We start from the raw sequence: 121896 nt of genomic DNA, 5'->3' as shown, positions 1-121896 counted from the left end.
CCTTGACACCGCAGGCGGCAGGGAGAGCCTGGGCGTCCAGGGGTTCCAGGGCTCCCGCCCGCCCCTGAACAGACCCTAGGCGGGCGCAGCGCCCCGAGCCGAGGACTGCGTTCCACTTTGGCCAGGTCCGCGCCCTGGGGAGAAAATGCAGCTAGACGGGTCGGGCGAGAGCGCTCGGGCCCCGCCCCCGGCCCCGCCCCTCCGCGCACCCTCCCCGCCGCAGCCGGAGCAGCTCCTGGGCCGCACCGCCCCCCGCGCAGGGCGGGCTCGGCGCGCTTATTCCGCCCGGAGGAGCGCAGCTGCGGGCTAGCCGCCGGCCGCCGCTGCGGGATGCTGCGCTCCACGTCCACCGTCACCCTGCTCTCGGGCGGCGGCGCCGGGGCGCCCAGCAGGAGGGTGAGTAGCTGGGGGCGGGAGCCGCCGCAGTCCCGCTTCCCCGACCCGGCAGTCCGGCTGTAGCGGGGTCTGGCGTTGGGGACGCGCGGGAGCGGGGCCCCGACCCCGACGCCCTACCCTGGACTCAACTCTCCCGTCCTGTTCCAGCTCCGGCCGTGACCCTTCTCTGGATGCCCAGCCAACGGCTCGTAGGGCTTAGGGGACTTTGTGGAATTCCCAGAAATTTCCTCTCCTTCCTGCCTTCTCTGTCAGGCCACGTTTATTGGCGGCACGAGTTTAAAAAGCAAGGGAAACAATTTCTGTGGTGTGCCTACTTGAGACTCACAGGTAATGAATATCTTTAACACCCAAACTTGCCTCCTTTCAGCGATTAAAAGCAAAGGTCACTGGTCCCTGCTGGTGATAGGATAACACCGATTCTGGAGTGAGTTTAGCCAAGGTAGGCTTCACCTGACAAGGTAGAGATCAGCAGCTGGACATCTGGGAGCTCAGTGGTGTGGGACTTGGGTTTATGCAAACCACTTTGTTCATTCTGATTTAAATATTGCATCTTTCCTCATCTCCCCAGATGCTTTGTGAAAGATGCTAGGCACGTGCTGTTGTATCTTTCCCATTCTGTATCTCTTCCAAGATCAGTGCCTCAGAGCGCACTGCCAGGGCCTTGGGCGGTGGCTTTTTAGTTCATCCCTTCTTCATAATATTCATATTTATCAATCAGTGCTTCTTTTCAGTGGTTGAGATTTCTCTTATCATGTTCCCCAAGTTTTAGCTAAACAGATGCTTAAGTCCGAGCCAGGACCCCCTTTGGCACTCCCATCTTCTAGTCTCATAGACATACCTGTTTACGTTTCCATACCTCAACCAGGTGACTAGCAGTCCCCTTATGTGCTGCCTTCCTTTAGCTCTAGAAGGAAGACCTGTGTTACTCTTGGGTGTGGGCCAGGTGATGGATTCTGAGGGGGGCAGATGTGTGCACGCGCCCGTGTGTATGTGTGTGCATGTGTATACATCAGACACCCAGGGTTGACAGAACTCTGGCTTCTCAGTTATTAGCTTTGTAAAGCAAGATCCCCATTGGGTCCAAGTGAGTTTCCATTCACAGTCCCAGCCTTACTGCAAGACAGGCATTTGCCTTTTTTTCTATTCTATGGAAATCTTGCTCAGTTGGAACACAATTGTGATTGAGAAAGAATGAAGTCACTGAAAAACCAGCCCTGGGCCTAGACAGAGGCACGGGGTGGGGGGGGGGGGGGACCAGAATGCATGAAATAGTCCAGTCCTCCTCCAGAGATGGGTGGCTAGAGTGGGTGACTGCAGATGTGATTAGTGTACTAGGTAGCCCTTCTGAAGATTGTTTTTCTCAAATGTTCACTTTCAAGTATTTCATTGTAAGTAGCACAGTGGACAGACTATTGGAAAGGCTTTGCCTTTTGAACAAGACAACCAAAGTACCTAGGACCAGAGGGGTCAGGGAGCTGAATCACCATGTAGGGCTGTTCTGAGTGCATGAGTACTGGTGCACTTGTTCAGGAAAGAAGATTTTTACAGGTTCCAGGATTCCCTTCATGATTTCCAACTCTGCTCATGATTTGCAAATGCCACGGGTCCTGTCTATGTGTATGTGTATGGGGGGCATGGTGAGAAGATATGATCTGTTGCTTGATTTTTTTAAACAACACTTAGAGATTTCCTTCTGGATGATACAGGGCTAGGTGTCGGGGCCTACTCTACCCGTGGAGGCAGTCATTGTCACAGACTACCGTCATACAAAGTGATGGTTGTTATAGTGGGGTCCATTGTGAACAAAGTCGGGTGAAGCTAATAGGAAGGGTTCTTCCCAAAGCATCTGAGGAAGACCTCCCTTTTCAGGAGATACTGGAGTTCAGTCTTGAAGGGTGCATAGGAGTTCGTGGGGTGATTGATAATGGGATACTGAAAGGAGGAAATATCCCTCATTTAAATGAAGCTCTTGGTATATATTGTATCATAATGGCACATTGCATTTTCTTTAAGGCAAAAACGTTTATTTCTTGGAAAGATAAGAATGGGATGTCTTGAAATTAAAATTGTAGACTAAGTAATCGTGGAAATTGTTCCTGAAGTTGAAAGTCTGTCAATAAACTCTGTATCATCCTGTCTTTCCTCTTGGCTCTTATTGGACAAGTGATGGTCTTAAACAAGAACATGCTAGCCATCAAAATAGCAGTTCTGTTTTGTCCAAAGAGCTTACCAAATTAGGGACTGCAGAGGAACCAGGCTATGTTGGTCCAGATATTCAAGTAAACTAGCAATGGTGGTGACAGCTGACACTGAACAGGGAGTTTTCTGAGTCAGCCAGCCAGGGAGGTGCAGCCAGACCAGACTGTCACCAATTATCCCTTGTTCAATGGCTGCCACCTACAATTTGTACTTCCTTTTTATCTGAAATCATCTCTCAAAGGGGGGGGGGGGGAACTGGTGGGAGAGTAATTTCTGTCAGCTGATAAGCAAAGCTCTGAGTGGCATTTACGGATGCCAACCCATTTACGGGTTGTGAAATTAAAAAAACAACAACCCTACCTTCAGTTGCGCACTAAAAATAGTTTTATCTGTGGCAACAACAGGAAGATAGATTGGCTGGAAAAGAACCATGGATGGAAGGATGACCTTAGAGAATGGGGGGAAACATTAAAAAAACTATGGACATTGCTTCATGATTTTGAAGGGAATTTTGTAAATGAAGTTAATCCCACTAAATGAGCCTTTGACATGAAAGGTCAGTTGTGTGGCCAGGTTGTGCTCTTTGCTGGGGGAAGGCACGTGTTGCTTTGTGCAGCCAAATACTTTTGGTTCAGCTGTTGAGCCGGGGCGATGAGAGGCATGCATCTGTCAAGAGTTTCCTCCAGCATCACACTGTCTTGATAATAAGAGACTCTTGGCTGGTGTTGACGGTATCATGGCCCCTGGGTGGCTCATAAAAAGAAAAACAAAACAGAAGCAAACCCAAAAAGGCCACAAGGATAGGACTGTCTCGTAGCCTGCTCTTGCTGATAATTCTTTCTATTTGGTAAGGGCTTTTTTTTGTCAAAACCCAGCTGGCCTACCAGTTATCCCTCCTTCACTAATGCACACTCTCCTAGGTCCCATTTCTGTCTGACTGGCTCAAAAGAATTTTCCTTAGGTGGCCACTGAATGGGTCAGACAGGTGTTTACCTCACTTCCTTTTCACAGAAACATCTGTGTGCATAACTTCTGTATCTGTGGGCTCTGTAGGAAAGGACATGGCATCGGGTGTCTGGGAGAAGTTAGCTAGCTGCAGCACCCACCAGGGATGGGTGGGTAGGGGGCCCATTGCACCCAGGAAGCAGGCTGGCTCCTCACCAGGGCCTCCTGGAGCCAGCCCCTGACAGACCAAGTTGCAAAGTTTTGGAACCCTGGCATCCTCAGGGCTTAGCCCAAAAGCCTCTCCCACTAAAGTATGACATATGTGCTTTGGTTCACCCATCTTCCTGTGTCAGAGGTAGGACGAACAGACCTGAGTCTTGGAGACTCTTAAGGAAACTCAAGATAGCGATCCCTTGGTTGTCCTGCAGAGGGTATGGAGTGGGATTCTGGCTGGTTCCTTGTCTCCAGTGCCCCGTGGGAGGGCTGCATATGTGGTCTGTGTCATGGTTCATCTGCACTGAGTGTGCACACAAGAAACCCAGATGCTCGGCTTCTGATCCCTTGGAAAAGCCTTTCAAGTCAGTCAGCCTTAAAAATCGCCTAATCGAGCTCAAGGAGCTGTGGATCCAGGGCTAACTAACCAGAGACCATGTTGAAAAGGTTCCATCTGAAATACTTGAAGCAATTACTTGCGTCATGGCCTTAGGGCTTCCCGCAGTGAGCTCTCCCAGCCTAGAACAGTTGCAGTGTTCTCCAAGCACACGGAAGAGTCACACGGGGGTATTTCTCTCTGCCCCGCTTGAGGTGAGGGATGGTGCTAAATTTCAGTCACACTGCTGACTCTTACTTACACTTTAAGGCCAGAGTGCTCTTTCTAAAATGCAAAATACAGAGCCCAATGACTCTGCTTCAGGAGCCCCCTTTGTCCTGCCAGCAGCGGCTACAAATTCCTTACTTTAGCATTCAGGCCTTTCTGATCTGGCCTTAGGCTTCCTTGTTCCCGTCCCACACTTGTTCCAAATATTCCAAATTTCTTGCCATTCCCAAACCTTTCATGCTGTTCCTTGCCTCTTTCATGCTTCTCTGATGAAGGGGCAGCTTCCAGGAAGCCTATCTGAACTCTCCTTTTCCGTGTTCCCCTAGTGGCCTGTGCACCCTGTCATTGCTTGCATCCACTGGCTGTGATTAACTACTTGAGGAGAGGGGTTAGGGACCCTCCCTCCCCAGGCCTGGTGTAATTGGTATGTAAAAAGAGGTGTGTGTCATCAGGGTCCTAAAGAAGCCACACTTCACACTCAGTTGGCAAACAGGAAACCAGGAAGAGAAGCTTGGGCTAAAGCCAGCCCATCGCCTCTGGCTCACCTGGGCAGGAAGCAGGTGACAGATGGATGTGAGTGCTGGCCCAGGTGAAGAGTTTGACGGTTCTGGGAAAGCCTCCAAATATTCCAGTCTCCTCATCCTGTTGAACAAGTTGGAGTTTCATTCCATTGGTTAAGTCAGTGGTTCACCCTAGTTATATGTAGAATCACTGAGAAGCTTAAAATATCTAAGCCTCAGACTCATTTAAGCCAGACTGTTTAAATGAGAACGTCTGAAAGTAGAGAATAACACCAGTATTTTTCAGGAAGCTCCTCAGGTGATTCTAATGTGCAGCCAAGAATGGGAACTATCTCTTGAATTATCACTGTCTCCTTATAGCTTTCTTGGAAATACCCTCCTGAGACAGTGTTCTGGAAGCTTCCTTCAAGTTTGGAAGGAGCAAGGTGGGGGGGTGGGGGCAGAGCAGGAAGTCCTAACACCCCAGGTCGCACTGCTATTTGTGTGCATTCCCTTACCTGCATTTCCTGTCTGTATTATGGCATTCCTGGGCACATTGTGTGCTTGTCCAGAAGGGAGCCATTGAGAGCAGGAAGGAGGAGCACTCACTGTCCTTGTCTTCATGAATTTTGTCTGGTGTCAGTCCTGACACAGGAAAGAGGGGCTCTAGAGCACTTTATACCACCTACAAAAAGTGTCCCTGTATGCAGATAAGCTACTGTCCCCTGGGCCATATTTGGCCCTCTTGGCTTGTTTTGTTTGCCTCTGAGATATGAATGTTTTTTATGGTGGTCTGCAAAACCTAAATACTTACTATTTGGCCCTCTACAGAAAAGGTTTGCCCCACCCTGATGTAGATCATCAGGCCTGCAAGTTCAGGGCCACAGCTGAGTTAAGAGGCCTACTCCAGGTGGGGCATGCCGTGTCTCACATAGCCTGACCCACATACTCCAAAGATTTTATGCTTGTGCTGAGCAGAGTGTGGTGTGTGTCCTTCCAGCCACAACCACAGGGACCACACCTGCTCTTGTTAGGTGGAACTGGGCAGGAACCCACAGTCACAAAGTGGACCAGGCCTTAGAGAAATGTAAATACATTTGGCTAATTTCCTTAGGGAAATCTTTGTAAACTGATTAGCAAGACCATCCACCCCCACCCCATCCCTGGGTCATCTTCTCCACCCCTTTTTATTCGAGATGATAGTTTTCTCTTTGGTAAGCCCAGGTGCTGAGGCTGAGAGCATGATGGTATGTGGATCTCTAGATTCCCCCATAGATGGAGACCCAGCCTTCTGCCTCCACAAAGAGGGGGTGGGTAGGTCAGAAACAAAGCCCCAGAGGACTTGGGGGAGCTCCCAGGTGCCCTGAGTTGCAGACAAGGCTTTGTTGTGAATTTTCATGTGGAGGAGGCTTGAATACTAGCTGCTCCTCCCTGTTGTCCCTACCAGAGGGGCTGGTTTGAAGAAAGTGGAAGGCTCTCTGGGGAGTTTCAGACTGTGTTTTAATTCATCTTAAAAAGAAACTCATACTGACATTTAATTTACTGAGCAAGTGCCCATTATGTGTTGATACTATGCTAAGCACTGTAAGAATAGCAAAAACAAAGCACAAAGCTTGCTTGATCTCTCCCCCTATTTTTTCCTTTCTGTTCATGTTGTAATACATGGAATATAATGGGAAGTACTCAATTTTTTGAGTCCTTGAACTCAGATTTTAGTGTTAGTCCCTTCCTCCAAAGGGAATGGCTTTGATTGTTGAATGGCTCCTGATTGTCTTCCACTAGAGACCTTACTTCTCCATCAGGCATTTGTAGCTTGTTAGAGTTTGGCCCCTACCTGTTTGTTTTCCTCTTCACTCTAGTGTAGGCTGCAGGCCCACTTGGAGTCTCAGAACATTCGCACATCTGTGCCTTTGGCCAGGCTGGAGCAAATTCCTTGCCTGGTAGTTGTTTGCTGTTATTCTGATGATGGATTCTCCAAACCTCAGTGAACTGCAAAGTCTTATTATCTTTCTATACCTAGCTCAAATGTCACCTCTAGGAGCCTTCAGTATACTCCCATGTCCAGTTAAGACTATTGTTTTTCTTATATTCTTACTGCTATGTAAGGAAATGCAGTTCTACCATGCCTTAACCACCAAGGTACCCTGCCTCTCAGGACTTTGTGTTGGTTACACTGAGTGTTCTTATTTGCTTTGTTTGGGTATGTTTTTGGATTCTGAGCTCTTGGGAATATGGCTGTTTCTTTTTTATCTTGGTAACCTCATTGCCCTTAAAAATATTTTACAAGTAGTGGGTGCTCTGTAACCTAGTGATGAAATACACTGAATCTACCACCTTCCTGCTTTTGGTCCACTGGAAGATTCCCTTGCTTGTAGGGACAGCTAATCCCATAACTGTGGTGTTCCCACTAAGTAAGATTCAGTTTTCCTCAATGCTCAGAATACAGGACTGAGCCTGCTGTTGTGGGAGCAACAACAGCTAGTAGGTGTTGACACATGTATGTGTGTGTGTGTGTGCACTTGTGCAAGTCTGTATATGTATTTACACACGTGTGTATACATGTGTGTGCATCGGATGGGGTGCAGGAGAAAAGCACTTCCTTTTCTCTGCAAAATTATGCTATGGATTAGAGCAGCCTATCACAGAAGATTATTGAACATCATAGACTTGGATTGCCTACCTGGTGTGAGTTACACTTTGATGTTTGTGCAAATGCCAGCTGGTTTCAACCGGTCCAGGCAGCCTGGAGTCAGAAGTTTGCCTTTCTCTGGCAGAACTCGGATTCCCATCGGTGCTACTGCCTGTCAGCTGGGAGAGCTGCCCCCTAGCTGGAATGGGTGGTTTGTCTTTGGCCAACATGACTGATGGTGAGCTCTGAAGGTTTGGTGCAAAGTTGGCCACATTGGAGGCATGTAGTCCTGGGGCTATGAGGGGATGAAGCTTGCCCATAGGAACGTAAAGATGGAGAGTGATTGTGAAACCAAGTCACTGAGTTGAAAGAGCTGGAGTTTTTAGATCCAGAAGAAAAGAGGTTCAGAGGGAAGGAGGCCTGTGTAGAGAAAGGGGAATTCTATTCCTGCCCTGAGGGCAACCCCAGGTCCATTAGGGAGGAGTTCTGAGGGAACAGGAAGCTGGAGGTGCTGGGTAGCAAAATGGGGTATCTCGAAGGTAGGTGACCATGTGTGTGGAAGTGCTAACATATATCCCACATGGGCTCTTTTACCTGTGCATGGAAAATGTTATCCTCAGTCTCCCACCTGGAAGGTACATTGGTGGGTAGGGGGGTTCCTCTGTAGGTCGGCAGTTTGGACTTAAAAGGTCTTTTACAATCCCATCCCATTCTGGGTTTGTGGGCTGCAGGGTGGTTTGCTCAGAGGCCACCCTGTGGATGGGTGCAGACCAGGTCAGGGGGTATATTAATTTGCTAGGGCTGCTGTAAAAAGTACTCCAAACCAGGTGGCTTAAACAACAGAGATTTATTATCCTCTGGTTGGGAGCTAGAAGTCCAAAATCAAGGTATTGACAGGGTTAGTTCCTTCCAAGGGCTGTGTAGGAGTGATCTGTTCCAGGCTTCTCTCTTTAGCATGTTCACATGCTCTTCTCCCTATATATGTGTCTGTCTGCAAGTTCCCCTTTTTATAAGGATATCTGTCATTTTGGGTTTCTGTTTTTTTTTTATAAAGTTTTTTTTGTTTAATTAGTGAGAGAAAGAGAGTGTGCGTGTATGAGTGAGTAGGAGAGGGGCAGAGAGAGGGGTAGAGAGAGAGAGAGAGAGAGAGAGAGAGAGAATCCCAAGGAGGTTCTGAACTACTGGTGCAGAGCCTGATGAAGGGCTCAAACCCACCAACTGTGAGGTCATGACCCGAGCCAAAATCTAGAGTCAGATGCTCAACTGACTGAGCTACCCAGGCGCCCCAAGGATATCAGTCATTTTGGATTAGGGCTCACCCTGATGACCTCAGTTTAACTTAATAACCTCTGTAAAGACCCTGTTTCCAAATAAGGTCACATTCTGAAGTTCTGGGGTTAAGACTCCAATATACAAATGTTAGGGGGACACAGTGCAGCCTATAACAGGGACAAGCCAATGGGGCTGGGTACTCTGGGTGCTGCTGGGGCCCTCTTTGGGCTTTTCCAATGGCCAGATCACTTCTCCCTGGGAAATCACAGCAGGTCCTGGCTGTGACATTGGGGTGAAATAGACATATGGCGTTAAGCATATTCCCATTGTTGTACAAACATCACCACCATCCATCTCCAGGATGTTATCATCTTCTCAAACTGAAACTCCATACCTGTTAAGGAATAACTCCCCACTTCTCTGTGTCCTCAGCCCCTGGCAATCACTGATCTGCTGTCTGTCCCTAGGAATTTTGACTATTCTATATACCTTGTATAAGTGGAGTCATACAGCTGAGAGAGCTGTCATTGTGTCATACCCATGTCTTTGCATGATTGGCTTCCTTCACTTAGCATAATGTCCTCAAGGTTCATCCATGTTGCACCATGTGTCAGAATTTCCTTCCTTTTTAAGGCTGTGTGATATTCCGTTCTGTGTATATACCACATTTTATGTATCCATTCATCCACTGATGGACATTTGTGTCGCTTTCAGTCATTGTGCATAGTGCTGATACGAACATGAGTATATAGACTTTTAAATAACTTTGTGCTTCTGTATATACATGTCTGTTAGAGAAAAGTTCAATATATAGCCAAGGAGAAAGCACTTTCACAGTCCAGTCACCACTGTGTATATTTTGGCCTTTGTCCCTCTAGCTGTATTTTGACCAGTGCAGGTGAGATACGATCATTCTATACATACTGTTACAGAACTCGAGCCAAAATCAAGGTATCAACAGGGTTAGTTCCTTCCAAGGGTTGTGTGGGAGTGATCTGTTCCAGGCTTCTCTCTTTAGCATGTTCACATGCTGTTCTCCCTGTATGTGTGTCTGTCTGCAACTTCCCCCTTTTATAAGGATATCTGTCATCTTGGGTTTCTGTTTGTTTGAATGCTATGACATTACTCGGTAATGTCCTCATTTTGAGCAGCAGGGTGGTGAGTTGCCTGATCTGGGCCAGGCAAACGTTGGTCTTATCCTCAGAGTCCCCTGTGTGGTTGGTACGATCACCTCATTGCTAAGTGGGGGAGACGGCACCGAGAAGCACAAGGTCACCCAGCTCTTTGTACCTCTGGCACGGGTTTGTAACTGGCTTCTCCTTTCCGTCTCTCCTAGGCAAATGTCTGCAGACTGCGGCTGACTGTACCTCCCGAGAGTCCAGCTCCAGAGTCAGGTGAAAAGAAGGTCGAAAGAAAAGAACAAGTAAGCCGTCTCCGAGCAAAGCTCTGACAAGTTCTCATCTTTACTCTCTTTTATTTTCACCCCATCCCCCACGTCCACCCCCCACCCCTCCACCCCGGTCCTCTAGCCAGTGTATTCACAGAGTCTGAATGTCAGCGATCTGCTGATGAAAAGCCCTCTCGACCTTGCCACCCCATCTTCCATCTTCCCAGAAGCCAGACTGCCCTGCCCGGCTGGCCCTGCTGGCCTCCTGCCCCTGCTCTTGTTTCCTGGTGAACGCTGGCTCTGTGTTGCCTCAAAGCTGTGGGGACGCTGGCCTTAGTGGCAGGTGCTGTGGCAGGGAACGAGTTTTTCCTGAAAGAGCCCAGTCCTGTTGAGTCAAAGGGCCCATTGTGAGCTGCCTGCGGCTGAGCCTTTCTCAGCAGCTGGAGGTGGAAGGCCCAGCTCATGGTGGAGGCCTCCTGGAGAGGAAAAGCCCAGCAGGCAGCCCGGGCACGGGGCGAGGGCACTTGGCTGGAGGGAGGGGGAGGTCATCAGATTTTTGTGCTAGGTGCTGGGCCATGAAGATAAGTCTGACCTTGTCCTTGTCTTGGAGGAGCTCGAAGGTTTTCGGGTGAGGCAGACCTATGAACAAGGTTGATGTGACACTCAAGTGTTAGGATCCGGAAGTGCAAGAAGGGCTCCAGGACCACGGGGCAGGGAATAACTGACTGCCTGGGGAGTCACCGAAGCAGAGACTTAAAGGCTGCATAGGAGGTGCCACTCACTTCCGGGTCTGTTGTCCCGGGCAAGCCATTTTTCTCATTCACAAATAGTTATGGGGTGCCTACTGTTTTCCAGGCGCTGTGCATGTGTGTATAGTATACCATAGTATATACTACACTGTGAGTAGAGTAGTGAACAAAGCAGTGAGCAAAAACATGCCTGTCACTCACCAAACTTATCTTCCAGTTGGGAGGAGAATGAAAATTTTTAAATAAAGCATATTTTATGGAGTTTAGAAGGTAGTAAGTGCTGATGGAGACACCTAGAGCAAGAGAAGGGGATGAGAGTGCCAGGGGTTAGGTAGTAATTTTTCTTGTGTGTATATTTTGTGTAAGTATAAAAGAAAACAGTGAAATGATTTAATATATGATCATATAAGTTTTATAAATGGAATGACAATGACAAGCCTTGCTGTGAAGTTGACCACACGTGGCCACCTGTGGAAAAGGAGGCTCTTCATTGAGTGGTAAATGGTTGATCATGTCCCTAAATTTACTGTTGGGCTTTGTCTCTCCTTCCCTTCTCTTAGGCTCTTTTCCCTGCTTTCTCTAAGGACCAAGCTGCCTGAACTAATTTTAATAATGAGTGACAGAGAAAGGAAGGAGGAAGGAAAATGAGGTTATGATTAGGTGCAAAGTTAGAGAATGTAGAGTTGCTTATCTGCTTAAAGAGAGAGGAGAAGTCCCACCAAAGGATCCAGAAAAATGGCTGGTTGCAGGTGGGAACAAGGCAAGTGCCTGGTGAACCTGGAACATCTCATGCCGGAAAGCAAGATGGCACTCACCCAAATGGGGTCAGAGCAAAGGACCCAGAAGCTGGTTTGAAAGTGGTCTCACTGCACTGGCAAAATTGGAACAACTTTACATCAAAACTTAAAACAAACTTCACAACAAAATCCCATCAGAAAATGATGACAGTAATGGGCTTTGACACATTGAATAATTAAAAAAAAAAGATTCAGTAGTTTACAGTAATCATCAGAGATTTAAAAAGCAAAAGCTCTTTTATAGAACTTCAACTGACAAATTTGGAAAGTCCCTATTTTATAACCCCAGGTTGGTTCCTCAGTGGATGCAAAGACTAGTTAGTGGAAGGTTATTGTAGAGCAGTATTTTCACATGGTCCCAGAGTGTCACCTCATAGATTACTTTCACTTCCACACTCAAAACACACAGGGGCCCCTGGGTGGCCAAGTCGGTTAAGCATCCGACTTTGTCTCAGGTCATGATCTCAACGGTTCGGTTCATGAGTTGGAGCCCCGCGTCAGGCTCTCTGCTGTTAATTCTGAGCCCAGTTCAGATCCTCTGTCTCCCCCTCTCCCTGCTCCTCCCCTGCTCTCGTGCTCGCTCACTTTCTCCCTCCCTCCCTCCCTCTCTCTCTCTCTCTCTCTCTGTCTCTCTCTCTCTCCCTCCCTCCCTCCCTCCCTCCCTCCCTCCCTCCCTCTCTCTCTCTCTCCCTCTCTCTCTCTCTCTCTCTCTCTCTCCCCCTCCCTCCCTCAAAAATAAACATTAAAAAAGCAAAGGCACAGTGGTGCAGTCTGGGAGCCAGCGCTTCAACCACGTGGTCCAATCTGGCTTTAGCAGTAGTGGGCCAACCTGGTCTGTGGGCTTCCGAGGTGGTGCAGTCAAGTAAAGCACAGTATCACCTGTGTGATATTTGTGCCAGATGGTTTCAGCTGAATCTAGTAATGAGGGAATAGCAAATCCCAAAATGTGGGACATTCTTTAAAAACGGTTGGCCAAAGGGAGGCTAGGAAGAGTTAACATCAAATGTAACAAGTGAAGCTTGGTTAGATCAGGGATCAAAAAAATAAAAAAAAGTGTAAAAGTCATAGTGGGATAACTGTACACTTTTGAATATGAACCACATGTTAGATATTATTGAACTAAATGTGACTCTTCCTTGTGATGATGGTGCTTTGGTTATATAGTCAAACCATTTTTTCGACCTGTGTGTAGCTTTGAACATTGTCTGAAGAAAAAGTTTGGGGGTAAAAGCTCCTAACCCAAACGACCCAGCTGGATCCCTGTTGTTGACTAGATTGAGTGGGGTGCTGTGCTGCTGGGGGGTGTCCCCTTCTGCCCTCTCTGCTGCCCTGACTGTTCTTTTAGAGAACTGGCCCTGAGCTGTGATCAGGAGCTTATGGGCTGCTCAGCGCACGAGGAATCGGAAGGAGCACTTTTTGTGTTGTTGTTTTTAAATTGTTTTAGTGTTTATTTTTGAGAGACAGAGCATGCGTGCATGCGCAAGTGGGGGAGAGGCAGGGAGAGAGGGAGACACAGAATTTGAAACAGCCTCCAGGCTCTGAGCTGTCAGCACTGGTAGAGGCTGATGTGGGGCTCAAACTCACGAATCGCGAGGTTGTGACCTGAGCCGGAACCAGACACTTAACCAACTGAGCCACCCAGATGACCCGAAGGAGCACTTTTTGAGGGGGTGGCCTAAGCTGGAGAGAGTGACAGGACAAGGGCCGTAGTGGCTGCCCCATATGCATGGCACGGGAGGTGGGAGATTTGCTCTGTTGGAGTTAGATCTGAGCCGTGTGCCTGGGCAGATGTTGATGAAGGGCACTGACCCTGGTGCTATGAGCCCTTGGAGGGTGCGTCCCCACTAAGAGGAATCAAGCATTGCCAAGGATGGAAGGCATGTGTTCTATGTCAAGCGGGAGTTGGTAACCAAGTCGTGTACTTCGATCAGCCCCTTTGTCTTAAACAGTGCTTTTCAAACTTTTCAAAGCAATAGGTCTCTTTTTTGTTTTTGTTTTTTAAATGAAAATAAATGTTATTCTGGGCCCTCATGTATAAACCAGGCAAAAGTGTTGCTAGTGGGGGCCAGGGTCCCTCCTGTTCTCCCCGGCTCCTCCTGTGGGTACGTGAGAACCTCAGGGCTGCGAGGAGCACAGGGCAGAAGCTGTGAAGACAGCATGTGCTGTGAGCCCTCTCACACTGGGTGGGCCCGGTATGCAGCCTAAGTGCCCGTCTGCAATGCATTGGTGACTCACTGCAGAAGAGCTGGCGTGGACAGGGAGAGGGTTGGGCCGGCTGCTTCCCCAGGACTGACGTCCTTGGGTGGTGGTTGCACTCGAAGGTACGGGTGGTAACTGTGAGGCTGTTCTGAGTGGTTCCGTCACCATGTTCTGGCCAGATTCCTGGACTTGAGTCACTGGGAGCCAGAGGCCAGGCACGAGCAAGGAGGCCCTGAAAGGGATTGCCTGCTCTCATGTGCCATCAGCATTGTTGCCCCTCCCTGGGACACCATAACCCTCAAAACTGCAAGGTGCCAAGAACTCTGGATGACCTTCCCTGGTGAGATGACTTGGGTTCCTTGGAGGGGCCCGTGGTGTGCAAAGGTGGGGGGATTGGAGCTCGCTCAGGTATGGAAGCGGAAAGATACCAAAGGCCTGATGGGCTTCTGATGAAGCGACACTGCTCAGACAATATCCAGGACCCTGTTAGAGCTGTAGCTGACTGGGGGCAGGCCTGGGCCTTATTCTTTAACACAGTCATGGAAGGTGCTGAGTGTATTTTCAGGGCCTGGGATTCCATGGGGCAGCTGGCCACACATAGATGCCCTGCCATTTGGGTCATTCTTCTGTGCACTCTTCCTGAAATCACTGGAGAGGAATCACTCACTCACAGAGGCAGGGTGTGGCAGATGGTATATTTTCCCCAGCTTTGTGATGGTGTGTTTGGAGACTTCTGGGAGCAATCACAGCAGAGGCAGTGTCTTTCTTTGGAGTTCTGGGTTCCTGGGGCGTATGCGAGAGGCTTCCTGCCCTGTGGCAGACCATTCCTGCCTGCTGCTTTTAGTCCTTCTCTTATAGAAGGTACCTACTGCCCCGAGACTGCCTTTTGCAGGCCACAGTTGAGCTCCCAAACACTTATTTCTCTGCTACTTGGTTTACTTACCCTGAAAGGAAGCACAGTAAGGCCTGGTTGCAAAGAGTAACTGAGCTAATATATGGGAGTGACCCCCACAGTGCCCTGTAATACTGATTACAGAGGCAGTGACTCAATACCAAATCTCAGCTCTTTGAGTGCCAAGCCCAGTCCTTTCTTTGCTTTTCTCCATCAGACCCTCCAGGAGTCATGCCCCTTCCTGCAACTGTCTCTCCGGCATCTTCCTCTTAGGCTGTGCCTGCAGCATCTTTGTTTGCTGTCCTTAGGTCCTTCTCCATAAATCTGAGCATCCATCTGCCATATCCTTAGGCTTGGTCTCCTCTCTCGGCAGACTTGACCTCAGAGAACTCATGCTGTCACGGCACTGAGCTTTCTGGGGAGTTGCTCACCCTACCCGTCAGCTCTTGGCCATGCCAGTTTTCTGTGTTCTCCACATGGTGGTATTTTTTAGAATACAGATATTTAATCACCACATTACCATTATTTTGGTATTTAAACATATGAAATCTGGATTATTTGTATGAACCCAGAAAATTCTAGGCTGCATTACGTTTGGAATGGAACATAGGTATTCTCATTTAGAAAGGGTTCTGACCCCATTCTTCTTCTGTTTTAGAGCCTCTTGAGGCATCTCACATTCCCATTGCCTGATGACCAGTGAGGATGATTGTGTTTTCCTAACATTTGTTCTTCATGTATATTTCACCCAAAGCCATTTGAAACGAGGGTATGTCTTTTTATTTTGTTTCCCAGAGCCTAGCTCCCTGCCTTTCACATAATAAGTGCTTAAAGAGTGACTTAAGATTCGGTTTTTGTATTAGCTTCTTGGGCTGCCATAGCAAAGTACCATGAACTGCATGGCTTAATCCACAGAAATTCATTGTCTCACAGCTTTGGAGGATAAGAGTCTGGGCTCAAGGTGTCCGTCAGCAGGGCCATGCTCTCTCTGCAGGCTCTAGAAGAATCCTTCCTTGCCTCTTCCAGCTGCTGATGGTTCTGGCGGTCCCTAGCTTGTGGATGCATAACCCTGCGTTCCTGTGGCATTCTTCTGGTGTGTGTGTCTGTATCCAAATTTTCTCCTTTTTGTGAGGATACCCATTATCCTGGATTAGGACTCACTCCAATAACCTCATTTTAATTCACCCTATCTGCAAATAAGGTCAGATTCTGAGGTACTGGGGTTTAGGGGGTACAACACATTTTTTTTTTTTTGCAGGACACAATTCAACCTGTAACAAGTTTCTTTGTAGAATGTTATCTTAAATTTTTTTTGATGTTTATTTATTTTTGAGAGAGAGAGAGCGTGAGAGAGCATGAGGCCGGGGGTTGGGGAACGGCAGAGAGAGAGAGGGAGACCCAGAATCAAAAGCAGTCTCTAGGCCCTGAGCTGTCAGCACAGAGCCTGACGCGGGGCTTGAATTCACAAACTTTGAGATCATGACCGGAGCCGAAGTCGGACGCTTAACTGACTGAGCCACCCAGGTGCCCCTGTGGAATGTTAACTTAAGTTGTATCAACAAGTCAGATAAATTAGTCATGGGCTTTTATTTATATATTAAAAATCATTAAAAATATGGGAGAGGAAATGCTATTAGTTTGTGGGCACAAATTTCATGTTCAGAAATTGGTAAATGTGGAGTATAATGTTTACAAAATTGTTGAATATTAAAATTCACATTGGTGTAGAATATTTTGAAATTAACTCCCTATCATTTTCAAAGAATTTTGTGAGTGTATATACCCCTGTTCCATGTAACTCTATATGCAGTGTATTCTTAGACACACACATAGCAGTAAGAGACAGAACTAACACCAGCTGTTGCAGATTTATCAGTTAAATTGGGGTCTCACTGCATGCTTGAATTTTAGTGAACATGACCTGAGCTCTCCCAATTCTGAGTCTGTGTGATAGTGAAGTCTTTTGCAAAGTGACAGGGTAATTTGAAGCAGATAATATTTTCAGTAGCTGTTAACATGCTGCCATTGTAGATGTCCTTTAGTGACTTGTGTTTTTAAAGAAGCTGTCTCTCTTTAGACCTTTAAGAACTCTGGTGAGGGAGAGCAGGTCCAGGTGTATGTATGAAAAATGGGGAACTTTCATACCCCAGTGTAATGTTTCAAAGGAGGAAACCCTTGCCATTCAGTTTTATTGTCCCCTTTCCCTTAAAAGCCCTGGATGAGTAAGCATGCTGAGTCTTCGTCCTTGTCCTTGGTGTGACTGTTTATACAACATCATGGGATGTTGCCAGGGGAGGGAGTGTCCTGCCAGGATTCAGATCGAGGTCAGGGCTGTGCTGAGGGTGTGCAGGACTCCACGTGCCTCTCAGAGAGAGCAGCCCTATGAGGATGGGCAGAGGCCTGGGTTCTAGTGCTGGTTCCTTCACAATGGTGGCCTGGCCAGGCGAGTCATCTCTGGGCCTTAGTTTTCTCTTCCAGCAAATGTAAATATTAGCCTGGAGTCACTGTTTTTCCAAATTTCTCTAGCTGTGGAACTCCTTATTCAACTGAATACATATGAGAAGTCCATCGGTAAAAGAGGAAAGGTGTAGTGGCTGTGATTTCAAGTAAGGCCAGGGCTGTGCCGGCTGCTGCAGCAGTATACCAGGCCCGAGCCTTCTCAGACACCACAGAAGGGTGGGGTATCATTTCTAGACCCACTGGACCACACAGCTCTTCTCTTTTCTTTTTTCCTGACCTCCTGAGACTGTGATTGTCTTCCCGTGCAGAGAAACAAGGCCAGTCAAGGGGTGAACATTCCTCTGTCACAGCAAGTCTGATGGCTGGGATGAAAAGAGCAAAAAGGCCCAATAAGAGGGAAGCAGACAGACAGAAGCATCCAGACAAACACGTAGACTTTAGCAAGATCCTAGATACTCAGAAATATAAAGACATGACACCACCACTAATGCTAGAATCTATCAGAATCTACTGGTATGGCCCATGGCATACACCGGGTTTTGTGTACATTATTCTGTGTATTTCTGGAACCAGCCTCTGAAGTGGGTGGTGTTATCCCCCCTGTACTGTTCAGGACCCTGAAAGTCAGTGCAGTAAATAACTAGCACAGAGCCATGCAGCTAATACACGGTGGATTTGCGGTTCTCACTTGGGTCTGTGCCGTGGCCATGTTGCCATGGGAATGTCAACTTGCACACTTTCTCCTATCAGGAAAAGTCTGTCTAGGATATTTATATTTTATCAGTCAAGGTTATCTAAGGTGTGTACTCTATGACTGAGTTCTAGCAAAAGAATTCCTGATTTTCTTCTCCAGATACTCTTTTCATTTTCCCTGGAGTTGTTGGGCCTAAGGAGCTGTTGTCTGCTTAGAAGCTAGAAGACAATATCTGTAAGAAGTTACCTCCTATCAGGATACTATTATTAGAACTACAGTCTCTTGGGGATTTCTGCTTGGCTAGAGGATTTTCTTTTCCTTCTCATCGTTAAGCATTCAAAACTATTGGTCTGTGTCCAAGCATGACATGATGATTTTATATAAAATGGTCTCTTCAGTCTGAGATTCACAGAAATGACAAGTACCTTAATAAGCCAGAGATTTCCATTTCCTTGAGGAGACTGGTCTGTCCCTCCCCTCCCTGCTTCTCTCCCAGGCTGTGGGAAGGCTCTCCGGCTCAGCTATATTGTTGGTTCTTGTTCCAAGGAGACAAAACGGTGTCACAAGTGAGTAATGATTAGGGACTAGTAATTTTCTAGGATGGGCACACAGGTCAGACAGGCCCCAGCACTCTGCCTGCAAGATGGGTGGGATGCCCCTGGCTCATTGCTCAGCAGTCCCTGCATCAGCTGCTGCCCTCTGGCTGGAAGGAGAGGTTCAAAGCAAGAAGGTTTGGAAATAACTCAGCTTCTAGTTGGCATGTCATTTACTTCATGTAATGGTCCATCTAAGTCATTTGGGCTGACTGGACATGTGACCACTGCCCGTCCTGGTCTCTGGGGCTGGGTTACCACCATTGGTTTGGACTTATGTTAAGCTGTGTGTTTGCTGTTACTTCTTCCCTGAGACCCTTTCTTCACCAAAGGATTTTCTTCCTTGGTGAAGATCAGTGTTTCAGATGACCAGGTTCTCCAAATCTTCTGTCACAGACCCAATTCCAAACATTCTGTCTTCCTTCCTTCCTTCAAACGTATTTATTGAGCATCTCTTTATGCCGAGTATTGGGGATACTACAGTGAACACGGCAGATTCAGTCTCTGCATTGTGGAGCTCATGTCATGTAAGATCAAATATTCTGATTTCCGGTTTGGGAAATATGGTTGCCTATTACCTCTCTGACCCTTGTTCTCCAGCAGCGATAAAGCCCTTGCAGCAGGAATTTAGGTGGGGAGTAACTTTTCTGTAGTTTCTCTGTCTTTCTAAGGCACTTTCTACAGGCATGAGCATGTAAGTAAGTTGTCAGCTCTGAGTACATCCCAGGGAACAGTTTAACTGAGAGAGAGATTCTCTATCGAAACAGATAGATTATGCCTGCTGTTAATTATGCTGCATTTCACGTAGGGGTTATGGGATGCATTTCAGTTGGCTGTTACCTTTTCCCTTCTTTGGCACGGACTTTGTTTTCATTTCATATATTTGTTAGGGCTTTGGTTTTCAAGGCAATTTTGCCTACTACTGTTTCATACCCAGGAGGCTTTTATTAGGCCTAGGACATTTTTAAGAATTTGATATTTTAATATCAACCAAGCAGCATTATAAAGAAGTTAAAAAAATTTAATTACAGAGACTTTCAAACATCTCCAAAAGGAAACTGAATCATGTGATAAATCACTGACCCTTCACTCAGCCCTGAAGCCCTCGACCCATGCTCAGTCCTGCTCTGTCTGTACTCCTGTCTGCTTCCTTCACCCTGTATCCCAGATATCATAAATATTTAAGCATGTTTCTCTAAAAGATAAAGGCTATCTCTTAATATAATCGCAATGCTCTTATCATGCCTAAAAAAACTAATATTTATCTTATAGGGAGATATTTTAAAGGACCCAAGAGGAGAAAAATTCAGCCATGGTCACAGTGCCAAACATGCCAGCTCTTTTCATTTCTTTTTCTTTTCTTTTCTTTTCTTTTCTTTTCTTTTCTTTTCTTTTCTTTTCTTTTCTTCCTTTCCTTTCCTTTCCTTTCCTTTCCTTTCCTTTTGTTTGTTCTCTTCTCTTCTCTTCTCTTCTCTTCTCTTCTCTTCTCTTCTCTTCTCTTCTCTTTTTCCTGTGTTCTCCAATTTTTCACCAAGAGCTTATTTACATTTCATCACAATGATAGCAGTCTCGGGCTCCTTTGCAACTCCTAGAGATTTTATGATGGGGGCAAACCGCAGCTCCCTGTCCCTCCCTCTAAGAAGATCAGAGGGTGTTCCCTTCAGCTGGACTGTATTTATGTATACTGGGAAATTCCCCAGAACCTCTTCCAACTTCTAAAACTCCCTCTTTATTCAGCAAACACTTATTGAGAAACTCATCGAGTGTCTGTCACTGTGAGATGTCAGGGATTATGATGGAAAAGAAGACAAAGGAGGCCCAGTGGATTGGGGAGCAGGCCTTACATAGATGACGATACTAATAATCACTCCACTGTGGTTGTGGTGAGGGTGTAGAGGCCTAACCAGTCTGAAGAGGCCTTGAAGGAGAGACATTTCAGCCCACCAGTGGGCACCGCGTGCAGAGGGAATAGCCCGCATAATGCCCTGTGGTGAGAAGGAGAGGTTTGCTGATAAAGGAACAGAAAGGAGGCAGTGAGGGCAGAGGGGAAGACGGATCCCAGGAGGCTGGACGAGGGCCTCCCCATCCTGAGCCTGCCTCTTCCCAGTAGCCCTACCGGACTGGGGGCCATGGTCTTGGCTTCCCTGCCCCTGAGGTTTGGGCTGCCGCATGGAGACATGACTTTCAATTTCACTCTTGACTCTTAGCTATTTTGAAGGCTTTGTGGTCAAGGGAAGAGCTTAGATTTGGGAAGATGTACTCAGGCACTTGGATGTTGCACTTTGGAAGAACTAATATTTACATGGTAGGGTTATTGTGAGGATTAAAGAAAATACTGTATAATAAAGCAGACAACAAATATTGATCCCCTGTGCTTTCTTGGCAAACATCTCTTCCCTGTCCCCGTCACAGTACAGTTTCTGCTTACACTGCCTCAGGAACCCTCTCCTCGGGGAATGGCCCATCCTCATGGCCCTTCTCTGGGCTCTTATTTAGTCCCTGACTTTGTAATATTCTTTTAGGTTTAGTTTTTTGAAAGTTGAAATGAAAGCTGTCCATTCAAAAATAATCCCCCCCCCCCTCTTTTTTTGGCTAAGAGGCATAAAGGAAAAAATGAAATCCTGTTTTAACTGAAGACACTGGTATTAAAAGTCTGGGTTCCATCCTTTCCAATGTTTTATACACACAAACAGACATTTAAAAGAAAAAAAAAACGAGAATAGGGAAATGACTGGTTCTCACTTAACAGATCTTCGCTATCTGTTCACGTGGGTAACCGTTAGGTCCATGAATTTCATAGACCTTGTTGTGTTTTCCGTGACATTTTGTGTGTTTTCTTCCCTAGGCGGTGGTTCTCGTGTCCCGGCAGGGCAGGGAGGCAGAGTGGTCTGCGTGCGGCCACCTGAGCCTTTTCCTGAAAGCTGGTCCATATGGGAAAGGCTTTGCTCTGCAGAAATGCATTTCTGCTTCTGTCAGCCTCAGCTTGTTTTTCAGGAAGTGGGTGGGGTCTGACTGAAAGAGTTTGCTTTTGTTTCCTGGTACATAGAGAGTTTCATTAGAGCTTTTCCTCTTCCTAATTTTATGTCTGGGAAACCAGAGGCCTGGACTCGCAGCTCATCATTCCACCAAGAGCCATCTGACAACGTCTTCATCTAAATTTATGTACACATTTCAGGAGTTACATTAGTGCCTGTGGGGCCCAAACATGAAGGCCTCAAGTGGAATCATTTTCTGGAAGTAAATGCAGAGCATCATAATTCCTTATGTCTTACCAAGTATGTATGGAAGGGTGGAAGCAATGGGTGTTTTGTTTTTTAGTTTTTTTTTTTTTAAAAAAGCTCCCATCAAAGAGAAACAATACAAAAGGGTATAAAGAGAGAATTGAAAGTCACCCCGATACCCAGTATCCCCGCCCACCCCAGTGTCCCCTCCTTAGAGGTCATTACTGTTAATAATTTGCCATGTATCTTTCTAGACTTTTCTTTGACAAAGTTTAAAGAAATGGACTTACAAGATTTTCATTCTGCCACAGATGAATGATTTTAAAATGCAAATGACAGTTTTGCCTGCCAAAAAATATGGTGTGAGTTGCATGGAAGGAATTTTTGCAAAAGTGGCTTAAAAATCAGTGGGAGGGCAGAGTCGCTCTTATGGAATTCAGGCTTCTGCATGGTGATTGCCAAAGTACCAGGGTTAGCCCAAGGGGATATAGGACGTAGGCCGGTTTGTCTGTGAAGTCTCAGTCCCTGGGTTTTTCTCGCCCTTCTATGCTGTGGAGGCTGACTCCATCCCCCTGCATCTAACAGAGCCTGCAGTATGGGGAAGTATACTTTGTGTCACACAGAATTGGTCTTGAATCTAGATCTGTGACTATCAGCAAGTTATTTAACCTCTCTGAGCTTTGTTTTTCTTAGCTGTAAAGTGGAGAGGACAATTGCCACGTCATAGGGTGGTTGTCTTCACAACTTAGGTGTACTAAGGGGCACACCCAACCTATAGTAGAGGCTGAACAGATCTTAAGTTCCCTTTCTCCCACTTCTTGAGCCTTCATAGTCTACATGGGTGTTGGGACTTGGCCATGTTACGCCTTCCCGAGGGTATTTGCATTTCAACCCTGAGCAAAGCTTCAGGTGAAGGAAGTAAGGCACAGGAAGATGGTTTTGGAGTGAAGTCATGCTGCCTCTGCCTGGTTTTTCAGAAATATTTCACGAATGGTCACAGCAGGTTGTGTACTCACCCCCACCTCCTTTTCTCAGAGCGGGCTCCAGAGTCAGTCCTGACCTCAGGGGATAGTGTGGCTGCCAGGGGGCAGCCCACATTCTTCTCCCACTATCTCAGCCTCCTGTATTGCAAGTGATGTGTTTTGTGATGAGGTTGAGGGCACACGGAGGAACCGAGATCAGGGGAAAAGCAGCATTACCAGCTTACTAGGAATGTGAGAATGCAGGCACTTGATGTTGTCATGATGGACAACACAGGTCTGTCTGGCACCTTTGTAAGAATGAGAAAGGTGCCCTGCTCCGGGGCAAGGTGCCCACTCTTGGGTGGGTGGTTAGGGTTTCTGTAGAAATTTGAGAAAGGTACCCTTCCTCTACAGTAAAAGGCTGGCTCCACCCATGCTGGGTGCCAGTGGGAGAACAGCTAGCAGGCAGGGTTTCCCCTGTTTCTCCTTGCCACTGGGCTCCTCTGTGCCAGCACAGCCCACATAGCCATATATGGTGCACCCATTATCACAGCTGTTTCCACGAGGCCTAAATGATCATTACCCTTTTCTCCTTTCCACCTTCTTAGCGTCCTGACTTAAGCAATGGAGAACCGACCAGGAAACTTCCCCAGGGTGTTGTCTACGGTGTCGTGCGGAGATCAGATCCCAACGAACAGAAAGAAATGGTGGTGTATGGGTGGTCCACCAATCAGCTGAAAGAAGAGATGAACTACATCAAAGACGTGAGTCATTTAAGGACTTTTGTTTGTTTATCCTCTTTTTGTAGCATGTGAGAAGGTGGAGTCAGAAGCATCGATGTGAACGTATTAAGACATTTTGGAAGAATTCCTAGCGTCACCGTTTTGGGTGGAAATATTTCTACATATCTTTATGGTAATGTTAAAAATACGGATGTAATTCTGCACTGAGGTACCGAGTGAACTTCTGGATGTTACTAAGCAGGGGTACTCAGGAGACCAAATGACTCCCTTCCATGAATGATACAGAGGCTTTTAAGCGATTTTGCTTATTACATTGGATATTCTACTCTTAATATATAAGTTTGGAAAACTATAAATTCGGTTGCTTTTCACCATAAGTAACGGAAAAGCCGACAAAGGAAATTTGTGTCATGTGGGGCTAAGTCCAGGGGTGGGTGGGCTCTAGGCAGGGCGCGTCCAGTCTCCAGTCCTACTTCTCTGAGTTTCTCTTGGTTCTTTCCTCCTTCATCCTCAGGCTCATGACATCATCTGAGCATGTGATGGCGTCTGGAGGAAGAGAAGAGGCTGCTTATCTCTGGTTTCTTTTTAGAGGCCCTCTTTTAGGCTTCTCCTCATGTCTCATTGGCCAGGACTGGGTCACATGCCCATTCCCAAATCTATCGCTGGATGGATCCCCTGCCTAGGAGAATGAGATTGATGATGATGGCTGGTTCAGACCAATTAATTATGTTCAAACAGATGCTGAGAAGTCAACCACACTAGATACAGTCCGTCCTAGGCCAATCATTGCCATTTCTTTGTGTTTAATATTCCATTTCTTCTTAATTACACACTCTTTGAAGAAAGAATGGAAATACAAAAATGTATGAATCCATACATTTTTTATTATGAATCCATAATTCTGACATTTAACCAGAACAGTTGTTAAGTAGCATTTCCTTCTAAATTTTTTATTTCTTTTTGTCTTCTCTCCATTCATCCATCCATCCATCTATCTATCCATCCCTCCCTCCATCCATCCATCCATCTATCTATCCATCTATCTCCATTCCTTTTTGGTTATTTTGGCTTCTCAGTGCCCTTGTTTTCCAAATCAGTGTGATTAAATAGAGAGCACATGAGTTACTTTGATGCTCATGGGCCCTGAACACCAACCTGTAGCCTAGAAAATGCTCTTGAGAAACAGAGCCAGGTGGGGCAGTGGCCTACCCCAGAGGTACCACGTCTGTTTTTGGCCCAGCCAAGGTTTTGTTCTCTCTGGGCTTCAGTTTTCTCCTGTGTAGATTGCAGAGTTTGGGAAGGGGCCACCAAAGTCAAAACTGCCAGCTTTGTGGGGCACCTGGGTGGCCCAGTCAGTTAAGCATCTGACTTCGGCTCAGCTCATGATCTCGCAGTTTGAGTTCAAGCCCCGCGTTGGGCTTTGTGCTGACAGCTCAGAGCCTGGAGCCTGCTTCAGATTCTGTGTTTTCCTCTCTCTCTGACTCTCCCCCACTCGTGCTCTCTTTCTTTCTCTCAAAAATAAATAAATATTAAAAAATTCTTTTAAAACCTGCACACCCCATTTTATTTGGTGCATTTGCAGACAAGATACAAAGTCATGTTGTCAACTTTTTATGGATTTTTTAAAAGAACATCTCTGATCAAATATTAAAAATAACTGTTGGACACCTTCTTTCATGTCTTGAAAGATATGGGTATTTGTATAATTAAAAGGAATAAAACATAATCTTGTTTTGATTAAAAGTAGTATAATAAATGCTTAATAGAGAAAATAAAAGCGAAACGAGCTATAGACATACACAAATGCATAGGACATGTGTTATCTCAAATCCCTAGTCATCCTACCCCCGAATACAATTTGTAATCATTCAGAATATATCATTCCTGATTTTCATATATAAGAGCAACTTGAACATTCCTAGTCTCCAGTATTTTTCTCACAGAAATACTTAGTCCCTCCTTACTTAAAGTCCTCAGATAACATGGCAGTGCTTCAGATGTAAGCCTTTTAAACAAGGCTGAGACTTGCCATTTGCCCAAGACAAAAACAGCAGGTGGAGGCTGGTTGTGAACCAGGGATGACATGTGCCTAGGTCACAGGAGTGGTTCTGACCTGAATTGCCAGCCTCCATTAAAAAATTAATTTCCAGGTTCCACCTTCTATAGTTGGCTTCAGATCAATCTCGCACTGGCTCATCCCTAAGCATGTTTATGGGGTTGTTTGTTCTTTCTTGCCATGAGTGACTCTGGCCCAGTTAGCTTCCTGCAGTATTTGCCACCCAGCTCCCCCAGTCCCCACTGGTGAGCAGTACCAGAGCCAACTCAGGGCCACAGTGAAAGCCATTCTGTCTACCCAGAGTGAAGAGTTGTGCTTTTGGTCTCATTTTTCTAAAATGTTTGTAGAGGACAGGAAGAAAGTAGACTCTTATCAGAATTCATCTAGTGAAGGCTTGGCCTCTTGCCTTGCACCCCCCTCTCCTGCACCCCCTACTGAAATATTTACCAATATGCAGTCACCCTGAATAAACATGCAGTCTGATTTAAAGCCATGTGCTAGCTGTGCAAATGCAGCTTCAAGGTGAAGTCTCCCCATGCTGTCCCCAGCACACTGGTTATTCCAACCAACTGTTGCCTTTGAGCCCTTCTGGCATTGGAAGTTCTGGAGCCTCCCTATAGAGAGCTCCCTTGAGACCTCTTTTCCTTTTTTTTTTTTAATTAAAAAAAATTGTTTTAAATTTATTTTAGAGAGAGAGTGAGAGCAGAGGAGAGAGGCGGAGAGGGAGAGAGGGAAAGAGAGAGAGAGAGAATCTTAAGCAGGCTCCACACTCATCACAGAGCCTGATGCAGGGCTCAATGGCAGGATCATGACCTGAGCTGAAACCAAAAGGTGGACACTTCACCAACTGAGCCGCACAGATGCCTTGGGGCTTCTTTTCTGTTGGAGGATTCCTGAGTTCTCCATCAGAGGGGTAGCAGAAGAAGGGAGGAGACAGGGACAAGGTTTTTTGCTTTTATTTACAAAATTTGTAAGGCTCTCCTTACCACTCCAGAAGTGCTACTATAGAAAAAACTTAAACAGTGATTATGTAAACAGATGTTAGGGGTCACCCTGACTTTTGTTCTATTTCATGCCTTATTGTGATTATCGAAGAACTGATGTTCAAATTTATGGGCTTTCTAGGCTCCTAATTCCCTGCTGTACATCCCAGGTATTTAATTGCTCTTTGTTGGTCAGAGTGGAGATAGAGAAAATTAGAAGTTGCTTTTTGCTTTTTGGATTTTTGATTCCTCTTAGCTGCCTGTTTTATAGAGTCAACTTGTTAAAATTTTTGTACTTAGAAAAATAAGCAATAGAAAGAAGGGTAAATCAAGAAAAAAAATAAAATAAAAAGAGGTAAATCTTACCTGAATGTGGTTTAATAGGTGATAGGTGAATTTCAACAAACCATTTTTTCTTCAGAGCTTATTATTTAGTAATTAATCTTTATTAATAATTATATACAATCATAGTACATATTTATTATCATTGTTATTATTTGGACAATACCACTGGCTCTTAACTAGATGTGAGGATGATTTTTCTCCCTTAATCTCCCTAATGTCATACTTAAAATTGTGTGTGTGTGTTTTTTGTGTGTGTGGGCCCGTCTTCCCATTAGGGTTTCTTAAAACCCTTAAATTAGGGTTTTGGCAGTCTTATGTAAAAGTGTTATAACTTGATCTTTAACCAGCATCTTTGTGGGCTGCAGGTGAGAGCCACTTTGGAAAAAGTAAGGAAGCGAATGTATGGAGACTACGATGAAATGAGACAGAAGATTCGACAGCTCACCCAGGAACTGTCAGTAAGTCAATGTCCCAGTGACTTGGAAATATGGAAGGATGATAGGTCTTAGAACTCCCTCCCAGTGGCTGGTACCTGAACATATCTGAGTTTATGATGTTCTTTGTGAATGGCATCCTATTTTAAGTGAAATGAGATTTTATCACAGAATTAAGCTTATTATTTTGAGGAATATTTTTTGTGGCAAGAATAATCTTTGCCTTCAAAGCATTCCCTGTAGAGTCAGGAACAAGACAAGGAAGCCAGCTATCATTGTTACTATTTAACATTGTACCTAAGAACTAGCCAATAGAACTAAACAAGAGAAATAAATTTAGTGGTATAAAAACTGGGAGGGTAGATGTAAGGCTGTCACTGTTTACAAACTATATGATCATATACCCAGAAAGCTCAAGTGAACCAACGAAAAAAACACTACTATAAAAAATAATTTTGTAAGGTAGCAGGATAAAAAAATTAATAGATACAAACAAATGGACTTCATCATACAAAAAACAACCAGTTAGAAGTAATAAGAGCAACAGAAAACCACCAGATACCTAGGAGTAAACTCTAACAAGAGGAAAGACATACCATGTGCTAAGACGGGAAACACCAACATCATAAGATGTCAGTATTGTTCAGGTTAATATACAAATGTAATGTAACCCAATAAAAATACGAACAGATTTTTATTTTATGCTGTGCTTTTACAGCTGGACTAGGTGATTCCAAAGTATACAGAAAATAAATATGAACAGTTGAAATTCTGGGGGGAAAAATACAGCGAGGGAGACTAGCTCTATTAATATTACAAGAAACTGAGAGACCGTCAGAGATTAGAAGAGTATCACATTGGCACATAAATAAATAAGCATCCATGAAAAAGCCCAGAAATTTACCCCAGTATATTATAGACGCAGCATCTCAAATAAAGGGAGGAAAATGGACCAGTCAGCATATGCTGTTGGGACAGACTTACATCTAGATAAATTCCAAAGAGGTCAAAGATTTAAATATTGAAGGTAAAATTTAAAAGTGCCAGAAGAAAATATATTTGAATTCTCTTATAGTCTAAGGGTGAAAAAGGCTTTTTATTACTCTGACATGTCAGGACCATAAAAGAAACGTTTGGTAATTTCGACTATGCTGACATGAAAGACGTGTGCTGGCAGGGCCACCAGTCAAAATCCAAGGACAAACCTAGGAAAAGTGATTTGCCCTTCATCTCCTAGATAACAGGCTAAGTTTCTGAGTATTCAAAAAAGTGCCCAGGCATCAAGAAGAAAAGGCCACAAGCCATAAAAATAGGCAAAATATTTGTTACAAGTAACCTACAGCAAGATGAAGGTGAAGAGTTCTTCAGTGTCTGACAGGATGCTCAACCCCACTCCCAATAAGAGGGATGCAGACGCAAACCAGCCTGAGATGGAACTTTTACCTATGAGATCAGCACACCTGCAGGAACAGGACAAGACATCGTTAGCAGTGCTGTGGAGAAACAGTCAGATGGCTGGATAGGATGTCATTGTGTAGTACTCCCAGGGACAGCAAAATGGCCATATCTGCCACATCCTATATCCTGTGACTCAGCAATTCCGTTAAGAACATACTCTATAAACTCTCACGTTGTGAAATGACCTATGTGTGAAAGTAGTTATCACAGCACTGTTTGTAACAGTAATGAGATTGGAAACCTAAATATCCATGAAGAAGGGGAAAGTAAAATAAATTGTGACCCTACAGTAGAATATGCAGAATTTAAAAAGAAGGTGGGGAGGAGGTGGGGGGGAGAGGAGAGAATAAAAAGAACAAGTAAGCTCTTCAAAAACAGATATGGAAAGATTTCAAAGATACAGAGTGGATGGTAAAAAAAAAAAAAAGCAAGCTACAAGAAAATACCTACAGTGAGCCACCACTTATGTAAAACAGAAGGGGAAAATAAGTGTTTAGCTAGTTTTGCGGGTGCAAAAGTAGTTACTAGAAGGATGATCCAGAAACTTAATTTTTTTTAATGTTTATTTTTGAGAGAGAGCGAGTGAGCACGAGAGCGAGAGGGGCAGAGAGAGAGGGAGACACAGAATCCTAAGTAAGCTCCAGGCTTTGAGCTGTCAGCACAGAGCCCAGTGCGGGGCTCAAACTCACAGGGTGTCAGCCAAAGTTGGATGTTCAACCGACTGAGCCACCCAGGGACCTCTGATTCCTTTTTATTTTTTAATGTTTATTTTTGAGAGGGGGGCGGACAGAGAGAATCCAAAGTAGGCTGTGTGCTGACAGCCGAGAGCCCGATGAGGGGGCTCAAACCCCTGAACTACGAGATCATGACCTGAGCTGAAGTTAGATGCTTAACCAACTGAACCCCCTGGTGCCTCTCAATAATTGTGATTCCTGATTAAAGATCAGAGTGGGCAAGGTGGTGCCTGAGTAGATGGGATGGGAGTGATAGATGTATTTGAATGTGTACCTTTTATACTTTGTAAGTGTTTGAACTGTGTGGATGTATTACAGATTTAAGAAAAAATAACATTCCTGTGGTTTAAACAAACTAATGCCTGTGAGAAAAACAATTTTTTTATATTTGCAATTCACGGTGTTGAAGAACAAAAGCCCATGCATATATGACCTACTTTCCATAAAAATTAGTTTCTGCAGGAAGGAAGCATAGGTACATCAGTCGTGCATTAGGGTTTAGCATATGGCTGCGAGGGCTTGGCTGCGAGATGGTCTGCTTAGGTAAGACCCGCTGCCTTGACGATAGGCGTGGGGCTGTGTAAACATACCCACCTAGCCCATTCTCACTGGCTTGTGGGAGGACACTTGGGAAATTCTCACATACTTGTGGAAATTTCACTCTGCCATCCACTGACACACGTCAACATCTGTAATTAAAGCCAGGGGATGGGATTTGCAATAGATGCACAAATAGTCTCTGCCCCTGGCTTTCCATGACCGTCTCCGGCACACCCTCATTTTCTCTTGTGAGAATGGTCGTGGGAACGCGTCTCTCTGCCTATAGTCTCCTCCTCCTCCAGGCCACACCATATTCCACAGCCGGAATAAGATTCCTAAATTCCTGCTGTGTGAACACGCCCGTGAACAAGAACGTGCCACACGCTCCTGGTCCTGGTCTGCCGTGTCAACTCTGCCTCCCACTCTTGGAGCGCACCTCCTCTTCTGTCATTTCTGCCTGCTTGTGGCTCCCACACACCGCGCAGGGCTCTACCCTTGAGCCTGCCCGGAACCTTCACCCCCTAGTTCTGCCTCCCTGCTTCTGTATGTCCAGCCCTCCTTTAAGGTCTATCTTGGGACTGGTGGGGTGGAACTGTCTCTGATGAAACAGTCTCAAACATGTTCAACACACACGCCCAACAAAGGTAACACAGCAACAGCCACGAAACAACTCTTAGGACTGCGTGAGCCCCGAGTGTGTTCTTTCTGTGGTGAGGAGAAAGAGCAAGATGGCCCGAGAAGGTATTGGACCTGGGTTCTCGTTCGAGCTGTGCCACTGCTCAGCTGTTGGGGAGCAAATCCCTTAACTCTGATTCTGTTTCCTCTGTATAAAAGGGGATGTTCCGGCTGCTGCACGATGTTGTGAGGACTAAGTGAGGCCCCGCGGGTGAACGTGTAAATACTATACAAAGGAAAGGCGTTCTTGTCTGTCTTCTCTTCGGGTCATGCAGATGTTGATACTGTATTTTTAAGCTGTACTCGACACATCACTGAAATGGATGTGGCTCCTGTCAGGAGAAGGTTCCGGCCTAACCTAAGATTGTTGCTGGTATATATGGTTTTGTGTAACCACTTGACATCCTGTCCAGGTTTCACAGGCTCAGCAGGAGTATCTGGAGAATCACATCCAGACACAGTCGTCGGCCCTGGACAGCTTCAATGCCATGAACTCAGCCTTAGCATCGGACTCCATCGGCCTGCAGGTACCCATCTGCTCACTGTTAGACCGGTGCCCTCTGTGACAGGGTGAGCACGCTGAACCACACGTGGGCCCTGTGCCTTTGTAGAAGAGTAAGCCACGGGATGTCCTCAGTTCATTATTCAGTTCCTTCAAGCATGGCCACAGTAAAGACCCTGCTAGGAAGCCAGAGAAAGAAGTTAAAGAAGGCGCTTCCAAGCTGAGACTCTAAACCTTTGGGCTGCATTTGTCTTTGCCATCATTAAAATGGGGGTTCAGATTCTGAGTTGCACACAGAGGTGTCACTTTCTCCAGGAGGTGCCCCGGTGGTCATAAGTGTCAGTGCCTTAAATAGCACAGCAGCTCCTGCTCTTTGCAGCCCCAGTGTTACAGGATATTCCACCCAAGCATGGAGAAGGCAGACTTAATCAAAGACAGTCTGTATTTATTCATGGCAAGTAACTCTCAAAGGCTGTTAAGCACTTTTTCCTAATTTAGAAATTCACTCTTTCTTTCTTTCTTTCTTGCTTTCTTGCTTTCTTGCTTTCTTTCTTGCTTTCTTGCTTTCTTTCTTGCTTTCTTGCTTTCTTGCTTTCTTGCTTTCTTGCTTTCTTTCTTAAGTTTATTTATTGGGAGAGGGAGCAAGCAGGGGAGGGGCAGAGAGAGAGGGAGAGAGAATCCCAAGCAGGCTCCACACTGTCAGTGCAGAGCCTAATGCAGGGCTTGAACTCACGAACTGTGAGATCATGACCTGAGCTGAAATCGAGTCAGAAGCTTAACTGACTGAAGCAGCCAGGTGCCCCAGAAATTATTTTCCAGTAAAAGAAATCATGTGCGTTCCAAAGAACATCTTATAGCACCAGACAGGGAAGAGAAAGACTGTGCTTTTAACTCACTTCCAGAGGATTGCTCTCGTGGTTAATCTGATTTGCTAGGAGTTAACCTCTCCAGTGTTACCCATTGTTACCCTTCCAACTGAGTCCTCTATGTCCTATGCAAATTAACTTGAAACTGTTCAGAACAAAGTGTTACGTTCACCAGAAACAGCTTCCCTTGGCTTTAGCTTCCAAATATGTAAACAATAGTTTCTGCCTCTCCTCCAAGTTTATGTGGCTTTTATCTTTTTCCCTCCTCTTAAAGGTTCCACAGCTATTTCCTATCCTTTCCGGTTCTATATAAATAACTTATCAGATAAGCACGCACATTTTCATGTTGGGATTATCCACTTCCCTATGAACCGAATATTCCCTAACAACAAGTGTTATGGCAGTAGTACCAACCGCGAAGCGAGGCCACTGTCTGGCAGTGGGCCTGGGTGGGTGTTGTGTTTGGATTGGTCTGGGAGAACATTTTCTTCTTTCTTTCTTTCTTCTTCTTTTTTTTTTTTTTTTTAAGTTTTTATTTATTTTGAGACAGCACAATGGGGAAGGAGCAGAAAGAAAGGGAGAGAGAGAATCCCAAGCAGGCTCTAAGGAACCCAGAGCCTGATGTGGGGCTCGATCTTACGAAGTGTGAGAACCAAGAGTCAAACGCTTAACCGACCGAGCCACCCAGGCTCCCCTGGGAGGCCATTTCTGGTTGGGTCTCTGAGCCTCACCCTTTTCCTGTTCCTTCTTAGTGCATGCCAGTTTTCCCCCACCTCAGGCCAACCCCTACTCTGGCTCTAGTTTATTCAGAAGCCTTTGTTTTTCCCTTTCTCCGGCCATCAACTGGTCTTAGAAAGGCTCCCTTTCCTTCTCTCTTGGACATCTTCTCATTCCTGGCCATCCAGGAAGTGCTGTACCTCATCTGAGATCAGACCTGGTCTGCATTGATATTCCTTTTCTGGTGTTTCGTCCCTGCCATACTTCTGCTCTGCCATTCTCACTGGTACCCCAGGCATTTACTTCAGAGGTCGGCTGTCAGCTGTCATCTATAACCCAGGGACCCTGACTGGTTCCTAGTTGTGATCCAGTGTCTTGGCCCAGGGCAAACAGCAGAGCTTTATAATGAAAAGATTAAAAATTATTGTTAAAAGTTAGAAGCAGAAGCGGAAAGAGAAAATGGAGAAAAGAAAGGCATCATCTCACAGACAGGAGATCTGAAGATAGTTGTCATCTTACTTCTGCAAGACCCTGACCTCTTCCATTGCCAGTCTTTCTGTTTTCATTTTTATTGACAGAGAGACCAGACTGTTTGATTTCATAGGATGTTGGAAGTGGAAGGAACTGTTGAGATGATCTCCAGTCCCTTTGTTTTATGGATAAATAAACCGAGGCCAGCAGAGAAATGACTTGAACAGGGTGTCTGCCTCGTGGCAGAACCATGACTTAGAGCCTTGGCCTCTTGGTCCAGATGTAGGTTCGTGAGCACAGGAGTTGTATCTATAATGCCGGTGGGCCTTGGAGAGGGCATGGTTGGGCCAGGGCAGGTGGTTTCTAAAGCCCCTTGCAGCTCAAATATTTTTCTGATTCTGTGCTTCCAAATGGCTTCTCTATTTTCTTTAATGCCTTTGTACCACCATCCAAAATCCTTGCTCTTGATTAAAGTCAGTTTAAGAATGGGAGGCTTTTTATCCAAATTGGAGGCTAAGGATTTGAGGAGGCTTCAGAGACTGATCATCTACAAAAAGGACAAAAGTGTTGAGACGTGTGTCCAACACCAGTCTCCGGATCTTCTGCCTGACGGTTGAACATGATTTGGGGAGGTGTTAGATAATGCCCATAACTAAGGCTCAGTGGTAAGAATTCTGGGTTATGGAAGCTGTTCTCTGTACGGACAGTTAACCAAATAGAACCTAAAGCATTAAATAGCAATTATCAGTATAATCACTCTCAATCCGGTGGGTGGCCCGGAGTAATAATCAACGGGCTTTTGACACTTCTGCGGCCCTTGTCTGAGTCACCAAACTCTGTTCTCTGTGACTCCTTCATTGCCACCCTTCTGTGCCTAAGAGGAGAAGGTGAAGCATTTGCTGGCACAACAGGAGCCTCGACCACACAGTGGCTGTCCTGGCTGGGGGTCTCTGAGTACAGAAGTGACAGCCTCTTTAAGGGAAAAGGGGAGTATCTTCATTCTACAAAACATGTGTTTTGTTTTATTTCGTTGTGGGAATTTGAAAGATACAGAAGACACATGGAAGGAAATAAATATCCTTCATAATCCTATGACACAGATAACCACTATTTGGATTTTGGTGATATGCATCCTAGTCTTTAAAAATTTTTTTCTCTGCATAAACACATTTGAACACATGCTTATACGTTTTCCTTTTCAAAATAGGATTGTTCTGTCCACGATTTTCCAACCCATTTTTTTCCATGTGAAGTGATGGGTTATGAATACTTTTCCTTGGAAAGTCTCCCTTTTGATTCATTTCCGTCCATCCTAAGCAGTGGCAAGCGGTGTGGGCAGAGGTTGTGGGGTATCATGGGGGATGCTCGCTGGCCCATTTGACTACAGAGCTGCAGACCTCTTGACCATGGTATCGGGGAACCCACAGCCCCTTAGACACCAGGGTCCCGGCTTGCAGCTGTTGGGGCCTGACATCTGTCTCAATGGTTAATGGCAAAGGGATGTCCTGGTGCATGACTTGGCCATATCATCTCACACCACCAGATCTGGTTTTGCTTTTTTTTTATCCCACTAGAAAACCCTCGTGGATGTTACTTTGGAAAATAGCAACATTAAGGACCAGATCAGAAATCTGCAGCAGACCTATGAAGCATCCATGGACAAGCTGCGGGAAAAGCAGAGGCAGTTGGAGGCAGCGCAAGTTGAAAACCAGCTGCTGAAAATAAAGGTAATGTGTAGAGGCAGAGACTTCCGCCTGACCCTTCTCTTCTTTCCTTTTTCTCTCTCTTCCTAGCCTCAACATTCCATCTCCTTTTCTCTGTTTTCTTAGTTGGCGTTTCCTTCCCTTTAGTGGCCAGCTCGACCGGGCAATGGCTTGAAGGCACCGAGGGGGTTTCTGTGTTCCCTACTGTCAGTCCAGATTGGGGTGCACCATGAATACTCCCAAGTGGGCACTCCTTCCTGGCCCCAGTGGCCTCAAGGGCTGCTGAGACAGTCACCATGGCACTGCTATTTCATATGGAGAGGGCACTGGGGGTGCCCACAGACCTAGGACTTCAGAAGCCCCACTGTTTAGATTTGCTCTGATATCTCTAGGTTTTTCTGTCTGGTTTGATAATAAAGAGCCTAAGAGCATGCAGGAAGAAGACTGTTGGGTGACCAACGGCTCTGGACAGTGTTCCTCTTGCCCACCAGGCTGGGCTTATTCCTCAGCTGGGCTTCTAATGCCTTGGAGGTCTTAGTGCCCCTTCCACGTTTGACACAAGATTGAATTCCTACCCACTGGCAGGAGCAGACCCGAGAATGGCTCATAGGATTCACTCAGCAAATTATTTCCGGAATGAATTTGTTTTTACTTAAGTATGTGGTTTTTAAAATGCGTTCCACACAGCATTAGGCAGTCCTGGTGGAGCATGCCTCATAGATAATACATCCATATAATTCATTGCTCAAAGCAGAATACATTTGGGAATGAAAGGTGGTGCTATTAAGAATTGATTCAGGGAGATGAACTGGGACATGTGGTCATGTGGCCCCCTTCTGTGTGGGCTGCCTCGGATGGGGCGGGGGGCTACCACCCTGCACTGTGTAGTCAAAGTGATTCTCATCCCACGGGTTCGTGCCATCACAGTCCACTTGGCCCAACCCAGCCGCCCTGACCAGGTAGCTCTAGAGCAGATCCGCTCCTCTTTGCTTTGCTTCAAGCAGGGCGGCTCTTCTCTTTGTTATTTCATATATTGTATTTCTGAGTAAGAGTTACTTTGAAAAAAAGGGATGTGTTGCTGAAAAACCCCAAAATTACTGTTTTAAGTCTTTTTCTCAGCTTAGGGTCTTGATCCAGTCGTTCATCCCACTAGCATGTATTCAGTGCGTACCATACATGTCTGCCCTGTACATTCCTGTGTGTTCCAGGACGGTGTGGTGTCAGGCGTCCAGGGACATCATTAGGCAGTGTGGTGGTCTGGCTGCTTCCACGGAGACCAAGCCTCTACGCTACGTCTCATCCTCAGTTGCCTGTTTTAGAGGCTGATGCTGTGCTTCACTAGTGTTCCCAACCCCCACAGAAAGAGTTGCAGGACTCAGTATTTCACACGACCTAGATGCAGAGCAGGACAGGAGGGACAGAGCCCTTTCTAGAAGTCTGTGTGCGCAGTGGAGATGGGGTGCAGGACACATTGTGTGTCTCCCAGCTGATGATAATCGCTGTTCAGGATATCCCATTTTGTGGCCCTTGCAGCAGAACTTCTCCAGTGATGGAGAAGGTTGAATTAGAGGGCGCCAAGAGAGACTTTTGTCAAATCTTACAAATAAACGTCATGTAACCTATTGAGGTTGAAGTATATCTTCCTTATCCAGAGGTTACATATCCAGAAAGCAAACACCAGCCGCTTCCAGCCTTTGCCCTGCTCACCCACAATTCTGCTGGCTTTTTTTTTTTTTTTTTTTTTTTTTTTTTTTTATCTCCTAAGCTGGACGTGCACATAAACACTAGCCTGATCTGGCTTAGTGTTCCCCAGATCAAGTGGAAATGTTTCCAAATGCAATATTTGGGGAAGGACAAGGTAGAAAGGCTGACTCCAGCTTTCTTATATGAACTGAAGTGTTTCCTAGGTGCTCGTGGACCAGCATACTAATGGGACAGCTTCAACTTCATGTGGGCAGCATGTCTTCAGAGGCCTCCTGGCTTCTCTGACATAACAAAATTTTAAGTACCGGGTGCACACGGTGGGGGAAAAAAGCCAAACAGTTTGAAAAATAATCTAGAAATACACTTGCAGCCTAGGATTCTGATTTCTCCACATCCTCACCAATACTTGTTACTGTCTCACTGCTTGTGGCCATCCTAGGGGTGTGAAGTGCTGTCTCTTTGTGGTTTTGTGTTTCCCTGATAGCTGATGATGTTGAGCATATTTCTTGTGCTTATAGGTCATTTGTGTATCTTCCCAAAGAAGATACCCATTAGTTCCTTTGCCCATTTTAAAATTGGATTATTTATATTCTATTATTGAGTTGTACATTTTTTTATATATGCTGGATACAAGTTATTAGAGATGTGATTTGCGGATCTTTTCTCTATCTGGGTTGTCTTTTCACTTTCTTGATGGTATCCTTTTGAAGCGCAGAAGTTTTAATATTAAGTACTGATGAAGTCTTTCTATTTATATATTTTTTTAACTTTTAAAGTTTATTTGTTTATTCTGAGAGAACGAGAGAGCCTGGGGGGAAGGGCAGAGAGAGAGAATCCCAAGCAGGCTCTGTGCTGTGCTGTTAGCATAGAACACGTTTTGGGGCTCGAAACCACAAACCAGGAGATCATGACCTGAGCTGAAATCAAGAGTCAGACACTTAACTGACTGAGCCACCCAGGCGCCCCTCAATTTAGCTTTTGTCACATGTGCTTTTGGTGTTATATCTAAGAAACCATTGCCTCATCAAAGGTCAGAAAGATTGACCTTATGTTCTCTTCTAAGAGTTTTATAGTTTTGGCTTTTATGATTAAACCTTTGATCCATTTTGACTTAATTTTTGGATATGGTGTGTTAGGTTTCTAACATCATTCTTTTGTATATGGCTATCCACTTGTCCCAGTGCTGTATGTTGAAAAGACTATTCTTTGCCCATCAAATGGTCTTGGTAGGTAATTTCTTGGAATTTAATTTTTTTTTGCTAACAGATAAACAGTTTATGTGATTCAGAGTCAAATCTACAAAACAGTATGTTCAAAAATAGAATATCTGTATCTGTAATATTCCCTTTCCTCTCTTACTCCTTCCTTCCTTCTACAGGTAACCTTTGAATTTTTTTTTAAGGTTTATTCATTTTTCAGAGACAGAGACAAAGTGTGAGTGGGGTGGGACAGAGAGAGAGGGAGTCAGAGAATCTGAAGCAGGCTCCAGGTTCTGAGCTGTCAGCACAGAGCCCGATGCAGGGCTCAAACCCATGGACTGCAAAATGATGACTTGAGCTGAAGTTGGATGCTTAACCGACTGAGCCACTCAGGCACCCCGTGAATTTTTTTTAATTTTATAATTTATCACACTCTGACCCAATTCTAATAATGTACTGATTTTTGGGCCCACAACAGAATACTTGAGAATTAAAAAAGCTTGTCGTTTTGATGCCAGTTAGGGCATGGAAATATTATCCAGAGAAAAAGTTTGTTGAAATCGATAGAATAAAAGATAATAAAACTTCAGGATCAAAAGACATTAGGCAGGAAAAGTCATTGAAGAAAAAGAGGTTAAGAAGATAGCAAATCGTGGACGCATTTTCGAGAGAATTCAATTTAAGGCTAAATTTGGAAACCAGGGCTGATACTTAGGTATGTTTCTGTCTTGTGAAAGCATCACTTGTGTGGAATGTGTTTGTCCTGATACCATAGTGTGAGGTACTGCTCTATGTTTTTCTGCCCCTCCACTGGCCCTCTCCCTTCCTCCCAACGGGGTCCCTCTCCTGTTAGCTCCTGCTGCTTCTGTCTCCAGCAGAGTCTTGGTCCGGGGGTTCACCCCAGCGTGTCCACAGGTGACACACATGGTGCAAAAGGTGCTGATTCCCCCGGAACCTGCAAGAGCTGGAGCTCTGAGATGCGTGTCTCCGTAGGTGGAATCCTCCCAGGAAGCCAACGCTGAGGTGATGCGAGAGATGACCAAGAAGCTGTACAGCCAGTACGAGGAGAAGCTGCAGGAAGAGCAGCGGAAGCACAGTGCCGAGAAGGAGGCTCTGCTGGTGTGTATGTCACAGCTGCCCAGGAGGCAGCAGGGAGCGCCGGGTTCGTTATTGCTGGCGAGGCTTGCGTAGCAGGGCTTCTGCTTGGAGGGGAGTCCGTGGACTCTAACATGGGCGAGGGGCAGGTTGTTTATTCACTTGCTCACTCCCTCCCCCGTTTCTCCCTCCCTTCCTCTGCTCATCCCCCTCTTTTCCCGCAGTGGCCCCCAGTCTCTGCCTCCAAGTACACTCCAGCCAGCCTCCCGGCAGGTCCCTGACTTACCTGCAGCCACGCCCTTCCCCCCTCCGCCTGCTCCTCTCCACCTGAAATACCCTCCTCCCCTGCCCTTGCTCCCACCTAAGCTCCTGAAAGGCCTTGAAAATGCCACCCTCTTGGTGAGTGAAATCTTTCCCGTTCACTAGAAGTGTCCGCTGTCTTTGGGAACCCCTGCTCTCTCTCCGCTCCTTGCTGCGGCATCCTGTTGTTCCTGTTATTAGAGTTGGACCGTCCGTCTCCCATCCTGGGTTCTCTAGGAGAGAGTACAAGTTCCTTGAAGGCAGGGAGTCTGTGGCTGCCTTATCTTGTGTTCTTAAAGCTCAGTAGATGTCTGAATGGTTGACTGAGTTGGTGCTTTGCATTGTGGGAGAACGGTCTGGACATTCTGCATTCAATTCCACATGTGGCCCCTGCTCCACTTTGCACTGTGGGCAAATACAGTGACCCTTCAAGCATCCAGTCAAGGGAGAAAGAACATTTGTAGACTTCATTCTTTTTTTAGACATAAGGACTCAGGTAGGGAGAAAGGAGAAAATATAACTAGGCTCGTTAAAAGGCCACATGATGTTTCTTTATTTACGTATGAGAACCAGAATCATGGGAGTTGAGTTCATGATCTGAGTTCACAACACTGCTAAGCCCCAAGGCTATGCTTTTAAAGAGACTTGATTTAGCAAGGCCAGCACCATTTGGACCCTAGTTAGCAGCCTAACCTAGACTCCATGGCTGTGCTGAGGATGGTGTGTTTCTTTTGCAGGAAGAAACCAATAGTTTTCTGAAAGCTATTGAAGAAGCCAATAAAAAGATGGAGGCGGCGGAGATCAGCCTAGAGGAGAAGGACAAGAAGATTGGAGAGCTGGACAGGCTGATTGAGCGCATGGAAAAGGTAACAAACACTGCTCTTGGCCCAGCACCCACTTGCCCAGACCCCCCTACCCCATCTCTGCAGTCCCCTGCAGGCCTGTCTGAAGGTGTGAGAAGCCCTCAGCACCCATCCCTCCCATCCCTCCGATTTGTGATTTAAACAGGAAAGACAAAGCTGTAAGAAAAGCATGAAGTCCAACAGAACTCTCATTGGTAATTATTTTGATGCTTTAAAAAACATTCCACCTGTAATGATTTATAAAAATTAATATTTTAGCACCCTGCTTTGCTGGGGTCCCAGGCATGAATTTCGTTTACTCATTGAGTAACCAAACTTTATTTAAATGTTACATCAACACCCTGAGTGTGCTGTTTCTTGGGCATTCATCTGAAAGGTTGGCTTTTCTCTCATATGGCAGAGCGGAGGAGACAACATTTTCTTTGTGTGCGGGTGGGGATGGGGGTAGGCTGTGGAAGGCGGGAGATGAGCTGAGATAATGAAGCCAATTTAGAGAAGGGAGGAAGCTGAAATTAGGCAGAAAGTGGAAAACAGGAAGAAGGGGTGGAAGGGAGGAAAGAGAAAAAGCAGGAAAGAAGAAGAGGGAAGAGGGACCTTTAGCAGGTGACAGCTGACTTCTGGGGGAGGAGTGGTAGTTTAGGGCCAAAGCTGTGGCTGGTTTCTGGAGGATGGCTCTTACCAGCGTGTGGGTCTGCAGAATAGCAGTGACCTGCCAGGACCGTGACATAGAAGTACTCAGTAACTCATGCTGAGCATTCTGAGGCTGGTGATGAGCAAGGGATAATGACAGTGTGAGCAAGGTCAACACCTAGGCTTCCAGTGATTCTGAGAGAGGTCTCCTTACCCCTGGTATCTGCAACATAGGCCCCTGTACAGTCCCCGGACAAGGAGAGGTGTAACCAGGGTGGGAATGGCATTAAATTCAGTGTTCTGGATTCAGCTTCAGGGCTTGTGGGGGCCTCTGCTTTAGGATCTGTCTTTATTTGGGAGAGACTTGAGAAAAGCGAAGGATCCATTATTGCCTCACCTCTCTTCCTTGGGAAAACAGAATCCTATCTTTTATTGAAGAGAAGAGGGTAAAGCTGTATGTTTACAACTCACATCAGTATAGGTTGGAGGCGGTAGTCGTGAAGATTGTGCATGATGGCATTTTTCTAGAACATAGGTGAGCTTTCTCCCAAATTCTGCTTCCCTGAAACAAGAGAAGATACTAGTCATGCAAATGCTCCCTGTGGATGACAGATTTTCCTGCCACGCACAAGCACAAAGTGAGCGGGCAGCTTGTGTTTTGAACAGGATGCCGTCTTACAGAGACTGCCCATGGGGTGGCTAAAAATACAGGTTTTAGAATCAGGCAGCCTAGGGTTTGAATCGTGCCTCTCTTTGTATTTGTGGGCAGTTACTTGACTCTTCCAAACTGAGTTTCCTTTTCTGTAAAATGCTGATAATAATAATTCTTAAGGCTTTGTGAGGAGTAAATGAGAAAAGCCCACACAAAGTGCTAAGCATGGTGCCTGGCATATAGTAGTGGCTCTGAAATGTGTGTCTCTGATTCGATTTTGTCACAGACTTGCCTCAGTGTCTGTCCCCAGTCAACTTTTTCTTGGCTGGGCCTTTTTTATGGCTTATCTTCTTTTCTTTTCTTTCTTTTTTTTTTTTAAATTTTTTTTTTTTAAACGTTTATTTATTTTTGAGACAGAGAGAGACAGAGCATGAACAGGGGAGGGTGAAAGACAGAGGGAGACACAGAATCTGAAACAGGCTCCAGGCTCTGAGCTGTCAGCACAGAGCCCGACGCGGGGCTCGAACTCACAAACCGCGAGATCATGACCTGAGCCGAAGTCGGACGCTTAACCGACTGAGCCACCCAGGCGCCCCTGGCTTATCTTCTTTGTACCCTTGGGATTCTGAAAGTGTCCAGCATTTTTCCCCACTGATTTCCACATGGAGCCTGTGTGAGAGGCGATGGGCGGGAGGCCAGGGGAGGTGGTAAGGCCGGCCCTCCCTGTCAGCATTTGTGTGACACATGATGTTCCTCAAGTCCTGTCACCTTTTTCTGACAGAAAAAGATTTGTTCTTTTTCTAAATCTTTTGCATTTAGGCTTGAGGTATGCTAGCTTTATTTAGCTAGGATTAGGTATTCTAATTTACTGCTCCTCCTCCCTCAGGGGTACCTCTTTCAGAGCGGGAATTGTGCCAAATCTCTCTCACACACTATGTGAACAGCATGTCCACAGGCATGAACTGTGGCAGTGTCATATCCTGCTTGCTCCTATTTTTGGATTTTCAAAACACCTTTCTTTTCTGATTAGTAGAAATCTTTTAAGGGGTGTGATCTCTCAGGGACCCTGCTGTGGAAAACGTAACATTCTGTGCTTGGGTAGTGGTTTCACAGTTATATACAAATGTAAGAACTTGTCGCATAGTGTTGACTTAAAATTTGTTGTACATCAGTTTAGAAAAGCCCTGACTCTATTACACCTTTTTTTTTTTTTTTTTTTTTGAGTCTGCCTTGGGGGGCTCACTCGTGGGACATCTGTCACTATTATTTCAGGGCTTATGTAAACTTCCAGCCAGCAGGCAACCATATGAGAACAGGGGAGCATTCCGCCCAGGTGGGTGGTAAGAAGGTCTTTGCAGGAGAGATTGATTGATTATTTTAAATAAAATGCTTAGTTTTGAGAGACAGAGTGTATACAAGGGCATGGGAGGGGCAGACAGAGAGGGTGATAGGGATCCGACGTGGGGCTCGAACCCATGAATCATGAGATCATGACCTGAGCTGAAGTTGGCTGCTTAACTGCCTGAACCACCCAGGTGCCCTGCTGGAGAGATTTAAAAACAAAATCAAAACCCCACACGAAGTTGGTCTTCTTTTATCCATCAGTGATAATACGGTCTTCCTGCCAGAGTGGGCTGTTCCCCCATCTCTTTGGTCTGTTCCTTGGGTATCACAGCTTGTGGCATCAGAAGTTATGGGAGTTAGATTGTCAAAGACTTGCTTTTAATAATTTGGTGGTAAAAACTTGTTGGGAGAATCTCTGAGAATAACGATGAGGCACAGTAATACTTAGGGCCCAATAGCATGAACAGAATTTGATAAATTTCATTTTAAGGAAATCTATTACACTGACATCTGTAATGTATTTAGAGCAATTTTGGTTATGATGGATACTACGATTTTGTCAACATTTTCTACTTTGTCCACACAAATAATTGTCCGTGTTCTTATGTTACCTTTCTGGATAAACTTAAATTTTTTTTTAAGTTTATTTATTTTTAACAGACACAGAGTGCGAGCAGGGGAGGGGCAGAGAGAGGGAGACAGAATCCGGAGCAGGCTCCAGGCTCTGAGCTGTCAGCACAGAGCCCGGCGTGGGGCTCAAACTCACAAACTGTGAGATCATGACCTGAGCTGAAGTCGGATGCTTAACCGACTGAGCCACCCAGGTGCCCCTTTTTCCTAGCCTTTTCTAACTTCTAGAAACCGCCTGCATTCCTTGACTGAGGGCTCTAGCTGGCAGCTTCCAAGCCAGCAGTGTAGCATTTTCCAATCTCTGTCTCCAGCCCTTCTTCCTCCTTCAATAAGGTCCCAGCTGGATAATCCAGAATCATTCCCCCATTTTAACACCCTTAACTTAATCACATCTGCAAGTTCCTTTTTATGTGTAAGGCAACATATTCACAGGTTTCAGGGATTAGGATGTGGACATCATTGGGCGGCCATCCGTTATTCTGACTACCACAGTACATTTGTACAACGGAACATACATACCTGTGTAAACCCCGCCAGCTTAGTGTATAGGATGTTACCCAAATCCCAGAGACTCTTTTCTTGATAATGCAGAAAATAATCAAGTATTTTGCAATATCATAGGACACTGACTTCAGAGTATTGATTTTCATATTTTAGAACTGTAAATTTTCACGAGATACCTGAACCTAAGTTGATTGGTTCCTTTTTTTAAAAATAAATCTGGCTTTCTCCAGCATATTTGTCTCTAATTCACAAATACATCTGTAAATGCAATCCCAGAGATTTGGTATTTTTGAGCTCTGTTTGGACTCTGGTGAGTGGATGTGGAAATCCCACAGGGAACTTGAACTGACCAGCACTGGAATTGCTCGATACACATTCCCTGTCCAGCCTGGAATCCATTGATTCCAATGTCGGTGTCTGTTTTAGGAACGCCATCAACTACAGCTACAGCTCCTGGAGCATGAAACAGAAATGTCAGGGGAAATAACTGGTTCTGACAAGGAAAGGTAAGACCGCTGCCCTTTATCTTGTACTGGCTTTACACGCTGGGGCGGCCATGCTGTGTTTCTGTGGGCTCTCCATTTCCTCGCCTTTTCCTTCATTTGGCCATCCCTGCTGCAGACTTCTGTTTGTAAAATCTTGGCCTGAGAGCTTCCACTGCAGGGCCAGTTTCTTCAGTAGCTCACAGCCACGTCTTCCAGCCTGCGGTTGATTGTTAGCACAGGGGGAGCACACCGCAGACTGTCTTGGGTGCAAAAGTTCAGTCTATAAATGTTCTTCGTAACCTTTGACTCCACAGGATGCACCTTGTGGATGAGAAAACTCAATAGCTGTGACTAATACCATTGCAGTGGAAACTAATTTTAAAATGCCTTTTTTGGTTTCCAAACATTGTTGACTCAGACCTTGCCTCATCCCCTGGCTATGGGCGTATAAAGCCCTGCATGGAAAATGAGGGAGCAGGACTTGGTCCCCTCTAGAAATCGGAAGGCAGAGAGGACATGCATGGCTCTCTGGTGAAGGAAAACGAGTGGAGATGATTTGAGCAATTTGAACGAGTTACTTAACTTAGCTGAGATTCTTTGCTGATCTGTAAACTGAGAATTCTTTTTAAAGGGGAGGGGGTCGCAGTGACTATGGCAGTGCCCATCTTATGGGGTCATTAGTAGTGAGGGAGCCGGTGGGCATGCTGCCTGCCATATGGTACACGCCGAAAAACATCTGTTCTCTTGCCTCTTGGCAACTTCACAGTTTGCACTCTGCTGTAGATTTGAACGTAGTGCTGAGGAGGGACCTGGCAGAGTGCTGTAGTGGTCAGCAAACCCCACCAGACCCTTTGTCCAGTGCTCCATTCCAGTGGCCCCGAAGAACTGAGGCATCTGCCTGCTGGTTCCTCTGGTTTCATTGAATGGAGCAAAGTCAGAAGATAGTTTGTGCTGATTATTTATTTATTTATTTTAAACTTTATTTTTGAGAGAGAGAGAAAGCCAGTAGGGAAGGGGCAGAGGAGGGAGAGACAATCCCAAGCAGGCTCTGCACTGTTAGCACAGAGCCCGACACAGGACCCAGACCCGCAAACCGCGAGATCATGACCTGAGTCGAAACCAGGAGTCGGATGCTTAACCGACTGAGCCACCCAGGCACCCAGTTTGTGCTGTTTTAAAACAAAACTATGAAATGTTTTATGATGCAGCCCAATCTGTTTTGATGCAGAGAAAGTCCTTCAACATGTTCCCCATTTTCCCAAAATAAATGATGTGTAGAAGACTACAATTCCAGACTTCCCAGGACTCGGCCACTTGATTTCAGATATTGTGTTCTGCATACTAGACTCCTCTCCTCCTCCGTTATCTGAATCAAGGCATTTTATTGGATCTTCCAATATTGTATTAGTTCCAGAACAGAGAGCCCCTCATTCTGTAAGTGGTGCAAAAAAACTATCTGTTTTAGTCCCTGGAAAGTAGAGTCACTGTCCTTAAACAAGGTAAAACTTGCAAGTGGGAGCTTGAGAAAGAGTCCCATGGTTCCTCCTGTAGCAGGGTGGTCGAGCCCTCGTTCATCCCCAGGAGACACGATGCATGATGGAGTTCTCGTTCTTGTTCTGGCAGTGTTCCCTGGGCGGTGACTCTCCTTGCTGGTGTTGCTGCTTTGGTTTAGGACTCCGTGCCTCTTTGTTCTCTTCCGGTCAGGTATCAGCAGCTGGAGGAGGCATCTGCCAGCCTCCGGGAACGGATCAGACACCTAGACGACATGGTGCATTGCCAGCAGAAGAAAGTCAAACAGATGGTTGAGGAGGTAAGCCGCTGTGAAAGGTCACGGGCCAGGATTACTGTCTGTTATGGGGACACTTTGGCCCTGGATCTGGATCTGACTCTCAGCTCAGTTTTGTGTGGCTCACAAGTGAACATGCTCAGGCCACTGTGTTCGTGGCCCAGAGGAAAATTTCCTCATATGTCCCCCTGCAGGCTGGTGATTATCTTTCTAATCAGATCAGAGGGTTATAGTTAAGAAGACTGGGAAGCACAGTCGTAAGGTCACTCAGTTTCAGAGGGCAGCAATTCCCCAAATGGGCACCTGCAGCCCAGGGGACCCAAGGGTGTGACAGGAAAAGTTTCCTTTAGTCAGGTCTCTGCACTTCTTTGTACCTGGCTGCCTCTCTCCCAGCGACCACTCCATCTTTCCTTCCTCTGTGGACAGGTGTCCTTTCTCTCCCCTCCCCTCTCCATCTCCTCCTTCCTCCTCTCCCTTCTTCCCTCAGTGTCTTCTCTATCTCTTCTCTCTCCATCTGTCTGTGGGATATCAGACTATATGCTGGACATAGCTTGCTTGTCTGTTTTTCTAAACGGAAAAAAAAAAAACAGGTAAGTTGAACATTAATATTTCTGCAGGAGGAAAACAAATTATTTTAATTGTGTTACTAAAATCTCTTTCTCTCTCTCGTGGTGCTCGATAGAGGAAAGCCCAAGCTGTGGTATAGCTAATCTTATGTTATTGTATCTTTCTTGCTGAATTAATAAATTGGATAGAAAAAAGGAACAGTTAGTACTAACAGACTTATAAGAATTCCCTGCAACCTGATTCTCTATCTTGCAAAGAAAAGAAAAGGCTTTTAGTTTAATTAAACAATTGGTTGGCATTGGAAAAACTGAAAAAAAAAAAAACCCCACGTTTTCCTTATATTAAACACTACTCTGAAAAGTTATCTATTTTATTAATGAATCATTAAAATTAAAAGCATGTCTATTTCTAGTAAAAACCACACACACGACAAAGATACTAAAAGTATATCTATTTCATTAATCTGTAAACTGTTGGTGATACTGTTGGAGTGAGGTTAGGGTCAGGGAACTGTGAAGCTGTGAAGGGCTACTTTGTTCTCTTGAAGGATAAATGTATACATTAGGTGAAATCTGTTGCCTAAACAAGAAATCCATTCATACTGCGTTAAGTCCTGTGTGCCTTATATTGGCTCATCTGCAAGCCTCAGGGAGCAGAATAGTGGAAGGAGGAGTCCCTGTGCACTCCCATAGCACAGGCAGGCTGGAGCAGTTGTGAGAAAAGCACTTGGGGAACCATGGATGTCAGATCATAGCTTCTCTGCTTCTGAATTTCACATGCAAGATGTCTGGGGCAAGGCTGGCCCTGTTTCCATGGGGCTCTTTGACTGTAGAGCACTGCATTTCTCTCAACTTTGCATTGTTTTCATGTATTAGGGAACCAGTGAACCAAACCTCATACTAGTTGGCTTCTTTTCAGTTATTCTCTGTAAGGGTTTAAGATCAGTCCCAAAATCAGAGATACTTCTTAAAGAGACACAGTCAATTAGTTTAGGATTCTGTTTTCTAATTTCTAGAATATAACAGGCATACCGCTTTGAAGGGCGTAGGGGAAAATCGATATATGAAAATAGGTTGGTGTATAAAGACCACTGTCCATGCCTTGCTTCTCTACCTGTGACTTACTATCTCCCAGATAGACTTCTCTAAGTCCCGATGATGTGGTGTAGAAGATGCAGTCGTCAGAAGGAAATCACACGCTGACATTTAGGGTGGCACCATCAGAGTGAGCACCACCTAGGGGACAGCTGGGTTTCAACAGTGCATGGAGACTGGAAAGAAAAGAGATTTTTTTATTCTAACTTTAAACTACTATCTAAATCAGATGCTAAGAATTAATGTGTTTGCCCAGTATACCATGTTAACTTACACAACAAAAGGATGGTTTAAAATATCCGTTGCTGCAGCCGTTGATGTGAATACATTTTTCTTTCTTTTAAGTTAGAAACATGGAAGAGGGACATCGACAGAGGAGCACATTTAGAAGAGCAGGGAGAAAGAAAGGAGTTGAGAGCTGCTGTGATTCAGGGCATGGCTGAGGGCTGGGGGAAGAGATGGCCAAGGAGCGGCATGAGAGCTGAATTCACATCTTAGAAAACAGCCATGGAGATGAGAGAATGTATTCTTAAATAACACTGCAATGCAAGGCCAGGCCAGAACCACTGGGTGGCACTTGCAAAGAGGCAAACTTCAGCTTTTCGCTTCACATAAAGAAAACATTCCTAGTACTGGCTGCCTTGGGAGGGTATTTAGCCCTTCCTCACGAGTGCATTCCTAGTGATCTAGGAGTTGAGCTAGAAGCTCCTTATATAAAGGATGCTTTATTGTTTACTGGGCTGTTATTATCATCTCATTACGTTGCATAATAAGCAAAATCGCAAATTCATAACCTCTGACTTGAGAAGTTTATATCTGTGAACCCCAGCTCTCTAGATATCGAGACAAACTTGACCTAGAAGTAGAGGCAAACTTTATGTGTGGCAGATGTTAGGGACACTTTTGCTTCCCTCACATGAAGCCTGAAAGCTTAGCCATGTGATAGCCTCACGTTTCCCAAGGGTGGGGACTCGTCTCTGTCCATTGCTGACATCATTTTAGCCGCAGTGTCTGTGAAGAAACTTAGTTTACTGAGATGGGCTTCTTTTTTTCAGCTTAAGACTGAAAAAGGTATTATTATGGAGGTTTTTGGAATCCTTAAATATTAAGCCATGTATTTCCTTCAACCTGAGTAGAATAGAATTTAATAATAATAACAATAATAATAATGAAATAAAAACTAAGCCATCCTTGGCCTGATAAGGACTTGATTTTCACTGTGTGGGACAGTATATGTCAGTAAGGACTTGTGCATATAAGATGGTCTGACTGCAGGTCGGGCAGGATAGGCCCTTCTGAAATGAAAGGTTGGTATGTATCTTATGGGGTCACGTTCAGTGCAAAGTGTTGTGATAAGTGTGGCACCAGATACCCCCACTAGGCTAGATCTTAATACCGAATTAAGTCTCCTTTTGTGGTGGATGTCAGGGATTGGCTCCCTTGCTCCCATCACTAATTCTTCTAACGGGTTCTGGCTCTGACAAAAAAGTTAAAAACAAAATAAGCCCGTATATGACCCTTTTAGACTTTTAAGCGTTTGCTGGAAAATATGGAGAGACTGGAAAAAAAAAATAGCACTTGTAGGGAAATTGAGTGGTCTGTCTGTTCACTAGCTAAGCACCAGCACTTTCTTTGTCTGTGCGGGGGGCTGGGTGCAGGGTGGGGGGCAGTGCACCTGTGGTCCTGCCCTCCTGGGTCTTCCCATCTGGTGTTACCTGCCTCCCAGAATCCTTGCCTTTGGGCTTCTTTGTTCTGTTGAAAAAGCCTTGTTGGGGTTAGGTTCTGTGTCTTGAGTCCATCTGCATTCTTTAGCTTGCCTTTAAAGGAACCAGGAGATGGGGGGTGGGGAGCAGAAGGCTGGGCGGAGCCTGAGGCCAGAGCTGTGAAGCCTAGACATCTTTACCTGTGAGCTCCTCAGTCAGCAGGATCATTCACCCCTCTTTACCTGCTCTCACCAAGGAGGTCCCCAGCCAAGCAAAGTGGCTTTCTTGCCAAGGGGAAAATTGCCTGGAGGAAAGAACAAATTCTTGTTTGTCCTCAAAAAGGGGGAGGGGGAGGCTTACATTTTTGCCAATAGGCCATGATATTATTAAGGTGACTACATAGTAGTTTAATAAATAGCGTCTTTCATTTTATCGCCTCCTTCTCATTTCCCACTGCCATTGTGATGGGCGAAATGGTTCTTCCAATGGGAAGTGTCTAGGTTTCCTTTCCATTGCGGAGGATACATTCTTTCTTTAGACTTTTCTTTTGCGGAAAGCAGTTCCACTCCCCGCTTGTCCCCCTCTATGATTTAGATGTTTAATGAGTGCAAAGGTAGAAGGCATTGATTTTCTTACTAGTGCTTCTCCACCCAGGCTGCACATCAGAATCATTTGGGGGGCTTTACAACATGGCCAAACCTGGCAGATGGAGGTGGGAAGAAGGCACTGGGTATTGCAGGGATTTTGGCTTTTCAAGCTACACGAGATTCCAGTGTGCAGCCAGCATTCAGAACCGGTGCTCTGAATTTTTTTTCTTTTTTTTTTTTTAATGTTTATTTTTGAGAAAGAGAGTGAGCATGAGCAAGGGGAGGGGCAGAGAGAGAGAGGGAGACAGGCTCTGAAGCAGGCTCCAGGCTCTGAGCTCTCAGCACAGAGTCTGATGAGGGGCTCGAACCCACGAACCGTGAGATCATGACCTGAGCCAAAGTTGGATGCTCAACTAACTGAGCCACCAAGTTGCCCCAGTGCTGTGAATTTTTCATTTCCACGTGTTAATAGATTGAGCCAGCTTCCCTCAGAAGCTGTTGTACCTGAGGTGCAAAGCTGGTACTGAACTTGGATTGGAGTAGGAAGGGCTGAAGGGAAGAGAGCCAAGGAGACCAGTGAGCAGAGACCACAAGCACGGACACCAGAGAGCTTGTCCGAATGTGTGATCTTCTGGTCTTGTCAGGGGATCTAGTGCTTGTTGTCAGCCCCATCAGGAGAGGATTCTTTGACAGCTCACTCTGAGTGCTGTACTGGCCTGGTGGTATCCAGATAAAAAACTTTCCAGAGGCTCTCCAGGTGCATCTGAAGAGGAGGTGTTATTAAGGTAGATGGATGAGGCCTACTTGTTAAATAGATACTAGACTTAAAGGGACAAAATCCAGTCCACCTACTGTCTTCGGAAGCTGAGAACCTACCACTAACAAAGAGACCAGAAATGGTTCTCAGGGATCCTCTTCCCTCTGTGCTTGTGCGTTCAGGTGTCTGGCCTCACCCTGCTTCTGTCTACACAGAAGACCTTACACTTGGTCACAGTGTACCTCTTAGAACACAATACCTTGTTGAAATAACAGTATTCATAGTGACTGCTTCTCAAGTGCAAAACAAAGAACATTTTTGCAATTCCTATGAAATGAAAGTATTTAATTATCATCCCTTAGATTTTTTGGGGAATTAATGTCATAATTCAACAGTTTAAAAAAATTTTAATGTTCATTTGTGTGTGTGTGTGTGTGTGAGTGTGAGAGAGAGAGAGAGAGAGAGAGAGAGAGAGAGAGAGAGAGAGTTGGGAAGGGGCAGAGAACGAGGGAGACCCAGAATCCGAAGCAGGCTCCAGGCTCTGAGTTGTCAGCACAGAGCCCAACGTGGGGCTGGAACTCAGAAACTACGAGATCCTGACCTGAGCCGAAGTCGGATGGTAACCAACTGAGCTGCCCAGATGCCCCACTGCAACACTTTTTGGGGTGAAACAACCTGGGTCAGAGAGAATAGATGGCGAGAACTCTTCAGAGAGTTGAGGTCTGGGTTTTGGGTTTTTGGCTCTTGAGCCAGTAAGCAAAAGCAGGGCTTGCATTCTCTTTTTTTCAAGTCCATGTAACTTGCCACCTAGGCCCTGAATTCACAGGCACCCCCTGCGGTAAGAGACTGAGGAAGAAGTGCAGTGAGAGACCTTTATGGGTAAAAATGAAAGGTAGCATAGAAAATGGAGATGAGCAAGGACTTTTGAATCAGACCTGCATTTACTAGTTGGGGACCCTTCAAAGAGTTTTCTTGTTTGTAAAATGGGGTTAATAACAGTATCCAAAAGGATTTTTTGTAAGAGTTAAATGAGATGATGTACATAAAATACTTTATAACATACTAATTGGAACATAGGAAATACCCAATAAATACTAGCTGCTATTATTATTATTCCTGGTGGATGGGCTCCTGCTGTGTATACCCAAAGTCAAACTAAATTAATTAAAAGCAAAAGTAGCTGAGGTGATTTCTTGACTAATGCACAAAGCTGCCCTTCCCTCTTTGGGAGTCTTCTGAGCCAAATGGAATCTTCTGGATTTGCTTCTGTCTTTTCTTCTGTGCTCTGTGCTGCGTTCCATCTCAGCCGCCTGTCCTTGGAGGAGAGTATTTATATACAAAATAATTTTAAAAAATTTAGTTCTCCCCATCCTAAGAATCTTCCATTTTAAATGGTTCAGCCGTTTGTTAGCACTTTAAAACTATCATGTGCCATGCTGAAATGCATAACACAAAAGTACATTGTTGCCAAATGTCCTGTGTTGAAGTGATTCAGAGTACTTCTCATCAGTGATAATGTAGCCACATGGGGGCAGGATAAAGGAGCCATAGCACTGAGTCCACAACCCTAATCCACTCAATTGAACTGTTTCCAGATCATGTCACACGAGCTCTTCTCCAGATTTAGTCTCCGGTTCTTTGGAAGATGATAAAATGGTAGCCTGGGTTGGAAGCGATTGTGTTTATTGTTCGTGATTAGAAGAATCTTGTACTTTCTCAGCTGGGAAGAGGTGGCATGTATTGGTGATGAGCCCAACGAACAAAACAGGAAGGACATGATGTGGAAGGAAAAATTGACCACGTAGGGCTCTCATTTGTGAAAACACCACACATTGTCACCTCAACCTGTCCAGCCTCACACTGCAGAGACAAGAGAACTCAAAGAATATTTTTAGAAACGTGGGTTCCTAGACATCAAAGAAAGAACTGCAATGAAAAATAGTACTAAACTATAATTCAGGAAGTGCCAGGTGGAGGCTGGTTCTGAGATCTCGGAAAATGAAGCCTTACCTACAGAAAAGCGGCCGAGCACACCTGCTACGGAGCTGGGAAGCAGGCTTGAAGAACTCCTCCCGTGTTCCAGGAAGGAAATGCTCCCCTCCAGATCACAGTCCAGACAATACTGAAGAAGTGTAGTTTGATTATATTTGCATGTGGGAGGTGGCCCTGAGGATGTCCTTCCTGAATGGAGATCAAAAGCGCAAGTCAATTTAGCTTTCTTTTTGCTTAAGCCAGGTTTGGTCTGCTTTTTATCCCCATGGGCAATCTACCTGAGTAGACGCTTCAGCTAACTTCATGAGAAGGAGAAGTGTATCTGAGGAAAAGAGACATCTATTTGACTGAAATATATCAAAGTGAAATATATTGCACAGCTGCTTTATTTTTATAGAGATGTCCTTGAGACAAGCCACAGGTGCTGGGATGTCATCAAAAATACGCGTAGTGGTAGCAGCAGTAGGAGTAATAGTGGGTGGTATTAGCCTAATAAGCTAGTGGACGGGGCTGACTTTTCTAAGGGGCTGGGTGTCCCTTCCATGTTGGGTGGTTCTCTGCTCTGACTTCTCCCTGGCAAAGTGGGTTTCCTGTTAATACTTGTCTTTGTGTCTCATTCAGATGCTTTTGCCCCACTTTAGCAAGTAGGCAGTGCATGGGAAGGAAGCCGTGGATTCTAGGGCTAGAGTTCTGTCTCTTGGCCACTCACAACCCCACCCAAAGGAGGTGCCACTCTGAAGCTTGAGGCAGGATTCATTTATAATAACTAAAAATGTTTCAAATTCTCATGTTCAACATATTATTCACTTCTTTATTTTGAAATCTTGGATACACTAAAATGTGAAGGTTTTAGAAGGTGCCAGGAAGCTCACCACGTGTGTGAGACTTGTTTTTTTCTGTGCATTATGGAAATATTGCAGGTTCATTTTATGACGTGTGCTCATTAATATATTTACGATACAAATTGTTCTTTTGAGGGAGAAGGTTCTTTTGTTTGCAAATGCCATTGAATTCACTTTCTCTTTCTTGAGATTGTTTCTAATTGGCTGTAAAATATTTCTCAGGGTCCTGGGTGCCCACATTCTGCCTGTAGTTTGTACAGCTACACTCTTGTTCTAAGTAACTACCAGCTACAGAATGTTTCTCACATCTCAAACCCATGCATCTAGGCCTAACATTCCCACATGAATCCTCTACGGGGCATATTATTAACACAATTTTTTTTTAATCCCAGAAAACTAAAACTTAAAAGTAACAGGTGGTCTCTCAGCAAATGATGGTGCTCCTGGGGCCACAGCAAGACCTTTGGCTCCAAAGCCAGTGTGCATTCTTTGACTTGTTTTTTATTTGCTTCTTTTTTTTTTTAATTGAAAAAATTGTAAATATGGAACATCATAGAGAATGCTAGAAACAAAGACCCATGTATTGTCCTCTAGAATTGAGTGTTAACATTTTGGCATATTTCAGGTTTCTTTCAAGTCCTAGAAAACATTACAGACAAAGAATTGTCTTTTTATTCCTCTGATCTTTTTCCATCTTCTCTACTCTCTCCCTCTTCAGAAGCAATTTGTTCTCCATCCAGGGCATGTTCTGATGCTTTTACTACGTACATATGTATTTGTCATCAGTATTTAGCCTAACTTCGGTGTTTACAAATGGATGTGCATTTTTATTTATAATAGATAAGTAGATTTTATTGTACCTCTTATTCAACTTTTCCCCCAATTACATTCCTGTTTCTGATGTTACAGATAAATATAAATTATTTATTTTAATGGCTCTGTAATACTTCATTGTGTGAATGTATTGTCATGTGTCCTATCGATACTTAGCTTGTTTCCGAATTTCTGTTCTTTTACAAACAATGCCAAGCACGTCTCTTTGCTTCTGTACTTCCAGAACATAGTTGGAGTCACTTGGTCCCCAGAGAGGGACTTCCACCCACCTGGGGGGTGGATTTCCCCACATCCTCACCACCTCTTGGCATGGTTGGACTATAAATGTAGCCATTTGTGAAACAGTATCTCCTTTAACTTTCATTTGCTTCAGCCCGAGACCACTCATCACTACAGGTGCGGCTGAGCATCTTCTCATCAGCTCGTTGAGCATTCAGGCTTCCGCCTTTGTGAACTGGCTGTTCATATCCTTTGCTCCCTTTCCTGTTTGGCTGTCTTGTCTCCTGCTGATCTGTCAGAACTGTGGATCCTGCCAACGTCGATCGTTTGTCAAAATGTGTTTGCATGCTATTGTCTTCTCCCAGTCAATGTTTTTGTTCGTTTCGTTATGGTATCTTGTAAAATGTACAAGTTTTAAATTTTGGTATAAATGTATCCATCCTTTGGTGCTGTTTGTGTGTCTTGTTTGTCTGCTGTAAGGTTATTTGTGTAATACTTTTATGAAAGTTTTGTTTTTTATCTTTAATTACAGCCTCCCACACTCATACCCTTTATCTTCTTCCTTACTCTTTCTCTGTAGCACTTATCCTATTATATATACTACACTTACCTATTTTGCTTACTTATTGTCTGTTTCCCTCCACTAGAATGTAAGCTCCATGAGGGCAGTGGTTTTTCTCTGTTTTGTTCTTGGCTGTGCTCCTAACATCTGCAACAGTCACTGGCATATAGTAGGTGCTCAATAAGTACTTGTTGAACAAATAAAGAATAATCCATGTGGAATTTATTTTTGTGTATATACTGTGAATAGGAATCCATTTTTTTTGTTTTTGTGGGGGTTTTTTTTGTGGTGGTTTTTTTTTTTTTTTTTTTCTTCTCACGGGAAGCTTGTTTCTCTAACAGCACTCATTGAATAGTCCATCTTTGCCCCACTGATTTTTTCATGACCTCTTTATCACCCTGGACTTGTTTTCTTGTGCCACTGTCTTTAAATATTCCTGTTCTTCTGCCCTGATGGGTTAGTCAACATTTTAGAAGTGTCTTTTAGGAACAAAATGCAAAAGTGGACGAGTTCTTGCCCTCAAAAGACTTTCTGGTTGACCCTAAAACTTGTTAGAACTCAAGGCAGAATATGACAGGTATTAACCAGGGGTATGAGCTGTGTGCTGGTGACACAGAATCTGGAGACGGTAGTGATTAAGTTCATGGGCTTTGAGTAAATTGAACCTGGCTTTGCATCCTACTCCTTTCTTGGCTCAGCTTTTTATCTTGAACAAGTTACTTATTCTCCAGCATTCAGTTTCCTCACAAACAAAACGAGTACGATCATAATAGTACCTTCTTCGGAGGCTGTTGTAGGATTGATTGATGAAATGCATGCTAAGGGCTTAGCACAGAGCCCATAAATGTTCACTGTTGCAGGTATGGGTACAGAGGCCTTAGGGAGGAGGTGATATTTGACCAGGTCTTGCCGGGTGGATTGGATTTTTCTAGGCAGGGATTGAATGGGTGGCAAAGGACATGACAGAAAAAATACAGAATAAATAACAACGGTGACAACAAAAGAAAACAAAAACACGGAGACCAGAAAAAATGTAGGGTGGGTTCAGAGAGCTATTAATTCACTTTGACTGGATTGCCGTGGGGAGTGATAATAAGGCCAGAAATGAGGCCGGGACCAGTTGTGGGTGAGCACCCACTCAGCACCAAGCTGAGAAAATATCCTGTGTTACCCTGCTCCTGATTCCTCAGTGATGCCCTTTTCCTGGTCGGATCTGACCACAGATGTCTCTGGCAGGAGGTGCTGGGCGAATAGGAGAGGAGAGAAGCAGGAAGGGCAGCTAGGAGGCTCCCAGGAGAACCCTGGCCCGTGCAGGTGAGGGTCTGTACTCCAGGACACTTGAGCTTTAGGGACACTTTAAAAACTACCATTTTTAAAGCACCAGCTGTGTACCACGTATGGAGCTGGATGCCTCCATATGCATCATCTCACTACATTAGACTGAAACAAGCTTCTCCCTGGATATACCTGTTCTGTGTAGGGTCTGCATCTCTCGAGGAAAGCATGGGGGTAGAGAAGCTTAGAGTGCCCGGTTCCCCACCTCTCCATTCCACTTTCTTCCTCTAAAGTCAGAGGGAAAAAGAACAGCCTAAAGACGTAAGGTCCCAGCAAATGCTTTGTGAAAGAAACTACCTGCCAACAGTCTTCCCAGCCTTGCCTAATTTCCAGGCAGCATTGCAGTGATGGGTTGTCATCATAGGGAGGGTGGAAGCAGACCTCTGAACTTTACTGTGCGGAGAGAAGGAGCTAGAGCCTTGAAATCAGAGAGATATGATTAGATATGATTAGATATAGATTAGATTCAGCCCTGCCAGTGTCCAGTCTTGGGTGACCAGCTGTCCTGGTTTGCCAGCGAATGAGAATGCTCCAGGCACATGAAACTCCCAGTGCTAAAGCCTGGGCAGTCCCAGGCAAGGAGGGGTGAGCTGGCCACCCTCTTCAGCCCCCACGTCTGACCCCTTCCCTCACCCCATCTGCAGTCGGCAGGTGCATCCTGTCTAGGGGGTACGAAACATCACTGTGTTCTTCCCTTTATTGTACTTGCTTGCGAGTTTCATTTTCTGCTTACTGCTTGCCTTCCTCACCAGGACAGGTGGCCTATGAAGGTGAAGGTCAGATCTTTCTAGCTGACTGCTGTGCTCCCAGCATCTAACACTGAGCCTGAAACGGAGGTGATCAGAGGGGACTGCTGAGGGAATGATGGGTAATAAAACTCTAGGAACCTCAGTTTCCTCATCTGTAGTGGATAACCACTCCTAGGGTTGTTTCTGAGAATAATAAGGGAACCCAGCAATAACCCTGGTACCCAGGACACCCCTAAGCCTTCCTTCCCAGTGGTCCATTATTCTCCCTCAGGTCGGAAAACCAGTTGATTCATCCTTCCCTGATGTTTATGTAGCCCACCATGTTTAGGCACCTGAGAGAATCAGGGTGCTATTCCTCTCCTGAAAGAGAAGTTGGGTTGTCTTTACTTATAAGATAGAAATCAAACCAAATTAGATTATTTTACCTCAGAAGCCAGTTTCAACGGATCCTTTTGAATGGTATAGTTCTATTATTATATATTACTTCAAACTTAATAGAAAAAAATTGATTAAAATATGTGCCCTGTTCATATCTAGCCTGGCTGAATGCCACAAGACACATTAATTGGAAATGAATTTCTACAAACCCAATCAAGCATCATGAAGATGAAAAATGGACCTTTTTTCCCCTCCGTTCCTTCATTGATTTTTCATTTTCCCCACTCAGAGCTTCATTTAGCAATTTTTCAGTTTCGTTTTGTTGTGGCCTTAATTCATTCCCTTCACTCCCCCCCAAAATGAGATAATGCACCATTTTCCTTGTCCTTTTTAAACGGTTCTTTTATGTTGCATTAGTGTAGGGCAGATTCCAATCTTGTCATATTTCCCTGTGCTTTATTATTATTATTTTTTTTGGAAAACAGGGTAACTTTATTATTTTTTAAATTCTTACCGTGGTGGTTTTTATCAAGGAGAATGCACTTCAAAAATACAATAACTATGAAATTACAGTGTTACAAGACTTCTGAAATAGAATTAAGAGCAGCCGTAGCAACTATGAAAAACCTTTTCAGAGGAAGAGTATAGAGTGTCAATTATTCTCATTTTTCATGGGGGGGGGCAAATACATGGACATCAAGCAGGATTCCTATTTTGGTAAGGGTGAGGAGAACAATTATTTTCTAGATCACAGAGGGGAACACTGAGTTTGGTTGGAAAACAAGGACCTGTCAGGACAAGAGGAGGCAAAAGGACACTAAATCCAGAAGTGAGCTCTAGAAGATTCTTGGCTATCCAAATGATCCATGTTTGCCCTGGTCGGTTCACTGCTCCACTGGGCCTCTAAGGGGGGTCGAAAATGATAATGGGAATCTTCAAACTATTTTCTTGTGAATTTTTCAAATACTCTCACAGCCGCTGAGAAGTCTACAAGGACTCATAATAAAGTATCTTACTGCTTTACTTTTACCTAGAATTCATAACCCTGGTTGTCGCGTTTTGATGAGAGGCTTTAATTGGAAGTTAGTCATCTTCGGTATGTTTTTCAATGGGAAAATGATTTTTTTCTTCATAAATGCGGTTCAAAGCAGTCTTTTGAAATGAGGGTCCGTGGGAAAGAGTAACAAATTGGAGTTGTTGGTGATAGAGGTTGGGAGCTTTATTTATTAACGTGTGGTCAATTTCACAATACACGCGCACGCACACACACAGCTCTCACACCCTGATTTTGAATAAATGTGCCTGTGGGCCTTAATTGGTTATTCCTAAAATTTGAATGAAAATGAAAGTAAACAAATTTCCAAGAAAACAACTGGTTAAAACTTAGTTTGGATTGAAAAAAAAAATCTAATTCCCTTTTCCTTGCCTGATGTTGATGTGATTCAGTGTGATCATCAGTTTTAACATACCTCCTAGTATTGTGCTCCTTTTTGGTGTATGTTTACTGTTTCATTTAAGGCATTTTCCAGATACACATATATTGTCATTTGCCAGCTGGTAAAACACAACACCCTACAACACAGTTTCTTGAAAAAACATACCAAGTGCTGCCTACTATTTAGTATGTATTTGCTGCTGCATTTCTTACATTTGTTAATTTCTCTTCGCATCCTCTGCCTCAATAGTGAGTTACGTTTCATGAGTTTTGCACAATCGGGTACTATTCACATAATTCTAATTATAGGGCTGTATTGTATTCTGACATTAACACGAAATGACCTGTGACCTGCATGTCTGTCACTAACAAGAAAAAAAAATCAGGAAGCTGAGAAGCCTCGCAACTTTCAGGGCTGCTCTGAATCCATAACAGGATCTTACTAAAATTTTGTACAGTTTCACTGCGTTCCAGCTGACACTCAAGCTGTTTTTGAAAGAAATCGGTAGGAGTCCTTTCACTACAGCGATCTGTTTCCAGAAGCAGGTTGTAAAAATGTGTGAATTGACAAGGGTGATTTCATCTTCTAAGAGAAACAGTTCTTTTATATAAGATCATTGATACAGTAAACACATCTTCCCTGTGGGTGTGCTGTCTAGTGCAAGAGAGATGTCGACAAAGGATGGTAGTATCAGTGAGGTGTCTTAACGGGTTGTTCAGAGGGCTGAGGTAGAACAGAAGAGGGAGACATGAAGCCGGCCTGGAAGACTTGGGAACTGCTGCTCTGGGAGGTGACTAGTGAGTATCTTGTGACAGCAGGAGATTTCTGGGTGGAGAGGGGGATAGAGGGTGCGAAGGCATGGTTGGTGGAAGCACCAGCCTGTGCAAAAGCCCAGAGGCAGGACCACTGTATGTCCATGGAGTGCTGAGAGGATGGAGTGGCTTAAACGTAGGGTTCATCTGGGACAGGACAGGCATTGAAAGGACACTGGGGAGATACAGGGGGGACCATAGCAGAAGGGCCTCAATCCATGCTAGGGAGTTTGAATGTCAGAAGCTTGGGAGGGCTTTTAAGTAGGAGAGTGATACTTTTCAGCATCTCTGGGCGGTTGACCTAGAAGTCAGTGTTTTGTAAAACCTCCCCCTAGGTGATTCCATTGTGCAGCCATGGCTTAACAGGGATTGCTTAGCTAAAATCACCCATGGAGGTATCTCAGTAGTGGCAAATGTGAAGAAAAGCCATTATCAGTTCTAAGAAAATAGAGGATACACCTTTCCCCCAAAACATACCACTTTAAACATCAGACTGGCTGTAGTCTTAAGAGACCTAGCATCCCATGTGATCATTAGGCTGCAAGATGTATATATTCAGCTTGAGTTACAAAGAAACATGCTTATCAAGACAAAAATAAGAAAAAAATTCTAACATTAGTTAAGAGATTCCAGATTTTACCAGACGGGTTTCTTCTTTTGTTCTAGAAGGGGGTCTGCTATTTGGTACTGAAACTTAACGGTTGTGACAAGATTATGTTCTTAAGTAAAATGGATGAGGTCTGGAAAGTAAGTGCTTCCAATTTCTCATTTCTTAATGTCTTGATTCGAGCCTGGTAGCTTGGTCATTTACCACCACCTGGTGACAGCTAGACCTAAACGCAGCTTCATGAAGAATACATGAACCTCTTCAAGGTCAAATTTACAAACATGAATGTATCAAAAAGAGCAAAGGTTGCATGCCAGCTGCATGGTACCCTGCATTTTGGAGTAGCCCTGATGTGGGAGGTGCTCTTAGGGATACATTCACCTTGGTTCATCAAGGACTCCAAGAATCTGTTCCAGACAGTTTTGCCCCAGAAGTCTAAGGGATGGATTGTTGAAAGATAGATGCATGGAGCCACTGATTCACTCATTCATTGTCTGGGAATATAAAGATGACCAAGGTCTTTACTCTCAAGAAGCTCACAGTCTAGGGAGGGAGAAATACTAGTAATAACATAGCAGCTAAATTTTGAGAGTTTATCATGTGCTGGGTTCTATAGGAGACAGTGTTTGAAGGTGCTTTGATGTTGGCAGTCGTAAATAACACTGTTTTCCACACAAATGTGTCATTTAGAGATTGCGCCTCACAACAGATGTCTTCTAGGAGGACACTGGGGTGTGTGCAAGGGGCAGACCCCGGGGAGACTCAGTTGGGATTCAAGGTTGGCGCCCCGTGTAGGGTATGAGGGGCAAGGCATGCAGGTCTGCCAGCCTTGGTGTCCTTTTTTCTCTCATCTGAACAAGTCAACCCTGGTCACAGAACACACCATACAAGATGCCTCTGTAAGGAATGGTCAAGGATGAAAGTATTCACTTAACACAAGAGCACGATCGCTTCTGGAAGCTTCAGTTGCTGGGAAAGGCAAGCCCTGGCAGCAGAAGCTTCAGCACCCCTAAACCCTTCCCACAGTCCTTCTGTCTCTCCCGAAGGGGGTGCCTCTTTTGCTCCAGCATCAGCCCTCTGTCCTCTTAGAACACCCAGGATTTGCTTCCCAGCATCCTCCAGGTGACATCTCGGCCCCATAGCTCCTCCTTTCTTTAAATGACAATCCTGTCAGTATTTTCCTGGGAACTGATCATCAGGGTGCTTTTCGATCCTAGCTTCCTTAGACTCACAAACTGCTCTGATTACTCCAGAGATAGTGAAACAAGTGTATTTGAAGTCCCTTTCTAGGTTATTTGATGAAATTTACCCCAACCTCCTTGGAACATTGTAGCTAATTTCACTACCCGTTTTGCATTTTGTTTAAAGAACTAAAGTCAGTTTTTAAAAAATCTTAATACTGTAGGAAGGAATGAAAAAGGAACACTATAAGGATGATTTTTGAAAACTCTTCCCATAAATATTGAAGGACATTTTAAGAAACGAAACTTTCTTTTTGCCTGTAATCCTACCCAAACGTCAGAACTGTTCCATTTATCTAACTTCTGGCTTTTACCTTCAATCATTGTGAGTTGGTTTTTTTTTTAATCCCTTGAGGCTTTTCGTAAACACTTACATTTTGCAATATATTTGTTTGTAGCTTCTGTGTAATATATTCCATCAAAGTGAAATTCCATAATGTATTACCTAGTCCTTTAGTGCTAGACATTAAGGCTATTTCCATTTTCTATTATAAATAATAGGACCAAGAAGATCTTTGTATATACAGCTTTTTTCCTATGTCTGAATGATATCCTTAGGATAAATTCCCAGGAGTGGGATTAGTGGGTCAAAGGGTATGAACAGCTTTATGGCTCTTAATATTTATTGCTAAATTGCCCAAAGGGTCATTCTAATTTACAATGCCACCTGCAACACACGAGAGAAGCTGTCTCTCCCAGCCCTTTCAGCATGGAGTTCTTCAGCCAGTGGTTTGGGGCAAATTTAATTGTTATTAAAGGGTAACTTGTTACTGTTTTTAATTGGTAGTTTCTTTAATTATTATCCACATTGGATGGTTTTTCTTAAATGTGTTTCTTATTATATTCTATTTAGTATGGCTTGCTTTTTATGTCAGAGGATTGTATTTTTTGACACTAGGTGGAATTTAAAATACTTTATCGTGAAAATGTCAAATGCACTCAGGACAGAGAGACTAATCGATGAAACCTCCTAGGCTCGTTACCAGATTCAACAAATAGCAAGGCTTGGCTCTGTTTGCTTTACTTGTCCCTTCTTTTTCTCTTTTTTTCCCTTTGTGTAGTTATTTTAAAGCAAATCCCAGATTTTCTGCTTGTGCTTTTTATGCTCTTCATTATACATCTCTGAAACATATGGCCTTTTTCTTATTTAATCATAATGCCACTGTCTCATCTAACAAAATTAATGATAGTTCCTTGGTATCATTTAATACCTATTCTAAAATTTTCTGAAATGTCTTTAACATGTCCTTTTCACTGTTGCTTTGTGTCACTCAGTCTACAGAGAAGGTCCATTATGTTTGATGGTTGTGCTTCTAACGTCTTTTAATCTAGAGCATGCTTCTCCCCGTCCGTTCTCCTCTCCCACCAAGTTTCCCCCGCTCAGTGACATTGCAGGACCTGAGTCCGTTGTCGTATAAAAGTTCCCACATTATGGATTTGACTTTTTATTAGCTCCGGCAGCCTGGTGAGATTCGGTTTTAAGTTTCTTGTGGGGGTAAGCAAGAATACTTCATGGTGGCACTGTGTGATTTACTCCGTATCTCTTCTGCAGTCACCGTGGGGATTGTCCCGCTTTGGGTGATGATGCTGAGGTGGATTGTGGATTCAGATGGCGACAGCCCAAGACACAGTTGTAAAGTTCCTCATTAGCTTTGCCCCTGACCATTTCATCTATTAATGATGGTTGCTTGAGTTTCCTAGGGATTGCACAATGGTGATTTTCAAAATCTGTCACTTTCCCATTAACTGGAATTCTTCTGAAAAGTAAAACTTTTTCCCCTCTTAAACTAGGACTTTTTAGTAATCTCAAAATGTGGTTTATACAAGAAAGGCAGGATAAATGCCTTATTCTTCCTCTAAATTGCCAACTTTTTTTTAATGTTTATTTATTTATTTTTGGGAGAGAGAGTACAAGAAGGCGAGGGACACAGAAAGAGAGGGAGATAGAGACTCCAAAGCAGGCTCCATGCTGTCAGCATAGAGCCCGACCTAGAGCTTGAACTCATGTACCATGAGATCATGACCTGAACCAAAGTCGGACACTTAACCGCCTGAGCCACCCTGGAACCCCAAATTGTCAGCTTTCTAAGTAAGCAGTTGGTTCCCTTGTCACTCCCAGTGGTGTGCAATGAGTCACTGTTGCTGTTGGTTTTGTTTTTGAGGAGTCCTAAAGTACTTAGGGTCTTATAAACATGTATATTTCATGTGTTTTACTCAATTACATTCATGATTCTTTTGACACTCACATTGTCCCATCCTTGGCCCAAGGGAGACCCTTAACATATTTTTTTTCAGGCATAACAAGGTGTCTTGGGTTCATCTAGTATATTTTTACGCCTTGAGATGAGCTGTTCCTCCAAGATGATTGGTGTTTTGTTGGTGAGGGATGGTATTTAGGTGCCACAATCTGGATGTATTCTGTGCTTATTGTTATTATTTCTAAGTTTTCTCAGCAGGCAGAGTTAGGAAATGCATATTTAACAAAGGAAAATAAAATACTATGAGTTCATACTGATATTTTCATTTCAAACTTAACAAAACTTTATTTTTCGTTCTTTGATTTCACATTTGTTTCTCTCTCTTACACAAAAAAACCTTGATTCCAAACATTATTATATGACAGTATTTCAAATAGTTTCAAAACAACAGGACCAGTATTGTCAACAGTTTTCCTAGTGAATAAGAGACTTCTTTGCAGTTCTGTTTAGAATACATTCTACTAAAAACAAAGTCACATTAGCTTGTTCTAACAACACTTGGGTTCTTTTCACCAGTTTGATATACAGTTAGGTTCCTTTATTTCACTTTGTTTAAAAGTTCTAGGAGTTGCTTCTTTTTTCCTTTTTCGTTTCATTTTATTTTTTGAATCTATAAAATGCGCTTTCAAAACTAAACGTAGGCAACAAGGTATTACCAAAAAACTCTAATGTCTGCTCTGAGTTCCTGCCTCTCCCTATTGGCAGCTCTTTCTTAATAATTATGGTTTGTTTTATCTTGGCAGAATTTTTTTTTGTAAATATATATGCATTCATATGGACTCACCTGTTTTATACTGAAGTTCACATACCATATGATCCTTACAACGCACCATATCTGGTCTAGATATCTTCATAGCCATCCATGTCATGATGAGCCATGGTTTATTTAACCAGCCACTTACTGATTAATGGAGTTCTGTTTTCTTTGTGTCTTTTAAAAACAAAAGTCCTTTGTCCACGTCATTTTATATTTTGGCCCGTGTGTCTTTGGGGATCTCTTTCTGGAAATGGGATTGCTGGGCCGAAGGGCAATGCGATTATACTCCTGTTAGATTGACTTCTAACAGAATTGTGTCATTTTGCACTGAGAGGGATTATTTAAAAAGATTTGCAAATGTACAAATTCAGTATCTGAGATTCTTGGAAAGTTAGCGTGTTCTTCAACACCACAAGTTAGTTATTGATCGAACCTGCACACTGTTCCCACTATTGTTTATGACATAGCCTGGTACACAGCACCCTGGTTTCTGCTTTTTTTTTTTTTTTTTTAAGTTTATTTATTTACTTAGAGAGAGAGAGAGAGTGAGCGCAAGCAGGGGAGGAGCACAGAGAAGGAGAGAGAATCCCAAGCAGGCTCTGCTCCATCAGTGCACAGCCGATGCAGGGCTCAGACTCACTGAAGTGTGAGATCGTAACCTGAGCCGAGATAGAGAGTTGGGCGCTTAACTGACTGTGCCACCCGTCGCACCCTGGTTCCTGCTTTTAGGGCATCCATGGTTTGTCTCTGGAACATGACATGAATGAAAAGCAAAGTCAGAGTAGCTGAAGATAGACTGTGTTGTAAAAGCAAAGGTGAAAGCCCAGCTCAAGTCTCTCTGTTTAGGAAGCCTTCCCCGCTTATCGCAGGCCACGTGGGTGATTGATCCTGTCAATTCCATTTGTACTTTTAGGGACAGTGACCCTTATTCCAGGCCGAAACTTTTGACCCCTGGTTGAACAGATACGAATGTTTTAACAGGAATAACAGGGCTGAATGTTTGAAATGTGGGCCGCCTCACAAATTTAAGTTGAATGATTATTTTCTGTAGAGCTGTGTTTGCATTCCCCAAAGCATGTTCTCTGGAACATACATGGGACGTTAGTAAGGGTTAGCCAGCAAAATCAGTGTGGAAATGACAGGTTAAACAAACCCAGTGAGATGTGACTCCAAAGTCTTGTGCTGTCCCACGCTTACATGGCCACAGAGCCCTCTTTTCCAGGGAGCATCTCGTGTTCATAGTGTTCCATGAAACACAAGGAACCAACATGTGGCTTCTGTTTCAATGAAAACCAAAGGGATCCCTTCTAGTTGATTAACTCGTGTTTGTACAATTCTGCATTTTTTTTAACAGTTTTTAATTTGTTTCTTTCTAGATTGAATCATTAAAGAAAAAGGTGCAGCAGAAACAGCTCTTAATACTGCAGCTCTTAGAAAAGATATCTTTCTTGGAAGGAGAGGTAAGAAACTGTGTTTCTTTAAGCTGGTGTCTTCCCTACCATTATATTTTATGTTGCTGAGCCTACCACCGACACTTAATTAAAAATATGGCTATTTCCTGGCCTTATAAAATTGATTGAAGGTTAACTGCCAACACTGAAAATGAGGTTCTGACAGCTAGTTTTTCTTTACCACCTGACTCTCCTCATTCCTGATTGCTGTGCTCACCCTTGCTTTTTGGCTCTCATTTTTCTTGTTCAAGAATTTTCTTAGCAAGTCGGATAAGCTGTTGAACAACACTGATAATTTCCCACATTTATGTAGTGCTTCATACTTTTGTGAAATATTTTTCATGCACATTCCTCACATGGTTCTCTCAGCAACTCTAAGAAAGGCAAGACAAGGATCATTATCTTTATATTAACAAATGTTTTAAAAGGAGGCAGGTGGCTTTGCTCAAGATCACCCAGCTTAGTTAATGACAGAGCCAGGCTGAGAGAAGGGTTCCTAACCAGTGCTCTGCTGTGACATTGAGTCAGCAGGTTTAGAGGTGACTTAATTTCACCTGAAACTTTCAAGACATTTAGTCTTCCTGATGAAAAAGTTACTTTGGAGATTTGGTGTAGGTTCCAGAAAAGGAAATTATGGATTTGGAAGAACCTGAAGAGCTTAGGCATTAATAGAAGGAGAAGCCAAAATCTATTTGCTCTGAATGCTCTTTATTAACAACTTGGCACTGAGCCTCTTCCTTCTGAGCCTCATGAATCTCTCCTTGTCTCTGCTCAACATAGTTCTTCCCCAGAGGGAGACAGCCCTGGAGAGAATGATGAAGTGAGGAAACAGGAAAGAAACGACATTTGTTAAACACCTGGTATCGTTGGATGTTGTTAATTGCTTTCCACATCCTTTGTAGAACATAAGAGGTTAAGAGCAGAATAGGGCTTGCCCAAGTTGGAACCCTAGTTCTGCCTCTTACGAGCTGGGTGACGCTGGGGGAGTTTCTTATAATTAGAACAGGAGGATGGTAATTGCACCTACATGTGTGTGATTGTGCAGTAAGGATGCATAGAAAATGCCTGGCATGTTTATTAAGAGGGATGTCTTATGAATTAGATTATATTTCGCCCATTTTTTAGATGGGGAAACTGAGGTTCAGGGGCATTAAGGAACCTGTCCAAGGTGATAATAGAAATGGGTAAGACTGAATTCAAAGCCTGGGCTCTTAACTGCCGTGTTTGTAGGAGGGACAAATGGTTTTCATTTATTCTGTTTCGGGAGCTCCCTATAAAAGTCAGGACCAGAAGTCCCTCATGGCCCACAGGGACCTGGTAGCAGATTCAAGCCCAAGGAGTCTCAGGGTCCTGACAGCTGAGTAAGTGGGTTTTTGCCCCATCCCTCTCCTGCCTTCCCCTCCACAGTCCCTAGGTCCAGCTCCAGCCTTACAGATGGCCATTTCTGAGATTGCCCTGTGAAGTCACCATTCCCTGTGGGAAGAATCACACCTTCCCCAGTGAGATCAGAGAGTGAGGGCCCTGGTGCAAGCCCATGGGTCCAGAGAGAGGGAGGCTCCAGCAGAACGGAAGGAGAAGCTGACGGGAGGCACAGCAGGTCACCCAAGTAGTGCCCACCAGCCCTCCCCTCCCCCCGACTGTGCCACTCAAGCCAGCTCTACTAGTAGATGACGAAATATACGAGGGGATGTTATGCAGAGAAAACAGCCTAATGCACGTGTATGCTTTAATGCTTCATTTCTTTTTTCTTTTTTTAATTTTTTTTAAATGTTCATTTATTTTTGAGAGAGGCAGGGACAGAGACAGAGTGTGAGCAGGGGAGGGGCAGAGAGAGAGTGGGGGACACAGAACTGGGAGCAGGCTCCAGGCTCTGAGCTGTCAGCACAGAGCCCGATGTGGGCTCAAACTCATGAACTGTGAGATCATGACCTGAGCTGAAGTCGGAGGCTTAACCGACTGAGCCTCCCAGGTGCCCCTGATGCTTCATTTCTTAAACTCCTTTCTTGTCCAGACTCTGAGATGTAGATATTAGTCCATATAGTTTATTTGGTAGGTGATCCCAGGAAGCCCCAGTAGAGGAGGGGGAAGTTGAGTCAGGGAAAGGCCGAAAGCCGTTAATGGGTGCCTTGCTGAGGACATTGCCACCGTGGGCACCTGCAGCTCACTTTCCTTGGGGGTCTCTAGGAGGTGCTGTGCACGGCTCTGAGTTATCCTTGCCAAAAGGTCAGAAACCTGGGCATTTCACCACTAACTCCCATCCGCCACTGGTTGAGGCCTGCTCCTAGGGGAGCAGGGGGAGCAATTGTGGTCTGTCTTGGCACAGCCACCTAGACTCTGGTGGTTAGAGGAAGCCCCCAGGAAAAGTCACAAGTGCCTGTCAGGAAATGGATATGAGCGGGACCAGCAGTGTCTGCTGTGTATATCCAATAAGCAAGACTTTGAGAGCCCGTTTTCCTTGAGAATTTAAACTGAAGGTAAATTTGTTTGACTCAATTCCCATAAACTATTTAAAATCCACTACAAATGTAGTATGGCTAATTCCTCTTGATTACTTCCTACATCCACTTAAACAGCAGGTAACACACACACACACACACACACACAATAAGTTACACACTTGATCTTAGCCAAAAGGCCGAGAAGCGATAATAAGTTACACAATGATAAGATTTAATAATACATTTATACTTGAACTTATTCTAAAATATATAAATGTCTTGGACTTAATTTATTTCTTCATTGTTTGTTTTATATATCTTCCCAGGGCTATTGTTTTAGTTATTTCAGTGTTTTCTTAGAGTTAACGTTGTAATACTTTCCAGACAGGTGCAGGGCTCTTTCAGATCGGAAGGAGACAGAATAGCTTTTCTGAGTAGCTCTAAGGTTAAAGGGTACAGATTCTGGGGTGAGCACACAGGGTGAGGTGACTTCAAGGTGATTCAGAGTCAGGACCCCTTATCATCATGATGTATGGACCTAGTTTTTAGAACTATTAAAAATTTACGTGTTCCTTATTGGTATTTTACCATACTTTGTTGGGCTAGGTAGAGGTTTCACCTCCTAGAAGATGAGAGATTTGAATTGAGAACTTGGTTTCCTCTTTAGGTTGTTTGACTAGTTTATCCTGTTACAAACACACTGTTGTCTTTGGGTTCCTTGCTAATTGTGTGTGACCACTAATGGCACTGATCTCTGCCCCTCTTTCCACCTGGTTGATTACCAAGGCCAAGCAGTCCTTTCGTGGACCCTAAGGTCCTGGGATGACCCAACTTAACAGCCTTTGTTATTAAAAAAAAATTTTTTTTTAATATTTATTTTTGAGAGAGAGCATGAGCAGGCGAGGGGCAGAGAGAGAGAGGGAGACACAGAATCTGAAGCAGGTACCAGGCTCTGAGCTGTCAGCACAGAGCCTGATGCGGGGCTTGAACCCCCAAACCTCGAGGTCATGACCTGAGATGAAGTCGGACGCTTAACCAACTGAGTCAGCCAAGCACGCCCAGTTTCTTTTATTATTTTACCTGATACAGAATTTTTATAAACAAACATTTAATACTCTATAAAAGAAACTACATCGCCTTATATGTTAATGCTTTCTAGTTTTAAAATCATAGCTTATAACATAGCTTATCTTAGTCACCTTTCTTATTAAAACAATCTTTGTGTACACTTGATATTAATCTTTCCTTTGAAAGTGTTGTGAACACAAGGCATTTCTAAGACTCAATATGTTTCCATAATAATAATTTCATTCTCCTTGGCCTTTTTTGATGCCCAGATTGTCACAACTCAGCTAGGGCGAGTTCTCTTACGTTAACTTCTTTGCCCATGTAGCAGGGTTCTTGATGCTTTTGGGTTCATTATTGCTGTCCTCGTTTTTGTCCCGTTTCACAATATGGCATTGGCTTGTCTCCGAGGAGTCCTGGTTCATTTTAGTGGAGAACTATACTGAAAACTACTCGGGCATGAGAACTGGTCATGGCTAAAGCTCTGTGCCTAGTGTTAGGTCAGTTTTAGTAATGACAGAACTGGGGGGAAATGTGTCTTTTTAAGATGATGAAGTCCCACCAACATTTCCAAATTTGTCTAATTATATTGCTTTACAACGCAGGGTTCTGTTGGCCACTAAGAATTTCTATGATGTTCACCTGTTCTAACACCAGTAATTTTTATATCACGCTTTCCATCCCTCTGCTTTAAACCATAATGATGCCAAAGGTGGTGTTTCAGAGACCTTTGAAAAGTTTTGACAGACAAATCTGATAACCTTTTGTATTCCATCTTATTAATAAAGTAGCTACCTTTTATTAAGGGCCTAAACTCAGACTCTGAAGCTAAGCTGCCTGAGTTCAAATCTCCACTCTGCCACTTACCTAGTCATGTAATCTTGGGTGAGTTACTTAACTGTTCTGGGCCTTAGTTTGCTCGTCTGTAAAACAGAGTCTTCTCTTTACCTTGGTATCTTCTCCATAGAGTTGTTACGAGGATTAAATTAATACTAAGTGATGAGAAAAGTACATGGCTCATAGTAAATGCCATATGTGTTTACTATTTCTCCAGCTGTATGGGTCCCAGGGTCTCCTTTCATTTTATGTATTTCCTTCTCCTCCCTGCCTTCTTTTTAAATATTTTTTTTCCTTTTTTAAAAATTTTGAGAAAGTGTGAATGGGGGAGGGGGAGAGAGAGGAGTGAGAGGGAGAGAGAGAGAATCCTGAGCAGGCTCTGCTCTATCAGCACAGAGACCCACGTGGGGCTCAAACCCACAAATTCATGAGATCATGACCGGAGCGGAAGTTGCAGGCTTAACCAACTGAACCACCCAGGGGCCACACCTTTTTTTTTTTTTTTTTTAAATAGAGAATGTGGATCATTTTGGTCTCTGAATTCATCGTTCATACTTACTAATGCTTACACTCATTAGATTTTGAACCCCCACCCCCCACCAGATCCCTAAAAGTTTGTTCCATTAACCAATTCAAAATCTCCCCGGTACAAAAATGTCCATTCGTTTTCCCTTTTCTTTTTTTCCCAAGCAATTTTTTTTTATGTGCCTGCCTCTTGAAGAAGGACTATCCCATCCCCTATTTCCGATATAGAAAATGTTATTAAAATAAAATTATAAGCATATGCCTCCATAAGGTCAATAAGCTTTCTGAAACTGAACAGATTCCATTCCATTCTTCTCTGCTGCAAATCCTGAACCTACAGTTAAATTCAAAGGTAAGAGGAAAGGAGTCAAATGAGTTGGTTTTGTCCACCCTGCATTTAATGCGTGTTGTATGGTACATAAACCTCTCAATGTGTCTGTTGTGCATTCCTGGGACTATTAGTAATTTTCCAGTGTAGTAGTGGGGCGGCAGCACCAGGCACCGGGGCTCCACGTCCGCATTTTATTGGACACGCGTTCCTGTTTAGTGCGTGTGCTACACCTCCAGCCGTTCCCTCCCCTGGGCCCGAGGGAGTCGGGGGAGGAGGTGGCTGCCATACGCTTGTGACCTAATTGCCAAAAAATGCCACAAGGTGCTGCACCAGGTCCTTCCTTCCTGGAAGGCACAGCGCCTCTGAGCTGCATTTCCCATCTGAACACAAGGGGGTGGTATTTGAAAGGACAACCCTGGGATCTGGAGGTCCAGCCTGAGAAGCAATCACTTGGGTTAGAGTCTGTGGAACTGAGAGCAGAGGCTTTGTTTGCCTGTACGAGTCCTGGCAGTTTTGTTTTAAGTATTTCTTAATCTGTCCCTCCTTCTCTAACTTCCTCCTCCTGACCCTGTTGAGGCTCCCACCTTCTCTTTTTTTTTTTTCTTGTGTGTTCATTTACGTGAACAAACCACATCTATGTAAAGTGTATGGTGACAGATGGGAACTAGGCTACTTGTGGTGGTCACTTCACAATATATTCAATAGTGAATCATGGGGTGCCTGGGTAGCTCAGTTGGTTAGATCATGAGCTCTCAGTTTGTGGGTTCGAGCCCTGCATTGGGTTCTGTGCTGACAGCTCAGAGCCTGGAGCCTGCTTTGGATTCTGAGTCTCCCTCTCCTCTGCCCTTGCCCCACTTGCTCCCTGTCTCTCTCCTTCTCTCAAAAATAAACATCAAAAAAAATAATGAATCACTGTTGTATACCTGAAACTACTATAATGTGATGTAATACCTAAAAAAATTAACAGATATAATTCAGTGACTTTTGACAGTTGTATGTACCTGTGGAACCCCCACTACAATCTAGATACAAAACATTTCCATCACTTCCCAAAGAGTCCCTGGGTCCCTTTATGGTCCCTCTCTCCATCACCCCCTACCCCCCGTAGGCAGCCAGTGGTGGTTTTGTGTGTGGGAGGGTCACTTTATCACTTTGTGTCACTGTGGACTTGTCTGCATTTTCTGTAAGAGAAATCATGCAGTACGGACTCTTCTGTGTCAGCATCTCTCTCTCGGCATGATGATTTTCGCTGTACCCATGTTGCATGCACCCGTTTTTACTGCAAAGTGGCATTCCCTTGTATTTATCTGCTCATTTGCTGATGCACATTGGAGTTTCCAGTTGGGGGCTCTTGTGAATGAAGCTGTGATGAGTATTACTGTACAAGTCATGACGTGGATATACGTCTTCACTCCTCTTGGGTAAAGTCCTAATAGCGGAATGGTGATGGAATGTATGGTAGACACAGGTTTAAAAAGAAAACTGTGTGCTTTTTGTGTCCTCAGAAATCTTTGCCTACTACAAGCTCACAGAGATTTTCTCCTGGGATTTTCCCTAAACATTTTATAGTTTTTGCTTTTTAATTTATACCTGTAATCCACTTGAATTCTTGTGTTTGGTGTGAAGTAATAGTATACATACGTATTTTCCCCATGTAGATACCCAGTTACTTCCTTTGAGCATCCTTTTCATTCCTGTTATTGATAATTTCTATGCCACCCTCCCCTACTCTCTCTCTTCTTTGATCAGTCTAGCCTAGGGGGTTCTCAATTTTCTTGACGTTTTCAAAAATTAGAACAGCTTTTGGCTTTGTTGATATTCTCTGTTGCCTATTTTTCCATGATATTGAGTTTTGCTCTGATATTCATTATTCCCTTCCTTCTAATTATTTTGGTGTTACTTTGCTCTTTCTCTAGCTCCTTTGGTGGACATTAGGTCACTGACTTTAGAGCTTTCTTGTTTTTTTAATTTTTTTTTTTTAATTTTTATCTATTTTGAGGGAGAGAGCATGAGCAGGGGAGGGGCAGAGAGAGGGAAAGAGAATCCCAAGCAGGCTCCATGCTATCAGTGCAGAGCCTGATTCAGGGTTGGAACTTATGAACCGTGAGATCCAATGACCTGAGCCAAGGTCAGATGCTTAACTGACTGAGCCACCCAGGCACCCCCAAACTTTCTTCTTTTTTAATATTAGCAACTATCAATGTCCCTGCATGCTCTCTTCAGTAGCACCCCTCGACTTTGCTGTTGTATTTTCATTATCATCCAGTTTGAAATATTTCCTAATTTCTTTTGGGATTCTTCTTTGACCTGTAGGTTACTTGGAAGTGTGTGGTTTAACCTCCAAATATTTCAGGGTTTCTTAGATATCGTATTGTTTTTTATTTCTAATTTGTGTTATAGTCAGCGAACATACTTTGTATGGTCTTACCTATTTTAAATTTATTGAGTCTTGTTTTATGGCTCAGCATATGATGTCTCTTGGTTTGTGTAAAAAAATAGGTATTCTGTTTTTGTGTTCTATAAATATCAATTAGAATTAGGTTGTTGATTACTATTACTACTGTTTATGTTCTTTCTGATTTTTGTGTAATTGTTCTATCAGTTGCTGACAGAAGGGTGTTAAAATCCATTACTATGGTTTTAGACCAGCTCTTTAATTTTGTTATTTTTTTTACTTCATATATTTTGAAGCTCTCTCATTAGACACACATTTTTTTATTGCTTGTCTTGGTGATGAATTGACCTTTTCATTATTATAAAATGTTTGCCACTGCTTTGTTCATACTGTGTGTCTTGTAGTCTATTTTCCCTGGTATTAATATAGCTATTCCTGACCTCGTAAGTTTACTGTTGGCCTTGTGTGTCTTTCTCCATCCATTTAGTTTTAACTGATCCATGTCTTTGTCTTTAGTGCAGGTCTCTTGTAGACAGCACATAAATATTGCTTTTGTATATATTGTGATAGTCTCTTTTACTGGACTATATAGTTCATTCGCATTTGCTAATTAATATGATTGGATTTAGGCCTATCATTTTATTGTTTTTGTTTATTCCCTCTAGTTTGTTTTTATTATTTTTATTTTTTGCTTATTTGTTTTGTTCCCCCTTTGATGATTTCAATATTTAGAATTCCATTTTACTGTATCAGTTGGCATTTTGCTGTATCTCTTTTCTCCAGTATATTAGTGGTTGCTCTGGGTATCACAATATACATCATTAACTGTTCACAATCCACTCAGAGGTAATATTGTACTACTTCGTGTGGAATGTAGAAATCTTGCGATGATATGGGTCCATTTCCCCCTCCCCCTTCTGTTATTATTATAGGTATTCCATCTGCACACATTACAAACCCAAATACACTCATTGTAATTTTTGCTTTAATAGTCTGTAATATATACAATATGTATATGTAACATATACAATGTGTAATCTAATGGTATTTTAGAGAAATTAAGAGAAAATCGTCTTTTATATTTACTCATATAGTATCTATTTCTGATGTTCTTCATTCCTGAAAATCTGTCTCTCTCTGGTATCATCATCTCTCTTCAGCCTGGAGACCTTTTATTTAGCATTTTGTGTAATGCAGCTCATATAGGGACAAATTCACTTAGTTTTCCTTTTTCTGACAGTAAGCTCTTTATTTGACTTTCATTATTGAATTATAGAGTGTTCCGGGATGAGTTTCTTTTAGCGCTGTCTTCTGGCTTCCATCGTTTTTGATGAGATATCCATGGTAATTCAAATTATTGTTTCCCTATATGTAACAGGATTGCTTTCAAGATTTTTTCCTTATTGGTGGTTTTCACTAGTTTGACTAGGATATACCAATGTGTATTTCTCTCTCAATTTATTGTTTGGGATTTGCTGAGATTCTTGAATTTGTAAATTTATGTCTTTCACCAAATTTTGGAAATTTTGAGCCATTACTTCTTTGAGTATTTTTCCTGCTCTAGTTTCTTTATCCTTCCTTCTGTGATTCCAGTTAGGCATTAGAAATTGTACCATACTTCCAGGAAGTTCCATTTATTATCTTCAATCTTTCCTTTATCTTATTCTTATTGAATGATTTGTTAATGTGTCTTCAAGTTCACTGACTCCATCATCTCCATTCTTTTCTTCAGTCTAGTGATTTTCTATTTCTTTGATTTTTTATTACATCAATTAGAAGCATATTTTCTTCGACCTCATTGTGCTCAATAGTTATAATAGCTGTTTTAAAATCCTTGTCTGAAAATTTCAACATCCAAGTCATCTCTGGACTGGCATCTATTGGTTCTCCTTTTTCCTGGGAATGGTCACATTTTCCTGACTCTTCGCATGCCGAGTAATTTTGGATTATAACCTGGACTTTGTAAAGGTTTTGTTGTGGAGACTTTGGATTCTGTTTTATTATTGTTCTGAGCAGCACTAAGGTTTTTGTTTTAGGTAATGAATTTGGTTAGACCCAACTCTACCCTGCCATGCTGTGATGGCTCATATCTCAGTTCAGTTCTTTAAGCTTTGGCTGTAAACCTCTTTGAGTTTGTTAAGCTTTGGCTGTAAACCTCTTTGAGTTTGCCCCATACATGCATGGTTCAGGGGTTTGCCGGAGACCTGAGCTGAGTCTATACACAGAATTTAGAGTTTCTGCCTTCAGGACTCTCCTTTTGGTTTCCCCTTTACTCTTGGCAGTCCTGGTTACGCTGGACTCCTTCTGTTTTTTTGTTTGTTTATTTCTACCAGAAAGATGATCTTTCTGTTGAATTTTTAAAGTGTCTGTGTGGTCTCCATGACTGTACTGCTCCTGGGCAAAGCTGCAAACAAAAACAAACTAATGAGTCACAGAGAACCTGTTCTAAGGCTATCACTCCCCTCTATAGCTTGCCTGTCTTTGGTCTCCAAAGACCTTAATAGATGCTTTTTTGTCTTCTGTCCAGAGTTGATTGATAGCTAATTTTTGCAGGACCAACCATTGGTTGAGTGCTCACTGCTCAGTGTTATAAATGCAGTTCTCATTCTCTGAACTAGGAAATTACAGTGGCCTCCTTGACTAATCTTCCTACCTATAGTTTTATTTCCTTCCAGTACAACTTTCACTTGGAGGGCCAGTGGTTGAAATAAAATCTAGGGCTGACTCTGGGCTTACAGAATTGGGTATAAAGTCCTTGTAAAGGTGCATGTAGCCCTTCACAAGCAACTTTTGTTACCTGCATACTTCACTAAGGTGCTTGTTCTTAACCTGGTATGTTCCCCAATTCTGGACCACTCATCCCTTTGTATCTCTTACTCTCTTTCCCTTGTATAACTCCAGGAAATCTTCATGGACAGTTCAGTCCTTTTCCACATCTTGCACTCAACATATTCTCCAAGTCCCCCCTTATAGTCTGTGGATCCCTCTGGCATGGGACTAATGATTTTGTTGTGTTATTTTCTCTTTGGTAGTCTGTATCCTCATAAGACTGAAATCAAGGATTGCAACTCATGCCCTATTTCTTTAACTGCTAACTAGCTCCCCTAACTTTACACACGACATGATACATAGTAGATAACATATATATATATATATATATATATATATATATATATATATATATATATATATATATATAAAAAATTTGGCATTAAATTTTAAGAGTACAGGGTTTTCATATCAGCCTTCAGCAGGTATCTGATGTGCACACAGAGTCCTTCTGAAATAGAACAAAGGATTTGTGTCTACCAGTCTGCTATGCACTGTATTCAATGTACCAATAAGGGTACTAACCTTGTCTTTTATGCCTCCTAACTATGGGTGGTCAACTCAGAATTATGTGAAATTGTCATTATTACTCTATTCTGAGAAAAGAGACAAGGCAGTGGGATTTCTGGAGCTTGTTAATGGGCAAGCCTCTTCTGCCTTGGTCTTTCCTAATGAATGGGAGAGTCCAAATATTGCTGGGGAAGCCGTGTGTGTATGTGTGTGTAGATGTTGTACCTCAGGCAGTAAGCCAGCAGCAACATTTTTCTATCCTGAGCATTAAGTGATAGGTTTGGAGCCCATCCAGCTGTCGCGGCTTGTCAGCTGCTAGCGAATCTGGAATGCATTCTCCCCCTGTACACCATTTCCCACTTTTGTGCAAGGATCCATAGACTAGCAGAGCATGGGTTTGTACCGGAGCGGCTGCTTTGCTCCTCGGAATCAGCCATTTGGAGCAGAAGCTCCTGAGCTGTACCCCACTTTCTTTTGAAACAAATGAGCTTCTTTTTCAAAGGACTTTTCAACTTTCATGTGTTAATCTAGTGTCTTACAGTAGTGCTTTAGCTTCAGGTCCAGCTTAAAACAAAAAAAGAAAAGAAAAAAAATTTTTTTCTAATTATGCAAATAACATGCTACTTATAAAAGTATTTATACATTTATTTATTCCATAAGTATTTATTTTGTATTTCTGACATGCCATGTTCTGAGGATATAGATAAGTAGATACGGTATTGCCTAGTGAAAATTTAGTCTAACAGTTGTTGGCAAGGATGTGGAGAAAGGGGAATGCAAACTCATGCAGCCACTGTGGAAAACGGTGTGGAGGGTCCTCAAAAAATTAAAAAATAGGACTACCCTACCATCCAGCAATTGCATTATTAGGTATTTTCCCAAAGAATACAAAAATACTAATTCAAAGGGATATATGCACCCCTATGTTTACTGCAGCATTATCTACAACAGCCAACTTATGGAAGCAGCCCAAGTGTCCATTGATAAATGGATAAAGATGTGGTCTGTGTATACTTATATAATATGTGTGTGTGTTATATATAAATGTGTGTATATACATATAAGTATTTTATATAAATGTGTGTGCATATTATACACACACTTACATGCACACACAATGGAATAGTATTCAGCCATAAAAAGAGTGACATCTTGCCATTTGCAACAACATGGATGGACCTAGAGAGTCTAACGCTAAGTGAAATACGTCAGAGAGACAAATACCATATGATTTCACTCATATTTGGATTTTAAGAAACAACACAAATGAACAAAGGAAAAGAGAGAGAAAGCAAAAACAAACTTAACTATAGAGAACTGATGGTTACTAGAGATGAGGTGGCTGGGAGGATGGTTGCATAAGGTGATGGGGATGAAAATGCCTCTCATCATGAAAAAAAATAATGAAAAAGAATTAACCTATTATGTACAAAAAAAGGAAAATTTAGCATTATGGAGAAATATACAGAAGAACTTAAAAAAAAAAAATTGAAAGTTCTCAATGCGCAGAGATAATCATGTTAACCCCGTTCTGGAATTTGCATGTTTGCACTTTAGGTGTCAGGCACCGTCACTTCTACTCTCATTCCAATATCCTCAACCCTCCTGCTCCTTTGTCCTTCATTTCCCCCATGGGGCAAATTTCCAATTCCTGAGCATCTAATCATCAACCTAGGTAATGTCTGGCTCTGGCCTGAAGAAAAACTATTTAGAATGCTAATTTTAATCCCAAGGAGCTTGTTCTACTTTATATGTTTGAGATTCTGAATTTTCCAAACCTAAGAAATACTAATTATTAAGTTATGGAGGTATTTCCCACTAAATTAAATTAATAGACTTACTCATTTTATAGTTTAATAAGGGAGTATTAAAACATGAGCTGTACCTTATTTATAATTGCAAGGAAAGTGGTAAATATCTAAGTGCCATCAATAAGAGACTAGTTAAATAAATAATGTACATCCATACAATGGAATGCTCTGAACCCATTAAAATATCTTGCGGACATAAAAAGAAAACTAATAAACATGGAAAGATAGTCACAACAAATTGCTGAGTGAAAAAGACCCCAAATTTAGCACAGAATAGGGTATTTCGTTTGTTTCCATTTATGCAGAATTGGATCCATATGTATGTACATGCACAGAAAACTATCCGTAAGGATGTGTTTCTTTAATTCCTACTGTGTAAGAGGTGCTCGAAAAATACATTATGACATGTCCATGTCACAGGGGAAAATCAGGTAATACATGCCATGTTTGTGGGGGACAGATTTGCTTTACTAAAAGTACTTTTTTCCTCCTCTCTAGAATAATGAACTACAAAGCAGGTTGGACTATTTAACAGAAACCCAGCCCAAGCCTGAGGTGGAAACCAGAGAGATTGGAGTAGGCTGTGATCTTCTACCCAGGTATTTAGGAATTTCCTATTTTTCTGACTCAGATTCCTCTTTGACTTAGGAAAATACTTTATGGGGCTGTTATTACCAGAATTGCATTCTTTCTATCAAAAATATTTCTGCAACAGTAAATGATCGCTGCTGAGAAGTCTGGCTGGTTTCTGAGGGAGCAGGGGCATTGTGCAGGGCAGAGGCCATAGTGAAGAGAGGCCTGGAGAAGCCACGTCAGAGAAAGATTGGCCCTGTCGTAAGTGCACGCATTTGTTTCTCTATCCATTCATTCATTCACTCAGCAAACATCAGTTGAGTACCTTCTTTGTGCCAGAGGCATAGGGAGAGGAATGAGATTTGGTTCCTGCCCCACATGCGGTCTGGGGAGACAGATATGGAGGCAGACGCTTACGCCAGTGCCAGGGGGGCCTGCGAGGGGCTTTGGTAACACAGAGGAGAAGTTCTAAGTCTTGAACAAATGCACCTGTTCCCCAGGGCCGTAACACTGTATTGTCAAGCACTGGCGCAAATAAATGATCTGTTTCAGTCATGACAGACAAACAAGAACGACTGCCTTGTTTGTTAAGTTGCACTTCTGAGCTCGAGGACTGACCTGTTTGTTCTTAAGCTGCTCCACACACCCATGCCTGGGTCTCTCCCTAGTAAGAGGAGAGTCTGTGACCTAGTAACTAACCCACCATCTCTAGGAGCTCAAATCTGTGCTTGGCCCAAAGAGGACATAAAACAAGTTTATAAGCATGTGGCTTGTGACTTAGGTAGCCAAAATCACAAAGTACCTCATATACTGTTTGTGGGAGGGCATATTTGTGTGTGTTGCATTAGACATTAGCAAGCCAGAAGAATGTAGAATCCTGGAACCTTGAATGGTTACATCTGGTGGGAAACGGCCATGAGCCGATCACCAAGCTGGGATGTAGAATACCTGGGTCTAGTCCCCCTAGCTAGTGGCGGGATACATTCAGGCTGGACTCTCTTTGCTGGGGCCTCAGTTTCCCATTCAGTAAAGTCAGTGGTTTGAGTAGGGGATTGCTCAGATTTAACCAGCACAAGCAGGGAGAAGGGTATGTAAGTAGACTCGAGGTCTCATCAATGTGGGGGACAAAGTACCGGATAAAAATAAAGCCAAAAAGAATGATCATGTCCAGGGCCTCCTTGTGAAATATAAAGTTTGATCATGTCTGTCCTTTTTTTGTTTTTCAAGAATCAAGTGGTTTAGTCCACTTTAATTGCCCACATAATAAATCTTGTTTGGCTAAGACGTGTATAAAACTATGTCTGAAACCAATAAATTGTTTGTTTTCCAATTCCCACATTTTGGCTTAAAACAAGGTTTTCAATTTGTATGCCGAAGGATAGCCTGCAGCAAACTTTTATGGCTAAGTTATGAAACCACAAAGCGGTTTTCATAATGGAAGTGCTGACAGACCCTTAACTTATGGCCATGGTGGACTTGGAAGCCACTTCAGTATCTAAAAGCAGCTTTTCCATAAACGGAACATTTGGTTTCCCCCAGGATCCATCTTAGCACTTTAACTGCGTAGGTCAATCAGCAGAGGAAATGAAAACTACGTATCCGCATTTCCGGAAAGGCAGAGTAAGATTTCATTCGCTTCCTCACAGATATTTATTAAGTGCCTACTATGTGAAAGGTGCCATGCGGGCCTGAGTGGTGAGGAGCTCGGGGTCTTTAGAGAGAATTCAGAGAGTAGCAGTTTCCCACCTGTGCTTGGTGCTGCTGGGCTCTGTGCTGGGGCTCAGGGTCAGGCCTCCGGATGCCTCAGGGGGTGAGAAGGTGAGCAAGGAGCTGGCCTGTGGGGACCCTCCCCCTCCTGGAAAACAAAACAAAACCAAACCTGAGAAACTCAGCTTTTAGTATGTTTTGTGTGTTGGATTCCAAGTGAGATTTTGTTTGAATAAAGAGTTCTATGGTCAAAAACAAATTAGAACCCCCTGGTCTAGTTTATTTATTATTTTTTTTAATGTCTATTTTTGAGGGGAGGGGGTAAGGCCAGTGAGAGAGGGGGACAGGGGATCCGAAGCAGGCTCTGTGCTGACAGTAGAGAGCCCAACGCGGGGCTGGAACTCGAACCTTGAGATCATGACCTGAGCCAAAGCCGAAGTCGGATACTTAAGCAACATAGCCACCCAGGAGCTCCTCCAACCCCCACCCCAAGTCTAGTTTAATTCCCATGTTTGAAAAATACCAAAATCAAGGCCCAGAGAGAAGTGATTTACTGGAAACCACACAGCCAGGATTAAAACCAGGTCTTCAAAGTCCTGGTGTGGTACATGTGTGATTTAAAAAAGAATAAATAGAGGGCTCCTGGATGGCTCAGTTAAATGTCCAACTCTTGGTTTTGGCTCATGGCATGATCTCACCGGTTCCTGAGATCAAGCCCCACATCTGGCTCTGGGCTGACAGTGAGGAACCTGCTTGGGATTCTTTCTCTCCCTCTCTCTGTGCCCCTCCCCGGCTCTGCTTTCTCGTTCTCTCTCTCTCAAAATAAATAAACATTCAAAAAATAACAATAAACAGAGTTGCTGAATTTATATATGTGTGTGTGTGTGTATATATATATATGTGTGTGTGTGTGTATATATATATATATATATATATATATATATATATATATATATATTTTAACAAAATTCCTGATTCTTACTTGGACTTTAAACTTGCATCTAATACAAGAGCCCATGGTGTTTTCCAGAATATTTTAAAAACAACTTCCAAAAGGTGCCTGGCTGGCCCAGTCGGTAGAGCACGTAACTCTTGATGTTGAGGTTGTGAGCTTGAGCCCCATGTTGGGTGTAGAGATTATTTAAAAAAAAAAAATCTTAACCCAGCCTCCTCCAAAATGTTTTAGATCAATAGAAGTATTGAATTAAGCCTCAATTATGCAGATGAGTTTTGTTCTCACTTCATGTTCTCTCAAAAAGAACCTGACAGGGGTGCCTGGGTGGTTCAGTCGGTTAAGAGTCCAACTTTGGCTCAGGTCATGATCTCATGGCTCATGAGTTCAAACCTTGAGTCGGGCTCTGTGCTCACAGCTTGGAGCCAGGAGCCTGGTTCGGATTCTGTGTCTCCCTCTCTCTCTGCCTCTATCCTGCTTGCTCTCTCTCTCTCAAAAAACAAAACATTAAAAAAAAGAAAAAAGAAAAGAAGAAAGAAAGAACCTGACAGTGTGGCGAGCCTCAGGCTGTGGGGCTTCCCTGCCCAGCCAGCTGCTGAGCACAGCCTTGGGCAAGGTACTTAATCTCTCTTAAGCCTCAAAGATTTCATCCTTAAAACGGAAGTGAAGAGGACAACATCAAATCTCACAGGGTTTCTATGAGGATGAAATGAAACCATGTATATAAAGCATTTAGCACGGTAACTAGTTAAGCACTTAATAAATAATAGTTATTATTACTGTTAACTAAACCAAAACTCTGGTTATTATGTAAGACGCTGTATCAAATACAAGTGAATTTGGGTATGCTATGATAATTTCATTAACTTAATTTTTACTGATGGTTATTAGTAATTTTGTGGGATGGATTGATTGTGAAATGGATTCAAGCCTATCATGCTCCAGTATGCATTAAGCTCTCCAATTAAACTATCAGTGGTTTGGAACCCTCTAGACATTGCATAAAAAAAAAAACCTCTGGAAGGCCCAGTGATGGATGAGGTCTCTTCCAACTGAGACGTCAGAAGTAAAACATAAGTCCCAGGGTGTTCCAGGCACCAGGCACGAAGCCCCACAGTAGAGCAGGCCACCCAGGACTCATTTCTGCCTGTACCTGCAAAGCCTTTCGTGCTGTGCTGCTGCTAACCGTGTTTGACTTATAATTAGAGCTGCTTGGTTTTCATGCTGGGAAAACTGGAAATCAGCCTTTTCTTTACTTTTAGAGCCAATAAGCCCCTTTTGTTGAACTCCTCCCCCTACCACCACCATTTCCCCATTTTTGCCAACACCATGTACTCCTGTGGACAGGGACCCTGGGCTCACTCACCCCCTAGTCTAGCACTTTCTTGATGCTCAATAAACATTTGTTGGCTGAATGAATGAAAGGTACATACCAAGTGAGGACCGACGCAGGTGATCTGTACTGTAATACAACCTATTTATTTACTTCATAAAGGACCCCGAAGAAGCAATTTTTGCTTATGTTTTACTTCTTTGTGATTATTCTCCCTCTCCTCACTAAACATAAGCTCCATCAGGGCAGGGATTTTCATCTGATCGCTAATTACCACCTCCGATCCTCACCACGGGAGCTTCTCATGGCTCTATCTTGGTTACAGTGGTTCTTGCAAAGCTGGCGGCCAGTCTCCTGGCTTTACTTCTGCCCTTCCCGTGCTGAGCTCTCAGGTAGTTAGTTCCAGCCTCTCCAGACACAAGTCCTCATTCCCTGCTGGGTGCTCCCAGCGTGCTGGCTGATTGATCTTCATACCCACCTACAGCATCCATAGCTGACTGCATCATTTTTTTTTCCATCGAAGCCAGTTCCTCTTAGTAGTGGTTAAGAACACTGGCTTAGAAATTAGACCTGGGTTTAGGTCCTGGGTCCGCCTCTCACTACATCTACAGCTTTGGGCAAATCCCTAACTTCTTTGAGTCTCAGTTTCTTCACTCAGAACTGGAAGGTTTTTGACAGTAATTCCCTCAGAAACTTGCTGGGATGGTGAAGTAAGATACAGGTATGAAGTCCCAGCATAGAGGGTGCATTTTCCTATTTCCATTGGTGGCCGCCACGACGATACCAGGTCCCTAAGCTCAGTACACCGTGGGCACTTCTGCTCCAGGATGGCCTCAGTGCCCACACAGTCCTGTCTCCTCCCTGCATGACCTGCTTCGTGACCTCCATACCCCCTGCCACCAGCCTGCTGGAGACCCAGGTTCTCTGTGTCTAGTTGACTCAAATACCACCTTCTGCCTCATGTCTCCTTTTCATCTAACCCTTGCGCTCCATACATTTCTAGAGAGCACAGATCTTAGAGCAAAGATGGAAGGAAAGGGCTGAGAAGGCACTCACTGTCATTTCAGGGGTTTTAAACACCTGTCTTTTAGAAAAGACTTAAGAGTTTGATTTGAAAGTTTGATATATATTAAGTAAAGCCACTGAGAGCAATTTCCAGTCCACTAGCCTTCAAAGAGAAAATGAAAAACAAAAAATGAAAAGAAAAAAAGACTTTTTCTCCTTGCCCCTTAGTGAAACTTGGCTTCCAGCAAGCTCATAAATTATGCCTGAATAGGTGTGATGTAATGGAAACCTATTCCCCGTGGTCACAAGTGCCCAGCACATAGTAAGCGCTTTAAAATGCCTCCATCTCCTATTTCTATCGTAGAGACCAGAACTCAAAGTAGTTTTTTGTCAAAGCTCTATTTGCTGACTCTGCTATTGTTTCCCCCGGGGGAACTGCCTCTTTATGGATTAATAAAAGGTTAACAATAGCCTTAAAGTGTTAAAGAAAATGGCTGAATTTTAGTTCTGTGGTTGAAATTATTTGTGTTCTTGAAATCCTGTTGTTTCCTAGTGATCAACCAAATAAAATACCTCACTTCCTTTTGAAAGGCTGGGATAGGAAAGCCTGTTTTTGCAACCCAGAACGTTTACCTTTATAAATATTTCTGGACTTTATGGGCTTTTAGGATATTATCACCAGAGACCATTTCCGTTATGTGGAATTTTCACAGTGGTTGGCACAAATCACCATCTGGCTCCTGCCCCTGGCACTCCACTAAAGTGCCTGGTCAGGTCACTGGGGACCCCTCAACTGACAGATCTTGTGGATTCCTCTATCTATGGCAGGTGACCTGCTGACCACTTACTCCTGGAAATCCTTCATCCCCTGGTTTCCTTCGTCATCCATACATTTAGTGATAGCTGTGTGCCTGGCCCGAGTGAGCTGCTAGACTCATGGAGAGGGGTGAGCTACGGTTTTCACCCTTCACGAAATTGTAACTGGCAGAGGATGTGTAGACCAATGGGGGCTGTGGGATACTTCCAGTAGTGTGCCAGAAGCCCGTAAGTCCTCTCCCGTAAGGGGAGGATGGTTTGGAGAGCATGGAGAAGACATACTGAATCTCTTAGAGAGAGACATAAAAGTTTAAAATTTCCCCCAAGCTTCTAACACACCGCCTAAGAAGCTGTATCCCAACTATAGTCGCAAATCACTTCAGGGTAGTGGGAGGTGTTAACTGCTGGGAAGGTTTAGCAAAAGTGACCTTGTGGAAGCAGAAAAGTGAGCACCACTGTTCAAGGAAACTGAAAACAAGCACAAAAAGAAAGGAATGATCGTTTCTATCCTTGCGGTGCAGAATCAGGGAAACTGTCATATTGGAGGTGATGTCTGAGTCTTGAAATACAGGCAGGGATTCACCAGACCCATTTGATGAGGGGAGCATTCAAGGTGGAGGGGGCAACATGAGAAGGGCAGTGTGGCCATGATGAAAACCATGGGAGAAATAGCAGGAGATGGTAGAGGGCTTTTAAGACCATGCACAGGAGCTTAGACTTCATCCAGGAAGCAATGGGGCAACATTGAAAAGTCTTAGGAACAGTATTGTGCTTCTTTTATCAGTGAGATCTCTTTGACAGCAAAATGGGTAGAGGATTTGAAGAGGGGGAAGACTTGCTGAGACGGAAGGAAGGGAGACCATTTAGAATACTCCTGAAGTATTCAAAGATAGTCAAAGATAAATGTTGAGAGCCTGAACTCCGGCAGTGGCTGAGGGAATAGAGAAGACAGATGACAAAACAGTAGCTAAGGAGGTAGATTCCATATCACTTTGTGAAAGACTGGCTATGGGCAGTTCAGGGAAGGGAGCGGACTCGTATCTCATACGTACAATTGGTCATTGCAGTAGTTGGGGTAAGAAATGTTAGCTGCTGTAACAAAAAGCCCACAAACCTCAGCTTGGCAAAATACTGATTTCTCGTGACACAGTCCAAGACTAATTGGCATGGGCCTCCTTGCACACATTCAGGAGCCCAGATTCTTTCTAACTAATGACTCTGCCTGGGTTTTGGAGACCTTTTGGGCCCTCCGCTACATCCTCTGCATGAAAGGGAAGAGATTGGGCATGGAGGGTTATGCAGAGGATTTTCTGGGCTAAACCTGGAAGTAATATACATCATTTTTGCCCCTTTAGTCATATGGCCCATTACATTGCCAAGGGGGCTGGGAAAGGTAGTTATGTGTCCAGGAGGAAAAAGAAACGGGATATTTTCTCCATCTCAGTCACCAAATCCTGGTTAATTCTACCTTCCCAGTATCTCCCTACCTTTTCCTGGCTACTTCACCTTGAGTGCTACAGTCAGAATTCAAGTTCTCATGACCTCTTTCACCTCCTAAATAGCAAAAATCTGTTCACTTTCTGCCTTCAGACTAACCCCTCTGCAGCCAACCATTAGTGGTGCCAAGGAATCTTGCTAGAATAAGAATATGAGCATATCACTCCCCTCCTTAGTGGCTCTGTGTCCCCTTCTGAACTCCTTAGCAGGGCACACAGGCCCCTTCCACACCAGGCCTCGTCTTCTGCCATTTTCCTTCGTGAACTCTTTGCTCCAGTCCTACCAAGTGTGTCTTTCCACACCCAGAGTCCTTGTGTTCACCCTTCTTTTGCCTTTGCACACACTATCCCTTCTGCCTGAATTTCCATCTCCTTGTCCACCAGAGGAACGCCTAAGCACCCTTCAAGATGCCCCCTCTGTGCAAATTTCCAGATGCCCTCCTCCTAAGTTCCGCGAACTCGTTCTGCCCTCAGTTTGCCCATAATATGTTAATTCTTGTATTGCTCAAGGTCCTGGCAAGACAGGAAGATTGAAGAGACTTAGATGAAGGCTTGGGAAGCTTTGAGAAAAGTAAATGAGGGACAGTGGCTTACTCTGGAGCTAGCACAGTGGAAGTGGTCACCAGACTGGGCCTCTGCAGAGGCAGGGGGAAGAAGCCAATAGAACACACAAAAGGGGGGTGCTGGGAACTGTGGCCTCTGCTAGAGGAATGCAGCCAACCACCAACCTGCAGCCTGGCCAAAAGGGAACAAATATGATGACTTCACTCCTTCCATTCTCTTATCCCCTGCTACCAGTTCCCAACTGGTCAAAACCAACTGGAAGCTAAATTCTAAGGGAGCCCGTGGATGCTGACATCAGGTCAGCTTCCCAAAGGCACAGAGTGGGGTGGAGAAGGGGGAGAGTTATCCGAATGGGCAAATGGAGAGTATCCGGCTCATTTTGCATCTATTATAGTACCTAACACACTACATTAAAATCATTTTATTTTTTTATTAAAAAAATTTTTTTAATGTTTATTTGAGAGAGAGAGACAGAGTGTGAGGTGGGGAGGGAAAGAGAGAGAGGGAGACACAGAATCTGAAGCAGGCTCCAGGTCCTGAGCTGTCAGCACAGAGCCTGACTTGGGGCTTGAACTCACAAACTACAAGATTGTGACCTGAGCCAAAGTCAGACACCTAATCGGCTGAGCCACCCAGGTTCCCCTACATTAAAATAATTTTGAGTTCTTTAAATACATGTTTTTTTTTTTTTTCTGAATGATATTTAGCATGACCTTTCAAAATTGCTAAGATTAATGGTCCCTCTTATAATATTTAAACAAAAGATTCAACTGCATTCTGTCAGTTTATTTTCAGGCTGCCGTGGCTGCAAAACCATTTTCTAGAGCTGTCTCACTTGAAGACTGTGGGGAGTTTTGGTCGATCTTCCTGACTTGCCTTTTCTCGTTTCTCAGCCCAACAGGGAGGACTCGTGAGATCGCAATGCCTTCCAGGAATTACACACCGTACACACGAGTCCTGGAGTTAACCCTGAAGAAAACTCTGACTTAGGCGCCTGGAGACAGTCGCTTTGGACAGAGGGACAAAGGCCCTAGAACCCTGTGGCTTGAGGCTGGGAAAGGTGGCTACCACCTCGTCCTATACAGGTTTAAGCCAGAAAGGAGATTGCTGACTCTGATCTACTTCTAAAACATGAAGGAAAGCGGAGGTGGAAGGGGAGGGCAGGAGAGAGAGGTGTCGAGGTCATATTTCAAACACCCAACCGTGCTATACTGGGCCGTCATTAGCTTTGGGAGTAGACACTGAAATTCTGTCAGGAGAATTCCCTCACAATTTATTTTCTGTTTTACTAGCCTTCAGCTGGGAGGAAAAAGGGCATTAATTTGAAATTTCACGTTATTCACGTCAGGATCATTTGTTACAGCATGAAGGTTTTATTTACCCATAAAAGTATTAGAGGCAGTGTTTCTCTGGTGCCGAGAAGCCTGTCTGCGGGAGCGTGGGCACCTGGGGAGACCTGGCCAGGAGGGAAGGCTTCCCAGCATGCAGACGCTCTCTCTTCTTGGTGCCAGGATGTGTGTGGGGTGTGGGAGCCGCGGCTGGAGACTGGCCTCCTGCGGGCATGGGTGCCTCATTCCCATGTGCTAATCCTCCGGTTTAATTTGTGCCTTATGTCTGTATGGGGCTCACTGAAATCAATGTATTTATTTTACCTGTGATTTTTTTCTTTCTCATTTTAACTGAAAAAATTTTGTATGTTGTGGAAATGTAATCATTTCATGTTTTCAGTATCGACTGGTGTTTTTGTTAAATGAATAATTTGTTCATGCATGCTCTACTTTGATATTACAATCTGTGTCACATATGTTTAATAAATGCCATATATTTTGTTCTACCCGTGTTGGCTCTGTGTTTCATCCATGGGCAGGTAGAAGAGGTAGACAGCGGAACCGGGATCTGGAATGTCAAAGTGAGGGCACAGTGATCTTTCAGTCAGTAGTCCTTAGAAGCATTTATAAACCATAAGAGAGGGTGTGTGTATGTGTGAGAGAGCACCAGCGTGTGTGTGTGTGTAAACCCTGAACATTATCTGCAAACTCTAATATTACATAGTAATTTTATCTTATTGAAATGAAAAATAGCTTTGTATGCAAGGTTTTATCCTAAATAAAAAAGTAACATTCTATAATAGTGCCTCTATCAATATTTTCATTTCATTCCTTCTTGGCTTTCTTCACACACACACACACACACACTATTTATTTTGTTTTTAAAACAAACATGGCAGTATACTGAGAAGCAGAATCATGATATTTAGTAACATGGGCTCTGGGGATTGAGCTCGGTCACTAGTATATGCTTTGGGCAAGTCACAGAACCTCTTCGAGCCCCTGTAAGATGCAATCAGTGATAGTTCTTTCCTAACCGGAGTTGGTGTGAAGATTACATGAGTTCATGTCCATGAAATTCTAACATGATGCGTGGCACATAGTAGGCACTTACTTACTAAGTGCTATTATCAATACATACATTTGTAATGTACTTACTATACTGTGATCAATCTAGATATGGATATAGGTATATAGATCTATGGTACTGCTTCTTATAATTAATTGGATTCCAGTTTATTGGCATACTATGACTTCCTGGACCTATCCAGTCAGGTTGGAATTTTGGAAGTTGTCTCCTTTTCTTAAGCAGTCCTCTGATGAATCCTCTTCTACATGCATCTTTGTACACTTGCCTAACTACTTTCTCAGGATCAATTCCTAGAAGAGGAATCGCTGGGCTGAGACAAAAATGATGTAAACTTGGGGTGCCTGGGTGACTCAGTCGGTTAAGCGTCCGATTCTTGATTTTGATTCAGGTCATGATCTCACGGTTCGCGAGATTGAGCCCCACACTGGGCTCTGCGCTGACAGCACAGACTCTTTCTTCTCTCACTGTCTCTCCCCCTCTCTCTCCTTGCCCCTCTCCCACTTGTGTGCACATGCTCTTTCTCTCTCAAAATAAAGAAACATTTTTAAAAAAATTATGCCAACTTAAGTCTTCTGGTGCATATGCTCCAACCGGGGCTGTGGAAGTTTGTGTCCATTTAAATTCTTATCAACAGGATGAGAATGTGGTTTCCTGACCCCTTTGCCAACACTGGGAATGAGAAAACGAAGGAGTATATAAAGTTGCTTGCTTGAGGCAGATCTGTCCCCCTAACAGGCAGTGAAAAAAGTTCCTTCAGGATATTGCCTTTGGATACCTGAGCTCAGGGACTGTGCAGGTGTGAGCTGCAGGCCTGTAGGCGTCCCTAGGGCCCAGAGAGAACATGGGCAGCAAACAGGAAGCAGGCCTGGACTTAGAGGAAGCGGGCTTGCTTTCCCCGGGATCCTGCAATCAGAGAAGGCCTGTTGCTTAGTCAAAAGCAAGAGCCAGCCATGGAGACAGAAAATATTCAAGCCCTGTGACCGAAATGGGGTTAGAATCTGGGTGGGACTGGCCCCAGAGGGCAGACTTCAGGGCTGGCAGGGAAAGGGACATCTGGAAAGAGCTTGGAGTTGCTTGATGTGACAGGCCCTCCCCCCTCTAGAGGGGGCATCAACCAAGGCTGACCTCTGAGCTGGTGGTGAGTCTACCCTGGGCACCCTCTTCCTCCCCCAGCAAATGCTGTCTTCCTGCTCCAGGAGCTCTGGGGGTGGTCCCCCTAGGGTAAGGGGTGGGGTGGGAGCATGTGACAGGAAGGGCAGGATTCCCTCGTGTGTTGGCTCAGGCCACCTCAGACCACAGTGCTCTTCTTCACATCCAGACTCAGAGGCCCAGTTCAGTTCAACCAGCGCATGCCATCGGCGCTGGGGAGACAGACATGTGCACCTCGAGACCATCGCCTCTGCAAAATTGTTCCCAGTGAGTCTGGCTCTTCCTGATCTCTGCTGTCTCTGAAATCCCAGGGGTACTTTTTTTTAGGCCCTCCTTCTTCTCTTATATCTAATGACTGATCATCATGTCCATTTCCTGTCTCTCCAGTGATGTGAGTTCCTTGGGAGGTAATTTCCCATAAAGGAGGGGGCCCATTCCAAACCCTGATAATCATGAAGAAATCTACAAATGCAAAGTACCCCAGAAAGAGCCCTGGCTGGGGAAGTACAGGACACCAAGAGTTACTGAGCCAGACCCGGCATATATCCACTAAATCTTGGCAACTATTCTATGTGGAAGATATTACTAGTGCCATTTTGTGGACAAGGAAACAAACTCAAAGAGAGATGAAAACTGTCTGAAACCACACAGGCTTAATTCCAGAACACAGGTGGGAAGTCCGGAGTCAGTCCCGGGTCTGCAACTAAATCACAGTACCTGTTTGGTGAGGCCACTTGAGCTCTCAGGCTCAGTGCTCTCACTGAGTAGTTTTGCCTCGAACTCAAACTGTACCCCCCTCATAGGCCTGCTGTGCAGATCATGTGAAAGAACGTGGAAAAATCTGCCAGCACTGCACCAGACACATGCCAACAGTTGCCACCTGCCATTATTACTAGTAATCATTGGGAAAGAGGTGTTGCATCATGAATATTTGCAAATCCAAGGATCTCCTCTTATTGAACACAGATTAGAGACTCCATGAAGACTAGTGAGTGAGATTGTGTGGGAGGGAAGTGGGGAAAAAAATGTGGCTGGATACACAGATTAAATAAACTGTAGTGTCCTTTTCCTCATATGCAAATCTGAGAATAACCCATTTGATTTTGTCAGGAAAGGGAAAGGCCAAAAAGGAGACTGGAGATGTATTTCTGCAAAGAGAGACCAGAGGCAAAAAGAACCAGAGGGAGACTGGTGGCTAAATTTTGGATAATGTGTCGGGACAGGATTAGATTACTAACATACGGTGTGTAGTATAAATTATTTGAGCACTCTTTGAAAAGACTACCCGTTTTCCACCTAATTGCTTCGGTACCATTGTTGAAAATCACTTGGTGATATTTGCATCAGTCAATATATACACTCACTACTTTGTTACATCGATCTATTTGCCATCTTGATACCAAGCCTACACTCTCTTGATCATCAGAGTGCTCTAATAAGGTTTGAATTCAGGTGGCACAGGCTCTCCAACTTTGTTCTTTTTCTAAGTGGTTTAGGGTATTCTGGGTCCTTCACATTCCCATATGAGTTTTCCAGTCTGTCCATTTCTACCAAAGGCTGCTGGGACTTTGATTGGCATTGCCCTGAATAAGACAGATCACCGAGGGGAACACCAAGACCTCACTGCTGAGTCAGGCCAATTTGGAGCGACATCATGGCCTAGCTGGCAGTGCTAGTCAGGTCCTGAAGGTTGGGGTTGCTTCCCCGTCTTCAGTTGGTAAGGTGCCCAGTAAAAACTGCCATCATGTATTTTGATAAAGGCATAGTATAATCTTTGTGGAATTCCGAACAAAATATTATAAGAAACATTAATTTGTGCCCAAGGGCCATAAAACCCATGTAATTTGAATGCAATAAAATATAAATAAATAGCAAACAGTTCTTAGGGGTTTTCTCTTAATTTTTCAACACATACTTTTGAGTTTTAACATACAGCATTTACAGCATTCACCTTCCTGAATTAGGGGTGGGAGGGGGTTAAGAAATAATTAGTAGGCAATTTTTTGGCCCTGGGACTTTTCTTGTAAATGTTTTCTTTGGCAGCCATACTCTTGAGAACAGGAAGTTACTCTCTTGTTACAGATTTAAGACTTTTCTGAGCCAAATAACAGAAAGCTGGATTAGTTCTGAAATGAAGAGGGGGAAAAAAAAAAACAACTCTAGGCTCTTGCTGGAGATTAATGACATCTTGCAAATATTTTAATTCTCTCCTTTCCTCTTAACTTGCCACCCTCCTAAACAAAACACATTCAGCCTGAAAAAACTTAACTGGTCACTTTGTGGCCCAAACCCTAAAATAAAATGTCTTTATGGTACCCATGAATTTATTTAAACATTTTTGGGGGGCTGGGAAGGAAATTAGGGCTGTCTCAAGTTAACCTTGTTTTGGTCCCCAAATCCTCCATATGGAATTAAAAATAGAAAATATGTTATAAAGATGCTAATGTTTCCACAGTGATCATAAAGATTCATAATTTTCTTTGACGTTTTAAAACGGCTTTTCTTAAAATTGGTAACAACGTTGTGTCAAGCTTTGTAAACAATGACTATGTATTGAGATGCTTACAAACAATTCTTTAGGAAATATTCAAAACAACAGAATTAGAACCTTTGATTCTAGCACTTATTAGTTGGACTGTACAAGGAAACTGGTTTCCTCCCAGAAAAGGCTGAGTCTTTCTGGGTTAAAATTCCCTTTTTATACTTAATTCTAGAGAAAATAAACCCTGTAATCTTAATGAAATTTGTACTCCGGGGGGACGTTAATTCTATAAATTATCTGAGAATTGTTTATGGGGATTCTTAAAACACAGAAGATGTTAGGGAAACTGAGATTCAGAGGTAAAGAACACTTCCATGTAGTAAGTATGTATCTTCTACTAGTGACCTAGGAAGTTTCCATGGGATTTACTGTAGCCTCTCAGAAAAGAAAAATGTTGGGCAAAAATTTTCATTTATACTCCTGACACACCCCAACTCCAATGCCCTGGTACCCAGGGTCTGCACAGAGGTGGAAAGGGTCTGGGGTAGGGTAATGGGGTGAGTGGCTGGCTGAGGGGATGCTCACCCAGACGGTCAGTACATGCCCATCTTAAAATCACTCAAATTCATGATTTTGAAAAACTCTGTCCTGTCAAAAAAATCCATTTGTAGAGTGGACGTGGCCCAAGACCCACAATTTGCAACCCTTTACTTACATTATCAAACATTTTTTTTTCTGTGCATTATAAAAAATAGTCCTTCAAACTACCTTTTTCTCTTGTCTGTTGGAAACGATGTTCCTCTCACATCATTCATTATAGGACTTTTTTTTTTTTTTTTTTTGTCTTCTGACAACTTCAGGGTTTTTTTTTAAAGCCTTATAGACAATCTTAAATTACTCAGAGCTGTCATCCACTAGATATAAAAATTAAATTAAGCTCAAGAATTCTAGGTGATGGAAAACATTATCCAGTTCCATAAGATATGGGCAAGTATGGGAGTACAGCAAGGGTTGATAAGACCCGAAATATCATCAATGTTGGAGGAGTATTTATTTACAGGGAGCTACCTGCTTCCTGGTTTACTGCATACCAAATATTTCTTCTCAACATTTATGAGCTTAAATAGATGCAGATGTTGCCAAAGAATGTATTAAAACATTAATCATCCTAGAATCATATCATTTAAGCGTTGAAAGGCATCTTGGAGTTTGTCTGGTTCAATACCCTCATTTTAAACAGGAGAAGACTGAAATCCAGAGAAACTGGCCACAAAGTTAGTGGTACATAAACCCTCTCCCCATAAAGACATAGTTGGAGATTGACAGCCACCCCTTCAATTTTCTGATCTCGATCACCTTTATTGTCCTATTTACTATGCTTGACTGTTCTCTCCTCCAAAGTTTTGGGAAGAAAATCAAGGACTTTTTCTTTTTTGAATAATTCTCCCTACTATATATTTCATGGGCATCCCTTGTGCCTCCCCCTCACTTCCCCTAGCTGAAGCTTTCCAGAGCTGTGTTCTTTTTTGTGCAAGACAGAACATTAAAGGTGACCAGACACTTGATTCTGGCCAGGTCTAGCAAGAGGAGAGGGGTAGCCAGCTTTCTCGAACTCCATCCTGCTGCTGGTCACCAGTTTCTTTATTTCATAGCCTCTGATAGACCTCAGACTGCAAAGAGTGAGATATATTGTGTGCTGACATTATAGTCAAGGCCTGGTTCTTCTTTCTCTCCACGCAAGGCTCAACTCCGAACTCCCTTCCACGTAAAATTTGAAAGGAAAGGAAAGGAAAGGAAATTGTGACATCTCACCCTTTAGTGACTTTGCAAATTACCTCCCTTACTCTCCTTTTCTATTTTCTGATAAATATATGTGAAAACCACTTTATTTGAGCACAAAAGAAGCATAAGCATATTTATCTGCATTTATTTTTGATGAAATAATTTTTATAGCCATCTTATGATATACGATGTACTCAATGTTTTATGAAAAATCTCAGACAAGGTCCATTCACATATAGGAGGTCTGCCCTCCAGCATGGAATCTGAACCAATTCCAAGCCAAGTTTTATTTTGACATTCTCCTACTTTGCCTGTTCTACACATTCTCCAAATCCTGGATAGGAGGCCCTCTAGGATCTTCCTGCTATGTAAACCCTGTTGTAATACTCTCTCTGCTCTACTCTTCCTCTCCAGTTGTTCAAAAACCTCTCAATTTTCTCCCTTTACCTCCTATCAAACTCCACTCCTTTAGTGGAAGTTATCACCTTAGGTCAGATAGCCATTTGGAACCAATTCGTACTGGTGTGTAAACGACTGGTAGGCCACAAACCTTTTAGAAATATCTATGGTCTGAAAGGAAGATCCTTGTTAACCTAGTAATCTTGTTGCCGGAATTTCAGTGTGTCACAGGGAAGTGAAATAAGTCAAGGGGAGGGGAAGATATTTTAGGTCAAGAGTCTGTCTTGATTCTGAAGAGATTCTTTCTCCTAAACTGAGAAGAGAGGCCTCAGCTACAACATCTATGCAGTCTATACCACAAATCAGTACATCTGACCTTTTAAGAACTTTTTTTCTAGTTTGTGAGTTTGTTCATATGAAAAATCAAAGATGTTATTCAATCACAATCACTTATCTAACCAATAATCTTCATTAAATTTGCTAATTAAAGTAAAATTACATGAATTTTCAGAGAATTAAACATTTAATTATTTTTTTCTCTCAAATCTCTCTTCCCACACTATTGTAAAGTTCATAAAATGCTGTGGTGGCCAGAAATGGAAGATTTGTCACCAAATAACATTCAACCATGTGAAAGTCTGAAGAGAAAAGAATTCTTTCCCTTCAACTTGAACCTTATTTGGCTGGGATTTTCTCACCAGAGTCTTCCTATTTTTTTTCCATGGGCAACTGCCCCCTTGATTAATCCCATTTCCCTCGGTCTTAGTTTTTCCAAGCAGCTGAGCAAACAAAAAGGCAGGCGTCCATTTTAACGTGCTTCCTCCCTCAAGCCCTCTGGGATGGGCCGTCTGTTCATCCTGTTCATAAACCAGTGGCCTGAATGTGCTTAGAGAAAGCAGCAAGGATCTTCTATCAGGATTAATTTTAATAGGCCATAGTCTGTTACTGGGGAGCCACAGCCCTGGTAAATGGCTTTAAATTACTATTTGCTGATAAAGAGGCAGATAGGAGTTGAAAATTTCGTTCCTCATTTCAAACAGTTTGGATAACTAATACAAGAATTTACTTTTAGTGTGGAGTACATGCACTATACAGCCTCAGCCCCCCGGTAGCCCAGGAAAACCTTTTGTTGCGGTGGGATTACAGTAAAATACAAAGAAGGAGGAATGTGACATTTTGTAGAACAGAATTCTAGAGCTGTAAGGGAAATGAAGGATTTATCTGTGACTTTCTCAGCATAAGACTTCCTATGAAGCTTTCTGTGTCTGGTTTCTGTGCAGAGAATCCCTACTGCCACTTCTACTGTTTTATTTCCCTCTTTACCAGTTCCTTTCCTTAACCGTTTTTCACTCTGCTCTTCTCGTGGCAGATTCCAATTCCCTGTTTCCTTCTTTGTTTCTCTCCTCTAACTGGCCAGGCTCCTGCCGGTTATTTGTCAAGTTCTGTGCTGAGGGGCCGACAGACAAAGCAGCAGGGCAAGGAACGTCACAAGATGCTGGCACTTGTGTCTCCTTCTGTAAAGTGGGCTGGTCCCCAATGCCCTCTGAGAAAGCAGTTTGGGGACTGACCGGAAGAGCTGGTTTGGGAAATGGTACACAGATGTCGGCCATTATTGTTCAACAAAGTCTAACATTTACCATTTTTTATTAACTTTCCATTAGTTATGGCTGCAATGGTTTGAATGCTCAGCATGTTCAATTCCCAAACGAATGCTTGAAAATAAAACACGAAAGAAATCAGAATTTGATTCAAATTTGTTTATGAATCTTGGTTCCCGTGTCTTCTCCATATGCCCAGCTCATAGCAGGGGCAGAGCAAAGGCCAGCCTTTGCTCTCGTCAGCCCTCTCTCCCTGAAGTCCAGCTATGATGGAGCCTTGATTTTCCTAAAGACTGATGCTATTAGGCTCTGTATCAGTCAGGGTTCATCAGAGAAACCGATGCAGTAGGATGTGTGTGTGTATATAGATAATCATGTGAGCCAATTCCTGAAAATGAATTCCAGAGAAAGAGATTCAGCTCATGTGATTATACTTGCAGGTAGGCAGCAGGCTGGAGAGCCAGGGAAAAACCACTGCTGCGGTTCAAGTCTGAAGACTGCTGGCCGAATTCCTACTTGAGTAGGGGAGGTCAGTCTTTGTTCTGTTAAAGGCTCCAACTGATTGAATGAGCCCCACTCACATTATGGGGAGGAATTTGCTTTACTCAAAGTTCACGGATTTGAATGTTAATCTCAGACAAAAAACACCTTCAAAGAAACATCTAGAATAATGTTTGATCAACTATCTGGGCACCATGACCTAGGCAACTGACACACAAAATTAATCATCACAGGTTTCTTTTTCGGTGATCATTATTCCCAATAACTTTGGTTGAAGTATCAGCTTATCCTCTCCTTCACATTTTTTGGGGGGACTAACCTTCCACTAATCATCATTCTGCTTCCCAAGTTCCTACCATTTGGCAGGAGTTGGGCTAAATCTGTCATTTATACTTTCATCGCACACCACTGCCACTGTGACCACACACCACTGTCAATTCTAGGCAGAGAGACTGGGCATGCTTCCACGTGGCTCCCCACAATACTCTCCCCAATACCCTCTGGTGATCCCAACATGGTGGAAGGACCATATGTGGGCTGAGAAGCCCAACAAGTGTGGAACTGAACACTTCTAGTCTTTGTACAATGACATTAGTGTTTTCCACATCATCACTCCAAGTGAAGGAAGAAAATTAGATTTTTTTAATATTTACTTTTGAGAGAGAGAGAGAGAGAGAGAGAGAGAGAGAGAGAAACGGAGAGGGGGGAAGGAGTAGAGAGAGAGGAAGACAGAGAATCCAAAGCAGGCTCCCGGCTCCAAGCTGTCAGCACAGAGCCTGACGTGGGGCTTGAACTCAAGGAACCATGAGATGGTGAACTGAGCCGAAATCGGACGCTTAAACTACTGAGCCACCCAGGTGCCCCGAAAAATTAGATTTTTTAAGGAAGAAAGCTCTCTGACAGCAGTTAGAAGGAAAGGACAGATTAGACAGGGATAGGGAAACCTTTTAGGAGCTGTTATAGTAGTTCGCTCAAGGACATGGACAATGGCAATGGAGGCAATGCTGGCTGTGTGGGGAGGTGCTGAAAGGGTGGAAAGAGGGAGAGTGTCCAGAGAAGAAGGTATTTAGGCTGTTGGGTTGAGGACAAAGAACACTGGGAATGAATACTTGGTTTTTGGCTTGGGCAACTAGGTGGACGATGATGCCATTAAACAGTGGGAATTTTAAAAAAGGAAGAGTGGGTTGGGGGAAGGAAAATTAATTTCAGCTTTGGAAAAATTGAACCTGAGAAACCTTTGGGACATCCAGGTGGTAAGGTCCTTACCCTCGCTCTAATTCTAGCCTTAGAGCAAAAGTCTCCAGAGATGAAAATCCTGAAGAGATTGGTAGCATGGGACTTACATTAGCAGAGAGTTTTAAGAAGGAGGAAGTGGTCACAAGGTCAGAGGCAGCAGGGAGGAGAGAGACTAAAACCTGCATCTTGGGTGTGACAAACACGAGAGGGTTTGTGGCACTGGTGAGAGCAGTGAAGATGTGGATTAATAAGGTGTGGATAAGTCTTTCAGGAAGTTTGTCCTTGAAGACCCAGAAAAGGGTGGAAGCTAGATGGGGTACATTTAACAGCTTCACTGGGGGGTATAACCAACATGAAATGCACCAGACATATTTTAAGTGTACAGTGGGATAAGTTGTGACTTCTCAAATGAATATAACTCTCATAACCATTATGACAATCAAGACAATGAACATAATCACCCCCCGAACGTTTTCCGTCGCCCCTTCATAATCCTTCCCTGCCACCCCACCATCATTAGGCAATCACTGATCTGCTTTCAAGTCACTAAAGTTTAGTGTGCATCTTTTAGAATTTTATATAAAAGTAATTGTACACTATGTACTTCTTTTTTCTTGGCTTCCTTCCCTCAGGATAGTTGAGAGTCACTGACGTTGTTGCATGTGTGACAGTATTCGGTCCTATGGACATACACAATTTGTTTATCCATTCACCTAGCGGTGGACATTAGGTTGTTTCCAGTTTTCTGGCCATTACAAATAAAGTTGCTATCAACATTTAGGTATAGGTCTTCAGATAGACACATGCTTCCATTTCTCTTGGGCAAATACCTAGCAGAGGAATGGCTGGGTTATGTGATAGGTTTTTAGAAACTGCCAAATTGTTTTCCAAAGTGGCTATATTATTTTACATTCCTGTTAGCAGTGTATGGGAGCTCCAGTTGTCTCACATCCTTTCCAACACTTGGTATGGTCAGTCTTTCTAATTTCAGACATTCTGATAGTTGTGTTATAGTATCCCCATGGTATTTTTAATTTGCATTTTCTTAATGAGTAATAACACTGCTCACCTTTCATGTACTTATTTTTTCATTTGTACACTTTTGATGAAATGTCTGTTCAACTCTTTTACAGCCTAACTTTGGAAGTGACACTCTGTCACTTTAACCATTTGTATTACTTTTTACCATATTCTATTTGTAAGAAATAAGTCCATAAATCCATTCCACATTCAAAGGGAAGGGATTCCTATAGGACAGGACCATTGGGAGGCATCCTAGAGGCTGCCTACAATGGATAGCTTCCCATTTCTCTTGGAGTAAAATTTAAACTTCATATCCTAGTCTACAAAGCCCTGTAAGATCTAGCCCTGGCCTTTTGTTTGTTGTTTAGCCATGCTGAGCTCCCTCTCCTTTTAGAGCCTTAGTATTTCTTCCACCTTTTACTTAGGATGCTTTCCTGTCAGACTTTCCCACAGCTAATTCTCATCATTCAGGTCTTAGCTTATAAATTACCTTCACTGAAAAACCAACCTCAATCACCCTCAATCAAGGTAGCCTCCCAATCACTCCTTATCAATCCACCCATATTAATTCTCTCTGTGGCACTTAGTACCATCTAACAGAATGGAAGTTTCAGTGTGGCAGGAAACTTGTCTCATTCACCACTGTATTTCCAAAGCCTAGATCAGTGTCTCATGTGTGATAAATAAATATTTATTGAATGAACCAATGAATGGGGTCTCCAAGGAGGTAAAATACATGGGATTCAAATGACAGCTGGAGGGTTAACCATGATTAATGTTCCTGTTATTACTGCTGTTTAACAAACCACCCTGAACTTAAAGATATAAAACAACAACCATTTTCTTATGCCCCAGAACTGTTAAGTCAGGAATACAGAAAAAGCCTAGTGGGGATGTCTCTACTCTACAGTGCCTGGGGCCTCAGTTTGGAAGCCTGGAAGGCTGTGCCAGTTGGGGGCTGGAATCATTCAAAGGTTTGTTCACTCGTATCTGGTGGTTGATGGTTCCTTTTGGCTGAAACCCCAGTTTAGGCTGACAAAACACCAAATACCCACACAAACTCAGGTTTCTGCATGGCTGGCTTGCTGGCTGAGTTCCAATAGTAAACACCCCAAGAAAATTAGGTGGAAGCTGCATCACCTTTTACTATGAAGACTGAAAAATCACTTTTGCTGTAGTCATAAGCATGCCCAGATTCAAGGATAGATTCATTTCTTGGGAGGAGGAGAGTTAAACTCACGTAGTAAAAAGAACACATGGGATGGGAAATAGTTTCGCTGCCATTTTGATGGACTCCAGGCATATCACAGCCAGTTTTGTGGCCTGATAACTAATGGGAGAAAACAGAGAAGAGCAACCTGGAGATTCTGAGGATCATTGCTACCAATTTTATAATTGATTTGTAATTTTTATCTTCAACTCTTTAAGGACAAATGAAAATCTTTCCCAGGTTTGTTTTTCATCTTTTTAAATTGCGTTCAAACAACACCCTAAGCAGCTTGGTGGCAATGGAATGGCTAAATCATCCTGGCAGAACTTCACATAATGATGAAATTGTCGTTTCCTTTAATTCTTCATTTTGAATTTGTCTTGCTTTCTAATAGCCAAATTCATTAGTTTACCCTGTGGGCTATTACTATTCTGGAGATTAGTCCAAGTACCACCAGAAAAGTGATTTAGATTTTTTTAAAAAGGGCAGTGAAAACCAAAAACAAACAAAAACTAAAAACACTTGTCTAGATTCAATTTTATAACAGGTGGGCTCTTGATATGCAGTTGGAATTCTTCAGCAGAGATTAGCTGCCTGTGGTTTGTGGGCTCTGTTTCTTTCAAAGTGTTTTCCTGGTTAGTATGGAGACGTTAAAACCTATGGCACTCATTGTTTCTCTTTGTGTTAAATTTCTCCATTTTATATCATTTCCCCTGACACTGCTATTAGAATCTGTGTTTTTTTTTAATTTTTAAAAAATGGTTTTTTTGTTTTGACAGAGATAGAGCATGAGCAGTAGAGGGGCAGAGAGAGGGAGACAGAATCTGAAGCAGGCTCTAGGCCCTGAGCTGTCAGCACAGAGCCTGACATGGGGCTCCAACTCATGAATGGTGAGATCATGACCAGAGCCAAAGTCAGATGTTTAACCGACTGAGGCATCCAAAATCTGTGTTCTAATACTTATCTTTTGTTTGTTTGCTTGATGGATCATAAAATAAGAGTTTGCCTATTTTCATTCTGAAGAGAAAACCGAGTGCTTTTGTTTTAGGGTAATGTTTCCTCACTTGCCAAACCTCTTGGTTACTGACAAGAGAACTAGACAGTTTGTGTATGGGAGGTTGGTTGTTAGGAATTCTGGTTTGTATTATGACATCCTGGAGTCCTAAGCTATGTTGTGTAAAAGATTCTATCCCAGGAGAGCAGTTAAGATGGTGGAGCACCATGCAGACCCTGAGCTTGTCTTGTCCCTGAAACACAGACAAATCAGGACCAAACCATTTTTCAACACCTAGAAAGTTGATCTGAGGATTAATGCAACAATCTGCATAAACTGAGCCACAGAACTAAGCAGGTACGCAATGCAGAGAGCTGAACTGCAGTAGAGAAAAGCCACAGAGGGTAGGGAGTCATTTTTGCAGAGACAGGACAGAGAGAAAAAGAGAAAGGAGGACAGTGCTATGCATTGGGATCATGTGAGAAAAGCACTCCCCCAGAAAGCAGATAAAGAGAAAGAGTAAAAACACCGAACAAGAAATCTGTTCCACAAAACCACGGGCAGGGGGAAAGTAGAGGGTTTCAATACTACCAGGATGCTATAAACAGTGGAGGAGCTCAGTGCCTGGCAGGGCTTGGGTGAGGAAGTAGGGTGAATCCCCAGGAGCAGGATATGCCACATGGGAAGAAGTAGTTCCCCTGCATGGAGAGCATGTGATGGAGGCCATACCGCTTCCCCACAGGCAAAGGTCCCAGTGGACCCCTGAGTGTAACCACATTTGCTGGTATTGGGACAAAGATGCCAGAGTATGGTGAAGCCTGGAACCAGCTATGTGTTGTGATTTGCCATAATCTTTGAACCTCTGCTGCTGTGTGATTGCACAAATGTTTTCTGGGGCAAGCCAGCACCTGACCATTGGTCAGTGAGACCCTCCCCTAGAGAGTTGGGTCCAAGCTGTGGGGGTCTCTGAGTGTGGGGTTTTGAAACACAATCCTATCTGAGATAAAACTCTGGAGAGTGGTGCCACCTGGCAGATGGACAGCTTGGACTTGAACAGGGTAGAGGTGGGGAGTGGACAGAAGCCTGAGACAAAGAAGGGGTGCTTGATCATGGGTCAGTGAGAGTGTGAAGTTCCTGTGTCAGAGACTAAGGAGCTGGGTGAAATCATTTCCATCTCTCCCACGCACACAACCACTCACACTGATCCACCCTAATAAGCCCAGCAGGGCCACCTGGTGGAGAATGGAGCCATTACACCAAGCCCCACCCAACTGTGCCCTCCAAGCACATCCCAAGACAACCACCACAAGTCACTTCACCTGTTTAGTGTACTATAGAGGGGTACATAGTTTTGGTTATAGGGGAAAGCAGATGTAACTTCATTTGGGTTTCATTCTGTTTGCTGGTTCATTTATTTGTTTGTTTTCTTTGTTTCTGTTTTTACTTAAATTGTGTTTTTTTCTTTTCTTTCTCTTTCTTAGACACAAAAAGAGAACATTTTTTCATTTTTTTCACTTTTTTATTATTTAATTTTTTAAATTCTATTTCATTTCATTTTATTCTATAAATATTTTTTAATTAAATTTTTTTCTTGCATTTGCTTTTTCTTTCCTTTCCCTTTTTTCTCTATTCTATCAAGCTCTTTCAACAAGCAGACTGAAACACCCAGGATCTAGCTTCCTTTGTTTTTTTTTGTTTGTTTGTAATTTTTTAATTTTAATTTTTTATTAATTTTTTCCCTCCTCCAAAATGACAAAATGAAGGAATTTACCCCAAAAGAAAGAACAAGAAAAAAATGACAGCCAGGGACTTAATCAACACAGATATAAGATGTCTGAACTAGAATTTAGAATCATGATAATATGAATACTATCCAGGGTTGAAAAAAGCAGAGAAGACACCAGAGAATTCCTTTCAGCAGAGATAAAAGAAATAAAATTTAGGCAGGCCAAAATGAAAAATGCTATAACTGAGATGCAATCTTGAATGGCTGCCATGATGGCAGGATGGATGAAGCAGAGCAGCAAATCAGCAATACAGAAGATAAAATTATGGTGAATAATGAAGCAGAAAAAAAGAAACAAAGGCAAAAGATCATGATACAAGACTTAGAGAACTCAGTGACTTATTAAAAAAGAATAACATCTGAATCATCAGAGTCCTGGAAGATAAAGAGAGAGAAAAAAGGGCAGAAGGTTTATGTGAGCAAATTATGCCAGAAAACTTCCCTAATCCGGGGAAGGACACAGCAAAATCCAAGAAGCACAGAGAACTCCCAGTAGATTCAAAAAAACTGACCATAGCCAAGGTGTATCACAGTCAAATTCACAAAATACACAGACAAGGAAAGAGTTATGAAAGCAGCAAGGGAAAAAAAAAGTCCTTAACCTTTAAGGGAAGACAGATCAGGTTCGCAGTAGACTATCCACAGAAACTTGGCAGACCAGAAAGAAGGGGCAGGGTATATTCAACATGCTGAATCAGAAAAATATGCAGCCAAGAATTCTTTATCCAGCATTATCTATTGTCATTCACAATAGGAGAGATGAAGTGTTCCCCAAACAAAAACTAAAGGAGTTTGTGACCCCTAAACCAGACCCTCAAGAAATTTTAAGGGGGATTCTTTGAGTGGAGAAAAGACAAAACAAAACAAAAAAGAAAAAAGCAACAAAGACTAGAAAGGACCACAGAACATCACCAGAAACACCATCTCTACAGGCAACACAATGGCATTAAATTCCTATCTTTCAGTACTCACTCTAAATGTCAATGGACTAAACGCTCCAATCAAAAGTCATAGGGTAACAGAATGGATAAGAAAACAAGGTCCATCTATATGCTGCTTACAAGAGACTTATTTTAGTAAAGACACCTACAGATGGAAAGTAAGGGGATGGAGAACCATCTATCATGCTAATGGCTGTCAAGAGAAAGGTGGAGTAGCAATACTTATATCAGACAAACTAGATAAAAGTCTTTAAAATAAAGACTGTAACAAGAGATGAAGAAGGGCATTCTATAATAATTAAGGGGTCTAGGGGCACCTGGGTGTCTCAGTCAGTTGAGTGTCCGACTTTAGCTCAGGTCATGATCTCGCGGCCTGTGAGTTCGAGTCCTGCGTTGGGCTCTGTGCTGACAGCTCAGAGCCTGGAGCCTGTTTCAGATTCTGTGTCTCCCTCTCTCTCTGACCCTCCCCCGTCCATGCTCTGTCTTTGTCTGTCTCAAAAATAAGTAAACGTTAAAAAAAATTTTTTTTAAATAATTAAGGGGTCTATCCACCAACAAGATCTAACAATTGTAAATATTTATGCCCTCAACTTGGAAGTGACCAAATATTTAAAGCAATTAATCACAAACATAAAGAAACCCATTGAAAATAATACCATAATAGTAGGGGACTTCAACACCCCACTTACAACAATGGACAGATCATGTAAGCAGAATATCAACAAGGAAACAATGGCTTGAATGACACACTGCACCAGATGGACTTAACAGACATATTCAGAACATTACATCCTAAAGCAGAATACACTTCTTTTCCAGTGTACATGGAAAATTCCCCAGAACAGATCACATACTGGTCACAAATCAGCCCTCAACAGGTACAAAAGGATCGAGATCATACCTTGCATATTTTCAGACTGTAACACTATGAAACTTGAAATCAACCACAAGAAAAAATTTGCAAAGACCATGGATACGTGGAGATTAAAGAATATCCTACTAAAGAATGAACGGGTTAACCAGAAGTTAAAGAGGAAATTAAAAAGTACATGGAAGTCAATGAAAATGAAACATCACAGCCCCAAACCTCTGGGATGCAGGAAAGGTGGTCATAAGAGGGAAGTATATAGCAATCCAGGCCTTCCTAAACAAGGAAGAAGTATCAAATACACAACCTAACCTTACATCTAAAAGAGCTGGGGAAAAAAGAGCAAATAAAACCCAAGACCAGCAGAAGACAGGAGATTAGAGCAGAAATTAATGCTATCAAAACAAAACAGAACAAAACAAACAGTAGAACAGATCAAGGAAACCAGAAGCTGGTTCTTTGAAAGAATTAACAAAATTGATAAACCCCTAGCCAGATTGATCAGGAAGAAAAAGCAAAGGAGCCAAATAAATAAAATCATGAATGAAAAAGTAGAGATCACAACCAACAATGCAGAAACACAAACAGTAATAAAAAAGAATATTATGAGCAATTATATGACAATAAATTTGGCAATCAGGAAGAAATAGACAAATTCCTAGAAACATATAAACTACCAAAATTGAAACAGGAAGAAATAGAAAATTTGAACAGACCCATAATCAGTAAAGAAATTGAATCAGTAATCAAAAATCTACCACCAAACAAGAGTCCAGGGCCAGATGGCTTTCCAGGGGAATTCTACTAAACATTTAAAGAAGGGTTAACACTATTCTTTTGAAGCTGTTCCAAAAAAACAGAAATGGAAGGAAAACTTACAAACTCATTCTACAAGGCTAGCAGAATCTGGTGATTCCAAAACCAGACAAAGACCTACTAAAAAGGAGAACTACAGACCAATTTCCCTGATGAACATGGATGCAAAATTTCTCAAGATATGAGCAAACTGGATCCAACAATACATTAAAAGAGTTATTCACCATGATCAAGTGGCATTTATTCCTAGGATGCAGGGTTGTTTTAATATCTGCAAATCAATCAATGTGATACATCACACTAATAAAAGGATAAGAACCACATAATCCTCTCATCAGATGCAGAAAATGCATTTGACAAAATACAGCATCCTTTATTCATAAAAATCCTCAAGAAAGTAGGGATAGAAGTAACATACCTCAAGATCATAAAGGACAAATACAAAAGACCCACCACTAATATGATCCTCAATGGGGAAAAATTGAGAGCTTTCCCCCTAAGGTCAGGAACATGACAGGGATGTCCACTGTTATTCAACACAGTGTTGGAAGTCATAGCCTCAGCAGTCAGACAATACAAAGAAATAACAAGGATCCAAATTGGCAAGGAGGAAGTCAAACTTTTACTCTCCACGGATATCATACTCTATGTGAAAAATCGAAAAGACTCCACCAAAAAACTGCTAGAACTAATCCATGAGTTCAGCAAAGTCGCAGGATATAAAATCAATGCACAGAAATCGGTTGCAATTCTATACACAAATAATGAAGCAGCAGAAAGAGAAGTCAAGGAATTGATCCCATTTACAATTGCACCAAAAACCATAAAATACTGAGGAATAAACCTAACTAAGGAGGTGAAAAATCTATTCGCTGAAAACTATAGAAAGCTTATGAAAGAAATTGAAGAAACACATAAAAAAATGAAAAAACACTCCATATTCCATGGACTGAAAGAACAAATGTTGTTAAAATGCCAATAGTACCCAAAGCAATCTACACATTCCATACAATTCCTATCAAAATAGCACTAGCATTCTTCACAAAGCTAGAACAAAGAGTTCTAAAATTTATCTGGAATCAGAAAAGACCCTGAATAGCCAAAGTAATGCTGAAAAAGAAAACCAAATCCAGAGGCATCACAATTCCGGACTTCAAGGTGTATTACAAAGGTGTAATCATCAACACACTATGGTAGTGGCACAAAAACAGACAGATCGATGGAACAGAATAAGAATCCAGAAATGGACCCACAAACGTATGGCCAACTAGTCTTTGACTAAGCAGGAAAGAATATCCAATGGAATAAAGACAGTCTCTTCAGCAAATGGTGCTGAGAAAACTGGACAGTGACATGCAGAAAAATGAACCTGGTCACTTTCTTATACCATACACAAAAATAAACTCAAAATGGAGGAAAGACCTAAACGTAAGACAGGAAGCCATCAAAACCCTGGAGGAGAAAACAGGCAACAACCTCTTTGACCTCAGCCACAGCAACTTCTTACTTGACATGTCTCTGGAGGCAAGGGAAACAAAAGCAAAAATGAACTACTGAGACTTCATCAAGATAAAAAGCTTTTGCACAGTGAGGGAAACAATCAGCAAAAGTATAAAGAAGATATTTGCAACTGACACATCAGATAAAGGGTTAGAATCCAAAATCTATAGAGTACTTATCAAACTCAACACCAAAAAACAAATAAACCAGTGACAAAATGGGCAGAAGACATGAATAGACACTTTTCCAAAGAAGACATCCAGATGGCTAACAGACATATGAAAAGATGTTCAACATCACTCTTCAGCAAGGAAATACAAATCAAAAGCACAATGAGATACCACCTCACACTCGTCAGAATGGCTAAAATTAACAACTGAGGAAACAACAGATGTGGAGAAAGGGGAACCCTTTCTGCACTGCTGTTGGGAATGCAAACTGGTGCAGCCACTCTGGAAAACAGTATGGAGTTTCCTCAAAAAATTAAAAGTAGAACTACCCTATGACCCAGCAATGGCACTACCAGGTATTTACCCAAAGGATACAAAAATGCTGATTTGAAGGGGCATGTGCACCCCTACATTTATAGCAGCACTATCAACAATACCCAACATATGGAAAGAGCCCAAATGTCCATCAATTGATGAATGGATCAAGAAAATGCGGTATGTACATATACAATGGAGTATTACTTGGCAATCAAAAAGAATGAAATCTTTCCATTTGCAACAACATGGATGGAACTAGAGTGTATTATGCTAAGCCAAATCAGTGAAAGACAAGTATCATATGATTATACCCACATGTGGAATTTAAGAAACACAACAGATGAACATAGGCGAAGGGAATCAAAAATAATATAAAAAAAAAAGGGAAACAAACCATAAAAGACTCTTAAATACAGAGAACAAACTGAGGGTTGCTGGCGGAGTGTTGCACAGGGATGGGTTAAATGGGTGATGAGCATTAAGGAGGGCACTTGTTGTGATAAGCAGTGGGGGTTTTATTTAAGTGATCAGTCACTAAATTCTATTCCTGAAATCAGTATTACACTATATGTTGACTAACTTGGATTTAAAAAAAAAAAAAAAAGATAACGGTATCATGTCAGGGCTATTTAAAGCTAAAAAACAACAACAAAAAAAAAACCCTGAGGATCTAACTTCTGCTAGGTTACATTAAATGCAGTTGTGGCAAATGATACCGCCTGGCAGCTGTGAGACAATTACAGACAAGAATAGAACGTGCCTATCACAGCTCTAAGTAAATAATAGGATGTCTGTGTACTAATTTTCAATGTTAGTGTCCTTTAATAAAATTCATTTTTTAAAAAAAATTTTTAATATTTATTTTTGAGAGAGAGAGACAGAGCATGAGTAGGAAAGGGGGAGAGGGAGAGAGAGAGAGAGAGGCACAAAGAATCCAAAGCAGGCTCCAGGCTCTGAGGTGTCAGCAACAGAGCCTGAGAGAGGGCTGGAGACCACAACCATTAATTACATCATGACCTGAGCTACAGTCGGATGCCTAACTGACTGAGCTACCCAAGTTCCCATAAAATTCATTTCTTAAAAAAAAAAAAAAAAATTCTATCCCGTATTACTGAAAATATCTTCACGATTATTATGGCTGATACTTCTATAAAAAGCTCAAGATTCTGTACCTATAAAAGGGACATTTCATTAAGAGGAACATGAGGGAAAGGCAGTGAGAAAAAATGAGAGAGGGAGATTCCATCAATCAATACCTGCCATATGCATTAGGAGAGACAGAAAAGTACAAACTCAACTCACTGACAGAACTCCCTGACTTACAACTTTGTTAGAAAGGAAAAAGAAATCACTGTGGTAACATAATTGGAGAGGAACAATATGCTTCCTATACTGAGGTTTCCACTCGAAGAGGTATAGTTATGCTCAAAAGAAAAAGCAACTGGGGCTGGGATAATCTAGGAAGGCTTGAGGAGGAGAAGCCTGAACTTAGATTTATAATGGGCTAAAGGAGGAGGGACAGCTTTCCACAAAAGGAAAACAGTAGGGGGCAAAATTCTGAGTCCTGACAGAAAGGCACCCTGGCCTCCAGACACCTGTTGTCCAGGACCAGAATGGGTTCACTAGTGAGGGTTGAATAAAGGCCTCCAGCTGTGGCCTAGGGACAGTATGAGGGAGTCTTTGGGGGAGTTTACCAGGGGACAACTACCTGGCCCAAAGGCCTTACTCAAGTATTTCTTATTTAGCTGGGCTGGAGGAGGTTGCTGAAGTCCTTGAAAGCGGGGCTTATGCTGAGAATTTTGATACTTTAATCTGAGTGGAATGGATGAGATTGGGAGGATACAGAAATAGCTTCAGCTGTACTCCCTGGAGTAGTTTCAGATTTTATCTAGATCTTCTGATGAGGGAATTGCTCTGTTTACTATAGCACTTCACATAGGTTTGAGAAAATTTAAATTTTCCACATCAAAGAATGGGGAGGTGGTGTTGGAGGTTATGGGGGTGTCCAAACCTCCCAATTGATACCTGTTGTGACTCTTGTATGCTTCCTAGTCTTTCCTTTGGGACACAGCTCTGATAGCTTAACCCCAGAGAGAAGGTAAGACCTGTTTGGGATGCTTATTACACTGCTGTACTCTTAACAGCCTGAAAAAAAACCTTTCAACAGTTTTAAACATTTAGAAAAAGGCATAAAGTGAAAGAAGGAGATTTTCAAATTGGTGTGGTAGAAAGAGGAGCTGGGCATTTGAGTGAAATCTGATGCTGTCACTTACTAGTTTTGTGCCCTGGGAATACTTGTTTTTGTGCCTGTTTTTCTACAAGTACAATAGGGAATTGTGAAAGAGGTTTTCAGCTGGCTTGTACAGCACCTCCCATCATCATCTCTTGCAGACCTTTGGGAATACGTGTTGTACTGGCAGAGCGAGGGCGGGGGGCAGAGGGGAAAGTAAAGGTGTCTTGGATTGTCTCTCTCAGAGTGCCATAAAACTAGTGGGCTCAACCAAATGTCTTGCAATACCTGAGGCATGCAGCAAATGAAGAAAAGTCCTGCTCCAAATGCCATAGGACCACTGAGAGTCCTCAAGAAACCCTCCAACTTTAATCTGAGGACTTCACTAAGCCTTGGGCTAGGACGCACGCAGCACCATAGACCAAAACCTGTCTGGCGCGTTCCCCCAACTTCATCAGTGGTTAACCAACTCATCACTCAGTTTTCTATGTACATTCCACTTCTTCCAAACACCTGCCCTAGCGCCCATAGCGATCTTACTATTGTATTGTTTTATTATTACCGGATTAATCTCTGCCTCCCTCCACCCCTCGGTAGACTCCATAACGGCAGGGATCGTGGATACCTGTCGGGATTACAGTTGCACTAGCAAACACTTTCTGAATAAACCCGAAGAGCTGATGAACCGAGAAAACACACAAGTCGCACACGCGGGCCCAGACGAGGGTTGACACCTCCCCACCCCCGTAACTTCCGCCCCTTCCCGCTCCTCCCAGCGCCCCCTTCTCCTTGCCTGTGTTTGTTTCCGGTGTTTCAATAAAGCTCGATTCGGCTCGAAGAAGACCTGTTCTTCCGGGAAAATGGCGACTCCCGCTCGTGCCCCGGAGTCCCCGCCGGTCGCGGATCCGGCGCTAGCCGCGGGGGCTGCTGAGGAATCCGAGTGCCCGCCGCCTCGCCAGCCTCAGCCCCCGCAGAATGTCCTCGCTGGCCCGCGGCTTCGAGCCCCAAGCTCCCGAGGACTTGGGGCGGCGGAGTTTGGCGGAGCTGCAGGAGATGTTGAAGCGCCAGGAGAGACTTTTGCGCAACGAGTAAGCTTGGGTCCCGCCGAGTCACTGCCAGCCTCCTTTGGTTCGGTCTTCTTGGGACGCGTTCCCTCGCCTTCCGCCACATCGGGTTCCCTACCCTGGAAGGTGACCTTGCCTCAGTCAGACCTTTCCGGTCCCGCTGGCGAGCGGACGGCCTCCAGCCGCAAAGCCGGCTGCGTCCTGGTCTGGCACGTAACGCCTGCGGAGATTGCTTGTATGCTGAAAGGCTGCTTACCGTTTCAGCTGTTCCTTAGCTTCGCGTTGATTTTAATTGTTTGACTACTTCCTTGAAGGGAGGGTCTGTGTCCTAAATCCTTTGGTAATCCCGCTCCCCTGCGGCCCGTATCGTGCCCAACACATCTTGTCAATTTCATCTTTCGATCGTATTTTTACAGGAACCGTAGGAAAGGGTAAGAGTGATAGGATATAAAGTGCAGATATATTAGGCAGAAAAAGTTTGTCTCATTCAGCTGGCCGACTTGACGGTAGCAGGGGAACGATAAAATGGAAGCGATTTTTTAGGAAGCTTATTTTAGCAGCTTGGTGCAGGATGGTTTTGAGGGAATAAGAGAAGACAGTTGGTTATTTCCAGCGAAGTTCCCAGCAAGAGGGCTGTATTTGAAAGGTAGTTATGGGACTGGGAAAACTACATCAGGCATGGAATAATTTGAATATGTAGGTGACAGAGAGTGCTGAAGTTTCCAGACTGTATAGAGAACCACTGATAAGAACAGAAAACCTGGGGAGGGGAATAGCTCTGTGGTTGATTTTTAGAGGGTACTGAGTTGAGGGGAGAGTTTTATCTACTTAAAAGCTGGAGAAGCCATGAGGATCAGGAGCGAGAAGGCTGGGAATACATAGGAATTGCAACTGGAGAGGAATATTAATGTTGAAATTGTGGGAAGGAATGTAGTGTGAGACATAGAATAGGGAACCCGAAGTATAATCTTCCCTCCATCTATTATATGGATAAAGAAAAGAGAATCTGAAAAGGAACTTCTGTCACTTAGCAAAAGGGTCAAATGACCATTTGGAAGCTTTCTAGTAGAGACAAACACTTGGACTTTTTGAGAATGGGATTTTGATCTAGAGCAGATAATTAACGTTTTTGGTCTCTGGGACCCCTTTAGACTGTTAAGACTCACTGAGCCTCCCAAGGAGCTCTTGTTTTATGTGTATCTACTGATATTTACTGGCGTATTAGGAATTACAGTTGAGAGATCTTTAAAACACCAGAATACACAATGATTAGCCATCAGAGCAATGATACCATCACATATCATGTGACCTCTGGAAAACTCCACTGTACCCATATGAAAAAATGAGCATGGATATGGCAAATAATGGTTTAGTATAATTATGAAAATCATTTTGACCTTGCAGACCCATCCACCTTCCCTCCCCAGTAAGATCTTGGAAATCACACTTTAAAAACTGCTGATTTTTGGAGTGTCTTATGGAGTATTATCATATGCTTAAAATACTTCGGCTGAAATTTAGACACATGAGGCATATTCCTTATTCTTCCTACATCCCTTATTTTTTAGGGTATTTAGATCACGACTCTTATTTCGTTCCTCTTTTGAGACCGTTGGAAATCAGATTTTTTACTTAAAGATAGATTTTTCTCCCTTTGAGGATAATGCTTTGTCTTTCTATCTCAAGTTTAAAAACATGGCTGTAACATACACATTTTTTTTTCCATTTAACAGAAAATTCATTTGCAAATTGCCCGACAGAGGTAAAAAGATCTTAGACTCTTTTGCCAAACTGAAAGCTGCCATTGCGGAACGTGAAGAAGTTAGAGGAAAAACTGAACTGTTTCATCCTGTTAGTTTAGACTGTAAGCTAAGGCAAAAAGCAATTGCAGTTGTTGATGTGGACACAGATAAGGCCCAGGATTCTGACCAGATACTTGATACTTCGTCTCCAGTTTGTGGCTGTTCCTCTGTAAGTAACTTCAAGTCGTCTGAAACAACCTCACATCAGCATCCTACTCACAAAGGCGATGAAGAGGCTCCAGAGGTTGAGGACAGAGTGAGCAAGTGCCCGGTTCCCAGTAGCAGAGCCAGTGTGCCTTCCTCTTCTGAAGCTGGTGAGCGTCTCCCTCAGCATCGTGTTTCAAGTCAGGCAGAAGATCATTCTAGCAGCTCGGACAACCTGTTTATTGATAGGTTACAAAGGATCACAATTGCGGACCCAGGTGAACAGCATTCAGAACAGGACAGGAGTGCTGAGACCTTGGCAGGGCTTTGTCGTGGGGCACAGAAGAAGCCTCATTACATGGAAGTGCTAGAAATTCGAGCCAAGAACCCAGTGCCCCCACCACATAAATTTAAAACTAATGTGTAAGTACCATCAGAAACAGGCCTGTCATGGGAACATACTCTTTGTTAAACTCAAAAAACTGGGAGAATGCTTTTAGTTTGCTGGACTTTGTGTGGGATCTGCTTATAGTTAGGTAAGAGCATATTGTGGAAACAGCCTGGCTGGGGTGGAGGATTCATGTTGGAAAATCCTTTAGGTTTTTAGCCAGAATTGAAAAGGTTTCAGAGAGCAGGTGGAGTATTGAATTTCAGGGTGTTTAGCCAATATTTGATATTAAACCCAGAGTTAGAGAATTTATTATGACTTTATTTTTCACAACAGTTTTTTGGTATGCAGCTCCCCCCTTAGATTAGACAGTAAGTTAAGGGAAAAGCAGCTTTAGAAGCTTACAGACATCTCGGTGAAAAATATCTGCGTGCTCATGATATGTAAGCAGCTGGTGCTGGGGTGACACACAAGTAAAGCTCCTGCTCCTCAAAGAGCTCAGGACCTAGATGAAAACCCAAGCCTTACACATTTCAAAGAACATTGAACTATATAATAACTTCAAGGGGAAGGGAGCCGAGAAGGGTTAAAGAAACTGAAAAACAGATTCAGGCAGGACTGGCAAACTAACCTTGCCATAGTTTTGTGTCTGAGTCTCCAGAAAAAGAAAAGCTCTTTGAAGAGAAAAGAATGTTATTCACTCATATGCAGATGTAACATTCAAATCAGGGAATGGTTACTGGTACTGTACCTGCCTGTATTTACCAGGATGTAACATCAGATACAAAATGGAATCACTGCTGTCTTTCTTGGAAAAACTGAAAACCTCTGGTTAGAAGTACTTAAAACTTTTATTAAAGAATTACTATAAGAGACTAAAGTTTAACCCTGCCATTTTTTTTAACTTGAAAACATTTTTTCTTCTATATAGAAAGCCAGGATTATATTACATTAAAATTTAGTTAAGAATAAAGAGTAATCTTTATGCCCTTTGTCGGTAATCTTTCATCTTGTGTGCAGTGAGGTAGGTTTCTTCACTTCTGGGAAGACAGAAAACCAGAAGCATCATCTAGTTGGTCAGAGAATACATGATCCTGGTTCTGGGTTATGGTCATATAGCTGTAGGTGGGAGTGGGGAGAGCCAGAGGGCTTCCTGTACGGTTAAAGCAGATCAGGAAAGGCTGGCCTGGTCAGCTGTGGATTGAGGGATTCCATGTATGAACAGCCTTTGGCTCCTTTTCTGCTCTTCCTCTGGCCTGCTACAGGCTCTTCTGGCTCCAGAATACCACCTGGATGCTGGCAGCTACCCCTCCTATCCCTCTACCTTAGGTCTTCCGGAACTTGAGATCCACATGCCCATTATATTTGAAACCATGTGGGTGTTCTATGGCACCTCAGCTTTATCATGTGCAGGATAGAACACTTCTTCCTGCACTGACTTTCTCCTATATTCCCTAAGTTCATGGTGCCACCACTTTGGTTTTTTTTCCCCAAGGTGTGTTCCTTTTTATTCATATTTGCTAGCCAGAAAGACCTGCCTGATGTATTTTGTTGACCTTCATCTCTAGTCATTCTTATTTTCATCCTTTCCTATCAAAAGGGAAGGCTCTCATCCCTCTCTTGGGCTATAACTGACCTGTTCTGGATTCTAGTCTTATGTCTTCCAGCCCATCCACTCCACTGCTGCCAAAATGAAGTTAGTAAAATGCAGATCTGAATCCGGTACATAGAACAGAACTCTTTGCTGAAGACTGGGCCCAGCCAACTCCCCAGCCTTATCTTACCACTGTTCCTGCATGCCCTAGCCCCTGAACTTCCCTTATGTCTCACCATATTGCCCCTCATTCCCACAGTGAGCATTAATTATTCCATGACTCCTCAGAATTCACTGTTTTAAAGCTTTTCTGACAACCTTCCTGTCTCCCGTTAGAACTGGTGGTTCAGTGGTGCCTGGGTGGCCCAGTTGGTTAAGCATCCGACTCTTGGTTTTGGCTCAGGTCATGGTCTCATGGCTTTGTGAATATGAGCCCCACCATTGGTCTCTGTGCTGACAATGTGGAGCCGGCTTGGGATCCTCTCTGTCCCTCGCCCGCTCATGCCGTCTCTCTCTCAAAATAAATAAACTTAAACAAAACTGGTGGTTCAGCTCAAGTGTAAGGTTTGAAGAGAGAAGGAAAATACAAAGAGTTTGTCAGTCTACCTATTATCTGTTAAAAACAGTGGGTTGTCATATATCACTCTCCAAAGGGCCGATTTAAATACTCCTGCTTTTGAACTAAATATGTTTAAAAATGGGAAGGATTTGTATCTACAAATAGAAATATTGGTAAACTCCTATTACCTTTGCAGAAGAATGAATTGCTAGGTTAAAGGCCGCTTCAGTGTGTTAATGTTGTAAACACGTGTCTATAAAAAGGAAACAGTCTGATGACAGAACATAAATTTTCCCTCCTTCAGATTACCTTCACAACAAAATGATTCATCTAGTCATTGGCAGAGAACAGGGTCTCCCATTTCCTTGGAAGAAAGGCGGCTCAGGGATAAGAAGCATCTTGATGACATCACAGCAGCTCGGCTCCTGCCACTTCACCATATGCCCGCACAGCTGCTCTCCCTGGAAGAATCTGTGGCACTTCAAAAACAGCAGAAACAGAATTATGAGGTATTAAGAGTTTTACGTGTTTCTTGAGTGTGTGTTGGATGCTGCTAATCAGAGTTCACTCCAGCAAGTTCAGAGAGGACAGAACTTAATAGAAGGGAGTAGGTGCTTGAGAAATGGCTGGCTAATGCCATTGGCTCTCAGGTGTATGCCTCCAATTTTCAGAGTCTCGGAAGTCTGCAGGGCCCAGCTGGAGATGATCCCAGGTACCTGCAGCAGCAGCAGAGTGGGGAGGAAATGTGGGAGACTCAGGCAGAATTCCCCATCTCTTAAAGCCTATGCTGTTAGGCTAGCAGAAGTCTTACTTCTCTGTCTTGTATCTCGTAAACCCCATGTGAGAGATTCTCAGTGTAGAATCTAGCCTCAGTGGTAGAATCAGGGAAGTGTTTTCAGGTTTCCATCTCCTGCCAAACAGGGAAGAGCATAACCCTGGGGGACTACTGTGGTGTTACCAACAGACGTTTGGACACTAAGCATAAAAGCATGATCTGCAGGGGCACCTGGGTGGCTCAGTCAGTTAAGCGTCCAGCTTGGGGTCAAGTCATGATCTCACCGTTCGTGGGTTTGAGCCCCCTGTGGGGCTCTGTGCTGACAACTCAGAGCCTTGAGCCTGCTTCTGATTCTGTGTCTCCCTCTCTTCCCCTTCCCCACTCACACACACTCTGTCCTCTCTCAAACATTTAAAAGAGAGAAAGCATAATCAGCAGGCCCTTGTGAAGACAGAAGAGTCTTTAGTCGCCTGCTTTAGTGACTTAATTTTGTATAGCACTTTCCTCAAAGATCTGGGAGTTCTGCAGAGAACTTTAAACATATATATGAACAGTTTATGTACAGACTGATGGGATGGGAGAAAACAAGTGTGAGGGCAGTAGGGAGAAAAGAAAGAGTCCAATGTACTTAGATAGGAGTAATTTGAACCTCTAGGAAAACAGCAGCTTAACTTCCTAGTATTGTTAGCTAAATTCTAATCAGGTGCCATACCCCCAGTTAATACAAAACTAGGCTGTTATTCAGTCTTGGCTTTTCACAAAAGTTCCATTGGCATGGGTTGTTGGCATTTTCAAGGCACTCCATTTTAAAAGCCATTTTTCTTCCTCGTGTATTAAAGAATTATTGCCTAGCTATGACTGCAGCAGTGGGGATTTGTTTTTTAAATTGTTTATATGATGTTCAGTGCCTGTCCTAAGGTATTTTTAAATTGAATTCAACTGCTCCGTTTGACACTGGGTTCCTCGGCAGAGTAGTAGTTGCTCGCACCCAGAATCTTCGTGGCCTCAGGGAATGACCTGAAGAAGTTCCCAGGCATAGGGTCAGAAGTGTGAGAAAAGTGAAGAGCCAGATGAGAAATGGGCATTGTCACCTGCCATCAGTCAGTCAGCGGTAATGTCCATGGGTGTACCTGAGCACACTGCCAGTGTCCAAAACGTACTTGGACTTACAGTTGCTTAGCTGTTTTCTTGGGAATATTTGGAGAGGGATAGTCAGCTTTTTACTATTGGTTGCTTGATTTTCATTGTGACGTTGGAATGTTAACTCTCAAGCCTAAAAGCCATGACTTCATCTGGGAAAGAAGATTCTTTTTTGGAGGATCAGCACAACAGCGTTAGTGATTTTTTGACATTTGATAGTTCAGACTTCTGTGAGTTTGTGTATACACGTGCATGTGTCCACATACTTAAAAATCTATCCATATTTGTCTTTTAAAAATTTGTTTTAATGGTTATTTATTTTTGAGAGCGAGAACACAAGGGAGTGGGGGAGGGGCAGCGAGAGGGAGACAGAGGATCAGAACAGGCTCTGTGCTGTGAGTGCAGAGCCTTAGGCAGGGCTCAAACCCACAAACCGTGAGATCATGACCTGAGCTGAAATCCAAGAGTTGGCCACTTAACCGACTGAGCCACCCAGGCACCTCCATGTTTGTAACTCTTGCAGCACTAAGCAGGTTACTCAGTTTCCCAAGTAGAGGGGGAGTATTTCCGTCCACTGTTGTCTATTATTGGAAATGTGACCGCAACTGTAGCAGGCTAGTAGCTCTCCCCAGCATTACCCGCTTGTATCTGTGCTGGGCACAACCTCAGACTTGTCACATTGCTACAGAGAGCACTGAGTGGGGCGGTGTGCCCCTTGATTTCCTTTTCTCTTTAGAGGACTTCTGTTGCAAAAATTGCAGGGAAGAAGATGTGAATGTGTAACTATTTGCTTCGATTTTTGTTTTCAAGGAGATGCAAGCCAAGCTCGCGGCACAGAAATTAGCTGAAAGGCTTAATATAAAGATGCAGAGCTATAATCCGGAAGGGGAGACTTCGAGGAAGTACCGAGAAGTAAGGGATGAAGATGATGATCAGTCCTCTGGTGAGGAGTTCTGAAGACAGGCATTGGGATAAAGCCTGAATCTCTGTCTGCTGAGATGTCATGGTCACATCAGACTTTCTAACAAGTATCAAGATCAGTGTCAGGCATTGTTGAAGGAAGGAATTTTATAAAGTTACACAAAGGTAGCTCTTAAAAGAGCCCAGTTTGTCTTTCAGGAGAGGACTTTGATGTGCTTAAGAAGTTTAATATTTGAATATTGTGTTTAACCATATTGTATTAAAGTTCTGCAGTATGCTGTGTGTTGGTCTGATATTTTAGTACATAGTAAGCACGGTTTTATTTTCCTCTAAGCCAAATGAAAGCGGGTAACTGCTCTTTTTCTTATTCTTACCTCTGTGGAATAGCATTTATTACATGTCTTTCAGTAAAATATTTGGTTGCCCCAGGCATCACCTAAAATGAATTAGGAAGATAAAGTTCCCTCCTTTTTTGAGTAAGGAAGGGAGCAGTCTAGAGAATTTTATGCATGTTTGCATGGGGTTGAGGTATTGGATGTGAAATACCTAGGAAGGCACTCATAGAAAATTCTTAAATGTTTGTTTCCTTCTTCTGTCTTCCCTTTAGGAAGAATGTTCTTTTTCTTCTGATTAGGAATAAGGAGTACTTTTAGTTGATGCTGGAGGGTGGAGGATCTTTCTGGATGGTCAGATTTGCCTGGAGTAACACAAGATACAGGAAAAGTCTAGGGTGACTGTGTAGGGGAAGGGAATAGCTGTTCTTAGGCTTGCCCTAAGAGGTGACCAGTTCAGTTTGGTAAGAACACCATTTTTTTTTTTTAAAGCGACAATTGAATTTTCAACACATAGCTTCCCTCTCCCCAGCCTTGCCCCAAAGAAGCATATGTAGACTACAGAAATCTCAATCCCATATGTATACATGTTTATGTAATTTTGAAGGATTATGTGGAGATTTCTTTGTTTACTCTGTTGGAGCCTTTAAACAGTGTTGAAAGGAAGAATAAAATAAGAGCATCTTCATAATGTTAATGGTGATGTTTTACTGGTGCTTAAGTAAATTTAACTTGCTTTAAAAGAGACTTTCATATATGAAATTTTCATGAAGACACATTGAGGTGTGTGATAGGAAGGGCTCAGTTCTCTATCACGGACATACGGGCACCGCTACTGCTTTCCGTCCCCTTCCACCCCTCCCCCCCCCCCCCCCCCCCCCCCCCGGCAAATATAGAAATACCCTGAGGTAACAAATTCATTATTTCTGCTTTCAAAAACTAATAGTAAATGGATTTTGCAACATAAAATTATTCTTTAGAGAATAAAATAATACACTTCTGGAAAGCCAGGTAATATGGAAGGGCTCACGTGCATGTACACACAGTCCCCTGTATTCATATCACCTAGAGAGAGCCTCTGTTCAGGTTTGGGTATATTTTGCTTTTACATACTTTGCAATGCATAGCTATATGTTTATATTTTCAATAATGCAATCATACTGTACGTTGTTTCATAGTCTGCTCTATGTATTGTAAACATTTTCCATGTTAGATATTTTGCATTTTAGATAGCTACAATTCAATTTTATGGGTGTACCATAACTTGCGACACCAACTTACTGTTTAAGAACTTGATTGTCAGTTACAATGTAAACTGTAAACAATGTGATCAACGTCTTAAAAGATAATCACATTTGTACAAAAATGATTTATTTCCGGAAGATACCTTTCTAGAAGTGAAATTGTTAGCTGGAAGTGTAGGTACGTGTGAGAGTCTTGATGTACATCACTCACCATAAAGATTGTGTCCCTTTATGTACCTGCTAGCAATATCAAACTCCCAGAACTGAAAATTGCTGTTTCAAGTGTTTGCAAATTGAATAATTACGGGAAAGGATTATTTTTAAAATTTGTATTTCTTTGATTACTTAATGAAGGGTGTTTTTTTCATGTTTGTTGACCATTTATATTCATTGTTTTGAGCATTGCTTATTCATAACTGTAATTCATTTGAGAGAGTGCTGTTTTTATTGGTTTATAAATTCTTGATGAATTAAGATGTCCATCTTTTGTCATATGTTATTGTTTTAGGTGTTACTTTCTTTTTAATACAGTTTGTGGTGTTTCAGTGTAGAAGTTTTCTTTAGGAGTCTACCTTTGCCGTTACCCTTGGGAGTGCCTTCCCTACCCCAAGGATGGAATGTATTTGTCCTTATTTTCTAGTACTTTTTTAAAATTTCACTTTTATATTTATATTAATTCAAAAGGAAATTTTTAATCCATCTGAAGTTTATGTGGGGATATATGAAGATTTAATTTTAATTTTTGCAAATAGTTGACCAGTTGGTTCAGCATCATAAACCATCATTTCCCCATTGATTTGAAATGCTGTCATAAAATATGAAATTCCCATGTGTCTTTTGTGCTATGGGCCTGCTTACGGGCCTTCCAGTTTTTCCTGCACTATTTTAATAATTATGGATTTAATCAGCATTAATATTTGGTATACAATTTCTCCCTCATTCTTTTAAATTCTGTAAACTATAACCTACAGAAAAGTACTTAAAACAGGTGTGTAGTTTAATGGGTAAAGCAA

At 43.1% G+C, this 121896-nt stretch overlaps 2 protein-coding genes across 3 annotated transcripts; both read left to right on the top strand.

Moving 5' to 3' along the window:
• The first annotated feature begins 251 nt into the window (after positions 1-251).
• LOC122221987 (myocardial zonula adherens protein) lies at positions 252-89333 on the top strand. 2 transcript variants are annotated; one of them, XM_042941913.1, is made up of 13 exons: positions 252-396; positions 10095-10181; positions 23321-23476; positions 27205-27297; positions 31094-31207; positions 34811-34963; positions 38836-38961; positions 39975-40103; positions 44287-44366; positions 46050-46155; positions 66238-66321; positions 79552-79652; positions 88393-89333. In XM_042941913.1, exons 1-13 carry the CDS (start codon positions 331-333, stop codon positions 88487-88489), a joined length of 1392 nt encoding a protein of 463 aa, XP_042797847.1. In that variant the 5' UTR covers positions 252-330; the 3' UTR covers positions 88490-89333. The 2 variants fall into 2 exon arrangements, with proteins under 2 accessions (XP_042797847.1, XP_042797848.1); XM_042941914.1 differs by lacking the exons at positions 66238-66321; positions 79552-79652; positions 88393-89333 and adding an exon at positions 52435-52996.
• Positions 89334-111721: 22388 nt separating this feature from the next.
• On the top strand, positions 111722-119587 carry POLR2M (RNA polymerase II subunit M). The gene is made up of 4 exons (XM_042941915.1): positions 111722-112008; positions 113718-114353; positions 116776-116980; positions 119197-119587. Exons 1-4 carry the CDS (start codon positions 111896-111898, stop codon positions 119341-119343), a joined length of 1101 nt encoding a protein of 366 aa, XP_042797849.1. The 5' UTR covers positions 111722-111895; the 3' UTR covers positions 119344-119587.
• The last annotated feature ends 2309 nt before the right edge of the window (positions 119588-121896 follow it).

This window comes from Panthera leo, chromosome B3 (assembly GCF_018350215.1).
Source record: "Panthera leo isolate Ple1 chromosome B3, P.leo_Ple1_pat1.1, whole genome shotgun sequence".
Classification (NCBI taxonomy): Eukaryota; Metazoa; Chordata; class Mammalia; order Carnivora; family Felidae; genus Panthera; species Panthera leo.
Note: the sequence above shows the minus strand (reverse complement) of the source record. Positions and strands in the feature narration are given on the sequence as shown.

What these genes read in the sequence shown, in the direction of transcription:
- POLR2M (XM_042941915.1), top strand. Translation starts at nt 111,896, where the DNA reads ATGTCCTCGCTGGCCCGCGGCTTCGAGCCCCAAGCTCCCGAGGACTTG. An exon ending in GAGAGACTTTTGCGCAACGA is followed by an intron (nt 112,009 to 113,717) that starts GTAAGCTTGGGT and finishes TCCATTTAACAG; the next exon opens with AAAATTCATTTGCAAATTGC. An exon ending in AGCAGAAACAGAATTATGAG is followed by an intron (nt 116,981 to 119,196) that starts GTATTAAGAGTT and finishes TTTGTTTTCAAG; the next exon opens with GAGATGCAAGCCAAGCTCGC.
- LOC122221987 (XM_042941913.1), top strand. Translation starts at nt 331, where the DNA reads ATGCTGCGCTCCACGTCCACCGTCACCCTGCTCTCGGGCGGCGGCGCC. An exon ending in AGCTCACCCAGGAACTGTCA is followed by an intron (nt 27,298 to 31,093) that starts GTAAGTCAATGT and finishes CATCCTGTCCAG; the next exon opens with GTTTCACAGGCTCAGCAGGA. An exon ending in CGGACTCCATCGGCCTGCAG is followed by an intron (nt 31,208 to 34,810) that starts GTACCCATCTGC and finishes TTATCCCACTAG; the next exon opens with AAAACCCTCGTGGATGTTAC.